This window comes from Ammospiza caudacuta, chromosome Z (genome assembly GCF_027887145.1).
Source record: "Ammospiza caudacuta isolate bAmmCau1 chromosome Z, bAmmCau1.pri, whole genome shotgun sequence".
Lineage (NCBI taxonomy): Eukaryota > Metazoa > Chordata > Aves > Passeriformes > Passerellidae > Ammospiza > Ammospiza caudacuta.
In genome coordinates, this window is record NC_080632.1 from 12,553,521 (window position 1) to 12,697,699 (window position 144,179).

Sequence of the window (144,179 nt, forward strand, 5' to 3'; positions counted from 1 at the left end):
GTCCTTGGAAGGAGCAGAGGGGCCTTTTAGGAGTTTCATGTCTCCGTCCTTGATGGAGAGGCTCCTTACATCTCAGTCTGTCTGTCACGGTGGTTGTAAAACAGGTGGGGGTATTCTGTGGGAGACCACCTGAAACTCAGGAGAAGTCCAGCCAGGCCGAGAGGTGGGACAGCTTCCAGAGCTGCTATTGTTGCAAACGGGGCACGGTGCCCCCTTCTTAGCATACAGCAAACAGACCTGTAAAAACAATAACTCAACACTGAGCTTTCAGGTCTCAGGGCCTTTGGCGTGTGACTTTTCTCCTTCAGAGCCAGATATTCTTGACAGGGGGGTCTTCTCTTCAGTGGTCTCCCAAGGACGATTGTGAGGCAGATGAGGGAAAATTTGGATGCACTCTCACAGCTGGGCAGGGGGAGGGGAAAGCGATGGGGCCGTGAGGTAGGCCGGGCCTTGGACAGGGATGGGAGGTAGGCCTGGCCCAAGGGTGGAAGAGTGGAAGAGCACTGAGAAGCACTGGGCAGCACCCTCCACCCTCCTGTGGAAGACAGAGAAAGAGAGAGAGAGAGAGAGACAGAGACAGAGACAGAGACAGAGACAGAGACAGAGACAGAGACAGAGACAGAGACAGAGAGATACCCTGTGCCTAGGACTGTTATCTTGAAATTTTATACCATGTGCTGCCCGCACAGCCCACCGGCAGAGAAGGGCAGGGAGGGAGAAGGGCAGGGAGGGGTGCAGCGATGTGTCCGACCGCTTGTAGGAGCTTTTAACCCTGTTTTGGATAATGAAAACTTTACAGAACATTAACCCTTCCTAGAAGAGAGATAAGAGTGGAAGATGAAGAAGGAAATGGGCAAGTGTTGAAGCTCTGGGCAATGGAGAGATGTGAAAAGAATACAGAAGAACCTTGGGTGGGAAGAGATGGTGGAGTGGCCTTAGCTGGACTCTTTTTGTATAGCCATGGACAGAATCATGTTTCCTTGTGATACAGAGACTGCATCCAGGGGGAGGCAATGCCTCAGAACCAAGAGGGTTCAGTGTTGGTACCCCTCGGCCCCAGGGGGTGAAAAATTTGTCGGGGGACAGGTGTCCCAAAGGAGAGACTGTGCCCTTTTTGGAAGGACAAAGCATCCTTAAAAAGGACAGCCCTAGAAGCAGCTCTGGTCCATGTTCAGAGGTGAGAGCACTGGGCATGGAAGGAAGAGGTCACGATGGCAAAGGATCTCCGGGCAGTGCTGAGTGACATGGAAGCACACGAGGTTTCAGCGTGTTTCCAGGGGAAGCCTATGGTGCAAGAAGGACTCCTCTCCCCTTGATGAAGTGAGGACTGATTGTCTAAAGGGTGGTGCTGGACCAAGAGTTGGTGATTTGGGCATGGATGAACATATTGGAAATTTGGTGGGGGGGGGAGGAAATGTATTTGTAAGGTTTTAATTTTTCCTGTGTGTTCCTCTTTATATCTAGTTTAGTGTAGTTAATAAAGTTTTGTTTTCTTTATTTCTAAGTGGGAGCCTGCTTTGCTTATTCCTGGTCACATCTCACAGCAGAAACCAGGGAGAGGGTATTTTCATGGGGGCACTGGCATTGCGCCAGTGTCAAACCATGACATACACTCAGATAAATCATTTTGCTTTACATTTTTGTTATCCTGAATCAAAATGGGAAAACTATTTTAAGCTGAAGTATTGCAATAAAAAAGACACCTGATTATTAAAAGATACCTTCTGCAGAGGGTAAAAACCAATAAATAGTGATTATACTTTCTCCTTTTTCTAGATATTAATTGGCTCATCTTTTATTTTCTCCTTTTTCTAGATATTAATTGGCTCATCTTTTATTTTGCTGCAAGATATCTCACTGTTATTGTTCCTTGCTTATGAATAATAATAAGCAGGAGGTTATTGATCACAGAAAAAGGAGAAAAAAATTGTCTTAGACCAGATTATATACAGTTCTGTGTCTACAGCAGGAAGACTTATTTTGGCAGGATTCTGGTCATAGTGAAATTAATGGTAAAAAATACAGCTACTTCAGAGGCACCAAGTCTTTGAATAAAATGGCATCAAAACTTTACAGTGTTTCTCAGGTTGCACAAGAGAAAGTATTTTAAAATAATTCATACTTAATGAAAGACTGCTGACAATTCATTTAGGCATAAATGTTTTTTGAAAAAATTGCTGATGTTACTTGAAGTAATGCTACAGAAAAGTAATGTTCCTACTAGCCATTTCCTGACCAAGAAATCATTGTAACTGTGACACATTTACCATCAGCAAATGATTATCCATTTATTCTCCCAAATGCATGAAATTACTTGAAGTTTCACTATTACACTACTCCTCTTTTATACCACTCTTCTCTGCCATTGTGCATATGTTCTATAATATTGTTCTTGAAGATCTGATATTAGAAAACAATATCTTCAAGGTCTTCACACAAAGATTTTAATAGTGCGTACAGCTTTGAAATATGTTATTATCTCTGTCGCAAATCATTTTTAATACCTGGATTTTCTCAAGTATATTTATAATGATCTCAAAATAAATTAGTATGGCAACCAACTGGCCACACCCTTGTGAATTTACCATTTCTTATTAGTGTAACACATGCCATGAATGACGCCTTTGACATGAATGACACAAGACATACAGGAGCTTAATATCCAGCTTTAGATGTCACTTGAGGTGTGGGAATAGCTTACAGTTCACCACAGACAAGAAAATTGACAAGGATTTACTATCTTCTTACCTAAGAATGAGGAATTAAGTATAGTGCAGAATGTCCAAACAGAATGTACTTCACACTGCTAGAATGTGGTTAAAACTGAGAATTCCTGAAAGGTGCTCAATCCCACAGCAAAACTCCGATCACCAAATAGCTTTTATATTTGGTACTGAGTGTTCATGTTCATTAGTTCATTAATTTGCAAACTGGACTTTGATTCTATCACCTTTGCTGCCAACATTTGAGCTATTTGAGATGATCTTTGTCTTAATTGATTCCTGCTTCTCTGAAATTGTTTGTATACAACTTGACAGTTGGATTTCAGAGTGATTTGTTCGGTAGAAATGCCATGGCCATCGGGCTGCATAAGCCCCAGTGGGCATGTTAGGCATAGCTTGGCTATTTAAAGGATGGTATGTACGTGCAAAAAAGTTTACGAGAGCCAAACTATAATACATTCCTACTTCTGGCAGTTCACTCTAGTCAAACACTTCTGTCACTGCCTCTGCAACACAAAGCAATGTGCTGAAAGTTGTACTCAACTTTCCACGACACAAAAAGCTAGAATAAACATCATGAAATCAGTATTGGGCAGAATAAATGTCTGGAGTAAGGGAGGTAAAGTTTAATGTCAAGAAGATTCCAAGATTCTGAGCTAAGAAATGGCAACTACACTTAAAAAAAAGAAATCTGCAGTTAGAGTAGATCAGCAAATACTTGTTGATAATATAAAAGCTCTCCAGCCAGTCACTGAAATAACTTGCCTCACACATATTAATCTACCTGAAGTATCTTATTTAAAACCTCAACTGCAATTCTTACTTGAGAAAAACATCTTAGTTGCTGATTTTTCTACTATTTATACACTGTTCTTCTAAATAAGTCAGTACTTGAGATGACAAAGCAGACTCAAGGCCAGGTATTGCACTGGAGAGGTAACTCAGCCATAGGGACCGACAGTGTCCAGATCCAGCAGACCAACTGAAGAAAATGTGATCAGCTGAAAATTGTGAGTCTAAACCTGACTTCTAACTCAAGATATCATTTGACATCCATTTTCATTGCTAAAATCTACTCAAGCATTATGCATGCTCTTTCTGGGTCTACCTCTACTCCTCACAATCATCTCATTTCTGCTTCTAAACGTGATCTGATTTTGACTAATTTTTGAGCAGCACAACTTCACTAGCTTCGGGGAAACTGAACTTCATTTGCAAATGGTGGAGTTACATTAGAGTTAAACCAATGATTTTGACATTATCCTTGTCAATGCAAGCTTAATTTTTCAAAAAGCAGATTTTCCCCCCTATTTGCTGTCACTATGGCAACAACATCCCTTGACTTGATGTGACAGCACAGACAGGAGTTGGAATGGTGATGAAGATGAAGCCATAAAAATACTCCTTTTGCAGCAAATAAAATCTGAAGCAGAATCATATTACTACTTTCTCTCTATAAATCTATCTTTTTCAAGCTATCTTTCCACCAGATTTTTAAAAATCCCTGTTGGCTACTTCTATCCTTGTGATACATGAATAGTTTTTGCTTTGGCACTTTTAAAATTGGAGAGTGCTGATGCAGAGTTCTCAGGCTAATAAATTCAGGATTTAGCATTTATGTTGGCTCTTTAAGGCAATATTTTATTACTTCTCGTAATTACAGGAAAACCCTGAGGGGGCCTTGGGTGATGTATACAATATAAATATGAATATTGATTCACTCAGTCAATCAGCTAAACATTTTTTTATATAGTACATCTACCTTTCAGTGTTTATATTTGGTCACTGCAGATAAATTATGCGAAGGGAATTAGAACCGTAAATAAAACCCCTGCAAACAAAGAATAATTCTGACAGAAGATATAGTATGTAATAAATATGTGCATGAGGGCAACTTATTAATAAGATAACTAGTATTCTAGCTTCTGTAGCAGCGCCCTGAATCATGCCATGAACCAGATGCCAACCACATTCCCCAGAGGCCAGCTATTAATTCCTTGGCTAAGCAGCAATATAAGCAACATTACTTTAAACACGGGCTGTTTCTCCTCTACTCTCTAACTATCCCACAGTGCTAAAATTGTAATGAGAAGAGATCTGGAGCTCAGCCAGACAGCCATTTGTAATCCAGCCAACTGGCTGTTACTGCACAGATTTTTTTTCTTGCTATTCTTTTCATCAAATTAAGGTTAAATACACCCGCTTTCTTTAAAATCCTCCTTTCACTCCTGTAAGTATCCGGACTTCAAAGTGGCATCCTTATTTGTAGATCTACAAATTGGAAAGAACATGTGTTGCATGGTGCTAGTCCAGAAAAATATTAAAATGCATTCTTAACTTCATGTGTAACCTGACTCTCATTGAATCAAACATTAAGTCTCATCTTATTTTTGACAGTGTTGGCTAAGTTTGGAGTGAAATATGTGTATAAATGCTTTGCTAGATAAGTTACAGAGTTTTGCATTGCTGGTATTTCCTTGATAAATAATTGACACTAAAAGAACACCAAAATTAAAATTGTCAGTGGTGCGTGCATCTGGTGAAGTGAAATCTGGTTAAGTTCTGAATGTTACAGTAAACAATGTAACAGTTAGTAAGAATTTTACTGTTTTTTCAACTCTCAAAACAGCATTCATACTTACCAACAAACTGTGCTGGATTGGCCCTTGCAGGTAGGTAAGTCCTCACCTCATGTTCACTCACTTACCCCTAGAGCAAGACAAGGAAGTGAATTGGAGGAACATAAATGTGTTAAGACAATTTAAAAGCAAAGGAAAGAAGCAGGAAAACGAAGAAGTGGGAAAATGCTATGAAGAAAGTTAACCACTAGTTGTTTTGTTTTTTACCAGGTTCCTTATCTTGATAACTTCCTTATCTTGATAACTTCCTTATCTTGATAACTTCCTTCTCCAAGTGATAGAGGAGTTAAAAACAGAGGTGTTATGCTGGATTTTGTTCACACCAACAAGGAGAGGCTGGTGGGGATATGAAGCTCAAGGGCAGCTTGGCTGAAGTGACCATGAAATGGAGTCCAAGATCTTTGGGGCAGTGAAAAGTGTGCACAGAAAGCTCGTTACCCTGGAATTCAAGAGTTGACTTGGTATATTCAGGGATCTGTTTGGTAACATGCCTTGGGATAAAACCTTGGAGGGAAGATTGGCCTAAGAAAGCTGGTTATTAGTTGAGCATTTCTTCCTCCAAGCTCAAGAAGATGAAGAGACAATCTCATTAAAACATACAAATAAGGACAGGGGTCAAACAGATAGGCCCAGGCTCTTCTCAATTTTAATGTGACAAAGCAGTAGAGAAAAGCCTCTCCACTAAGTTATGTGGATGATTATTTTTAGATTTGTTGCTAAAAAAAAATCTAAATATTGTCAATGGAATATATAGTATAAATAGGTCTAAAAAGATAAAAAATTAAGAGATTGCCCTAGAAATGTACAGGCTTTGGCCTTGCATAATGCACAGCTGCAAAGCAACAAAGTACTTATTGAACTATTTAAGATTTTATCTCTGTGAGTAATCAGGATCTTAACACTTTTACTTATTCATCCAAAAGTGAGACTTTCCAGTGTTATGGCTGGATGTACCTGGCAGACACTCCTGGCTGGAGATGGGGGAGAAGGAAGGGGGGGAGCGAAGGGAATGGGGTGGGTGGGTGCAGATCAGTGTGGAAGCTGCCTGCAACCCCAGGAGACCAGTCAGCTCAGTCTCCAGCAGCATTTTGTACCCTCCTGTGGGCCAGCGTGCACCAAAGCCAATCACAGTCATCACAGCTCCCCCATCTCTGAAATGCTTTCATCATGTAATTATCCTGAGTCCCCCCTGCAATTTGTCCTGTGTTAGGACAAATCATATTGCCCATTAGAGAAAATTGCAAGGAAGAGGAGGTACAAGTGTGGGGAGAATGCAGGAGAAGGCATTTTGTCACCAACACACAATACTAAATACTTTTAGAGAGATATGAATCAATGCCTGACTGTTAAATTGTTACTCTGTTTGGCAAGCCTTTATGGGATTCTTAAACAAAAGCTGAATGAATAATGGAGTTAACCTAGGGAAGAGGAATTCACTAAATTATTTCAAAGTGGCATTTACCAGAGTGAAAAGCCCATTATTTTGTTACGTCCCCCACCATACTGAAATAAAAAGTACTCTTTGGAGAGGTCAATAACACTTAACTTGATTTAGTTAAATCAATTTGATTTCTTATTTGATGGTTGCTCTTCACACCTTAAAAACTAAGCCTGTCCAACTCTATCACAGCAGTTAAGGGGACAAAATGTAAACATTGCTATATTTTCCATCCAAGCATATATATACTGAAAAGCGCATAATTGCTGTGAGGCAAGGATATTCACAAAACATGTCACAGAGTTTCAGTATTAAAATACATTTGGATTTTTGTCAATTTACATAAAAAATTGTTTCATTTACAAACAAAATTTACATTTTTTATTTCACAAAAGTATTATGATTTTGGAAGCATTTTTGATTACTTGTTAGAGCTGACCAACAAGTTACTATTCTCAAAATCCTCAGAGCATACCAATGGAGGCTCAGAGATCCTCAAAACCAGCACTAATTTCCTATGAACATGTGTGTTATCTGTATTTACTTGGGAAAGATGACATATATATAGCAAATGAACAACATTACTAGCATCATAACTCTGGGAGGATGTTTACTGAATACTGAATAATTTAGAAATATCAGGTATGAGTCTCAATTTAGTCTTCATTGATAAGACCCAGTTTGCCCAAGATGTAGTTTCAAAGATTTTATAAACCACTTCCAACCTTTTAGAAAAAGTAACCCTTTACTCATACATTGTTAGAGGAGAATGTCACCATTTCTAATTGCCATTTAGAAGGACAAAAGGTGGTCGGCTGGGAAATGTCACCACGGAAATCTTGCTGCATACCTCCTAAATTCTGGCCGCTTTGGGAAAAAATAGACTATCAGACTCTCTCATCTCTGTTATTTAAGGTATATAGAGACTTCAGAAGTAATGAGCACTCTTCAAGTAAGGCCATGGGAAGTTTAAGATGTTCAAAGATGTAGCCCAGCATTTTACAGGAAGAAGCTGATGGCCACCACACTGTACAGGAAGAAGGCAGGCATGCCTTTTGGAAACTGGTTATGTACACTGACTCCCAATAACCACAGTAAACTTGGTCAGATCTGTCCATTCTGTCTATTCTCCCTAAAATGCCTCACTCATCATCGCTGGCAGCGAAACAGTTTAAGAGTTTGCCCTTCTCATTGTTTTTCCCTGCCCTTGCACTTGGCCACAGACAAAAATATGGACAGAATATGAGGGTCATTCTGGTGGGGACGTAACACAAGGCGTCAGCCTCCTTGTTTGCCCTACCTGACATGGCTGTTGTGGGAGCAGCAGGTATGGAGTATGCAGTGTTAAACATTTCCCTCTTTCACTTTGACCATGATTATAGCCAAATTTATCTGTTCTGTATGGGGAAAAAATGGCCATTGTTTACCACAAATATGGAATAGCCCATATTTAGGAACATATATCCTAGGACATATTAAGGCATTATTCATGCTTCCTGGTTTCTGATAGATGAAAAGAAATTACATTAGAATATGACTTGTTCCAAGTTTGAGAGACATTTACCTATGTGTGCATGAAAAAGCATGATGTGCTCTTTTCTAGTGAAATCCCTGCTTTAACAAATATGTATTACCGCGCCTGAGTGGGTGCAGCTGGTGAGAGAGAGACAGTGAATCTTGTTTCTTGAATCAGAAGGCTTGATTTATTAATATATGATATAATACATTATAGTTATACTAATAAAATATAGAGAGAGGTTTTGCAGAGCTGCTAACTAAGCTAAGAATAGATAGAAAAGAATCCACAACAAAGTTGTGTCCAGGGACTCAGTCCCCTAGCTTGCACTGATGATTGGCCCTTAATTATAAACATAGAAAATGAGCCAATCAAGGTGAATCCTATTGCATTCCACAGCAGCTGATAACAATTGTTTACCTTCTCTTCTGAGGCCTCTGCCTTCCAGAAGACACAGAAATCTGAAAGAAAGGATTTCTGTGGAGAAATGTCTGCGACAAATGTGCTTAACAAATTTGTACACAACATTCTTAAGTCAATATTCATTCATGGTGGCTTATGGCAGAATTATCTGTTAAAACTCTTCAACAGCTATCAGAAACACCAGATTAAGGTGGCTTGACATGATACTCTTAGTGTAAATACAGAATTAAAGAGCTCTAGAGGTTACAAGAATGTATAATTCAGCTTAAGCAGATAATTGGAATCATTGAGCCCCCAAATAGAGGACGCTGGTTTTGTGAAGGGTTTTGGTATGCCAGTTTATGAGGAACAAAATAGTTGAACAGAGCACAACAAAATTTCTCTATTTAGATGGCACAAAGTTATGTCTTGACCTTGGATTTTTATTTCTTAACAACTGCCATCTAGAGATCTGAATATTCCTGAAGCCACAGTCTTCATGCCGATGTAGTGATTTTGCCAGACTGGCACGCATACAGGTCCTAATTAAATTCCAATACAACAAAAATGTCTATATACATAAACATTGGATAGATAAATGCAAAAAAATCCATTACTCTCCACGAATAGAAACATGTAGTTGAAGAGTTGATGTTGGCTACCCAGCAGAACTGCCTTGGCCTGTTCCTTGCCAGCAAACATGCTAATGGGGGGTGTTTATCTATTGCTCATACTTTCAGTGTTTGCATAAAGCAGTAACCATGAAACACCACTTGTACAACAGCCAAGTTGTACTGATGCAGCAGTTCCATCTGAGGGGGAAAAGAGAACAATGACAGAATACAAACACAGTTTTACGGTATAACAGGCTTTTTGAGGGAATGCATACCCTCAGAAATAGGGGACAGGACACTGCACTCATACTAGGGAGCACAGTTGTAATTATTTGAGTAAAATAGCACGTCTATGACTCTGATAATCGTATCAATTTAAAATGTTTACATTATCTCAAGGACTAAAATGTTCTCCACTATTTTCATATGTAAGTTAAAATTTGGGAACAAACTGTACTGTTCTGCAAGATGAGAGCAGACAAGCTGGATTCATTTTTAATGAATCTAAAGAGCAGAAATTTAAACTGAAGGCATTAGTTCCACCAGCTGCTTACAAGATGTAAGAAAATTTTGTCCCAGTTATCTCATCATTTTCTTATTTTGAATTAATGTTATTATTGTAAAGGTACAGTTAAAATGCAGTTCTGTTCTGAAAAGAAAATATGTATTATTTTATTATGTTTCCCTAAATGTAAACTACCACTTCATTCTTTCTAATTAACAGCACTAATATAACTTACCTAAGATGTATTTAAAGGCAAAAGAGATGCGCTGCAAAGTAACCATTTTGCAACTGAAAGTTCTTCACAACCTAAGATGAAATACAAACTGATTTACAGATCATTTCTCTGTAATATTCACTATTAATTTTTAACATACATTAACACTATTTCGCTCTTTATTTCTGTAAGTAAAGAATCAAAGCTTGGAACATATACAGGTAATAAAAAAAATCATTGCTTTATCAAAATTCTACTTACTTTATTAAAAAAACTAAGGCTACTCAAAATGCAGCTAATAATGATTTGTTCTTATGTGTGGAGTTTCACTGAATCAGTTACAAAGTTGCAACTTTTTATTTCACAAAGGTTTATTCAGGGCAGGGTCCTGTACATTGCCCAATGGAAATTATGATTCTGAAGATAAAAAAATACCTCAGACCTCTCACCAACTCTTGTCCCTTGAAATGTCCCTTGAAATGGATTCTGAAGATAAAAACATACCTCAGACCTCTCCACCAGCTCTTGTCCCTTGAAATGGAGCGTGGAATGTGTGAACGTGTGACAGCCACAAACAAAAATATACCCGTCCATATTTCAGTTGAAATAACTTGTACTCCACATTCCTCCCTGAGATATACAACTAAATTCACACCTCAAATCAGTACGCCTGACTTTTAGCAATGTGACACATTAGGATGAAATCCAAAATCACATACCAGAAGTAACGTGGTTAAATTGATCTCTGCATGGCAATATTAAACACAGGACTGTCATCAACAGAAAAAATTGTGTACAATTTCATGCCTCCATTATATCATTATATAAGAATCAAAGAGAGCCTCAGGGCTCACAGAAGGTCAGCGTGTTTGCTTAAGTGTGGTTTTGCTTCCACTATAATGTCATTATGAATGCACTGAGTAAGAACTCAAACCCTTTCTTAAGCAAACCATGGACCTTTTCTATGTCAAAGTTATATAAACCTTTAATTCAAGGAATGGTTTTGTTCAACTAGGCTATTCTAGAACTCCATATTTTCCAAAGTGCTAGATGATAATGAGCTAGAGTTAATGCATGTACTTCATATTCTCTCTGGCTGCTCAGACTTTCACTTGTGGACCTTGGCTGCCCAAAGTGGTTAAGTAACTACTTTCAAAATCATGGTGTCACAATTAGGTCAGGTGTTAGAATATTGGATGAAGAAGAAATTAAATGCAGTAGTTTTGTAAGAAAAAAACTCCACTATAAAGGTCAAAAAATGCAAATGAGATGACTATTAATCATAACTTTGCAGAGATTTAACTGACCATTGCAGCACAAAATATTATTACACTGTCACCCAATAAAATTCCTGTGACTGATAGGAAAAGAAGTTAATTTTTATCTCCTGCCATGAACTATTAAAGCATTAGAAGAAGATATGTAAGTAATAAAGAGACTGTTCAGCTTTATCAATTTTGACAACTAACCCCAGGAAACATTTGTTTTCACAATAGCTGGATGTTCTAATTTATTTTGTTGTTTATAATTTTTTATCCTAGTCAGTTGCCCTTCAGCTGTCCCAATAGCTAATAAAGCTCAATTTTGTAGAGATTCCTAACCACAATCTTTTTGGTCTCTCCTCTATTGTATCCAGTCTGCTATTGTTTGCTTTTAATGTCCTCAAAATCCAGGTCATTTGCAATATCAGTGATTAAAATTCTCTTTGGTCTTCTCCCATAGCAATTTTACTGTCCCTTGTCTAGGTTATTATTACATTACATTTGTTCCTTTACAGTGTAGAAATCAGAATCATCTTGCACACTTACAAACGTCTCCCTTTTTAATCTGTTTATCTGAGTTCCTGTCATACAATTTCTTACTTCTCCTGTCATTCTCTGATTTCTTTTACTGTTTGTTTTTCCCCAGGTACCTCAAGATCTTACCAATTCTTCAGTGTTACACCTTCGCCTGATTATGACCTCATGCTTTCCAATACAGACCTCCAACACAAGCCCCAGTCTACTGAAAAATGCCTCATCAGACAAATGGGTGCAGTAGTACTTATAAGATCTATAATTTTTAGTGCATGAAAATATTTTAGTGCATGAGAACCCTTTCTACTTGCAAGCCTGTAGAAATAAGGAATATGAGGTTTAACTGTACGTAAAAAGGTGCAAACTGGCCAAGATCCCTTTACTGTGTGATGCCTGTGAGAAGGGACAGCGAAGCATCCATCTGGAGAAGGTTCGGGTTTTGAGAGGAGTGTTCAGTAAATATTCCTCTACAGCCTACACAATTCCCTTAAAAGTGATGAAAATAGAAATACCTATGAAGTAATTAGAAGAAAGTCTCTGTTTCAAATAGATCTCAGTCAGAGGAGACTGGGGTAAATGAGGAGGAAAGGTTTCCTTTAGCAATGCTGTAGGAAAAAGCCGACATGGCTCACAAAACAAACTCACAAACTCTTTTCCCTTTAACCTGTGAAAAAGATCTGTTGAACTACATCATTCAAAATGCTTCTTTGGTTTGTCCTGCCCTTGGAAGGCATCAAGAACTCCATCAGACTTAAAATAATTATTAACATTGCTAGTAACAATCATTTGAAAAGCTCAGGGAAAAAATGCCACTGGGGACACTTAGGGGACATTCCGTGGGATGGAGGAGGAGGCAAAACAAGGGCTACTTTTATTTAATTTTGCACTGAGGATGTTGTGAAATGAATGGTTTTTTGCAAAGCGCCTTAACTTTGCTTACCTCAATCAAGCCATTGAAAATCACTCTGCATATCAGAAGTGTGCCACACAAGAATTCTGTGCTTTAAACACCTAGACCAGTCAGTCTGTTCTTCTGTTCCTTATAAATTGAGTGCACATACCTGTTTTCTACATTGTCGTTATGAATTATGTAGTTATTTCTCATAACTTGTAGAAATTGCAAAACCCTTGAAACAAGCAACATACACTTTACTCATGTTGACAAAACTATCATTTATAGGGCCCCTACAGAGATGTGCTAGCCATGATTATTTGCTAAGGTCTCAGGTGAGATTTTGAAGCTGATTTCACATGCAGTGAGCTGTAACACAAAATTAACACTTTGCCGACTTTAATCAGCATTTTGTTCAGGACTTGGCTATGGATATCCAAAGATTTAGATGTTTTTCTAACCCAGTTTTTCTATCTAAACCTTTGAACTACTGCTAAGAACCAACAATGGATAAACTAGTAAATATTCAGAAAAAATTAATTTGGCCCCTTAGGCACGGTCTTTTATACAGAATGAACATTGGGCAAGTGGAGAAGTTTTTCAGTCTTATGCGTTCCTAGTTGATATTCTTGCCGTGATTCACTTCCTCTTACCATCCAAAACTGTATCACAGAATCTTAGGGACCATAGAGTGGTTTGGGTAAGGAGGGATCTAAATGATCATCTAGTTCCAGCCTCGCCACATGGGCAGGGCACCCCTTCAATGAGGCCATACTATTCACACATGGATGCACCTTCCAGGGATGGTGCATCCATGGCTGCTCTAAACAACCTGTTCCAGTGCCTCATGATCCTCAGAGTAAAGAATTTCTAATATTCTAAACCAAATCTTTTTCAATTTAAAACCATTACCCATTACTAAGTCACAGTAAGCAAGCCTAAAATATTAATCTTTCATTCATGCATTTTTTTAAAAAAACCCAACAATTTAAAAAAATTCATGCATTTACTGTCATTATGTTATTCTCCTTCACTTTTAATCCTGTATCATCCATATTTTATTGCCCATTAAACCAGTCTGGCTTACTCATAGATTTCCTCTTGGGAAAATTAGATGTCATATTGCAACCATTTAATTTTTTACTATCACCTTCATTTTAATTTAGATTTCACCTTGAATTGCTAATATCTTCTTCCCTTTACTCATTGTCACTTAAATAAAGGTAAATTGGCAATGCAGTGTCATTTCTTGATTTCTATATTTGTTCATTAATTTTAATCTATTTCACCTTTTTTGGGTTTTTTATTTACTTTGAAATGTTTAATATTTTTCAAGGCTCTTTTTATCTAGCAATTATTTTCTTGACTCAGTTTCAACATAAACAAAAATAGATGATGTTCTGGAGTTTCTTTGCTCATTAGCTACTGAAGAGTCTTCTCCACTTAGCAGTCTTTCCTTTTATTTTTTCAAATCAAAGCAAGAAAACTTCATTTTAATGCAAATAAATGTCTGATGGTGATTTGTTTCTTAGAATTGCTTTTTGCACTAATCTCCTTATTTAATAAGAAAATAAAAAGAAACAAAATGAGCTAAAGTGTACAGAGAACAACTTGTGGATTAACCTTTTGTAGAAAGGTGTTCTTTAAAAGCAGAGAGCATTCATTAGATCCTCTACACAAAAGAAAAAGTAAAGCAAATGGTGAATCCATCTCTCAGAAAAGTGGCAATAAATCTCTTAGATTAGTCAGAATTGAGCAGTTTGAAATAAGCAAAAGCCAATAGCTCATCCCCTGCTTGTGTTTATCCCCATTCAGCATGTTCAGTCTAACAACGCAGAGAAGACTGAATGAATTTATATTCAAATTCACCAGCCAGAATCAAAATATGAAATTACTAAGATACTACAATTATTTTTTAGACAACTTAAGGGAATTTAAACTTTTCTTATAAATTGAATGTAGGGAGATGGAAAAGACATATATAGCAGCAGGGGAGTTCAATTTTCCAGTACCCATGAGATCATAAGCTATTTTTAAGGTAATGTCTTACTGGGATTACTGGCAGTGGTAATTAGCTAAAATTGACAAGGCACTCATTGTGACATATTATGACAGGGAAGAATTTGTATCACAGCTCTACTTTAGCACTTCAACATATTAGCATAAATTTGCCTCATGGTCTCAAAAGGATATTCAAGGGTATTCCTCTCTTTTTATGTTTTGCAACTATCAGCTCTCCTAATGTATTATTATGAGTGTTTCTTTGCCATCTGTACCACCATTAGAGGGGACTCGCTATAAAATATTGTTTACATCTGTTAAGCACACAGACTTGATGACTTATCTCAATGCACAGCTACATAGAGGAGTTTTTGCTGAAGCATGAAAGTCTTGCAGCATCATATCCTGGCTACCTTGAAATAACAGAAATCTTTGACACTTCAGAAGTACTTATTCTTAGTTTGGGGCTTTTGATTTATTATTTGTTTGTGAATTAATGATGTTTTGATCTTTTTGCTTTTTATCATTGCTGCATTTTGATACATCTCTGAGAAAGGGCAAGAAATAGAGTTTAGGATCACATTAAAGCTGACTTATTACTGTGCTTGCTTGGAGCTTTTAATGGCACATCATAAGAAACAGTAGATGCCTGCCTAAACTTTACACTCACTAATACCTCTTAGATGAAATTATATTTTGGCATGCAAAACAGCACAACCAGGCAGCCTAGGAGTAATTACAAAATCACACTGCATTACATTTTTTTAAACTGGTTTGTAAAGAAAAAGGTGATTTTCTAACTTTGATCATTATGTACCAGCACAGGGGAAAGTGAAAAGTGGTTTTCTCTTCACCAGTAGTTCAATCCCTACTAATGTAAACACTGTGGAAGCCTTCAAAGACAGATTCTATATGCTACTGTTCATGAAATAGTTCAGTGTCTTCAGCTTATTTGGAAGTTCTCCAACACAAGCAATGTATAATCAAGTATTTGAGGAAATTAGTAAGACAAAAAATATTCTGCTTTTAAAATTAGAACCTGAGGAGCATGGATACATCTTTGTTCTGTGACAGATTTTTTTTTTTTTATAATTCAATAGCTTTTTATGAAAATTACCACTTAAAAACCTGGATACATATAAAAATTATAATTTGTCATTAGAAAGCTGTTACAGTATGTGACATCTAAGAGTTTATTTTGCATAAGTGCAATAATCTAGCCCAACTAAAAGCGAATTGCTTCAATGGCACTTTATAGTCTCATTGAATGAACCTCCTTTAGACATTCATTTGTCTTGATAATAAATCACAGACTCCAAGTTCTTTGAATAAAAACACTGCATTTGGCTAGCATCAGCAGTATCTTTTCACCCAGCCTCTACAGAGTTGCCAGTTCAATTCCTTGCAAATGCTAGTAAAGCAGCTCTTCAACCAGAGGAAGGCTAGTAGAAATTCTAGGTGATTATGCTAAACCTATTTCCAAAGCCCTGACTCACAAAAGTTGGGTTTGAAATGCAGATCTTGTTTTAAAATCACATTCTTTCCACATCATAAAAAATGCTTAAGTAGGAAAAGTCTTCATTTGTGTTTCAGATCCTGTGTAAGAATTTTATGGTTTTAGTGAAGAGAAAATTTTGGAGTGACCTAATTGAGGCCTTCCAGTGATGCCTTAAGTTTTAGCTCCCATATTTTACAAATTCTGTACTGCATTAGTATATAACTCTGAACTACATATAAAGTGTTAGCAAGTTCTCTTCACAGTTTAGTTGGACAACACAATCCATTTCCAGCCTGAAAACCAAGGTCACCATCGCATCTTCAAGCCCAAGAAAGTATAAACAACAGCAAATTGAGAAGAGCAAATCAGGACTATGGGACTTCATAACCTGAAGCTGTAATTGGACAATTAATTCCAATACAGCTTTAAACTGAGAGTAGGTTTAGATTAGACTTCAGGAAAAAATTTTTACTGTGAGAGTGGTGAGGCAGTGGAACGGGTTGTCCAGAGAAGTTGTTCATGTCACATCCCTGGGAGTGTTCAAGGCCAGATTGGATGGGACTTCAAGCAGCTTGGTCTAGTGGAAGGTGTCCCTGCCCATGGCAGGGAGGATTGGAATTGTGTTTAAGGTCTCCTTTAAGGTCTCCTTAACCCCGAGTCATTCCACGATTCCGTGTGCAAAGCTGTCATACAACAGCCTGAGCTGAACCAGTGATGGGGTCTGTGAAAATATTACTAGTCTTTATTAAGCAGTAATAAAATTCAGAATTTCCAGATGTTAAGTTTTGTAACATTACACTTACAGCACTGAGCAAGGAATTTCCTGCACCCATAACAGGAGGCTCAATTGCACATGCCACTTGTTTAGAATCTGTGGTGTGGTAACTTGGAGACTTTGATCACATTGCTACATTGATTCACAAGAGCTACTGAAACCAGAACTTTTGAAGCAAGTTCTTATTAAAAGTCCTTTCACCATTTCTTCACCAGTGTTTTTCTCATGATGTTCATCCGGGAACACAGGATAAACATGTCAGCCCACGCATTACCTTCAGGAGATTTAGACTTAACAGGAAAAGTTTGAAGTAATGGATACCAAACAAATCCTTTTCTTTCTTCCTCTGTGTATTAAGAAAATACCCAGAAATAGGAGATATGGTCTTGGAAATGTCATTTGGTTAAGTCAAAAGAATTCAAGAATTTTGAGGCCTTTCCCTAGCTCTGTCTCAAGCCGTTAACAACCTTGGGATGTTTTTCGCATTTGAAAATTATGATAATAACTACCCAGCAGCCTCAAAAAGTATTTGTGGTACTTTATTCTTCAGTGCTATTAAGAGCAATGAAGTGTTTTTCACAAGGAAATGAAGCACACCACATTATTCTTTCACATGGAGCTGACTATAAGAACTATGATGTCAGCATGACCACTTTTCCTTCCTGGTTCATGTCTACAAGTATTTAAGTCTGATACCTGGGCCTCTCATATTTTTAACAATTTTTTGAAGTATCACTTAAGTTCTCTGCTTCTCTGAGCAGAAATACCCTAAGTGGTATCCACAGCATTTTCTCTATTTAACAGAAGGAACATGGGATTATTGACTACTAAAATTCTTTAACCTTGTCTGCTATTGTTTTCAAACTATGTAGACAACTTTTAATATACAACTGGAATACCTCTCCACAAGGGAGTATTGTTTTGCTTGCAAGACAGAATTGTGACAACAAAGTTGCAAAGTATAAAGGTTATAAATCAATCCACATTTGAGAGTGAAACTAGGGAGATGTCATCTGTGGAACTAACTGAATAATGGCTCAGAATTGAATTATTGCCTGAAAACATAAGTTTCTAGTTAAAACATTTCCAGATTATGTAATTGATGATGAAATTATGTCTACAAATGCTTCAAGATCAAAATTTGGAACAACTGGATTCTGCATGTAGGGACTGTGAGCAGAGGGAAAAGGAAAGTCTGTGATTCATTGCTTTTTGTACGTTTATGGCTGACATGGGAAACTCTTTTCCATTCAGTGTAAATCCTCACAGTAATACAACTTTGTAATACAAACATATCTATGACAGAAATTGTATCTAGTATTTTCAAGTTCCTTATTGATTTTAACTAGAAAGAGCAAAACTGGTGCTAGATCACCAGTTTCTACTGAACTATTTGTGTTCCTGAAGGCTCTTGGACACAAATTAAAAAGAAATTTACTAGAGCTAGCACAGTTCTACATGTTTAGTGAATAAGCAGTTGCTTAACTAATACTAAAGCTGATTGTGAATTTTCCACAGGAAAACTGTTTTCCTTATGTAAAGGCAAAATCAAACATTTCATTGTGAGTCTCTGATTCATATATCTTATAAAGCACGAAAAGGAAACATCCTTTTGACACAAAAAATGTTTTTTTTTTTTTCCCAGGCCCTATACTGCATTATGGAAATTATATGTCAGGCATTCATTTCAGCCAAGGCTCTCCCAATACCATATCCCACAATCCAACGTGAACTTCTCTCTCTTTGACCTGGCTACATGATTGAAAAATTTGAATTCATCATAGAAGGAACTGGAAAGCAGAGAAGACCATACAACACAGTCCTTTCTTCCCTTGTCAAGTACTGGAACACTGAAATGCCATCATACACTAACCGACCAAAAAAAAAAAAGCAAAATAAATTTCAGCCTCTGCCCATCTCCCTTTACCACACTTTATGCATAGCATTTTAACTCCTAGCAGATTTCACTTTCAGTGTTGAACCATGCTGCAAATGCACCAACTTTGCTATCACCTAAGTGCATTCCTAGTGACAAAGAAATTTGTGTCAGAGTCCCTTTTTGTTGCATCCCATGAGTCATTGCTAATGTGCTCTAGAAAAATTTCGGTTTCTCAGAATTCTAAGAAAACTTTTCCATCTTTTACAAAAATATCCCATACAATTTTATTCTCACAGCCCATTTATATGTAAATGAATTTTCTGCAAATACATGTCTACTTCAAAAAAAAAATAAAATACAAGTCTGCTTCATATAAACATTTCACTAAATTTCTTTAATGTGTTCTTGAAATGTCTCCAGCAGACATGTGTTGAAGTGGGATTTGGGTAGTGGAGCAAGTTTTTGTCCAGGGAAACCTGGTCCAACTCAAGCCAAGTGCCATATTGTGACAACTGATACTGGTGCATCCCCTGCCCTGCTCAGGCCAAACTATGACCTGAGAAATGCTCATTAGGCCTCGGCCTTGAAAAACAGCTCCTGGGCTCAGCTTTTCTTGAGCTTATCAGAAAAACTGTTCCCAGTAACTAGTGCTGTCCAGCGAGCTGCTGGTTTTCAACAAACAGTGTTGGAAATTTATTGCTCGTGCCTGAAAAACTGCCCAAGGGAAACAACACTTTTTGAAGAAAGTTACCTACCTGAATTGCAGCCAGGATGAGAAATCATTATGAGGAAAGCTCACTCTGTTGTAACCCTGTAAACCATAGTCCAAAGTGAGATCCTTGGAGTCACTTGGTCTCTCCTGGACCTCAGCAGCTGTGACCAGCTCCTCCCTCTGAGCGAGGCACCTCAGAGCCAGTGATCTCTCTGGTCTGCCATATGAGGAGGATCACTGAACAACAGTGATGGTGATACACACCCTCCTCCCGACTCAACCTTTGCCTGCTGAGAAGATGAAAGGCCTCTGACACAAGTACTTCACTGAAATGGAAGGGAACTTTTTCAGAGGTGTATGTCTGACCTGCACCCTTTGACATCTGTGCGCAGGCTAATAAGAATATGCCATAGCAAATGTACTTGGAATGTTGCTCTCCTGGATTCTTAAGTATTTTAGATTTGCAAGCAAGTTGGGCCTGTGAGTTACTATTATGCTATCATAAATTCTATATGAATTGTTCAATTGTTTAAATTAAGCTATAGACTAACTGCTCTTAAGTTTAGGTTTAAACCTTTAGACCAAAAATTTCTGAAGCTCTGTTTAGCAAGGACATCTACTCTGAATCTTGTGAGCCAACAGGAGCACCTTCTTTATTCCTTTTTCCTTTTGACCCTTATCCTTTCCAACCAATTTTTTCTTCCCCCTCCTCCTCCCTCAGCCCCCCAAGCCTTGTCACAGATAATTTTGGGGTTGATTTTTGTTGCAGACTGAATAGATTAGATTTTTGTTTGATTTTTCTGTCTGCTTTAGTAGCAGGGTAAACCTGAGCAAGGAACTTATTGTGTTTTAGCTTTTACGCGAGCCCTGCTTTTGCAGTACCTTTGCCAATGATTCTTTAAGCAACCCTAAAACACATATTCATGACAAGTCTCTGAAATATCTTGGCTCTTCAAGGTAAGTGCTCTCAGAAGGACTGCTGCTCACTGAGTCCCTGTAAATTATTTTCCTTTGAAGGATGACTTAGTCCAGATCAATAGACTGGTAGATCTATTTGTGGCAGACCACAATGTCCAAAATATCTTCTGGAACCGGGAGTCATGTATCAGCCTTTCTTGCTTCTTTTCCTCTGTCATAAAGTTGGCTAGAGTTTTTCCTGCAAGAAAAAATGTAGAATAAGAGAGCGCATGTTCTCATGTCTGATGGTGTAAAAGAAAATACTGCAGAACATTGCTGCCTGACCAGAATTTCAAGGGACCAGAAACTTCTTTTTTCTTTCTCTTTCCTTTTGGCAGCTCTGTTTCACAGTGAGGCCCAGACAGGGCAGGAAGATAAAGGAGTACAGAAAGTTCAAATGAAAAACAGATGTTAGGAACAAATCTTGCAACAAAACTCAATGTCCCAACAGCCATTTGCTTCAGTACGCTGAATACCCCAGGAATATAGGAATATATAGGAATTAGGAATGTAATAAGAATATATTATAACAACATTTATATCAGTACAGTGATGGAGACTAATAATACCTCCACTTTTAAAAGTAAGCTCATTAAGTAAAAAATATCTGAAAACAGCATTTAATATTTAAAAACTATTCATTAGCTAATTTATTCATTATTTACATAACTAAATTCTAACCTAACAATACAGAGCTTGGTAATGTGATTTTTAAAATACTAGACAACAAATTATTCTGAAATAAAATTCAAAGGCAAAAACATTATTGAAATGAGAATTAGCAATGAAATGCTAACTTTCCAGCAGCTCCAGGGAGACCTTTTGTGACTATCATGGAGTTAGTACCTGTAGAGTAAGTATAACACCATAACATAAATTAATTTATGACTATGAAGGCTAAACTGAAATCCTATCATATTTCAAAACTTGCATTGCAGACTGATCTAAGTAAGGACATTCATATATCACTTCTATGTACAGATGTACACAGAAAAGTCTCCAATGAGGGCCTCAGAACACGTATCAGCAAGACTAGTTTTCTATTACACCATATTATATACTTCCTTCTCCATGTGATATATGAGTTTCAGAAGAAAACATGCCTCAAGGAATCATTGCTCCTTCATTTTCTTCTCTTGAAAGAAGTTTGCATCACAATATGTTGTACCCACAAGGCTGTGGGCAGTTGTTATGCTATCTATGTGTTTTCAAGGACATTCTGCCCAGTGTACTTTCCTGAAGCGATTGCTGCCTCTCATAACTGCTTGGTGGTGTTCCTTGTAAAGAAATGAAAAGGAACAACTAAATAAACATATTTCTTACCTTAGTTGATCTGTATCTTATTATATATCTGGCTGCTTCATGTACAGATTAATATATTTCTTATATTGGCTGAGCTGTATTGAAGTCTGTATCCCACTACTTCAAAATTGTAATCTGGAGTTTTGCCACCCTTCATGCAGTACTGAAGAAGTCTTTGAAGAGCACTACCCTCTAACTTCCACTGGAGAAATCTGATGCTGCAATTTTGCCTTCAGGTACTGCCACAAATCATACTGGAAGCAACCAGCAGTAATGACAGCTCTCCTACAGAGAGCTCCTGCAATAATCACGCTGGTATCTAGCAATTAAGAATGGATTGACAATCATATTTTTGTTAGCACAACTTTGCTCCTCACGCTTCCTATTCTGTTGAGAATTAGAGATTACAGACATGAGCTGATCTTTGCATCTAAAATTGAGTAACAGTGGCTACAGAAAGAAGAATTTGTTTTATGTATTTTGAAAGATCATATTCTGAACTGCAATTTATTTTTACTTATAAGAAGTTGAATAATAAAGTAACTTTTAAGCAAATCTTGGTGCATTCCTTAATTAAAAGGAAAGCATAGTATTTAAGGATGTATGTACAAAACTGATTTTTACTGACAAAAAGATCCAAGATATTCTGTAAGAAAGCTGTTTTATCACTAAGTCCCCTGCTCTTCATAAAAATTTTGAAATACATCCTTAAAGTCAAGATTGCATCTAAGCATTACATTGTAAGCATATATGCCTTTTATACCTCTGCATATTATATATTATGCAAATAATATATATTCTAAATAAATTAGAGTCTAAATTTTGTGAAAATAGATGTAATCAATATGTAATACTAGAGAGTATTTCCTTTTAACTGAAGTAAAATCTCCTGGCCAGTTTCTCATAACTTCCAGTAATACCAAGAATATTGTGATGAACTTAAATTTCAAAAAAGTAGTCATAGACTTTTAGCATACTTATTATGATATTAAACAGAGTTAAGAGAAAAAACTCCATGGCAACAAAATCAGCTGATGATACACATGTGCTAAGAGTTTTGTAATCGTGAAAAAGGTCTCTCTCAACATGAATATCTCTTCACATTGCATCTTCTGTCAAGTAGACAAAAAATTACCATTAAACAGTGTGAACTTTCAGAAAAATTACTGTGAACTTTTAGAAAGCTGTCCCTTTTAGCAGTGAAAAGTCCTTTAATAACCCCAACAGTAGTTTTATTTTTCTTTCTTACAAATAAAAGAATATTGAGATCAATAGAACAAAAGATAGGACACACATGTTTATTGACACCTGGAAGTTTCCTTTCATCAGTGAACACTTTCTACCCAAAAATGCTTCTAGGTTATGGTGGTAGAAGACCGGCTGTTTATGTATTAGTGAGCAAAAATTGTAAAAATAGCTGAAATTACATGATCAGATCTGACTGTTGAGTGATGTCTGAAGGCATTGCTTGGTGATATTAAACGCTGAACTTCTTTCATATCCACCTTAATTAGTAGTTGCATGACATAAAGTTAAAATATGATTGCATTTTCACTCTTAGAGAAAGAAAACACCTCCTGTTCCCATGCATGTGGTGCATCAAACCACCTGTTTTATGCGCCTAACTATATTCACAGACTATTATGTGGAATTGCACACATCACACAAATTACTTAAAATCTGCTCACCATAATTTAGCAAGGATTCGTGTGGACTTGTATTCATAAAACAGACAGAATTTGGTCAGTATTACATTAAAATTTCTACAAACAACTTTCTCTCTCCTGACTTAAGCAGAAAGAAAATCCATTTGGTTAGCATGTACCTAAAATTATACTACAAAATGCATCTGAACATCCATGCAAATAAATGTTAGTGGATTTTGGACCTCCCAGTTATAATAACCAACAACAAACTGTAAGATTTCCTCACTTACACGCATTATCCTGAACTGCAAGCCAGATAAAATAATGTTTTGCAAGATTTGTACATTTTTTCATCTTTCATACTATCAGGAGAAGTAGTGACATCTTCTGCCAGTAGAATTCCTCAATTCACTGCATGTGTTCAAAATGCACATAATACTTCCCACCATTGAACTGACAAACATAACAATGAAAGAGGTTTAGTTATAGAGGGTCCAAATTATCTGCTGTGGGATAAACAAATTTTATTTAAGTATTTATTAAAAAGTCCAGCAGTAGCCAACTCAGAGCTATCAAAAAACCCAAACCCCATTGGGTTAAACTTACTTATTTCAGAGAAGTAAACCATAAGAACAGAAACAGGAATTCAGAAATTAAGAGAAAAGAGATGGTATCATTTACTCAAAACCCAACAGCTGGGTCTATTTCTACTTTATCCTTTACCATAGACACCAACAAAGCTATTTCAATCTATAACACAGAGAATACTGCAACCTGAATTCTTGACCTTGCTGTACTCACTTTGCTTGCAGTAAATCTCTATAATTCAGAAGGTAAAGCAACCTTACAAGTTCATACACAAGATCTGTGAGAACCAACCCAGAGAACACACAATTCCTAATGCACAGTCAAATTTAAAATTAAGTTGCTATAACAGAGTTGAGGAAAATATTCAAATGAATGTAATATTAATGTCATTAACATTAATTATGCATGACAGGCAGTACCTTTTTGTCTATAAAGAACACATAGTCTTCTCTAATACTCAGGATGCAGAAAGAAACCTGCTGAAAATATCTGAATTTTTTGAAAATCAGAAAATGAGAATTCGTCCCTTAGAAATTATATTACAAGCATAATCCACCATACACAACCTGAATCAGGGTTCTCAGGTGGAGCACACATCTTATGAGTCAACTCTCAATAATGAGAATCATCCAAAGCATCACACATGGAGAAATGGGGATTTTTACTCATTCAGACATCTGGTACAAAATCAATACAGCTAAACAAAGACTGTAGAGAAACTTCTTTAAATAAAGAAGTCACAATTTATCAATAACTTTCCCCCAAACTGTCAGACAATTATACAAAGAAAAGTGTAGCAGGAAAATATTTCTTTTCTAGATGTACTTCCTAGTGTGGTTCTACACAATAGGAAAGTTGGTTTAAATGTAATTGAAAAATTGGGGTAAATAACCATTACTTTACATTTACAACCAGGTAATTTTGAACTTTTCATTCAGGTTTCTGGTTTGACATATGGTACAAAAATAAATTATTCAGAGAGTGCTTTTCAGGCTGTGTGTATAAGATAAATGTCCTCATTCCTCTTGTTGTACTTGCACAGTTCATGGATGCCCATGTATTACTTGTATGACTATATAAACATTCAAAAAGCAGTGTGGAAATTGGCTTCTGGTCTTTTTCACCAATTTTTCATTTTAATGGGATCATAAAAGACCTCATAATCTCTGAAAGTATCTCCTTGTGGTAGTAGAAAAATCCCCATTGGTCAGATCATTATAACAAGACTAACTCTGTACCCATCCCAAACCCCTCAGCTCGCCTCTAGAGTAATCTTTATTTTTGAGCTTTAATGAGGTAGTTGAATTTAACTGGTATAAAAATGATAAGGCTAACTGGATTAATTATTTACATGAGCTGAAGCCAAACTTTTTATGTGTGAAGTCTATGCACAAAGGAGCTTTTGCACTGCAGATTTCCAATATCATTTCAGTCTAGATTTTCTGGTTTGCAGTTGGCTATGCTCAGCAAGGAATTTTTGTTAGTTTCAGACATCCAGCAGCCCCTGCAATTGGCTTTTTTGACCTTCACATAAATTTAAGTATCCTAATAGCCTACTGCCAGCAACTGCAGAAAAGAATTCAGTGGCTAATGACTATCGTGACCTCTCTTTTTTCCCAAGGAGCTCCCACATCAGGGCAAGGAGTAAAATCAGAATCCATTACCATTAATTAACCCCCAGAAGCTGTGCAGAAAAGTGTTATGGAGGCTGAGTTATCAACTTTCTATCTGCCTTCCAAAACTACTGCACTGCACAAATGTCAGGTCTTTCACCTAATGACAAAATGAGTGAGAAATCAGAAGGGTTGACATAACATTCCCTTGGAAACAGAGCCTAAAATGTTGCTAATGCAGTAGATAGGCCACAAAGCTAAAAGCATAAACCAAATTTATTTCCTTGCTTGATAGAAATTTGAGCAAGAATTTTGAGCAAACCAATCCTAAGCAGTCTTAAAAGATGTCCTTAACATATATTTTACGACAGTCCTTCTCTCTGAAATTTTTCCAGAGGTGGGTATTCATCATTGGACATCAAGAAGTCAGATGACAAGAATAATTTCACAGAATTTCTTACTCATGTATTCACCTGAAAATTGCACTTTAAACAGGTTTCTTTCTGATTGAAACACCAAGAATCTATTTGTTATTTTCCGGGCATGATTCTACAAATGGAAGAACTACAACCAGGTATTGATCAAGATAATATTAAGGGTTGTAGAGACTTTGTATGTTCAATGGCAGAGAACTTGACAAGTTCTCTATGTACATGCATTTCTTCCTAAAATAACTGCTATTCATTCAGAGTGGTAATCACGCCAACTGTCTTCCATTTATGAATATTTACTTATGGTGACCATTTTCACAAGAACACTTGTCATCCCTATAGAAAACTAATAAGCACCAAAAATATTGCGACTGAAACATTGCTTGACACTGTTGTCAACGCCATTGGGAGTTTTCCACTGCAGCAGATGCAACAGAAAATCCAGGTTATTCACTAAGCTCCTCTCCTGCTCTAATTGCTTTGAAAGAAGCAAAATCTGCGAAGAACTGTGTCTGCACTAACTCAGCCATGTAGAGGCTGCTGCAGTAGTCCTATGGAGGCCTTGTGAATTAATTCCTCTAAATTTCTCTCAATAGTGCAAAAGAGTTTTCTATTTATTCTCTCATGCAGTATCAAAGGCACACATGTGCACACACACATACACACAAATATTAAAGCAGTGAAAAAAATCCTACTAATGTTTTATTAGCAAGCCCAACAAATTTGCTAATGCTAAAAATATGAAGAAAAAAAGCAAAGAAGAAATTAGAATATTCTTCCTACAGTTACAATAAACTAAAATACAGATGTTCATAAAATTGCTGGAATGCTTATGAGAAATGTCAATGAAATGCAAGAAAAATGAAAAAATAATACAAGCCAACAGACACAATTACTTTCCTATTCTGTTTCACAGCTTGTGGCATCTAAGACAGGCTTTTATTTCATAAATGGAAGTTAGACCAATTTGGAAACAAGAACAGATGTATATAATGCAGGCAATTTGGAAAAAGAGACAGGAAGAAAAACTGGGAAGTCACTGACAATCTGTATGGTGGAATCTCTATTCAGAATAGTCTTCAGTGGACTGAAAAGGAGACTGTGAAGGTGCCTTATATATTTATGCAGTAACAACATCCTTGAGTCTTACATGTTCAAGCTTACTACTCACTTGCTATAAAAAACAAAGTCCACCTTCCTACAAAATTACATCAGGAAAAAACCAACCAAACAAACTCCCCCCCCACCAAAAAAAAAAAAAAAAATCCAAAAGAAGGAATGCTCTTTTGTTCATCACTCTATCAGTGCTCTTCTGACCAAAATACAAGATTATATCCCTGATGTGTTCCTTCAAGATACGACTAAATTGCTCAAAAAACCCAAAGAACTGAGATATAAACACTGATCAGTTAGGAATGGCCTACTCTTCTTCCCACCACTTACCTGTTTCAATATAGAATAATAAAAACCAAAAACTTATACACTGGGTTTTGAAATGATTATCAGTTTGCACCTGCTGCCTCTTATTACATCAAGGAGGCACCACTTCATTCATCACATAGATTCATTGATAAGATCCCCCTGAGCTTTCTCAAGGCTGAGCAGTCCTGGGTCTCTTGCATGCTCCTGTAGCCATCTTGCACTTAATGTGATCCAGGATATCCATGTCTTTCTTGCACTGAGAAGCCTAGAGCTGGACTGACAGTTTCAGATGTGTCTCACATGTGACAGAGGGCAAGAAACAGTATTCTCAACCCACCAGCAGGAAATGTCATTCCTAATGTAACTCAGGAGACCTCTGGCCTTCTTTGCTAGGAGGGTGCATTCTGGCTCATGGTCCACTAGTTCCCACCAGGACATCACGGTGTTTTCCTGCCAGGTTGCTTTCCACCATGTCAGCCCCAAGCTTTCAGAATTCAGAAAATTATCTTGTTTTCAGTGATTTCACAGCAAACATTCAACAACAGCTTTGGCATTGGAAAGACACCAGATTTTCTCCATCACTTTGTGGCTCGAAAGCTCAGTATGTTTAATCTTTGCCAAAGGATCAAATTTTACATAAACTCTGGGTATATCACATAATGTACTCTCTTGCAAAGACATGGAGTGCTTTTAAATGAAACACTTTTTACAGTTTGTGATGGTTCAACAACTTTGTAAATTAAAAAGACTCATTAATTTTTCATCTGTATTTCTCAACGACACTTTTAAAAATCTTGAAATGCAATTCTGCTAATGGTGCTACAGCTAAAGATTCATCAGTCAGAATTTTCACCACAGACTCTTGCTCTCAAATGTGCATCATAAAATTATGTTTAGATATTAACATTAGTTTTCTAAGACTAATTGTAAACTAGTTCTAAGCCAGGAGCACACACACAAGGAAAAGAACCAAGAAAACCTTTGTTGTGTTTGTGTATTTTCCAGCTTCAAAGCATAAAGTCTCCCAGCTTTTATGTTCCTATAAATTGTATAAAACAAAAATCAGAGTGTTTCATAAACTACATGTTAAAGAGAAATTACTGAAAATTGTTCTAACTTTCTGCTCATTTTGATGAAAGAAATGATGAAGTTATCCTTGAGAACTTGATACTACAAATCAGTACTCATTGTTTGGACTCATTGTTTGGACTCATTGTTTGTAAGTAGAACCTTCTTCCATCAGGTTGCTACAATCTATCTTCTATTAAATGTATCCTGAAATTGGCCAGTAATGTACTTTCCAATTCAACGACTTAACAGATAGTCAGGTGAAGATATATAAGGGCAGTGCTCGAAACATATATGAGACCGTAAAATGCATTATGTACCTCATATTTGAGCAACGTTTGCTCATGTTCTTGGCTACCCAAACCTCTTAGAACTTCCATTAGTTCTGTGATTATGCTCATAACCTAAGTGACAGCAGCTGTTTCTTTAAAGTCAGAAGACCACTGACAGAAAATTTGAGTGTGCCAAGAACTACTACGTATAACTAATTACTTTAAGAAAACTTAGAGTGCATTCCAAACTTTTGTTTATATTTTGCTGATTGTCATGGAGATAAAACATGAATTTTTTTCTAGAAAAAAATCAGTTCACTTTAAGAATAGGATATGAGGAAACAATGCATTTAAAAAAAAAACTCGGGTTGAAATGCCACAATCCTTTACACATTATGGTAAAACAACTGTTAATTAGTACCCTGAAAGAAATTCAGAGAACTTAACATTGTAAAAATTTCTTCTTGTATGTCTTTTATCTTTCTCATATATCAAAACTATTAGTATCAACACTGAACCATGATTACCATTAATCACCACTTAACAGTATTGTGTAAATATGCAATTTTCAAAGTAGTACTCTTTGTACTTTAATCATTTGATTTACCAAACTAAAGCTTTGTTTTATAAGTGAGGAAGCTTCATAGGTCACTTTCTGATCTGTGGAATTTGATGAGTTCCTTGGACTGGACTCCTGAGGAATCCTACCTGAATTCTGCTCAGCTTCTGACTTGACTCATAGATCAGCTCCAAAAGGAAAAGAAAATAGAGAGTAACCTTGATCAGTCAGGTGCCTGCTGGAATACGCTCTGAGACTCTTAATTCTTCAGCTGCTTTTGTCCATGAACTTGATGAAACATGACACTGACTCAAAGGCTTTTAATTACTACAGGGAGCACTCAAGAATCACCTTGTTGTGTCTGGAGTAAATCACATCTGTTTATGCTTTCAGACTTAGGTAGACTGTAACTACCAGTTTCTCTCCTTCTGTATTTCTGAGCTTTTCATCACACCTACAATGACACTCACGCTAAGATTCATCCTATCTCACTAATTTTTAATTGATGCACTCTCCTGGTTTGAGAGGAAGTGAGTTTTTTGGGACGCTGTGGTCAAACCAATAGGTGCTCAGATTTGAATATTGGCACCTGATGTGGCCCCTGAGGACATGGATACGCCTCTGAGAGCACAGGGGGTTAAAAGCAGAGAACTCTCAGGAAAACCTTTTCTTGTGTTCCAGCGGTGAAACAGGTCAGAGCTCCCCGGCCCGGCTGCTGCGGGCTGGGCGAGGGAGGGGAAGCCCCGCGGCCGGGTGAGGTGGGCCAGGGCCTGAGGATGGAAGGGTGGAGGAGCACCAAGAGGCACCGGGCAGCCAGGGCCTGAGGATGGAAGGGTGGAGGAGCACCAAGAGGCACCGGGCAGCCAGGGCCTGAGGATGGAAGGGTGGAGGAGCACCAAGAGGCACCGGGCAGCCAGGGCCTGAGGATGGAAGGGTGGAGGAGCACCAAGAGGCACCGGGCAGCCAGGGCCTGAGGATGGAAGGGTGGAGGAGCACCAAGAGGCACCGGGCAGCCAGGGCCTGAGGATGGAAGGGTGGAGCAGCACCAAGAGGCACCGGGCAGCCATCCCCTCCCCGAGAGAGAGAGAGAGAGAGAGAGAGACGGTGCCTATGCCTGTGCCAGCAAGGCAGTGTGGGAGTTCTGGACAGGCAGAGCCTGAGATTTTTAACCCTTTTCTTGGATGATGGAAACCTTACAAATGCTGATCCTCCTGGAGTGGAATGAGAAGAGAGATAGAGATGAGATAAGAGGAAATGGTCCACGAGGGAAGTGGAGAAGAATCTTGGGTGGGTGGAGGTGATGGAGTGGCCTTTGGCTGGACTTTTCTTGTATATCCATGGACAGAACCATTTTTCCTGCAACACATTTAGAGACTGCATTTAGGGGGAGGCAATGGCTTGGAGCCAAGAGAGTGCAGTGATGTTATGTGAAGGAGTGAGTGAACAGTGATGACGGGTGAAGAGTGTGGTGCCCTCCATCTTCAGGGAAGAAGAAGAAGATCTCTGTTCTCGAGACCCCTCAGCCCCAGGGGGCGAAAGTTTGGGTGGACAGATGTGCCAAAAGTGAAAAACTGTGGGTTTTTTTTTGAACTGGGCAAAGCATCCTTAAAAGGGGAACCCTAGAAGCAGCTCTGGTCCATGTGCAGAGATGAGAGTACTGGGCATGAAAGGAAGATGTCACGATGACAAATGTTCTCTCATGGAAGGAAGACGTCACAATGACATGTGACATGGAAACACACAAGGTCTCAACTGTGTTTCCTGGGGAATCCTATGGTACAAGAGGGACTCCTCACTCCTTGATGTACTGAGAATAGATAATCTAAAGGGCGATGATGGACTGAGAGTTGATGGTCTGAGGGATGGATGTATTGGAAATTTGGTGGGGGGAGGAGGAATGTTTTTAGACGGTTTTCATTCTTTCTGTGTGTTTCTTTTTACATATAGTTGTAGGTTAATAAAGTTTTTCTTCTTCATTCCTAAGTTGGAGCCTGCTTTGCTCTATTCCTGGTCACATCTCACAGCAGACACCAGGGAGCATATATTTTCATGGGGGCACTGGCATTGCGCCAGCATCAAACTGTGACAGGCACTTAGGTCAAGAATCTACTCACCCTAGACTTCTGTTACCCTCAGCAGCAAGATCTCAGATAAGCCTTAACTGTTCTCTGGAAGTATCCTGTGTCTCACTCTAAAGGGAATGGAAGTAATGAACAATCCTGATTTGACTCCTGCCTGATAAAACATTCTGTTTAAAAGCCTAACACTGGGTCTGACAAACTTTGGCCTTCTGACTTTTCTATATAGAAAATTTATGCTTTCCAAATTTAAATTCTGGAACAAAATAATTTCTGAATTGTCAGAGTAAAATTAAATGATGCTTTGTTCTACATTTTCACGAAAGTAACTAAAATTATTCTATGAATGTGAAATTCTATCCATTTTAGCCAAGTGTCTCCTTTGCTTATCTGTTCATACCTCTCCATGTGCAGTAATGATTCCATGTTACTTCTGACCCTACTTACTAAAAGTTTCATACTAAAATTTATCCTTTTCTTGCTCACTCATTCTCTGCAGCTTTTTCTTTGCCATACAGGCAGCAGACAGTCCCATTAATCCCATCAGTCACTCCAGTACTATCACACATACCCCTTCCCCATCCATTTCTAAGCTCCATCACGCACTTCCAAATTCCTTATTAGGGACTTGGTACAAGGACTCATCCTGCAGCTCTAACTGTAGACACCACAGATGTGCACTCCCTGTGCATCTTTTACTGTGAATTCAAAAAAATCTCTCTCTGTAAATAAGTCAGACCCACTTCATTCCCAGTACATCTCTTGTTTGAGCACCACAACAAAGACCTACCGTCCATCTTTTGCTCATGGGATCTCTTCAGAGTGCTTCTGCAGTTTATTTTCAAGTGTTCCTCCTGCAAGGGATCAGGGATAGCTTGGTCTTTTGTCTTTGTCTCCTTTTCTCTTTTTCTGAATCTTGCTTTTGAGCAGTCTTTTCTGCTATCATAAATTCAGCACTTACCTCTGGACTGAAACATAGAGTTGTTTTTTTCTACTCCAAACCCACCGACCAGTAACAATTTCTGGATATTAAACATTTTGAGTTATCCATGACACCTTCATGGGATTTTTTTTTTAATTTGCAATAATACTTAGGGAATCTAGCAGGTATTAGGATCCTAGTTTTTACTTAACACTTTATCTGTGTGTAATAAGATAAAATTTTGGCCTCACACAACCAACAACTGAAATAGCCAGCTGAATGACTGGAACTGCTTCTTTGAAAAGAAAAATGTAGAATATAAGAATTATTAAATAATACATTTATGATTGATTGTAGAAGAAAATGATGTGCTTTATGCACTTAAACATAATATCCCAGGCAGAAGTTCATCACAAAATCTTCTTTTTAAGCTCTGTTTTCATAAACTTTAAAATAATAATTAAATTCAGATTTTTTTTTAAATTTAAATTCTCAAAGTGTTGCTGAAGTTGAGTGTATTCTAAGCAGGAAGGAATTTCAATGTTAATTCTGCTTTCTTAGTAACAGAGGTCTGCTTTCTTAATAACAAATGATCATAAATAGATAATTTATGATGTAAATATAGTGAGTTTCACTAAAGTGTGTGTTCTAATGGGTACATAAGGACAGTAACACATGAAGACTTGTCTTCTGTGTGTATGAAAACTCAAAAGTGAAGAAAGTAACAAGGAAAACACCTGCAATATTAAGAACAAATTTTTCTATTCTATCTTAGAAGTCAAAACAACTAATTTCATAGAACCTGTTTATAGAGGACAAAGGTACTTTTTACTGTATATTTTTTCAATAATTTTCCTATGTAAATAAGAATCCCTCTCTTGGGGAAGAGGCAGGCATCATTTTCCCATCATTTCCCCTAAACACAGTCAGCAGCAGAGGCTGCCATCTTGGGAGGGGGCATTTTGGGATTCTCCTTGTTCCCATGGGGCTCCTGAGATATAGCAATTTTGTGTTAAGTGATTATTTACTAGTTGGTTTGCAGTTTTTTTGCTCTTGATGTTTTGCCTCTTAGTAATCGCTATTTTTAAACTTATATCTACTAATATCTGTTCCTTATTGGTGGAAAGGGATTGGTTGAAATTAGGGGGAGGCAACTCATTTTAATGAGCGTCCACATCTTTAAATTGTCATGACGAAAAGAAAGGGAGCAAGCCCAGAACACAGGCCTTAGTATCAGTAAAAATAAACTCCTCTGGCAAAAGTCAAAGCAAAAGCTATAGGAAGCACCAAGTTGCAGAAAACCTTCTGTTTTTGTTGTCCTCAGTGCCTAGTTAACATTACTGGCACTTCTTTCCATGAAACTTCTTGAAGTTTAAGTTCAATTCACAAAACATAAAAGATTAATTGAAATTTCTAAAATTTACTTATTGTCATCACACAAAACAAACTTCATACATATTTCATTACATCTGTACTGAGCATACGAATGCAAGTGTCTGCAATAATCGTGTATTTCAGTAAGTGTTCCAAAAATATAACTTTTATGCATGACTTCTGGGATCAAGGCCAGTTGCAGCTACAAGATGGTCTACACAGCTGCTACCACATCACATGAACCTGGAGAGTGCCAAGATAAACGGAGAGAAATAGGACCCAGCTATAACCCCCTCTTTCTTTAAATAGTTTTCCATTTCATCTCCCCTGTGTTCTTCTGCAACATCTTACATCCTACAAATAGAAATACAAAATTGTAGAGTACCCTGAGTTGGAAGGGACTCAGCAGGATCACTCAAGTCCAACTCTTGGCCTTGCACAGGCCACCCCAAGAATCACCCCACATATTTTAGAGCATTGTCCAAACACTTCTCGAGCTTCTCTCAGGCTGGCGCTGTGACCACTTTCCTAGGGAGCCTGTTTGGCCATCTTCCTGGTGAAAACCCCTTTTCTAATATCCAACCTAAACCTCCCGTGACACAACTTCAGACCAATCCCTTGTGTTCTGTCACTGTCACCACAGAGCAGAGATCAGTGCCTGCCCCTCCTCTTCCCCTCACAAGGAAGCTGCACCTGCAGTGAGGTCTCCCCTCAGTCTCCCCTTCTCCAGGCTGAACACACCGAGTCACCTCAGCTGCTCCCCGTATGGCTTCCCCCTCTAGGCCCTTCATCATCTTTGTAGCCCATAAATATATGCTGCCCTACAATGTGCAAACACAGACAGTTGTTCACAAAGGAGAGAAAATAGTTCAGAAAATTGCATTCCAACACTGTGAATACGTGCCAAAATACTGGAGTGAAATACTGACACCACTGAAGAAATGTCAGAACAAAGCATCAAAGTACAAAAAGTGTTATATGGGGCAATGCCTCAAAGCATCCTGACTGTGACAAGCTGACAAGAAAATCTTGACTTAGAATGCATTGAAGTCAAAAAATAATATGACAAAAGGGCCGACAAGGAAGCTATGAGGCACAAAGACTCTTAACTCTGGACGACCACTGAGGTTTAAAAAGGCAGAAAGAAATAAAGCACTTATTTTAAGCAGTGATTAACTAAGTGAGAAGAAAACAAAATTGTTGGATGAAGAAGGGCCAGAAGTGTGTCATTGGGGCCTACAAGAAACTTTCAAAGCAAGTTATTTCAGTGTTCAGAGGAAAGGAAAATTGAAGTTATAACCCAATAGGCTACACAGATGGAACAATTCTAATTGATGTGAGGCCAGGCTGGCACTGGTTGGATTCACAGAACCAGCTGGCTCCCTGTTCCTGCTTCTGTCTTTCTCTTTGCTAAGATGCACAATGGAACCTCTGAGTGGCATATGTAGGGATTAGTCTTGCATGAAATACCAAGACAAAAGGAAGGAGCTCTTTATTTTCCTTGGAAGATTTTTCCTCCTGGATTTTTTGCATCCAATTTTACACTCACTGCAAACAAAAACAACCTAGATGTGAGATTATATCTAGTAATTCTTAAACATATATTGACAGTATGGTGTGTATCACAACTAGTACTAATCTATACAGTCAAATTCAGCTCCTCCTCGCACAGATCACTGTGCATACAGGTCACAGGTAGCTGCCTGACATTGGTGGTACAACAAAGAAAAGTTCATTCTCTGATGGTTGGCTGACTTTTGCTAACTGTTCAAGTCTGAACTTTTATGAAGCACCAGCTGTGGTAAACACCCCTCATCTGCAGTGAGACTCAAAGTACTCTCAGCAAACATACTCTTTAAATTTAATTCAGCTCCTGCTGAACAAAATTCCTTTACTATAAGATGAAGGGATGAACTCAAAGTGTTTTCAGTTGGATCCTTACTGATCCAGATGACATCTAGACTGCTGCTGAACATCCAGCATCACCTTCAGAAACATCCCAAATGGAACTCAAAAGTAACAATTTGAAAGGACTAGGCTTGGGCTAACCTCACTTGCATGCAAGGCTTGATAAAAAGCACAGTCAAGTGGGATTTTGTTGCAGTTCACTCCCAGGAGAGTGAACTGCCTAAGCATCAGTTAGAAATCAAATATTAAAATATAACAAGATCCAAATGCTAGGTCCTGCAGATAAAATGTATTACGGAGACAGTTGACAACAGTTGTATTTGTAGAAACATTCAGACTTTAAAGCAGAATTCTAGGCACAACAGTGCCATCCAGGGGCCAGCTAATTGCTGGTAAATTTCCTGAAACTATTTTGGGGGGTTTTCTCTTTGTTTTGGGTTGTTTGCTTTTGGTTCTTTTGTTAGTTTGAATTTTTGTTTTTGTTTCGTAAAAAAAAACCACAACAAAACCAAAAAAAATTTATTAATTCTCTAACATACTAAGCTTTGCTTACATTTATGCACGGCCTTTGCAAAAGTTTCAATAGAAGAATATTTGTAGCAATTTAAATCAACAAATCCTCCTAGCACAAGAAACTGGCAATGATGAGGAAAGTTCTGATGAAATGTTGCCAAAATTTTCAGACTGAGACATCACTCAGTCCAAAACACATGCTCAGCCGCACTTCACCACGGCTATTTAAAATTAATTGCGTATATAAAATTTCACACAACCAAAGCTTCAGGACGTTTCTACACAGCCCTAAATCTTCCTTCTGCGCAAACGGAAGACTCAATCTGAAAATTGTGAGGCACTTTTTTGAAAACGGAGGCCGTTTTGAAAACGGAGGCTGTTTTGTCACGGTAGCCATGGAGCAAAGTCTGGAGCTACGGCAGCGGCCACAGCTTACTCCTGCAACGCCTTCCGCTCAGCAGCAACAAGGCAGGAAAAGCAAAAACCCCAAAATTTTTCGACTATAAACTAGATATATTTGTACTATAAGCTCATGGGGGCAAGCCTACACCGGCCGGATTAAGCCAGCCAACCAGCCGGCCGGCCGGCGATGCCGAGCACAGCCCCGCGCCGCGCAGCTTTAGGTTTCACCTGGGGCCAGGCGACCTCCCTAGGCTCGGCCTAGACGCCCCGGGTAGGCCGGGCTCGGGATCCGCCCCGTGTCCGGTGGGGCCCGGGAGGAGAGCGGCCCCAATCAAAGCTCTTTAACCCGCGTTGAAGGCGGGCTCCGGGGCGGGGTCGCGGCCCCTGGGCGCCTGCGCGCGGTTTCGGTTCGTGCGGCGGCGTGCGGGGCTCGGAGCGGCCTGCGCGGTTCTGTTGTGCCATGGCTCCTGTGCTGAACCTCAACAACGAGGTGAGACACCCGGGGCGCCGCTGGGAGCGGGCCGGGGGGGCTTGGGCCGGGGAAGGGCCGGGGTGGCGGCGGCGGATCGGCCTGCGAGCGAGCCGGCTCGGGGCCGAGCCTGCCGCAGGCGGCGTGGCGGCCCGGAGCCGTGGGGGAGATCGCGGGTGACCGGCGCCGTCCCTCGGCGTGGGAGAGCGCGTCCCGTGTGCTGGAGCTCCGCTGTGATGGAAACAAACATCCGTCGGGTGGAGTTAAGCTGCTTGCGGGAGGTTACACGCGATTCCGACCGACACGTGTGCCTCGGTGCGGCGTCGTGACCCCAGTGCCCTTCCATCGCGCCTGCCTTGCTGTGTTTGTGTTCACGCTGAAATCTTGCAGGTGATCTAGCGGACCCGCCAAAGCCCCAGCTGCCTGCCTCCTGGATGGCAAAGATAATGCCTTATTTTCTCGCACGTGAACAGATTGAAAATGAAAAATGAATAGGTTGCAGCTAATTTCTCCTTGTTCTGTAAGAAGTTTGGTATTTCATGTTTATTTCAGTATATTTTTTTCTTCTTCTTCACTATAGTATGAATTCGGTTATGTGTGTCTCACTCGTGACGGGTTTTGGTTATGTATTTGCAATTCATTATGCACAGTAAGCCTGACACAACTAAAGTAACCTCATTTTAGGTGTTGCAGTTAAGAATAGCTGGCAGTTCTGCTGAGCATGTGTGATATGAACACCTGCACTTAGCACTCTGCACATCCAGAATTCCTACATAACTAACAGCTTGATGCCATCAGCAGAACAAAAATGACTTTTTTTTTAGATGTATGATAACTTGAAGAGGGGTTAATTTGCAAGTTGATGTCAAGAATTTAGCGAAGTGTAACCTCTTCATCAGGAAAAGTGTTTGATAGTGCATAAAGTCAAGATATTTACTCAGTAGTTTTTGGTTCACGCTGTTAACAAGTGTAAGGTCAGAAATGAGTGATAAGTTTCTGCACAAAACATTGGAAGATTTCAGGAATGTCATTTCATCTAATACTTCAAACATAACTTTGTCCTGAGAGGAAACTGAAAGTTCTGGAGAAAGTAGCTTTTACTAGTTTCTGCAAAAAGTGGACACTCTGTCCTACCTTACATCTCAGATAGAGCTATTATTACAAAGACTGAAATCCTGGATGCCATCTCTTCTAGAGGGACAGAAGATCAGTCTGGCTTAGAGTAGGACGAGACCTAGCGTGAGTAGAGTAAAAGGTGTTTTCCATTTCTATGCATATGTCCTTTTGTAAGTTTCAGAGCTGTATTAATGACTGTGGTGTTTAGTTATAAAATATAAAATATTTACCAATACCTGGGTATTTCATATCTCTATAACAGATACCCTCTGTGTATTTGTTACAGAGATGCCCTTGTAAGAATACATTTTAAGAGTAAAAATAATATCTTCCTCTAATAAAGATGAAATGGAGGAATTTTATTAGGACCATGTTTAAATGGGCAACTTTTGAAAATGCAGTCTATTAAATAATATTTCTTGTCTATTCTTCCAGTTTGCTAAGGGAAAGCAAATTATGGAGCAGCTCCATTCTGTGCACCTTCAGCTTTCCACAGTCAGACAATACTGTGGGGATCATGTGGGTTTTTTCCCATTGGGCCATATACAGTAGGTATGATAGTATTTGTTGCAGAGACAACCTTGTACAGCTGATAACTTGTTTGTCTTTGCTGGATTTACAGGAATCCACTATCTGAAGGCAGTCTACAAGAAAGCTGGAGAGAGACTGTTCTCAAAGGCATGTAGAGATAGTACAAGAGGAATGGCTTTAAATTGAAAGAGAGTAGATTTGGGTTGGATATTAGAAAGGAATTCTGTGGTTGTTGGGCTGTGCATATGTGGATGCCCTGTCTCTGGAGGTGTTTAAGGCCAGGCTGGATGCACTCCAAGCAACCTGGTCCAGTGGGAGATGGCTCTTCCCATTGCAGCAAGGTCGGAACCAGGTGGCCTTTAAGCTCCTTTTTAACCCAAGCCATTCTATGAAATTCTGTGATATTATATATTTCAGGCTTTAATTCTAGCAAAGAAAGACTTCTGCTTTTAATTAACGTAAAATACCATGTCCTGCTAAATGGTGGAATCTTAAGGAATTCTAGGATGACAGATTTCAAATTTTTTTTTACCAGTTCACCTTTTGTTTACAGGAAGAACAGATATTCTTAAAACCAGTGTTTCCCAGTGAGATAAACTGGCACGTATCTTAATGTTAATTGACCTCTATTTTAATTACTTACTGGTTTTTGTTTGATATTAGGTGCTGAGAAATAGTTATAAGTGTCAGAACGCTTACTTGTTCTGCCGTGTCTTCTACATCAGGTGTATGTGTGCTTTGAAACTAGAGGACATTTAATTGCATCATGATTTAACGGTGATGGTTTAGAAAATGCTCTGGGGAAATTGGACAAATAGTGGATTGTGATGCCTTTGTCCCTTCTGAGAGCTTTTGAACTCGTTGGTTAATTTCAGAGAAATTGGAAAGGAATGGAGGCTTTAAAAGTTGTTGGGCTTCGGGTTTTTTTAATTACAATTTGTTTAAAGAATAATACCTCCATGGAGCAATAGTCTCCCAGCTGTTCTGATCTATGGGGAGCAAAGAATGAGAATGTTGTACTCTTTAGGTGACTGGATGAATAAGGGATTTAAGGTAGCTGTACAATGTTAAGGACCCAGGGTGAAAAGAGGAAATTGCAGTTATTGTGATGAGGTGAAATAAGACAGAAAATAAATAAGAAACCAATCATATTCACAAATAATTAGTTTAGACATTTCATTAATGTTTCTTTTCATGAAAAGTTGTTTATAGCAGTGTAAGTGCTTCAAAATATCACACTATTTCCATGTTAACAAGCAGGACTTGTGCCAAAAGTATATAAATTATTTCTTTTGTTTACTCTAATCGAATATATACGTAGATAATAACAAAAAAAGTAAGGTCTTGGCAGAGCTTACAGTCAGCAAGTTCCAGTAATTTTAGGAAGCTATCTTGCTGCTGGTAAATTGCATGGTACAGTTTCAGTGTGACTGCATGACTGAAAAGTTGAGATTGAAAAGGGTTAAGAAACACAATATTTTTGTAATGCAGGCATTGTATTACTGTATGGGATTGCTGCTTTTTGATTACTGGATGAATTGGGTGGGTGAAGGAGGGAGGGTGGGTGCAGAGGAAATAAAAACCACAAAATTGGAACAAAGTGAAGCAGTGAAGACTAGAGTTTTTGGGAAAGAAGAAAATGCAGTATTTCTTACCATTTTCTACTTATTGCGTTCACTGAAACAAAGAAAAGCATAACTCATATAATGAAAATTTGAGTTTTGCCATTCCATATTCACTGGATATGGTCTTACTTTTGGAGGGTTTGTCTGTATCAAGTCTAATGGTATTCTCGAATTGTGTTTACTCTTACAAGCATGCATGCTGAAGGAATCATTTTAAAAACCTGTTGCTGTCTTGAATATGTTTCCTATTTTAAAAAGCTTTCTAAGAAATTTCAGGTGCCTTGCCACAGAATAGCTCCCAAAGTTAAACTTTTCTGGAAACATTTGCTAGATGGCAGCACATAATCATCAACTACCGTGGATAAGGGCAAGTTTTAAGGGTGATAGCTCATGTTTAATGTGAAAAAAATATCCTTGCTGATCAGCAGTACACAATAGTATGAAACAGAAGCTGTTGAATGGGAGTCCTACAGATTTCTAGGGTTTTTTTCAGCACCTGTGTTTCTTAAATTATGTTGTTCTGCTTTTACAGTCCTAATCTGCTAATGATATTGAATTAATGCTACAAATTCAGTTCTCTTTCTATTCTCTTTTTTTTTTTTTTATGGTATTCTGTTTGCAGCTACCTCAAGGAGCTATGCTGCAGAAAGCTCATGAAGCTAATGCAAATGAAGTCTGTGTAGAGCGTTTTAAAAATAAGTGTTCTTATATGTACCTCCATGAGTGCTGTAATGGCTAAAGTTGAATATTAATAAGGCATCATATTATAAAAAGCAAACTCTTAGAGTAGTAAGTTTTTTCTGTGGGACACGTGAATCAAATTTTCCAAACTTGATTGGATATCAAAACTTTGCTATCAGGTGAATTTTTCTCTTAAATTTGTAGTAATTAATCTTATGCAGACAAAATAGTTTTTCTCTGTATTTACAAAACTACAGGTTTTAGATAATAAAAGCTACTGTCTGCATAATGCTTGTCATCTACAATGGAATTGTTCTTTTTCTTTCCTAAAAGGTAGGATCAAGATCAAACCATACCTTGAGAATGATGTGTGTGCACACTTATTTTTCAGCCTGCCAAGCAAAGTCCAGAATTAAAATTGTTATGTAGGGAGCTTAGTTATAAAGCTCAAGGTGATAAATTCCATTTATATTGTTTTGGGTCCCAACACTTTGTATTGTGATACTCTACATGGCAACACTCAGCTCTTCTACTCTTTAGATTTAGGGCAGACATCCTGGCCTCAGATTTAGCCGGGCAGCAGTTTAGGTCATGGCATGTTTAGAAAGCAGTCTGGAGGTGTGAATTAAGAATTTAAATTGGTGTATTGCAAAGTCAGGTATGAGTAGCGTGGCTGATAATGAAAAAAATCAGACAAGCAGGCCACGGAGCATAACCTTAACTAAGGGAGAAAGACTGACATACAGTCTCTGGAGGTCTGAAACTGCAGTCTTGAGTTTTAGCTGTAGTTTAATAATTGTACAAAACTATATCTGTAGTTATTTAATCTTTTATCACAGTGCAAACAGAAGTAAATGTATATTTGTAGATGCTTATATATGAAGACTGAGTTGTCTTGGTGTAGCGTGGGTAGGTGTTGTGTTTGTCCTTAGGTGTTCAGATGCAGCTAAGACAGAAAACAAAGAGGAAAGAGCTATTGAAATTGCATTTATGCATGTCTTTGTTCACAAATTGAAGAAAGTTCAAGTACATCCTTCTACAAGTAAGTAACTTTTGGTCACCAAAGTTTCTGTATAGCAGCAAAGAGAATGTGGTCTGAATAGAATATCAGGAAAGATTAGGGAGGGGGAAATTGAGCGAGTCATTAATTCTTCCTGAAGCTGAATTGATTTCTATAACCAGGAACTGCGTCATGTTTTTTGTAAGGTGCACTAAAAGTGAAAGATCTGAGTATTTACCCATGCTAGTCCTTCGTGTATTATGTATTTCTAGTTTTTATACAGTACATCTAGCATGCTTAAATATTTTTTAATTGGTAATAAAATTAACCTAAAGTTTTTTAGTCTTTGAATGGTCACGATTTTTGCAAGAAGCATTCTGTACAAAGTGAGTATTTATTTGCAGTTACTTAAGATCTTCCGTAATTTCAGCCTTCTTCAACATTATGTATGACTGTCTTGTCACTCAAATGTGATATCCCTCTCTGTGTTTTTATTGATTTAGGGTGATAAATTAGATATATAATTTAAAATCTTCTTTATTCAAGGTCTGTTTTTTTACTCACATTTTATTCTGTAGGAACCAAGAGAGTTGAAGCACCTTCAGTGTTAAATATAAGGCTTTTTGTGGAGAACTGCTTTGCAGCTCAGACAGATGAGACGTGCCCCTGATGGAGTGTGATTCTCTAACTGTGGTTTCTTCACAAATGTCTGGACTTGCTGCTTCTGAGTCTAGGGCTTCTCGCTCACCCATTCCAGCCACCTCGTCTTGCCTCCCACTTCTGTGCTCATCGGAAGTTTGTTGCTAGAGTGGTTTTCTGCTGCAGATTGACCGTAACAATCTTACCGGGTTCTGACAAGCCAGCGGGAGCAGCGGCCGTGTGGGTTTGATTGGCTGATAGAGCTGTGCTGTACTTCATCTCACTTAGGCGTTTCTCTGTAAGCAGTGGCTTTCTGTGAAGTAAACATAGAATTTAAGGAGGGTATTGAACCAGACAAACCTACAATAGGGTGACGCATAATGTACAGTTATGTTGTCTGGCAGGTGTTTTGTGACCACTAGAAATAGTGGTCAAGGCTGTGAAGGCAGGAGAACTACAGAGTTCAAAGGGGAAGCCAAATGAGCCCTTACATTTGTCTGATCTTGATGGCTTTACGTAATGAGTTCCTAAGAGACTAGTTAAAAACCAGCTTTAAAGAAGAATCTTAAAATTTCAGTGGTGTGAGGGTATACAGGTGCCTAGGATGCTCTGTGGTCAGAATTGAAGCTGTGGCTGCATACTGGCACTGCCAAGATCTGTTCATCTCTGACAATTTGTGTTCTTAAATACTTCCTTGAACCTGGTCATACAGCCTCTTGTATGTCACTGAGTTTATATTTATTTTATGGGAAATGTGAGTAAGGGAGGAAAAAACAGTCTCCTATCTGTTGCAAAACAACAAGTTGCAGTCTGGTAGTAAGTAGAGGAAAGTGTAGTATTTGAGTTGTATTTCCAACAGTAATTAAGAAATTAACCTGTTGCTCTCAGGGACTTTGAAGCATGATGCTTCAATCTTTCTTTTAAAATGCTCTTTACTACTGTGGGCAAATTGATATGGGCATTCAGATTTTTACTGTATTAGATCCAAGGATCCAAATGGCTTCTATTACCTAACGTATGTTTTGATATTTTAAAGTATATTCCTAAGCCTTCCTTACTGTGACAAAAAAGAATTCTAGATGGAAACTTTCAAAATAACACTGACAGGGTGCTGTAGACACTACCGTGTTTAAGGCAGTTCAGAATACTGGGCAGTCAGTTCAGTGCAGTGATCCAGCATCTCACTGAAATAAAGTAGCTGCCCCCAAAGATCTATTTTTATGCTATCCCCTGGGCCATTAGGTAATTGAGGAATCTCTTAGGGCAATTTCATATTTGTGTCTGGTCTCCTCATATAAAGGAGAAGTGAGACTTGAGGTGAGGCATCTAACCAGTTACCTGATATTGGACTGAGCTGTGAGATATCTTAACTGCTCATAATTCAAGATACAGTCTTATCTCTTAAGGCATGAAGCTGTCTGAGGGGGAAAAATTTTAATTTATTGGCTTAGTTGTTATAAAACTTTCCAGTAATTGAGAAAGCTGATGGATACGTTCCCTCAATCTGAGGTGAGTTTATTCCTATGAATCTCAATGACCAGCAGAGTGCACTAATCACAAATATTAACAAATACTGTTGCTGGGCTACTGTCTGGCAAAGGGTGATTTTATGGAGTGAGGGGAGCCTGGTCATGTGTTTCACCAGTGGGAGCATTTCCGTAGGAAAAGTCCTTGACTGTGCTCCAAAGGCTGCTTATCCAACAATTAGTACAAAATACATGAGCTCCCTGAAAGGAAAACATGAACTCAGAACTCTTTACTCCTGAGAAAAATTCTTCTTGCTGGTGTATAGACAAGTTCCCTTGCTATTTTCTCTGTGGTTTATGAGCTGTATTTCATCCAGCACCTATACAGTGTGCTGGCCAAGCCATTTTCTTGAAGTAGAAACATTTACCCTACACTCCTATATCAGGTTTTTTCAATTCTGTTAAGTGCCCCAGCATCTAAGCTGTTCCTCAGATGGTGGACGCCAGTTCTTGTTCTCTCCTGAGCTGTCTGCCAGTATGGTTCACACATGTGTCACAGCATCTCTGCCTCTTGGTCAGCTTTAGCTGGCGTGAAGTTCATGTGTGACCACTTCAAAATTATTCTGAAGGTAGAATGGCTAGCACTTGGATACTTTTGAAAAACTATGGGTGCCTAGGATGCTTTGTGGTCAAATTGAAGCTGTGGCTGACTACTGGCACTGCCAAGATCTGTGTATCCCTGGCTCACACATGGTCTTAAATACTTCCTTGAAGCTTGTTCTGCATTCTCTTAAATGTCACTAAAGTCAGTCTAAAGTCTTGAAAAAGCATATAAACAAGTTATGAGAACTGAGAAAAGATAAATTTCTGCACGATTCAAAACTAAATAGCTAATCTTTTCCATCAGTTCATTTCTTAGTATACTGGCAAATCACTGTGTTTTTTCTGTATATTATAAGTCTATGCAAAGTTGGAAAGCAAACACGGCTTTCTTTTTAAACTCTGGAATACTTGGCAGGAATCATTTTAGCTCTGTGGAAATGCATGTAAAAATTCTTGCATTAGTTTTGTTACTAATAAATAATTGTAGGCACAACAGTTTCTTGAAGAAGGAAAAGTGTGCTACATAGAGCTTGATTTCTGTTTAAAACAGTTCAAGTGTTAAATTCCTGACATTCTTTTACAGACCATGTAAATGTCCTAAGGAAAAAGTCTTTTGAAAGCTTATGAAATTTCCAAAGTTATACTCTGTGAGATAAAATTCTGAGGAATTGTGGCTTTTTTTTCCCCCTAGGAACTGTTCCAGCAGCTGTTTCTAAAGTTTCTAGAGTTGCCACATCATCAGTTTTACTAATATTAGCAGCAAATTCTAATCTGCTTGCTCTTCACACAGTTTTTTTTTTTCAGCAGATTGCTGAAGCAATTAACCATCGCTAATAAGGCAGTTTTTTACTTCTGACAGTGTTGTATACAGCCTTTATTGGACTACTGTACTTGAGGACAGGAATGAAAACTTTTTCTTAGCTCAAGTGGTTTATATAAAGTGTGTGTGGTAGGCCACGTAGGCTAGTAAGATGCTCTCATAAAGCAAAAACATCTGTGGTTCCTTGGTGTGGTAGTGTACAATAATGAAAAAAACATGCAAACGGTCATGGGAAACTTAGTAACTTTTACTTTAAGGGAACTGTGAGGTACTTGCAGTACACAGTGTAGTTTTTTTCATTAAATGTAATTTATGGCTATATATGCCTGAGTAAGACACAATTTAAAAATAGTTCCGTTACAGTAAATGGGCATAATTGCTTACTGCTGTCCTTGCAGAGGTCTTTCAGCAGCCTGGGTCTGGAACTTGGTGCTAAATGAAGAAGGAGCGAGGCTGTAATAGGTGTAGAAGGGAAGGTGTGGTGTTAGACTTTTTCATAATAGGCTTTCAAATTTCCGGGCTTGGGGGAGGAGATGTTCCTATAAGAGAATAGTAGCCAGTTGTGAATTCATTGCAATTCCTCATTGGTATGCTATGATAAAATTTTTTTCAGTTTGTTTTGTGCTGCAGTAGTAAAGGGCAATTAATGGACAGGTAAAGTGGTCAACTACTAAATTCAGTGACTCTTTTGAATGTGTTTCAAGTCATATAAACTAAAGGGATTTAAAAGTCTTGTACTGATTTTGTCTGAAAAAAATACCATTATGTTATTTCCTTTGCAAAGAGGGGTCACAATGATACCTGTTTATTCATATGGCATTTAATACCAAATGAAACTGTGCATAGAAAAAGAAGCTGAGGTGGGCAACTCTCTACAACTACCTAAAAGGAGGTTGTAGTGAGGTGGAGATTGGTCTCTTTTCCCAATTAACAGGACAAGCGGAAATGGCATCAAGTTGTGCCAGATTGGCTGTTAGGGAAGATTTTTTTCACCTAAAGGATTGTCAAACACTGTAAGAGAATGCTCAAGGTAATGGCTGAGTCATCATTCCTGGAAGTATTTAAAGGTGTGTAGATGTGGCACTTTGAGACACGGTTCAGTGGTTGGCTTGGCAGTATTTGGTTTATGGTTAGGCTTTATTGTCTTAAAGGTGTTTTCCAATGTAAATGATTCTGTGAATCCGCTTTGCTGTTTAATGAGGACACATATGAGAAAACATAATGTCATGCAGGGGTACATTAATATAGCAAGAGATGAGCAGATAAAAGCTGTTTGCACGAGAGGCTGGTAAGAACTGTTCTGAAGGCACCTGGTTCAAAGGAATGAATAGTGGATTTCATCTGGAGGCAGGTGTCACTGAGGAAATGCTGCAGAGGTTGTGAATAGCACAGGAGAGCATACCTTACATGGGTAAGATAGGAATTCCAAACAGTATAAAACAAAAGGGCAGTTAAGGTGATTGCTTGCTTGCTTGCTTGCTTGCTTGCTTGCTTGCTTGCTTGCTTGCTGGAAGGAAGGAAGGAAGGAAGGAAGGAAGGAAGGAAGGAAGGAAGGAAGGAAGGAAGGAAGGAAGGGGCTTGAAGGTATTTGAATATTAGAACAGACAAAAAAGATGGGTAGGGGATGGGGTGTGTTAAACAAGAAGAATAGGTTGGTGAAGATGAATGAGGAGAGCTTATAAGGACAGGAAAGGGGAAATCAGTTTGGTAAGAAGCACCTAGAGATAGAAGAAGGTAGCAAGCTTCAGAAGAAGGAAATCTCCCAACAGAACCAGCACTTGGTGTGGAAGAAAAGTTGTCAATGGCTGGACAATGAACGCACTATTGGCCAGACAGGTGAGAGTACTTGTTCTGTCACAACAGAGAAGGTTTTGCAAGAGCCTTTAAGTATTGCTCCAAGTTGTTAGTAAGTAGTACTGGGATAGTTGTGTGCAAATCTGTTCTAGATTTGGCATTTTGGCAACTGGTAGAGAACAACTTGTGGAAAGGTATTTAAATTAATGAATAGATGTCAGACATCTGGAAGGGATATTTTAAGCGCTTTATTTCTTCTACTTTTCATACTTGTCCTTTTCCCCAATTTCTGTTGATATCATGAAGAAACTTCTAGGAAGAATGCAGATTATTAGATTTTTGGGGTTTTTTTTAAACCCTGACTTTTCCATGTGTTTGTGTTTATGAAGAACTTTCATCATGAAATTGTCTTGTTTTTTAAACTGTTTTGAGGGAATATGGAACACTAACTGGTGTAACAAGGCATTTCTCCATTCCCATTAGCAAGAATTCTTACCATCCTTCCAAAAAGACAGAAGAGTAGCTTATATGGTAATGCTACTTGATTTTTTTAAATTTCTTTTTTTTTTGCATAAGTCTATAAGTACTGAGAAAAAGTTCCCACAAAAAATATAATTCATAGAGACATAATAGTAGAAAGCTTCTTGAAGGATGAGCAGTTTTTCTGTGAGAAGTAGGATAGTATTTCAGAATTTGTCAGGCCAATCATACTGCAGCATGTTTGAAGCCAATGGAAGTTTTCCTCATGTTGTGGTGATGTTCATAGTCTTTGGTTGAATATACATCCTGTTTGGAAGTGTAAATCAAAAAGATCTGTGATGCAAATTTGGATTTCCCTTATATGAGGTTTTTAGCAGAGTGTGTTTCCTGAGGCTATGGCTTTTGCTGGTCACTGGCATACTCTAGGTCTGAACACGAGTTGGTTGTACTTACTTGCACTCACTGGATGCATTTTGATACATACTTTTTTTAAGAAGAAAGGCAAAAGTACCAAATACTTTTAAAGACATAAACCACAAACACATCTTTTCTGATTTCCCTATTTTCTTGTTCTCCTTTCTTTTTTTAAGAAAGGATTTTTTCCTTTAAAAATGTGGATACAAAATCTTTCTTATTTGTTTCTCAATAACTATTTTCCCAGGCATGAGAAGAAGGTGGTTATGATTTTTTTGTTATTATTGTTTTTAATTTTTTTTTCCCTCCTGGAAGTCCACTCACTCATTTTTATGTGATCGGTGTTTTAGATTTAACATCATTCTATGCTTTTCTTATTGTGCTATGTCATTTCATGACATACCACTCTATTACTTCCTGTGTGAAGTTTTTTGCTATGGTCTTGTGATGCTACTTTTATAGGCGATTTCCTTGTCTCTCTAAATGTTATACATGTCATATCAGAACATCTGACAAGGAAGCACAGCCTTGAAAGTTGCAGCTTAGAGAGGAGAAACTTCTGTTGTTGTTTTAAAATACACTTGCCGGCCTGAAATTTCTTCGGGCAGTGAGGAGAGTGTGATGGAGAGAGCTGCTTATCCCTCCAAAATGTATCAATATGGTGGTGAAAATTGGCTGTAACTGTTGCAAGATGTAACTTGAGGCGTGGTTTGCTTCTTTCCAGAACACGGACTTCTGCATTAGCAGCAGGACTTGATTGCTGTTCCTGTTGTTGGCAGTTGATCATCCCCCTTTTTTTATGGGAATTTTCACATACCTAAATAGCCCTCCAGCCTTTTTCTAGTACTTAGGCCTCTTCATACTTGTGTTGACAGAGGGCAGACTTTACAGAGGAGGAGTTTGAAGAAAAATGAATTTAAATTTTAAAAGAAATGTAATTTTTCTTATCATAGTAAGATTTCGTAATGCAGGCAAAATGTATATTTATGGTCAATCTAAAAATTGTGGTATTTAGCTAGTTTTTTTATCATTCAGATTTAGGGAGAAATGGAATATGATTTAGTAGATATTTCTCCAACTTCATCATTCCTCTCCTGATGCAGTTTTATTTCATTTAATGAACTTGAAACCATTTTTCCTTAATTATTCCTTTATGCTTGCATTATAATAACAACTATATAGTGACATTGTAATACAATTTTTGAAATTAATGGGTCTTACTACAAAATGAGTGTTGGTGTTGAATGACAGATGATAATAATGCATTTTTCTGGTAATATTAAGATACAAATATTTGTCAAATATTGTGATGCTGTAACATTGTACTGGCTTCCCATTCTTTTCCTAGCCTCTTGGTGCATGAGACTAGTGCAAGCTGAGGCCAGTTGAAGTAACTATAAAAGTATATTTCATGAACAGTCTCGCACAGAAGAAGCTCCCCTTTTCTCTCCCATTCAGCAAGTCATCTGTGTTCTGATTTCCCTTGAAGTTTCAATCATGAGATTAAATCATCAGTACAAACAATGTGATAAAAATAAAATGTATTGTACGTGTAAGTTGAGAACCAGCGATGGTTCACAACTGAGAACCAGTGATGGCCTGGCATGTTACAGCATGTTACAGCTTTCAGTCCAGTATTCTATAAAGCTTCATATAGTATATGTAGTATAGATCATGAGTTATTCCTCTGTCTCTTTAGTTTTCATTGTCTTGTCCTTGGGTTTTGTTGTTTGTTATGCTTTTGGAGTGTTCTCAGTAACTGCAGTTATGGCCCATGTTTCCTGCCTGTTTAGACAGTCAGGAGAGGGTGTTCTGTGGTTGGTTCAGAGCCACATGTGCTGGTGAGCGAGTATGCATGTACTGTTCTCAGCCAAAACAGAGAAGACTTGAATTCTGTGTTCTGCCATGCTGATGTTAGTTCACAATTCCTACATGACTATCAGTTTTCACAAAACATGTAGGAGCTGTGATGATTGGTCAACCTTGATTTCATTTTAATAAGCCCAAAAGTTTCCAAAGATGGATACTGACAGACAAGCAATGTGCTGACAACGCTAATTTTTTCAGAAACCAGGCTAACAAATATAATTACAGAATACACAGTTTTGACATTCTGCTCTTTCAGAATAGCTGAGAAAAGTTGCAACATATTAGTGCTCAAGACTTGAAGTTTTTTGTGGTGACTGAGGAGGCCATACCACCATTATACTAGCATCTCTTAATCCCAAGCCAAAGCAGTCACACCACCAAACATACCTCCAAATTAATACTGGAATCACTGTGATTGAATTTTGTATTTGTTAGGGGCAAAGGTTCGTATCCAGTTTTGATGCAATTTTCTTTTCGTCATGGCAGTTCAGCTCTACAGGTGTGGATCATGTTTGTGACCAATATAATTAATGTAAAAAAATGACATAGATTGTTTGTGAATCACTAGTCAAACTGTGCTTCAGATTATGCAAGTAATGTAGACATTCATAATGTTGCCTTGTGATCAGCGCTCTTCCAGCTGCTTTTAAAAGGTTCACCATTTGAAGAAGGGTAGAAGCCCTCAGTACTCTTACTGTTTATTTATGCGTGTTCACCCTTGTAATTCTTACTTCACTGCTGCAGGTTCTGCTGTTACTGTCTTTCTGCAAAGTCAAAGTTTAAGGAGGCATGAAATTCACGTGTGAGTTCTAGCTAGAGCTCTGGTCTGATTAAGAAGTCCTAGACATCAAAGTCCATTGAGTTGATCTTGTCTGTATTGAATGCCTTGATCACATCCTCCTTCAACATTCCACAGAAATATTTTTAGCAGAGTGATAGCTGGGGGTTTTCAAACTTGCTGATCAATTAAATACAGTTAGAAATTACCTTCAGGCAGTCCTCTGTTTTAGAAAACATGTATAGTTTCTATTTCCATGTGGATGAAGTGATGTATCTAATACAGCATTTTGAGGCTAGTTTATAACAGTTATTTCTCATCTGGACGTTTACAACTACTGATGTGTATTTAGGGTCTAGAAATGTGTCTAGCCATCTCATGGTACTGGTTTGGACTTGAATGCTTTCTGAAGTACAGCGTGGAGTCTGACTCCATCCAGTGAGACACTGACTTTGAAGCAGCAAATCCATTAAATTTTGGTTTTTGGCAACAATCAAGTAATTCTAGGCTAGCCTTACTCCTTCCCAACTATCTTAGATACTTGGAATTGCTTTTCAAAACCTTTAGATGAAAATGATCTTTTTTAGCATTTCCGAGTACTCACTGTGGTTTCCACTTGGAGAAATTACACTAGAACTGACAACTGTTCTCCATGCAGGAGGAAATACAGTGCTATATGGAATAAAGAAACCGATATTTCAGTGCTTCACTTGAGAAAATACAAAGAAAGCAGCATGGGCAGACTGTGGAGGAAGGGTTTGACAGTAACTCACAAGGGTGTGTGCATTACTTTTCCTGTGAGGAAGGTGGAAATTCGCCCAAGTGGGTGGTGTGCTTTTATTCATTCGTCCTTAGCAAATCCCTTGGGAAACCTGTCAGGGTGAGCACCCAGAGGCCTGAGAAGCTGCGGGTGTTTTGTTTTCCGGATGCTCTAGCCAACAGTGGCATTTCTGTCGACTTTGAGCAGCAGGGTGAAATAATTTAATCCAGAAGAATTTACCTCATGTCTAAGGAATTTTTGTATGTTCTGATAGTTGTATTGGGATAGAATTGAACCCACTTGATTCAAACTGTTCTCGTGTAGCTGCAGATGGCAAAGGCAAGATTAACATGACAGTGGTGTTGATTAACATGATGTTGGCACAAACAGTAATTGAAAAACTCTGTTCCTAAGCACTTTCTATGTTGGCATTTGATCTTTATATTAAATGAAGAGATAGCTCATTTTTTGTAATCTGATTTGTTGTGGTCCATATCTCTGTCTTGTATTGAGTTCTTACTTTGCTCTTTGTGCTGGAGCTAGGTAACATTTACGTGTCCATATGGGAAAACAGTTCAGGAAACTGATCTGGCTGAAAATTCACCTTGTTTTGGTTTTGTTTTTTTTTTAATATATTCTTTTTTGCAGTATATATTTGTATAAAACTGTTCTGGAACTGAGCACTGATACTGCTCACAGGTATGTTTTATGTTTGTGTTTTGTGTATGTGTTTCTTGCTGCCTTTGCCACCCTACTTACATGTGTTTTTATAATGAAATGTATGAAGCTGTATTATTTCTGCCTAGTTCCACGTATTTTGACATGCATAAAATATATACTGTAATACAAGGATTCTTTTTGTAAAAAAAAAGGAAAAAATAGAACTTGGCAATTGCTAGCTTTTCCTAAGAATCTAAAAACCATTAGATCTTTCAAGCTGGAATTCCAGATAACAGAGAGAAATATTTGTAATGAGGTTCCAGAAACATTTTTTCACTTAGATTATTCACTCATAAGATTATGTACTATTGTTAGTTCTGGCTAATTTGTGATCCGACTGCAGGTGTTTTGAATTTTAAAACTCTGTGTTGCCAAATAGCACCAAAAATTAACATTGAGAATACTCTGTTGCCATGGTAATGTCTTTGTTAGAAGACTGCCAAGTAACTATAAAGTGAAACCAATGCTTTTGATGTGCCTGATATTAGGAAGGGAAAGAAGATCAGTAAGAACTGAAACATTACTGAGTTCCATGGTTTTTTTGCAGGTATTGGAGAGACCTTGAATATTTATCTTAAACTTTTCACTTTCTTTTTATTGCTTGATTTGGAGTTTTTAAAGCTGGATTTCTTGCTTTGACACTTGCTGATGTGTAACTTAAGCAATTTGTAAAGATTTGTAGAAAAGGCCACTGTACAAAACACAAATGATTTTGGTATATTTTTAGTGACTTTTTCCCTTTCTACTTTAGTAGCACTGTTTAAACTTCAGGGAGTTCAAAAGTAGATCTCTTACTGCAGTAAAATCTAAAAGCTATTGTGTACCTACAGGCATATATAAATAATTTTTTCCTTTTGCTTTGAGCCATTTTGATTCTAGTAGATCAGGCTCTCATTTCAACCTCCTAGCGTTCTCTTGGCATGAAGGGAATTTATGAGGGCTCAAGTATATCCTGTACCTGCAATTTCATCTTTTTCCTATCATTCATTCACTATACCCTGGTAAATGGTAGTTTTTCAATAGCAATATGATAGGCTATATGTAAAATAGACTTTTCCTGGGACAGAATTAATGGCCTTGGTTCTTGATGTTTTCTCCTTGTTATTCACTCTCACATGTGACCCTCATGTCAAATAAATCCTGTTAGCCTCGAGAGTACAGGAAGAAACTGAAGTGGAAAAGCAAGCTCAGAACTACTATCTTTTTTTCCAGGCATCAAGTGATAGAAAAGACATAAGAGACCTTATATTGCACCTTATATTGAATTTGGATGTGTCTATGTAAAATTATAGAACACTGCTTTAGGAACATTGTCTTCAAATTGTAGAAGAAATATTTTTGCAGTTGTGTCTGCAAAATTGTCTTGTTGAAGACAGTTTTCACAGATGCTATACTGTGTTGAGGGAGAGGCTGGAGGCCTCTGTTTAATGCGTGTGTATTTGTTCAACATTATGGATATTTCACAATGTTTTAAACTCCTATAATAAGGGGTTTTTTCACTAGATGAGGTTAAATGCAGTGTCCTTCCTTGAAGAGAACAGAATGATTTGTCTTTTCTGCTTTCTTGTACCAGAACTAGGAGTAGATTGTGTGCTGGCATAAAGCAGAAGTGGATGAAGAAATTCTGGTCTGTCTAGTGCTGGTTGTTTAAGGATTTAATAATTTAAGTGCATTATTGGGTCAGGACCAAAATATTCAGTACCTCGTGGACTGAAGCCCAAGAAGAACAGTTGTATATGCTTCAGACTGCTTTGAAGAAAAGAACATGTCCATTAGTTTATTGGCTTTCGTGCATTTTGAATAGCTGGGGCTGACTGTGTAAGTTAACTTCTATTAAGTTTAGTTAAGAACAATTTGAGATATTTGAGGCCCTTCAGGTATTTTCATATACGGTATTAGCTTTTGTATGTGGTAATATTAAAAAAAGCTTTTCCTTCACAGTTGTTCTAGTATTTCAGTGTTGTTCGAATAAAATACATTCAAACAAGTCATAGGTAGAAACATATTAGTGCTTCTCTCTATCCATTGGATTTTTTTTGAGTAATGATTTGGTTTTGGGATATTTTTTTTGTCAAGTACAGTTGATACCATAGTTCAGAGTAGACACGTACCTTTCTTGATACATCTACAAATCTTTAGTCACACTTTTTTGTTTTTCTAATTGGCTGAACATTAGCTTAGTTTGGAGTCATGTTGCTTGTACAGACCTCAAAACAAGTTTCAGAAGTGGCCAAGTATAACATTTTATTCTAATGTAATGCTTGTTTGAGAACTTTGCTGCTGTTGTCTTAAAAATGTGAAGGCAAATATCTTTGACTAGTCATGTGAATTTGAATGTATAATTGTACCTACACTGTCATTTTATCCACATTCCTTGGTGTTTTTCTGCCATCCCTGATATGAGGACTGTTTTGTGGTAATACAAACTTTCAGCCTAAACTAGCCTTCTTAATGTTTTATCTAAAAGTGCCTTACATTTCTCTTGAAGAAACTTGAAAATTTTCAAACAGGTATTTTTGGAACAGCTTAATTATGTGGGAGGCTCTTAAAATAACTTCCTCTTCTATTTTACATGTGTTTTGTCTTGTATTATGTAGAATAACAGCGTCCCATTAATTTAAAAGGGATCATGTCTGTGATCAGAAGCCCTTTCCTAACACTGTCTAACACTGATTTAGGCATTGATTCAGCCCTTCCAAGACTTTTGTTAGTCAAAAGTAATTTGTAACTGCAAGTGAAATACCAGTGTCAAAATGGAACTACTTCATGGAAAAACCGTAGAGAAGACTTAAGAGGTACAAGTAAGTAATCCTGTGTCAGTTTCTTTCTGGGCACAAGAAGGGCTTGGACATGCTGAGGATTGGGAAGGTCTGATTGAACTTCCACACAAAAATACAAATCTCTGGGAATGGCTTTTAACCCTTTGGAGCCAGGTATAATCTGAAATAGAAAGCAAAGTCGTTGAAGTTATTAGATTCTCCTTTTCTCAGCTGTGCATTCTGGGCTAAATACAGTCCTTGTGATGTCTTTAAATACACACTCGTTCTTTATTATTTGATAGAAATCACCCTCTTGGTTTGACATGTGCCCTCTGGTGTCTTTGTACTGTGTGAGTGGTACCCATACATTAAAGGTGGGGCTCTTTTCATTGCCAGATGAGTACTGGGAGCGTGTGCCAAGTATCATGTTAGTGTAGGCTGTGCTGAAGCCAGCAATTCCTGTTACAGTCTCCCTCAATAATGCACACTCCTAGGAAAAGGTGAGTTACAGGAGAGTTTCTAGGTCTTGTCTGGCTTGTCGTCTGCTGATCCCGTGCTGTGCTCTTTGTTTGCCCTTTTTAAAAAGGGCAGCAGCAGCTCCCATCTGCCTATGGCTTGAAATGGTTTGTGTGCTGCTGGCTGGTACATGTCAATGCTTACTGAAGGTGAAAGCTGTTGGATTGATGGTTGCCTCTCTTTGTGGAGTACCATTGGTCATGGAATTTTTTGGACTTCATCTTTGTTTAGCGTCTATAGTAATATAACTACATTTTGCATTTGTTTCGTGAAAGGGCATAGTGCTAAATGGATGATTTTTGTTCATAACCATAGCTTTTGAAATATGCTTATGTGCATTCTATATGTTACTACCTAGGCTTGTTTTCAAAAGTAAGTTCAAATCTTTTGTAATTTCTTTTGTATTTAATAATTGATACGTAGTCTATATATGCTATTACTTTGATGTCATCTATTAATAATGTGTAAACGCAGACATTTGGTGGCATTAATGAGGAGGTATAGTTTAATTGTCTCATAAATAGTATTTCCAACATAGTAAAGAACTGTCTTCAACAAAGGAAAACATCTCTTATTCTTTCTTCAAAGAAATCCTTGAAGTGGTTATTTCCACATGCAATTGCAAACTTCCTTAATTTCCAGGAATCCTAGATCCTATTGATAGAGGAAATTGTTTGGTTTGTGTTTTGCTTGTTTATAATTATTCTTTAGTGCTTACTGTCACTGCTGAGTACATTAAAAATCCTTATTGCCTAGTCTTAAAGCATAAAGTCTGATCTGTACTTAGACTGCTGCCTTTTTATGTTTCAGTGCAAAGACTTCTCCTTTTCTTACTGTCTTTCCTAGAACTATTTGTAAAAACTACCTTATTATAAATAAATATTTGTTATTATTTTTTGAAATATGACTATTCTTGGTGGTGTGTTGGGGTTTTTTTGTTTATTTTGTTTGTTTTGGCTTAGTTTGGTGGTTTTTTTCCTACTGATGGCGAAGTTGCTGCTTTCCTTTTGTAATATAAGAGAGCAGGGCCTACCCTGGTGGTCTAAGCCCCATTGTTTCAAGCACACTGTAAATCTGAAGCTAAACTTTTTTGATTTCTTTCCCAAAGAGCTGACTGCTTTCTTGAGAACGTTATGAGTACTTCCAAGAACAGAGTTGATGCATACTGTCCCGTGTGAAATAAGTGACTGGATTACTTAAATTGATACTCCTAGTCTGCCAAGGAGCGAATACCTTCCCTCATTCCTGCTGTCATGTCTATACAGCCTTCACGGGCTGGCAGCAGAGGAGGCTGAAGTTTGGCTCTTGTAGGCCCTGGAAACATGCTGTGTGTGCATTAGTATTTCTATTAAAAAATACCTGACAAAACATTTTTGAGAGCAAGTTAAATATACTTCATGTTTGCATACACAGTAACTAATATGTAAAGTATGAGTTACTTAAATTCCAGTACGTTTCTAGCTTATGGATGTTTTTAGTGGATGTTAAAAAAAAATAGAGAATAAAAAACCCCAAACTCAAAACAACCTCCCCACCCCAGACGTTCTAAGAAGGCATACCCAGTTTTCCTCTGACATTCCAAACATTCCATTGAATGTACCAATATGTATGTATAGTATTGGTGTCCAGACAGAAGCTGCATTTTTTTTCTTTTTTCCTTTAGAAGATGTACTATAGGGACCTATGATAATTTCATTCAATGTCTTATAAAAAAGAAATATCTACATCTATCACCTTGGTGGCAAATGGTGATGTTATTGATTTCTTCCTTAGCATGTAAAGTCTCGAGCAGTGCTGCTGTGTAGCAGAAACTTGGCACTTGGTGCTTCTTGGCATGTGGTTTCTGCTGTAAACTGCAGCTTTTGTAGGTAGATCTGTGTGTACAGTTACTTTTACTAGGGTAACTAAGGTAAGTACTGACCTTTGCTGTAACAATTTTTGGAACAGGATACCACATTTAAGTCAGTTATTTTTATCCCAAAAACCTCCCTTACCTTTTTATTTCTCATGATGCAAGTGACTAGCGCTGCCCCCGTACAATTCCCCTCCCTTGCTTCTCAGAGGAGTACTGCTTCCCGTGTTCTTTCACTTGCCTGGCAGAGGCAAGGCTGACAATTAGACATGCCCCTCTCTGGAAATTGTTTTGCTCTGATTCAGCCTTCAGTTAAGCTACTGGTGAATATCATTCAGGCTTAACAACCTGATTCAATCAGTACTCTAAGCTACAAACATAGTCAGTTATGCAAAGGATGTGTTCTGCCTTCGTTTTGTTTGCTTAAGTATCACCTTTATGGTCTGTGCACAGGTGTGAAGTACTGCTCCCGAGCTTTGAAGATTTTTCTGGGTATTTTTGTTCAAGTCTAATGTAGGTTTATAGTACTAATATTCTTGACCTAACTAGGTGGTAGAGTCATCATCAATCTGTCATTTTGATGTTATCGCTGAGAAATTAGAATAGAAATCTGATGTAAAGAACTTCTTTGAGAAGGAGGTGCCAACTTAATTTTGGAATTTATCCCACTGGATAAATTTAAGATAAATTTGGCTTTTGTCAGGAAGACCGATTTTTTTTGTTGTTGTTGTTTTAGTATTTCATGTTATTCTAAGTTTAACTGGCAAATATATAATTTTAATAGACATAGTAAGATATATATGTATAATAAAGGGGGAAGTTGAGTTGTAAAAATAAAGGATCACTATTGACTCCCTGTATCTGTAGTGTTCACCATTAGACAGCACCTGGGCTTAAGGTTTTCCATTATGGAATTTAATTGTTAAAGATTGGAAAGATTCCTTTGTTCATCCTATCTATCTAATAATAATAATGAGAGTTCTTTCTTTGTTATTGGGTTGAGAATTAAGACCAAAATATCATTTCCAAATTTTCTGTAAAACTGCCTGCTTTAAATTTGGGAACAGAGTAGAGGGTAGGATGGCAGGTTGAGACAGACTGTAGCAAGTTAGAAACCACTTGGACTTTTGTTTTGAACAAGAATGAATTCAAATATATAACAGGAATTTAATATCTCAAATTCTGTTCCATAATAAATAATGTCAATTTTTGAGAGTCTTTCCTTAACACTTGATGTTTAATAATTGAAATGCTTTTATGTATTATGCACCAATGGACTTAATGTATTGCTGGTGTTTCTCTGGGACAAAAGTAAGCTAAGTGAAGGCAAAAGGTGAGACATTTCAAATCCCTAGCTCAGTCTAGCTCTAAGAATAATATTAAAGTATGGCTAGTTAGGAATGTCTTGTCTTCTGTTTAGACCTCAGACACATTTTTAGACTGTTGGTTATTCTTCCACTGATGTTTATGGAAGCAGTTTGATTTTAATGGAACTCTGAATTCATTTGAAATGAGATTTGGTTAGCAGGGAAATGCACTCTTACTTTTAAAATATTTGTCTTTGTTGAACTAATTTCTAAAATTTAAGTCAATGTAATGAATGTATTGTATATGGAACGTAATCAAGGAAAACAGTTTCTAATGTCTTCCATATTTCTCACAGGTTGTGAAGATGAGAAAAGATGTGAAGAAGGCCAGAGTCCTCACTATTCGCAGACTAACCAGACACATCGGGAAATTAAAATCGAAAAAGTCAGTTTTAAATAATAGTGGTTTTTTGTGGTTTATAAATAAGGCACTGTTTTAATTGTTTTCACAAAAATTGAAAAATGTACTACATTTAAAACTTAAGGCACTAAAACACATATTTGTCTTATTTTAACTTAATTTTAGACTAAAAATACAAACCAAAACGAGTTTCATAAAGCACAATTGGGATTACTTTTTTAATGGGATTTAGTGTATTGGAAGGTAATCTGAATCAGTTACAGAACCTTTTACAGCACATCTCAAAGTGTCAGATTAGATTATTCTGCTGTTGAATTTAAATTGCACCAAATTTTCTCACTGTAGTTGTCTTTAGGATTGTGTAGCAAAAAATACTTCATTTGCATAGATATACAGGTTATACTTAATTATTAGTAATTACTAATAATTCATTCTTGTATGAACAGCTTAAACAATATATTGTAGATTATGTTTTTAGAGATTACTGGCCTGAAATAATTTAGCACATATCTTAGAGATGGTGTGAGATACATCTCCTACTGTGTTTGTAGTGTAAATTGTGAGGATACTCTCACAATTTTTGCAAGTTGTCCAAAATAAGAAGCAAATCCAATGAACTTCCATATTTAAATGCTACAGATCTTAAAACGGAATTATATTTGAGTGGGTCAGAAATACTGTATCAGAAAATACAAAACCACAATTCATATGAAGCAGTCACCCATTCTTGAATATGAATTGTGGTTTTGTATTTTCTGATAGAGTAATTTTTGTTTTTCACATAGTTCTGCTAAATCCTCAGTGTTTCCTCTGCTGTTCAGTACAGCAAAAGCTTTAGGCTATGTTCAACTCTTTGCTAAAATGTTCACTTGCCAGTAAGGGATTGTGTTTGTGCACCATCTCCTGATTTTTTTTTATTTTGCTACTTAGTATTGCTAGAGAGGAAACAAAGTTACTAAACTGAGATTTTTTTTTTTTTTTAAAAATAATTATAGACTTCATTTGCAGGGGTTCAGAAGACTTGAAATTAAAGAACCAAAAACGAGTTGAGAGATTAATAGAAGAAATCCATGCCATGAAGGTAATACAATGTTTAAATAATTCAGTATTAGAGACAACTATTTTAAGTCTGTTTTCTGAGACTGCATTACTGAAACTTTAAGTATTTTCAGAGTAAGCTTGAACATTAACACAGCTAGCAAATTGTGAGTATTTGCATTTGTCCAGGTGTAAAACAGTTTGAGTCTTAAACGTTCCAGGCCAAACATGAATTTGCTTAGTGTGTGGTGTTCGAAGTTTTTACTGTAACAATTAAAGCACAGAATCTGAAGTTCTTGTGCCGCTCAGGAGTATGGTGAGGTATTTTGTGTGTCTGACAGTACAGTATCCTCATTGTCTGTCCTGCAAGCTCTGAATATCATGCCATTTGTATTTGGTTCTGTAGTAATTTCAAATTGTAGCTTTAAGGGACTTGAGCCAGATCTTTTTTTAGTGTTCAGCCTTGCTGTTAATTGATACAGTGTTTGTATCTAATATGTTATGACATCAAGAAAATGCTTCAGAAATTTTATAACTTCATAATGACTTGTGCTAATCTCTCAATTTTAGTTGATACCACATAAAATTATGTGTGGTGAAATGAGTTACAAATTCCAATCATAGGACTTGAGCACAAGTCATATATAGGTCGTGACAAATGTTTTCTCACAATATGGCTGTTTTGATTATTTCCTTGACAAGTGTAGTTGATAACTGTAGTGATTATATCATTACACTACTATTTTGTGCTATTCTGGGAGCACGCAGTATTTCTGTTTGTTTTTAACATTTCTGTCTTTTTTTTCTCAACCTTGCAAAGATCTTAGTCTTCAAAAAAGGCTAATAACAGGAAAGGCTTCATTGACCAATTTAGATGTGCTTTGTGCCAAATTGATCAAGTAGAATCAGAGGGATTTTTAGCTTAATACTTCTAGGAAGAATCTTCATAAACCAACAAAAGGGAAAAGAAAATGGGCAGCACTGCTCAATCACTATGACAGTAATATTGAGGCACTCTGCATTACTGACTTGCCATCAGTCTTAAACTTGATCTTGTATTTGCTTCTTTTTCTCTGTGTTTTTGGGTTTTTTTTAATAATTTGATTACATTGTTTTTTAATGCCAAGTATGTGTGTCTCAGTTTCTAAGAGAATGATCATCAGGTGTGCTGGAGCACTGAGCTCAGAAGCCCCTGTTTTTTTATGGGACTTTTGTGAGTGTTCTTGAGGGAGTTTCACTGCAAGATTTGTTCTGCACACATTTACCAGGAGTCTTTGTTTTGTCCACATTGTACTTTTCCTGCCAGGATTGGATCATGCAAACATCTTAAAGCCTGCTTGCACTCAGGACTGTATTGGCCAAGTACATTCAAATGTTGCTTCAGTTGGCATGAACATGTACAGGGCTTGTAAATGGTAGCTTTAAGAGTGGCTGTCAGGGATGGAAAGACTTGTAGCCTAGAAAGCTGAAGGCAAGTTTTGCCCTGAAATAGTTTATAGAAAGGGAGGAGTCCTCAAAGTAAGCAGTTGAGAAGGAAGAACTCTCCTGCTTCCTGGGTAGATGCACTTGATTATCTGTAAGTTAAAATTAGTAAATGCACTTGGTTATCTGAAATTTTAAGTGCTGTAAGTTGACTTTACTGTTAAAAACAATGCACTGTTACATTAATATTTAATAGGAAGAAGGTTTGTTTACTTGGAGATTTTTAGACTTCAAAAATGCATAAGTTGACACTTACTAGCTTTATAGGATATTTGTTTCTTAAATGAAAGAAAAACTCCTGTTTCTTATTAATCACTACCTAAAAGGCACTAGTCGTATATGTATTTTTTCAACCACTGTTGATTTCTGTACTAACAGAGATTTTTAGAGTTGATATTGAAATATTCCTCATTAAGCATGGAAGAAGTGAAAAAGACAGCTTTCACACAAACTAGTAAGGTTATTTCAGATGACTGGAGGATTTTATGTTGGTGAAATCTCACTCCCAGCAACCTTTTGTCTTAAGTTATTAATCATAAGATTCATAAAAAACACGTTCACATAACTCAAATTTTGAATTTGAGAATTTTAAGGAAAAATTGGACACAATAGAAATAGAAAATTATCTATAAAGTTGCTCTAAACTAAGGTTTGAGTTATTCTAGATTATTTTAACAGTTTTAGTGTGTGGATCTCAAACACATGCTAGGGGAAATTCAAAATCCTTTCAAAGTTGATGGATTGTGTGGTGGATATGGCAATTTTTTGTGTTCTTTAACAGCAAGAAGTTGTCCATTAACTTCTCGTTATGTGTTTTATCTAAGAAAAAATGCCTCATCTCTCTTAGAGGATGATTAGTCTTTAGGAGCTGCAAACTGCAAAGAGCAGTTCAGTGGAAAAGACAAAAAATCCAACAAAATAATTACAGCAGCCAAAATGGTTTGGAACCGGAAAATGGATGTTGCACCAGAATCTGATAGTGTGTGTATTTTCAGGACAAAATATTTATTGAAGTGGTAACTTACAACTTCTGGAAATTCTTTGTTGGTTGAAGGCCTGAAGGCTTTCTGTAGGTTGAAGAAAATAGCACAGGTTTTTTCCAAGTTCTTCCCAGTTGTCAAAGTCATGGTTTGACACTGGCTAAGCACCAGGCACCCATGAGAAAAACTATTCACTCATATTCCTCTGCTACAGTTGAGCATAGGAGACAGAAAGAAAGACTCAGGGACTCATGGGTTGAGGTAAGAATTAGGAGAAAATATTCCAAGGGCAAAACAGGCTCAAAACTTTAAAAGGTATAAAGAAAAATTTGTTAACATAATTTAAAGAGGTTAATTAGAATTGAAATAAACCTTGAGAACATTTTCGTCCCTCCAACCTCTCCTTCTTTCACGCTGACAGTACAGAGAGACAGGGTGTGGGAGTTTTGGTCAGTTTTTCATCTGAAATCTTTCTTCAGTTTGCTTAGGGAGAGTCTCATCTGCTATGCCATGGGGTCCTTCCCAGGGGAGACAGTTGTCTGTGAACTTTTCCAGCGTGGTGCTAATTTTGATGAGCAGCAGTCCTGCCCAGCCTGCTCTAATGTGAGTCCCTCCCCCAGGCAAAAGAGTTTTCCCAAACTACATGGTGTGGGTCATATTAGTTCATGGGGTATATGTAAGTCTTTGAAGGATAAGCTGCTCTAGTTTGGAAGCAAGGTTCCTCAGTCTCTGCAAGCAAGGGTCTGGTTTCCTATTAGACTACAGCTTTTCAGCATGCACCTGCTCCAGCATGAGAACTGTTTCTCACAGGCTGCAAATGGTTCTCTTGATCTCCCATGCACTTCCTGAGTTACCAGGAAACAGTTTGTTGTATTATAGTCCTCGCCATAGCTTGGAGAAAAATCTCAGCTCCTCTCCCTCCCTCTGTTCACTGCAACCTTAGTGTTGCCATGTTGTTCTCCTCATGTGTCCTCACCTTTTCCTTTTCTCTGGCTTGGAAGAAAATTGTTGTCTGTAGGTTGGTTTGTTCTCAAGTTCTGTCAATTGAAAAGTTCTCATAGGGTTTTGCAGTGCTGAAAGGTTGATCTCGCCTGGGCTCTGTATCGAGGAATTGCTCATTATGCCCCTCGCTGTCAGACATGTGCGCCCCACTGGCAGTGCATGGGCTGTGCCAGCTGCCGTGATGCTGGCACCATTTGGCACCTCTCTTCATGTGGGGCGCTAAAAAGGAGAAGGCGCTGCTGCCACCGCTGCCCTCGTGCCTGCAGCGTGGCTGGCTGGAAGCAGCTCAGCAGGCAGAGTTCACTGCGAGCTGGGCCGAGGTGCTGTGCTGCATGGCCCCGGCATGGCCCCAGCACCTCCCCACCCTGCGGAAGAAGAGCAAGGACTGAGTGTGGTTTTTGCCTTCTTAAATATGTCATTGCGGAGGTGTTACCAACTTCTCTAAGTGGGTCAACAATACGTCTGTCATTAGAGCCTTTAGGGATTGGCTTCTCTGGGCATAGTAGAAACTTTATGGAGCTGCTCTCAGAAGATGCTTCTGTGGCTTTCCCCATCCCCACTAAAAGCCATTGTGTTAAACCAATGCACAAAGATGCCTCTTTCTAAACATCAGTCCTTTTTCTTCCATCATCAAAAACAGACCCTGACCTCCTTTCTCCTTATCATATATCCAGGAAAAAAAAAAGAGCCACCTGAAGACTGTTGGCAGCAAAGTCTTTGGAAGGACTATATATGTTCTGATGACCTCAGAAGGCATTATTGGTGGATTCCATTTTACAGGGAGTTGGGTTCAGTCTTAGGGAAGAAAGACTGAATGTCTGCAACCTTGACACAGTTGTCTGTTTACTGAAGTTTTTAATGCAATGGCTTAAGTTTCTCTTACTCAGAAAAAAAAATTCTAATGGTTTGAAATACTAATCAGGAACAATTCTTTGCTTTCTTAAGAATTACGTTTCTCAGTTCAGCTGCCTGTAAATTTTTTGAGCCTGCAGCTCAGCAGGATTTCTCTGAATAAAACAAATTTGAACTTTCAGTTACAAGATTTTAAATTCTCTTTCTAGATCTTTTCTGGATTTTAACGTTCTTTAACTTCTCTTTCTAGTTTTTATCTGTACTAACTACAGTCTGATACAACAGGAAGAACAAAATGCTTACTGTTACTTGCAGTTGTATTACTGACTCTCAGGGATGCTGTTTTCCTGTCCTCAAGTAAATTCTGAGCTGACAGTGCTGACATATCACTTTAAACACACTGTTTCCTCGAAGTGAGATGGTATCAAATGCTTTCACTTTTTTTAATAGAGTGTCCATGTCTTTTTTAATACGCTCTACATAGTTGCGCATGCACAATTCTGCATATATAATGAAAATCTATGAATTGTTGGTGCTGGGCTGTGATGAAAAACCTTTTGTTACTTGAATTTGCAAATAGTATATATTGTATTATTGTTAGAATGGCATTTAAATATTTTATTCTCTATATTTTCATTGTTAGAACTAAAGAATAAAAAAATCTTAACCGGAAAATACAATTAAAAGTGTCTCAGGCACAACAATCAGATGTAAACTCTGTGAGAAATGAGAGCAGTTAAAGTTCCAGCTACATGGATGCAGGAACTGGGTTAATTGCAGGAGTTCTCAAAGCTATTGGAATAATACACTGGTTTTTGAGTTCTTGAGTTTTCATTTTTCCAAAACTGTACAAACATTTATTCCAGAATTCATGAAAGATGGGGGAAAAGAATGGTATGATCCTTTTAGACTTCTATGAAATGTAAAATTCTGTATACTTACGGATACTTTTTTACTTGTTTGTCAGGCTTGAGGATACTATCAAAATGGATTAATTATCCATGGTAGAGTACTGCTTTCTATGTTTAAGAAGCTGTTACTTTTTGAAAGTTTCTTGACACAAAAATAACAGATTGTCCAGTGATTTCTTAGCAATGTGTATCTTACTTTGAGTTGTTGGAATTTCTTGCTGAGGAAAGATCTTATTATAATAGTTGTTCCCTTACCAGATGTCTAGGTGTACTTTTGCCTTTATATTGCAACAAAAATCTTGTCATTATCTTGTCATCTTGCAACAAAAATCTTATCATTATATCACAAGATGTTGCTATATCATGTTTGGGCGATGCCCATTGAGAAAATATGGACAAAAGGCAATTTGCAGTGCTTAAAGGGAAAATGCTTCCTATTTGTCAGGAATGAGCAGCAGTTGGTTTCCATATTCAAGTGCCTTGGAAAGATATGTTCTCTGTCCTGAAAATTATCACTGGAGAAACAGATTAGTTAATACAATGAGCGATTTTAGTACACTTAAACCACAGTATTTATCACAGAATAATGAATTCAGTACAAGAGATACAGGAAAAAATAATGCTTTACATTATTTTATTAGTTTTATATTCCAGCAAGATGTTAACAGAAGTAGACTTAAATACTATGGTTTTGAGAGCCAAATTATTTTATAAAAGTAGAACCTCAGTTTGAAGGTTATTTTCACACTTATTGTGCTTGGAACAACCGTCATTCAATTTCCTGAAAGTAATAGGTGTGGAATAGTGGTGAGGTTGAGGACAGGGCTGGGTAACTGATGATTTTTGTAGTACGTCAGCTTTAAGAACTTGGTAGGTCTTTCTTCTTGTATGGCCTTTTTGCGTGGAATTTTTATATCCTAAAATACTAGTCTTTTTTGTAAATCTTTGTATCTGTACTAACTACTGTCATTTTCTTCTAGCAGTATTGTGTTCTTTCTTGGTTAATGGTTCCATCTTGTGTAACCTGGCTTTCAGTTAACACCTCGCTGTAAAATTGTTTTAAGTCAGAGTGGAAAAAAATGCACTTTTTTGCTTTTTTTTCTCCTGGCATGTGTTTCCTACAGTCTTGCATATTTTCTTTTAAAAGAGATAGAAAACATTCATCCTAGTGTTGTAGAATCTTCAGTCTTTAAAAGTTTTTGTAAGAGTAATGGGAATTGCTTGAACTTCAGTGTAGTCAGCCTAGGAGCAGTTCTTCATGCTTCTCAATAAAAGGCAGAGGCACGGGTGGTTCAGCTTCTACCATGGTGTGGGCCAGATGCCACTTGAGGACAATTTCAGGGAAGGAAGAAGGGGTAGAACTTAGTTATTCAGCCCTCCTTCAGTGGAGCAGTCTAGATCCTTGCTTTGGTGCAGGTGTCTTTCCATCCATGGTGATGCATTCTTTGACAGTAATGCAGGAAGCGTGGGGCTTTGAGTGGCAGATATATCCATGTGTGCGTTGGTCAGACATAGATGTGTGAGGAGTCAGGCACTGTTGGAAACACAAAAGTTTGCTGCTTGTGCTCTCAACAGCACATTCTACTTTGCCAGCAGCAGTTCATGGCTGTTCTGGACAGCATATGCCTTACTAGGGAGTATTATTTTTGTTTTAAAACTGCATATTAGTTTAGTGGCTATCTAAAATTATGTTAAGGTTGAAGTAAAAGCTCTCCCAAGTAGGGAACACAATCTAAAGATCATTTGACATAATGGAGAAAAAGGTGGTGTGGATAAACAGTGCCCAAACACTGAATGAAACAGAAAATCCACCAAAGGTGAAAGCAAGAACAGACAGCCTGTGATGAATGTGGAAGACACTGCGGTGATGATGTGCAGAGATGATGTTAGTAAATACGAAATTCTGATGGATTTTCAATTAGTGAGGAATGTGAAGCTCTGTAGGAATGGATTCTGTACCTACACTGCAGCAGAAGTAAGGCTAAAGGGAGATAAGAATCTACAGCTCAGTGTGGAACTATGGGAAAAGGTGAGCTATTTAATAATGGGGGTTTTTTAAATTTATGAATAAGAATGAGGAAGGAATGCCTCATCAGGAGCCTACATGTCTCCTCAATGTATCCACTTCATTTGAATATTCCTACTTACAGCCTTTTTTGATTCTCAAAATAGTGAGGAGGAAGATTAGTATAATCAGTGGCTGAGTTCTGTTATTAATCTTTATAGCATTTCATACTCTTTTCACTGATACATTGCTTCCATTCATATTTATGCTAAAATGAGAAACTCCATACTTAATATTCTTAACTGTTTTCCTAAGCTAGTCTTGTAGTTGCTTCTCTTGCAGGGTCAAAGTATGTTGAATGAGCAATCTCAACATGAGAATACTGTAGAATGATACTTTCCTTTTTTTTCTTTTTTCCTAGATAGCAAGCATAAAAGAATACTTAAAATTGTGAGAAAGACCGACAGAAAAATTAGTGTGGGACGTTCTACTATACAGTTTTAATTTGAAGGAAGAAAATAGCTGACAGCCATTCTTACTGTTTTACTGCATTATGATAGTAGAAGTTCTTTGGCTTTTTTAACGTATTGAGATACTGTCCTGGATTACATAAAAAAAATGGGCTGCATGTCATAAAAATAAAAGTCAGTAAAAACATCATCAGCTTCATTTTGAAAACTTTATTGTTGACAAGATTCTTAAGTAGAAGCAGCTATTGTGGTTCTTATGCATTAGATTCCTTGTTACAAAGTCAAAACAGATCACAAAGGCGGCTTTTTGTTGGATTTGAGACATCTTAAGGAAAATATTAGAGTACGTTCTAAGTGCAGGTTGTCAACTGACTTAAAAATATAGCTTGCAGATGAAGCTTTTTCTAATGAAGTCTTGCATAAGAGTTTTACACTCTCATTTTTTGTAAGGATGCAAAATAAGACATTTTCATTTTTTGAAAAAATAAGACTTGCAGATGAGACTTCATCTCTTTTCTGAATTCTATGTATTTTCATTGTTTATTTTAAAAAAGAGGCAACCTTTGCAATAATATTAAAAAAATGCAACTTGTATGCCTTTATGTGAAAATGAGTGACAGCAAAAAAAAGACTTAGTATTAATCAGAATAATGACAGAAAGGTCAGCTTGTTTCTGCACTCATTTTGAAAATGTTTATGTGTATTCAAAATAGATTTTTTTTTTTTTGTACTTTTTTGTACTTTTGACTTCTTTCATGATCCCAACATGCATTTTACTTTACTTAACCAGTTTGGGCCTTTTCTTAAATGTCTCCGTAATTCATGAGAACCTAAATAAAGAACATTTCTGTATGTACTGCATACTTTTGCTTTGTATTTTGATGATCCTGTGCTAAGGTATTGTAGTCATTGTGAGATCTCTGAGACAATTCTAATTAACTTCTTGCTGTATACTAGCTGGTCTTTATACTTAATTTATTCTGGAGAAGCGAAGAATAATACCTGCAATCAACAGTGAATCTTCTTAGTATAGTGGATAATTACTAAATTGTCTGAATATCCTTAATCGACTGTTCTTATTTGTCCTCTTTCTTCTGAAGAAATTTTCCACAGAAATGAGATCATTTGAAGGGTTTGTAGTGGGAGGGGGAAAGAAGTTGGAGATTACTCTAAATATCTTTATAGTCACTTGGAAATTAATTAATTCAGAATGGCAGCTGCAGCTGCTATGACTTCCAACTGATGCTTTTGTGTGTAAAATCTTATTTCCCCCATGGCTACTTCCTGCTTAAAAAAAAAAATGAAGTCTGTTGGGAATGTAATGGTAATTTAAATATGACTTCAGTGCTGCACAAATGTGTGGGCACTTTTATTTAGGTGAGGATTTAGTGAACATATAGATCAATAGTAAGTGGTAGAATATTGGTGCCTTTACGAGATGAAAGTCATGCCTTGCAAATCAGTGGGAGGTCTTTGAAGGAGTAAATACATAGTACATATTGTTGGTTTAGTCTTTACATTGTTTAATATTATGAAAAAAAGCCATTGTCCTGCTTTCACCAAAGCCTCTAGTGGTTTTATGTGGTTTTAGTTTGCTGGGGTTTTTTTAAGTTGTTCCTGAATATGAATTTTCTCCTTTTAGTCATAGAGTTAAACATAGCAAGCGAAAGAGAAAAATAAATGCTTGGCTTTTGTAGTGTTGGAAAGCTGACAGTGGAGTTTTGTGCAGATCAGTGCTGGAAATGATTCAGAAAAAGTGAATGAATGACAGAGCTTGATGATTCGAGAATTTTGAGGTAATGAAGATACTAATACTTAAGACACTGCAGAACTGATCAGCTGGGCAGCTAAATGACTGAAGAAATTCAATGGTAGTAAATGCTAAGTAGTACTTGTGGTGGTGGTGAGAATTACATTTCCAGTACTTCTTTTTTACTGGATTGAAAGAAATTGGCTTTTGGTGACACCACTAGGAGGTGGCTATCAGAGTTACCATATATATCTATGAAAGTACTAGATTGCTCTGCCTTGTCTTCAAACAGAAGACAGTCTGTTCCAATTAAAATTGTTTTACTGTATACTGCATAAATCGTCTTTGTGTATGGAAAAGCAACCAAATAAATTAGTAAAAGTATAAAGAAGAGTGTCAAGATTGATCATATATGGCACAGCATGTGCATAAGGTGTAAAAAAATCAGAGGAGGATTCTCCAGGATATAAGGTGAACTACTGATGCTGGAGTTCTACACAATTCATGTATTTGTCCTGGATAGATCTTGTGTACCAGTGTTTTTCTGAGGTGGTTTTAACAGCCTGTTTAAAAATCTGCTTGTATTAAAACCAAAACCTTTTTTTGTTTATTTCCACCTTTACTCCTTATCCTGGGCAAATCAGGTGACAGGTTTCTGTTGCGGAAGTTTCAAGATCTCCAGGAAAGGACAAAAACTAATTTATTTTTTCCTCTGTGGATCTTGAAGAAAGGACGGGAGGAGGAGTAATTCTCCTGGAGACAGTGCATACTGGGAAAAGGAATAAAAACAAGAAGTTCTTTTTTTCCTGCACGGTGTCTAATCTTTGAACTCTTATGCCCTCTGGAAGCAGACAAAGGGGTTGTGCATACGGGGTCTGTGTATTCACGTACTTCTGCTTCGCGCTGCATCTCTCCGGGTTCTTCTGTCCCCACTATTTGTTTCTGCTTCCGTCTCGGATTTCAAACTCGACCGTAGCGGGTGGGGGTTATTACACGGATCGCACCCATTTGTCAGTCACTATCTTGTTGCTGGGGAATGCTGTGAGCATCTAGTGCGTCCTTTTGCTGGCCGCCTTGGTGGCGCCTGGCCAGGGGAACCCTGCGCCCTCTCCTGGACGATGGTGCAGCCTTCCTGTCCGCCTTCCTTCCTGCCTTCCTTCCTGCCTGCCTTCGTGCTTGCCCGCCTTCCTGCCCGCCTTCCTGCCCACCTTCCTTCCAGCTTGCCCGCCTTCTTGCCCGCCTGCCTTCCTGCCTGCCTGCCTTCCTTCCTGCCCGCCTTCCTGCCCGCCTTCCTTCCTGCTTGCCCGCCTGCCTGCCTTCCTGCCCGCCTGCCTTCCTGCCCGCCTGCCTTCCTGCCCACCTGCCTGCCTTCCTGCCCACCTGCCTGCCTTCCTGCCCGCCTGCCTTCCTGCCCGCCTGCCTGCCTTCCTGCCCGCCTGCCTTCCTTCCTGCCCGCCTGCCTTCCTTCCTGCCTTCCTTCCTGCCTTCCTTCCTGCCTTCCTTCCTGCCTTCCTTCCTGCCTTCCTTCCTGCCTTCCTTCCTTCCTGCCGTCCTTCCTGCTTTCCCGCCTTCCTGCTTTCCCGCCTTCCTGCTTTCCCGCCTTCCTGCTTTCCCGCCTTCCTGCCTGCCTTCCCGCCTTCCTGCCTGCCTTCCTGCCTGCCTGCCGTGCTCACTACAGCCATGCTGCTGGCAGCTGCTGCCGCTACTGGCAGCTGCACCGAATACCGCGGATAGTAACTCTAAACCCCCAATGCTTCCAGCCAGCGCAGGGCTGCTTGGAAATATGTTAACCCTCAAGTCGCATGTGGTTGTTATTTTAATGTTAGGAAAGCACTGTGGAACAAAGTGTGTCAGTACCATGAAAATGCAGATTGCATTACAGTGCAAGGGAGCACTGACATTCAGAACTAAGGGATGTTTGAAGAAAAAGGAATATTCAAATAATGATGATTTTTGGCATCATGCTTGCTGTGCTTCTAAGCTTGTTTTGCTTCTCTTTTTTGTCATTTTTATATGCTTGTAATTGTAGTTTACTTTCATGATACCTTCTACTTCTGAAATTGTCACAAGATTGCAGACTTGCTAATTGCTTTCTGTATGCTGAAGTGAAAATAGTGACTGCTCTCTGAATGTAACTACTGAATCAGATGTGAACCTCCAAAATGAAACAATTCGTTTAATCTAATTGACAGAATAAAATGCCAAGTTCACAGTGTTCATCTCAGCAGACTGATGTAATTGCTGGCATTTGACTTGCATACCTCTTGAAATATTAAATTAGTTTATAAACGTGGCAGAAAAGAGTGGCTTATACTTGCCAAATAAAGTTTGGGTATTTTACAAGAGCTCAAACAATTAGCCATGTTAAGTGTTCTTTTGGGGAGTTGTTTTATTCATTTTGTTTTGTTATTAAAGAATGAATAAGTACTCTTTCCCTCAACTGCTTTTTCTGCTTTTAGAAGAGGTTATGCACATAGAAGAATGAGGGCATTTAGCTTGAGGAAGGTAACCATTTGTGCAAAACTCTTTGTGTTTATGCGAACGTGGTGTTGATTGGTTAGATAGGTATTTTTGTAGCTTTAATTTTCTAGAAAACAACAAACCCAGAAAACTATAAAATTTTGTATTGTGAAACTTATTAGATGAAAATTCACAGGTTGACATTGAATTTCACTTGGATCTAAACTGAGACAGCAATACTGTAGACATTTAGTAATGTTTAAAACTGGTGCCAGCAAAAACCTGACACCAGTATAGTTTACAAAAAGAACAATTGCTAGACAAGTTCCTCTTGAAGTACATTCTTAAATTCCCAATGATTAACTGTGATTTTGGAGTTGTTTTTTTGGGGGTTTTTTTTGACTGGTTAGGAATAGTTAATTTGCATAAAAATCAATTGTCCTTCGTTCATCTAAAGTGAGGTGATTCCTGATCTTCTGATTTTCTTGGGAAGTTGTATTCTAGTAATTTCCTCTAGTGATGTCTTTGGTTTTGTTATTTTAAAATATGAATTAAATTTTACCATTTTCTTCTTAATCCGTTTTGTGATATTTCTCTCCCAAGTTGTTATTAACCCAACAAGGCTGAAAATTAATGATTTCAAGAAAGATTACTTTTTTATTTTGAGATATCTTATGTTAAAATCAAAGATCAGTTAAAGCAACATAAAATTCAATACAACTTCTGAAAATTTTAGGCAGTAGATAAAACATGCACAGTCATTAAAAATACATTAAATGTCTTTGGTGCATACATCAGGAAAATAGAAACTGTAGAACCATTTCTTCTTATGCTTTTCTTCCTCTTTGTAATACAGATCTTAGATAAGTTATTAATTTAAAATGCTATAATTACATTTGAACATCATAATAATCTTGAACCCAAGTGATACAAGGGAATGTATTTGAATTATCATTCACTTAACCTGTCTCTTCAATTAGAGAGAGAATGTCTTCATTTCTACTGGATATAATAACTTCTGTTTTCAGTATAAGGTGATACAGAACCAAATCATCCAGTCAGGTCACTGGCAAAAGCTTTGTTGGCTATACTGGTGAAACAAATAAAAAAAAAATCAATGGAATAATTTTTCTTACTGTGCTCTTGCTTTGCTGACTTGTCTGTCCTTTGTGACACAGGTATGTACAGTAAAACTTGACTTCCACTGAAAGCTACATTTCTACATACATATATTTTTGGACATTTATCAGACTTGCTGCGTTGACTTTAAGCTTTAGCAAAGGCTAACTTCTTGAAGTTATTTGTTTCTGAATACGTGCAAAATTCTGAAATAGTATTTAATCAAGTACTATTAGATTTCTATTTGAAATCCGCTAGTACATACGTGTCTTTGATAAAGCTTTGAGAAGCTTCCACAACATGCAGAGCATTGTTAGTCGGAAAGACATTCCTACCTCTGTTGTAATGTGGCATCTAATTTTCTTAGAATAAAGAGTACATTAGTAATAATGCTGATTTGTTTTGTTTTTGAGTGCACATGTGCCTCAACAGACAGTCTTTACTTTGTCACTATATTACATTGCATTAGATAAAAAGATCTTCGCAAAACACATGCACCCCACAGTGGTTAGTTACTGTCTTTTATGGTCTCTTATCAGACAGTAGAGTCCTGTGTTTTTAAGAAGATTTACATGATAGCACCATTTAGATTTGTGTTCTTCTGTAATTTGAAAAGCAAGAATTTATGCTGGTGAGTCACCTAAGAAATCCTGAATATATATCCCAAAAATAGATTATTTTATTTTTTCTATCTGAAAGGTGTAGGCTCTGGCAAAAAGGTGCACAAACATTGAAAATCCTAGGTGTTGTCTTGCCAGGAAGAATGGCAAGTCAGACAAAATGAGGTAGAGATCTTTTTACCCGGGTGTGAGTAAATTAGGTAAAACTCATCTTTTATTTCTTTTCCTAAGAACTTTGTAGATGATTCTGTCTTTCTCAAGTATTAAAAATAAATGGATTTAATGGCATTTTATTTAAATCCAGCATTAACTGTCTTAGTAGGCACAGCAAGGCCCTTGCCTATGTGGTATGAGTGGATTGTGGTAGCAGAGGGGAGCTGAAGTGCTGAAGTTTCCCAGCACATCCTCTTCCCTGAGCCCCAAGTGTAGTTCACCCAAGAACTCCAAGAACTAGTCCTCATTTCAGCTGCATGGGCCAGCGAGTCAGCTGACGCTTTCAGGATGGGTGAGTGCAGGTTTTTTCCCCCATGACAGTTAAAAAAAACTAACAGGAAAGTTTTTAGCATGGAGATGCATAGGTATATACTAGATTAATGAAGGATTATAGTATTCTTAACAAGTGACTTTTTGGACATTTTCTGGACATCAGTCAGCTTCAGACCTGTGACGTAGATGGCCCTAACAGCACCATCCTGGACTTCTGTCAAATCAATCTACCTCTCATGAGACTGTTACGGGACCCCCCTGGATTCTCACCTGTGGATTGAAAACCTCAGTCCTTCTCAGCAGGAAACTCCTCATTTAGTGCTTTCACACCCACAGATGTGCCTGCTGCAAAAGGAGGCAATGGAAGGTCTTTTTAGAATTGCTTTAGAAATGCAATGAATGCAGCATCTTAATGATTATCCAATCTGTTTCTTTGCACCAAGTAAAATAAATTGAACAATTGCACCATTTGGGCATTCTCACATTGTCATTCGGCTGGAAGGATAAATTTTTACTGGGAACTGTCACAGTCAGCAAAGCAGGAAATCATTAAAAGTGAGTTATTAGGTGAAAAATGCTTTACTGTAGAAGGTGCAGTTGCAAACAAGCAGCAAGTACAGTGTTCTGAGTTTACCTATCATCAGAGTGCAGTTAGGGAAATTTGGGACAAATCAGCAGGCCTCTCTGGAAGGATTTTATGTAATTTACAGGTGATGGATAAAGATGAGAGTGACCTGGATTGCCTGGATTCCATTGAGGAAAAAACTAAAGCCAAATGGAAGATGAAATTTCCAGGGCTAAGGCTACAGACTCTTTGTCTAGGATCAGCCTTCTCTTCTTCTGTGCAATATTATCAAGAAAGATACTGCCTCCCATTTTATTCCTGTTTTAAAAGTTGTAGTTAAAAAATGAGAGCAAATACAAATGCTTAGACACCTTACATATCTTGAAACTTTTATTCTGTAGATGAAGTTCAGGATATCTAATTACTCAGAAGGGATATTGAGAGGTGTTTTCCTAATAGTTTATAAAGACTGGCAGTAAGTCAAGCATCTACTTGAAAATGCTTAGCTTTGTCTGTGATAAAATTACATGGAGATATAGGGATTTTATAATAAAGCAGGTAAGTCAGTGTAGCACTGATTTGTTTAATAAACCTGCTTACAAGCTTATGCCACACTTAACTAGACTGTGTCATATTTTACCTACCAGACCTTTTTTTTTTTTAACTCTCTTTATTAATTTTATCTAAATTCTTATTCTGGTGGTACTTTTCATCTTGGTTGTACATCTAGTAAAATGGGGGCTTTGGGAGGTAGAAGTTTGGGATTTATTTATTTTCTTTTTTTATATAGGCAGAGTACCTTTTACTTTGGTGTGGTGGTACACTAATGCGACTTACAATGGAAATTCTTGTGTATGTATTTAGGTCACAGCTTCTGACAAGGGATTTGGATTTATAAACTGCTGGGGGAAAAAGGTATTCTTTTTCTTCATAATCAGTTTGATAATAATCAGTTAGAGCATTGCATTTCTGGAAAACATGCCTTCCTAACTTAAAAAAAATTCTGCTTTTATAATGGATTTAGTTCCTTTTTGGAAGCTGGATAAGCTGGATAAGCTTTCAGATGAGACATTGCTGATTTATTTCATTACTTTTAAGATATCCCATTTTTGTGTATTTTCACAATAGTAATACTTACCCATAAGTCTAAGGCTATTTTCTTCTGAATAACTAAAATACTGAACTTCTAAAGACTTAGGGGAGCAAAGTTATGAAAAGAAGACATATAGGGATTAAATTGTAGGTGAAAAAAAAGCCTAAAAAGTGTTCTGGAATTTCTTCTTTTATACCTTTCTCCTCACTAAGCAACTTAGAAAAATGACAGAAAGTAGCAAAATCAGACTGAATGCTCTGGAAAAATAGAAGAAACTTTGTGAGGAAGTAGTCTCAAACACAGGTTTAAGAGTAAAGATTATGGTTATGTTTTAAAAGCTGAAAGTGTATTAAATGGGTAGCAAACTATAGCTGAGATTTCACCAGAAATATGGCTTTTGGTAAGGGTGTTCTATTTCTATATACCTTGATTATATTACTTATTTTTTGTAGAAGTTTCAGCACTTTATGGTGAAAATTATCTTTTCATATGGAAGAGTCTAAAACTTGCACAGCTAAGAAAATGTGAAAAAATAATGAGGAGAAGTAATGGATTTTATGATAAAGGTGAACAAAAGATACTATTCAAAACAAATTTGAAATTGTGTCTTTTTAGTAGTCTGAGGACTCTTAAATTGCTTCCACAGGCCACTGGCAGCCTGGGGTTTTTTCCTGAGTTATCTAAAACTGCCTGAGACAACATAGCTGGGAATACATTTTTGTGTGAAAAATCTTGCATTTCTGAGATGTGTTGAAGCATCGTTTGACAGCAAGTTTTTTTGTTTTGCTGTCTTCCAGAGACTATTCAATAGACTATTCAATACATTTCCATGCCTTTTAGGTTAGAACCTCTATCTTACGCAGTATCACTTGGATAAAGTGTCATCTGAGCAGCCACAATCAATATAAGCATAAAGTCTTACTTTCACGTACTATTTACACTCGACATACTTCTCTTCAACATAGTCTTGTCTTTCTGTGTAAGACACTTAAGGTCTATTAAAAAATAAAATTTCCCAAGATTGCCATTCTGAGTTTCTGTAAGTACTGGGGTGAGCTCGCTGCCTCCATACTGTGTTCAGAGATGACTGCCTGCCCCACAACTGCCCCTTCCTATGCCCCAGTGCTCACTTTTCCCAGCCCTGGCCAGCCTTTGCCCACCCATAGTTACTTTTTCTGCAAATTTTGTGTTTCATTGTTGGTGTTTCAGTGTAACTTTGTATGCAATGTTGGCTTCATGCACTATTAATAGTTCAGTTACCTTAGTACCTTGCAAGATGTCCACCCCTGAAGTCTGCCCTGTATTCCACCTTTCCATGGAGCTTGTCTGGTTTTTGTGTAACTCTGCTGTGGTGGTCTGTACACCGACTCTGCAGCTTCTTGCATTGTCTGTCACATCCAGCAGTTTTCTTATGTCCAATAGTTTTTCACACCCTGTTTATTTATCTTAATACCAGGCCAAGGCCTGGTCATCTGCCTGCAGCCAGGATCCCAGCTGGCTGACAGGTCAGTTTTCCTGACAGTGCTCCACTCCCCACTGGAGCAGCTGTGCCTGGGCAGTGAATGATTGGAGGAGCATCAGTCCCAGCACTGTTGGAGAAATTGAGTCAGGCTGGTCCTACTGCTGCCACGCCTTTGCCACCTCTTCCCAGTGTCATCTTGACATTTTTTTTCTTTTCTTACCTGTTTGTAATTTCAGCTCTTTGTCCCCTGCCTGCAAGTGCTGTGAGGACTAGGTGCCAGCTGCTGAGGGTATGGGGCCAGCAGCAGGAGTCAGGGCAGGAGTGTAGGTGCCCCAGGCCTGTCGTCTCAGCAGCAGTGGGTGGGGGTCTCAGCTCCAGGCACAGGGGCAGTAACAGCATAGACCCTCAAGGAAGACAGGCAGTGTGTGTCCTACCTGCATCTGCAAGTGAGACTGGGGTGAGTGAGGCTCTTGGCACATCTGGACTGGGCGGCTGGTCACAGCCTGTGCTACGGCTGATGGGACAGGCTGACTGGCTAATATTCATGTGCTTTGACCCCACGTGTGTGTCCCTTGGGCATGTGCAGTTCACTAGCAAACCTCAAATTGAGGTAGCAGTGTGTGGGAGAGGGATTTTTACAAGGGCATGTAGTGATAGGACATGGGGTAATAGGTCTAAACTGAGATGGGTTAGGGTTGGATAGTAATAAATTCCTTACTGTGAGGGTGGTGAGGCACTGGCACATGTTACCCAAAGCTGTGGATGCCCCATCCCTGGGAATGTTCAAGGGCCCCTGAGCAATCTTGTCTAGTGGAAGGGTGCCCATGCTGTGGGTTGGAACTAGAGGATCTTTAAGGCCCCTTCTAACCATTCTGTGTTTCTATGGTTCTGTGATCTGGGAAGGGGTGTCATGTGGCCAGAGGGCCCTTGCTGGTGCCTGTAAGGTGAGTGTATGCATCTACCTGCTGGTGACTTGCCACCAGCCAGCAAATGGGAGACCCATAAGAGGGACACAAGGACTATGGCCCTGGCTAAGGGCTGTTAGATGGACAGAAGGATATGCTGTGCTGATACTGAGGGATCCACAAGCCCTCATGTGTTTGGGCATTATGAGGGGGTGGGAGGTGGCATGCTCTCAGTAGTGAACTTCAGTCCTGATCAGAAAAGAAGGGAGAGGTCTTGGCTGGCTCTACTGAAGTTCATGTGGTCCTGAGAGTGCTACATAGTGCAGAGCTGAGCTTCACTGCTAGTTGAACCTGTCAATGAGAAAGCAAGTGCTACATCTGTGGACCTGGAACAGACACCTCCAGATCTCTGGACACATTGGGCTGGGCTGCAGCATCAGGGCAGGAGGAATCCCTGGACTGGCCTCAGAGATACTGGAGGGGGCATCCATTTATAACATCCCTTAGCACAATTGTAAAGACAGTTCCATAAAAGATATTCAACTCTAAGATTTTCCTTGTGAGTCAGGTGGATCTCCAAGTTGAGAAAACTGTACTGAGAAAAATACCATTATTTCTTTTTTCTGTTTTATTGTCTGCTGCTGACCATTAACAAAGACGGAATAAACGTGTTTATTACAGTAACTTGACTCGTGTGGCTACATTTACAAAACCAAACAATATTCTTCTGTGAAAGAATGTTTAAATGCTTAGTCAAAAATGCTTAGTTTGCCTTAAGACTAGGAGAATGGAAGGAGATCATTTATAAAGTTGGGGATTTAAGCCTGAACAGAAGGTTCTTGGCTTCATTTTGTATCCTAGACATTTTAGTGTGGCTTTAATGACTTCACATTCCAAAGTGTAATTAATTCTCCAGTATTATTCATGATTCTGCAATGTCTTGGGAATTCTGCAGTATTGTCATATCAAAATTAAACTTCTGACATTCTCATAGAGGGATCACTGACGTTTGTCTGCCTCTGCCCTGAACCCTGTTGCAGCATTTAAATCCTAATAAGACAGGAAATAGGCAGTTTTATTTGGGATGAAGATCATAGGAATTATCTTTTTTTGTGTGTTTTTGTTCTTTTTTTTATAAACCAACAGCTTAATTTAATGGATAATATTGAGTTACAGAGCTTCATTTGAAACTCCTAACCTCCTATGTGACAGTAAGCATGTCACTTAACCAACGCGTCCTACTTTCACCATCTGTGAAACACTTTGGAAAGTCATGGAAAACTGAATCATAGGTCTTTTCCATCTCTATTAGGTCATCCAACTGTTCATCTGCCAGTAGAAGATTGTTTCCTACATCCACCACTGTTTTTCCAATGTAGATCCTGTCCTCTTAGTGACTGGGCTTCCACTAGTACCTTTGGGAGATGATTTTGCAGAGTTCTAGATCTCATTGTCAGGAAACTCTTCTGACATTCACAAAAAGAGGTTTTGTTGTTGTTGTTAATTTAACTGAGTTCTGTTGCTTTTTTCCTGTTAGTAGGTAATTGCTTACAGTTTTAAGTATACACAATTCATGATAATTAAATAGATAAATAGCAAGTGTCTGTAAAGTATCTTATCTATACAGATAGAGGAAAAACATAAGGTTTTGAGATGCAAGGTATGACCTTTCATAAGAAGGTAAGGTACTTGGTTTTTCCTGAAATTGTGTGTAAGGAAGTGTACAGGCTGCTCCAGATTTACAACAGAAAAGGGATAGAATATGGAACTTAACAGTGAAGTTAAAATGAAGGTATTGGAATAGGTTTCAAGAATGCTTAAGCAGGGAAAGAAAGAATTTAAAAAATACAGTGTAGTTGTTGAACATGAAAGCTATCAGAAGAACTAAACTACTTTGTAGAGAATTTTAACTTTTCAAAATGTGTGGATGTTGAGTCTGGCATAAGAATAGTTAAACTACTTTTAAAATGGCTATCTGAGATACAACTGGTATGTAACATCTCTTTTTGTTGCACTGCTGTAGGAGGAAAATAATGTTCAATTAATTCATTTTATGAGGTTAATAGAGCATTTTGTAATACAACCTACATAAAGCATGTGTCTTAAAATAGCAAGAAATCTGTCATGGGGGCATGTTTGGTAAAATATTCAGCTTTTAACAAAATCCACTTGTCCAGGGTTTTCATTCCTCTATTTCAGCTGTCAATGCAAATGCTTATGTCCAGGAATGCAAACTGCATGCTCAGTCAGTCTCTTTAGAAAAAAAATAGTATTTTTTTAATCTCAGCTTAATTTTAATTGTCTTTAACTTATATATTCATGTTCATTGATAAGATGTAACTTCATCAGAAGAGAAGTTGGGAATTTAAGGCCTTCCAAAGTTAATTTGTAGTACAACAATATGGGCAATATTTCTGCGAATAAAACCACCCATCCTACATACATTGCTGTTGAAAAATCCCTCTTGCCGTCAGCACTAATATATATAGTCAGATTAGGTATAAGGTAGTGTTTTGAGAAGGTCAGTCAGTATAAATGTAGTGTTTGCATACACACCAAAAAATTCTCCACATAATGAACTGGTTTTCTTCCTTTAAGAGATTAGGGAGGTGCCATGATTAGAATGTTTATAAGGAAGGTGAACCTTAGACTTCATATAGTCTGATCATAAGAAGAATAAACTTATCTTTCATCTACAGGAAATAAAACCAGATGAAGTTACCAGACTTGCTCTTAGGACAGAAGTTAATTTTGAAAGTGTCTGCAAAAAGGTAAGACTTGCTGGTTTTTGTTTTTCTTCCCCTGCTTCTCTCAGTGTGAAAAGGTGCCTGTGTGGGTGCAAGTACATGGATTTGACACTGTGTGTTCTGTGTGTTGTGTTGTATCTTCATTGTAGATCTTCCTTTTCTGAGGAGGTTTATCCTTTGGGACATATCTACAGAAAAATGAATAGCTGTCTAGTATGAATTGTCATTAGTCTGGTGGGCTAGTCCATAGTAATTAGAACAGAATACCAGGAAGCATAGTGGTGATTTCTTAGTCTTTATAAATAGATTTGTTTTGTTTATATAGTATATATACATGTTATAGTATAAATTAATTTTCAATTAGTATAAACAATCTAAGTAAGCTTTCAGCAGCAGTTGGTAAAAGGCACCTTTAAATACTCCTGAATGCAGAGAGAAGTTTTCATGTGTAAACAAAACAGGACAAACATTAACTTGAAATAAAGGTGGAATTCTAACACCCCTGTAGCTCATTCGTTTCCGTGTGATGTTTCTCTTGAAGCCTACTGATGGTACAGTATCAAATATTAACAGCCTAACTAGAGATGTCATAAGAGATTAAATTAAGACACAGAAGTTCAAGATGCTCGTTGAAATAAGCAGCTGAGGCCGAGAGCAGTCCTCTTTCAAAGAGCATGTTACATTTTTGATACAAGAAAGCAATTCTGAGTTTAAAAGTGTCAGTGCATGAAGTCTTATGGGTTTTTTCACTTTATCCTTAATTCCTATGGGTGGTCACTGAGGAAGGCTGACACTTGAAATGTTTGTTGTACACAGGGTAAGTTTTAATGTAGAATTGGGTCATTTACTCCTGTAATGTCATCATTAGTTTGTAATTTAACTCTGCTGTTGCATATTACAGTCGTGTGATGTAGTTCAGTTATTAGCATAATGTGCAGCAAATTTTTCAATGTTTTATGTCAGCAAAATCAAGTTAATAGGAAAATACCACAGGAATTCGGTATTTCTTGAGAAGTGTTTGGGTAGAAGCATCCTAACTGTTTTTCCTTCTCTTAATGATAGAAGAGAGTAAGGAAAAGGTCACAGATACACTGGCATGAAGCTAAAAAGCATTCTTCTTTTAAATTTATTTGACCAGGATTTTCCAGTGTGAAGATGAGGCAGTCAGAAACTGCTTACTGTGACATTAGAATTGGGGCAGACACGAAGATTTTGAGTGTGTAAGGACACATGGAGAGGGATTTTATTCTTGAAGAGGGATGCTACATTCAGTGACATTTTGTCATTTAACTGTAGGAGATTCTTCTGGCAAGAATTCAAAATCACCAGGTTTATGCTGATTTCATAAAGTGAAGGAGGACCAAAATGAAATTATTGATGCTATTTAGTAAAGGAGTTTGTAGGTTCACAGTTGGAATTTTATTTTCTAAGGTGGCAATTTTATTGAAAGAATGCTGAAGGAATTTAATTAATCTTATTTTCTATATATTTTTATATATTCTATATATTTTTATATATTCCTTATTTATTTATATACCAGTCATGACTAATAGACTGTTTCTCATATTTACCTAAAGTCTTAAAATGGGCTTTAATTTAGCTTTAATTCTTGAAAATATATATGCATGGAGTTGTTTAGGGGTTTTGATCTGTTGTTTTTTCTGTTACTTTCTGCTGGTGGCCCAGTTTTTCCAGGGAATGGAAGTCTGTTAGTTTCACAGTTTTTAGTGGATGGAACTTATATTTCAAATCAAGCTGATGAATAGATGCTGATCCTTTTTATAATCTGTAGAGGGTTTCAACCTCCTTGCAGTAGAAGAATATGTGCAATGTATATCAAAACTTCACTGGATGCTTTTGGTTGACCATAACATATCCCCAACGAAAGAAGGCATCCCTTCTGTGCTTAAACAGAAGTTAATTCTCCAGTATTTTATTTCTTATTTTTCCACAGTTAGTCATTAAACATATAATAAAAAATTTGATCTTCTGTCCTTAGCAATATTCTGTAGTCTCATGAAATACAGACCACATTGTTTACCTTTTCATTAACTTGAGTTTCAAAATATTTGAAGGAAAACATCCTGTGGCTGTTTTCATTTTCAGAATAGGTTTGTTTTCATTGACAAAAGGCAATCTGCTTTTAATTCACTGTGGAATGCTGAATATTAGTTTTACATAGTGGTCATGTAGTCAAGATACTTTTTTAATTGCTTCTGCTCACCGAGTTTTTATGTTCCATTGCTGTTTCCCAGACTTTTTCAGAATAAAGTTAAGCATACTTTTCTGTTTAAAAAGAGTTTGCATATATTTCAGTCAAGTACAGTGAAATTGTGCTAAGTGTTTAGCAGGTGGCAATTTACTGGGAGTTCTTGTGATTTAGATTTCAATATGGCTGTATTGATAATAAGCAGATCAGATTTATCGAGTTGCAGGGGGTGTTGGCCAGAGTCACCAGCCCCATGACACAAGACTTTTTTTGAAAGCATTACAAGAAGCAGCTGGTAAACAATTCTTTATGTATGTCTGCTGAAATATTTTTAATCAATCTCAATATTGCTGCAGCAAGCACCATTGTTACCAACAGGTGATAAATCCTATTGTAAAAATTGGATTTTTACAATACAATAATACAAAAATTAGATTTTTACAATACACAACGAGGCACTCTCCCATCCCACATCACGTCAATCCAAAACTCCTCCACACGAGAACACCTTCTCATAGCCCTCCATATAATTCTCATAATGCTTCTAATCCTCAAACCCGAACTAATCTCCGGTATCCCCATATGCAAGTATAGTTTCAACCAAAACATTAGACTGCCACTCTAAAAATAGAAATTAAACCCTTCTTACCTGCTGAGGAGAGGTAAAACCAATGAGAACTGCTAATTCTTGTATCTGTAAAAATTGTAATAAATGTTACCATGCAACTTTGACTAGGCTTTATATTGTTGGTTCTATTTATAGCTGTTGAAGAACAGATCCTGTATTTTGTAGATTTTCTCCGAGTCCTCGTACACTTTTTGTACCAAGTTGTGCATTGTCTGTCACAAATATATTTGACAGACATTAGTAAAATTAGAAAACCATGTCATAGAGCTCATATTTTAAACTCATATTTGCAGGTGTGATGGCATTTTGAACTGTTGCACACAGCTATATTCCTGCAGTGTACAGGAAGCTTGATTCATCAGTGTTGTGCCTCAGGAATCTGAAGTTATAAATTGGAAGCTAATCCTAATAATGCTCTTCATTACAAGCCGAAAACTGAACTGAGCACTGGCAAAGTCTTAACTGTTATCTTCAACTTGTTGCTAATGGGGATTTAGGGTAGTTCGGATAGGTGAAGATAGGCAGGATAAATAAGTTAATATGAATGAATGTTTTTATTACAAAATTATGTTTATAATCTGGGCTGTTTCCTTAAGAAAAGAGGATGTTGGTCCACCTGCAAACACCTTCTTCATAACCACGGTTGGTTTTGTTGCTTTTGGTAACAGATGTTGACTAACTTACTGTAGCATCTCATTTAGCTTTTCTTCCGTACTTTGGTGTATAGCACATAAGAAAGAAATGTGTTTTAAACACTTGAGAATGAGAGAATTCCAGCATAATGGAACTGTGCTTACAAGCAGTAGTATGTCATCTTGCCTTAAGTCAAAATACTTACTATTTTTTCTAAAGAATAAACTCTGTGTTTTTCAAAATACAGCAACAGTCTGATTTGGGAAGCAGTGTTGAAACAGAAATGAACTATTGTATTTTACATTGAGTGTAGAATAGAGTACCAGTATACATTATGATCAGAGATTGGATTGAGCAGGCGCTTCTGACTTGCAGAACAAGCATTCACAGATCATAAATGCCACCTATATTTTTTGCCTCCAGATGCAATATTCACATAATGGTAGGAGCATAATATTCCCTTCTTTTACGCTGATCTTAAATCTGTGGTCCTTGAGAAGAATGCCACCTTTTCCTACTAAGTCTTGTATTTCCACGCATTGCACAAGTCCTGTTGTGTTTGAATCATGCAGATGCTTGTCTGCAAAGAGGGTTCTGCACAGCAAATACTGAGTGTATTATTATCCTCAGAGCTTTTTTGGGGCCACATCTCAAGATTACTGAAAAGCTTGCCCCAGTTTCTAAATATGTTTAAAAAAATTTGTAGGCCAGAAATGTAAGTCATTAGTAGCTTTTTTTTCCCCTAATTTAAGTTCTGGCAAGCTTGTTTTGGATTGCTTCATGTACAGGAACCAACTTTGTCTTGTTTGGAATTTAAAAGGAATTCAAAGGCTTTAGAATAGGATCTCAGGCAGCTCATGAAAAACCATAGGGAGACATGCCAGGATTTAACTGAGCAACTGGGTACGCAGTGTGAGTTTGGTCATTTAAAATCTAAGCTGCCTGATGAGGACAACTCGGCTTAACATGACTTTGGAGGGTTGACCTTAGTGCTGTGTGGCTTCTGGTGCAGATATTTTTAACAGATGCCTAAAGATATAGTACACTTAGAAGTTCTGGGGTTGAGTACATTTGGTATCTCCAGCACTTTACCTATATGGCCTAAATGAACTTGGGATGAGGGAGCCAACCAAAGTACTAACAGTAATATGAAAGGGTTTTCTGTGATTTATCAAACAAGACTTTGACTTATTCACATGTGAGAAGACCATTTTTGTTTCACCTTCCAAACTTCTCCTTGAATCCACTCAGTCTCTGGTGTAGGCTAAGGAAGTCCTTGGGCAACACGGACATGAGAAAGGGGTTAGAAAGGTGTTTCTGCCCAGAACAAACAGGAAGAAGAATGACAAAGTTATAGGGCTAAATATGTATTAATTGTATTTCTTTCAAAAGTGTGTTTCAAGCACATTATCAAAATAGCATTTGTCAGATTCATGTCCTTTTTAAATTATGCAGGTGATGGTCTGAGATTAGTCTATCAATTCACAGCCTCTCTGTCATTAGTAAACAAAGAGTGAGCAAGGGTGGAGTAGTCACAATACTAGTTTTTGTTCTTCTTTTTAGATTTACATTGAAAATGTTTTTCACACCAACAGTATGTGAAAAGCAGTTTATGAAAGGCTGCTAGCTTTGAGGCTTTAATTAACAGTGGGTAATTAATTGGAGCACCAGGTGTCCCAGAATAACTCACTAGATGGATACAAGCCATCATTCTTGCTGAAGGAATACACAAGGTATTGTTCTACTAAATACACTTATTTATTAAGGAAATTTCAAAATTAATACCCTTGTACTTTTGAACTTTGTGGCAGGATAAGAAAGATCTAAGTTCTGAATCAGGTAGAATTTTTGATTAATCATATCTACATGTACAGAGGAACAGTCATATCTGTATTTCTTAATTTAGGAAAATAGAAAGGTTTCTCTCTCATCTGATAATCCTAATGTATGTTTGTGATCTTTGCCTTCATTTATTTTAAAAATGTACTTCCTAGTAGAAAATATCTAAACAAACCCCTCTGCATGTACTGTAGATTTAATCTGAGGAAATGTACTAAATCATAAAAAGGGCCCCTAAAAAGGGTCTTCTGCATTTTAATTGGAGACTTCCTGCTAGCTTCAAAGGCTTTGGGTCAGACACAGAATAGTCACTGTCTTTCGTTTAGTGTTCGGAGGATTTTTCCACAACCTCCCTTCTCCTCCCCCCCGCCCTCCTGAAGAGTCCTACTCATGACACAAACATACTAATTAGTCTAGATGTTATTATTGATGAAAAACTTCTGTTTCTGTTGTTAGTGCCTTTAATAGTAAATTCTTTTGTACGTGGATTTTTTAACATTGCTTATGGAAATATTTTGTTTGCAGTACATAAACCATAGGGACAAGACTACTGTATGAATCAATTTTCTTTGTAATACTGATGTGACAGTCCATTAGCATTGTATAATATGCTTATCATTAATACATTGCAGTTTTGTGGTTTGATTTTGGCTATGTGGGGGCAAATGGGTTTGGGGAACCCATGAAAAACTTGGTTCTCCTTTTTATCTAAATTTTTGTTGTTACACACTGATAATTTAATAGCCTGCCTGGATTTCATAGATAATCTCCATCTCACTCAATCCCACCTTCCCTATAAGTCTTAAGTATTGGAAATGTTGTTATCTTATTTTCTTTTGCTCCAGAAGGAATGTATTGCCTTACTAAGTACATGGTTGTTTCTATTCTCCAACTAAGTGTTTATGCTGAAAATAGTAAAATAGTAATAGTCAATTTCTTTTCCTACATATTAAAATGTTACCTTCCCATCTTAGTTCATTATGAAACAAGAGATACTAATTTGCATATTACACACCCGATAGACTTTTCTGTCTGTAATAGATGCATCTGTCAACATGCTATATTTTTTGGAAATATGTTGCATTCATTTAATGTTACAATTTCCGGCATCACAAACTAAGATAATTGTCTTTATGCTGGGCATCACTGTTACAGAGTTTGATTCTTTTTGTCCTGAGTATTTTTACTCAGTTTCATTGGAAGTTACACTAAATGTATGAAGCCACGGTTTCCTGAGAATTTTCCATGTCAGACACCAGATGTTAGTCTTAAACAGGAATGTTTGTGATCTTCTGAAGACCACTGATGAAGTGAAGAATTTTGCATTCATTGATGAATATCACATTCAGGTGTAAATACTTTCTCTGTGTAACTGATTGTTCTTTATTTTCTTTTCCTGAAAGTTCCTCATCTTCCAAATTTGATCATTTGAACTCCAAGCTGTTTAGCATGGCCTTTATATATACCAGGCTGTATTTTAGAGCCTAGAATCCATTACTGTGGCTGCAACTGAAATTTTATGTCAGTATAAATGAAGTCTGCCAGTTTTTGACAAATCTGTCTCCAGTCTTCCTCCCACCTACTTTGCTTTGCAATTGTCCTTATGTCTCCTAGCCTAGCCAGTATCAATCCCTCCCCAGGCTTCCAGTGGGAGAGTACAGAATTGTGCTGGGTTCTGTCCATATCACCCCCACCTTATCCATCTTCTCCAGTTGCTCCTTCACATCCAAACTAGGCTGCCATACACACTCCACTGTAGGGCCACTCTTTGGGAGCAAGGAGGTAGGCTAGACCAGAGTTAGCATTGTCCTCAACATCAGAGTAGCAATTGCAATGAGCATTGATTGCAAGCAGCTTAGATTTTGTTCATTCTGGAAGGAGTCTTCCTTTGAAGTTCAGTGTCGAAATAAGTTGCTAGTAACTTTGGCAGTGTTTCACAGAGATATTTTTTTATCTCTGACACAAAAGGGCTGTCTCCTTTCAGATTTTAAATTGCTAGTCCAAGAATCTTTCTACCACTCATTTGCATCCCTGTGAGGCTGTATTTCTTAATTTGGTTGCCTGGTTGAACAGGTCAAGTTTGCTGAAGTAGTCTTGTCCCTAGACTCAGAAGTGGTGTGATTGCCTTTGATTTGAATGTGCTCATTTCACTTACTTGATGTGCCAGACCAGAATGTGGGCAAGCATATCAGTTTGTAAAACTCAGAGGAAGTTGGTTCACATTTTTGTGAGTGAGACTTAGCTTGGATCCCCAGATAATTCAAACAAAATGAATATGCTTTTGAGGGTATAATAGATGAAAAGCAGGGTGGGAAGAACAGTGTTGCTAGAGTCAGATATGCCTGTGGCAGTGGTGTTGTGATGCATGATGCTGCACACAGCATGGCTGTACTTCTTCAGTCACAGAAAGTTTTATGTCACAGCACTCACAAAAGACAAGCAACTCACAACTTTCATTCCTATTTTAAATGAGTATTTGAGTGATGTGTGATCAATATCTATGTGGATATGAGCTGTCGCAAGAATAATAGAGGAGAATATTAGAAGTTGTCTTGTTTCTGTACTTGCCTTGAAGAAAATACAGGAAAAGTGGCATAAAAAGAGGTTCTCAGAGTATTGCGGTTGATTTGGCAACTGTTTGGTATGGTTTGGTTTTTGTTGTTTTGGTAGGTTTTGGGTTTGGGTTCTTATTTTATTTTTAAATAAAGGAAGGCCAAGTTACTGATGGCCACAATCGCCTTCTCCAGAATATTTCCCAGGCTTGCATACAATGCCTGTGAGGTGGAATATCAGTGCCTATACAGGTGTATGGTATAAAAATGAGACACTTAGATATTTGTAGGATGTTTGGGGCCAGGAACAGCTGACATGAAAGATGACCTGCAGCATAATCATTATTGCACTGGGTTGTCAGCACTAAAAATTTTACAGGACATAAAGGAATATTTAAAAGCAGAGGGAAGGTTATATGCATGGAGGAACATCAAACTAAGTGATGTCACACACCGGGAACATGTAGCTACTTTTGGGGATGTCTCTTACACGCCAAGGACAGAACAGCTTGATCCAACGAGTAATGAAGGTAAATCAGACTGACTACAGTGACAGTTGATTGACACCTCCAATACTAAGGTACAGGGAAAGAGTGTAAATTGTGAATGCTTCAGTATTAATCCTTTCACTGAAAACAATAATGGCAGAAACTAAAATTCCTGTCATGTATCATCATCACATAATATAGATGCCCTCTTCCACCACATCTTCAATATACTTAATGCAATTTACCATCTTTACAGGGATAATGAGGTGTGATGTACATGCATGAGAGTGGTACTTTTCTGTGAAACACTGTAGTTTCACAGCTCAAAGCTATTACCAGAAAAAAAAGCACTCAGAAGTGTTTTGAGTGGAAGTTCCAGCTGTGACAAAAGTTTGATACCAGTTGTGTACTACAGGCCCCAGTAAGAATGGTAATGGTGAACAGAAAATGTTCAATGAGACTAGAGAAGCTACAACTTTAGGACAGATAATAAGAGCGGGTGTTTTCAGTTATGCTTAATCCTTTTGAATACTAAAGAGAGAGTCTTTACATTGTATATTTTATGCATCTATAGGGAAAGTAATTGGTTTGTAGAGTTGATCCACATGAAGGGGCAGGGAGATGGATTTGTGCCACCAAATGACAAAGGAAAATACTTCCTCTGTCTTGCCATCTATCTCAAAATCCTCTGGGAATAGATACTCATTGAGCAATTTCAACCAAGCTTCCTGTAGCTTGTTTTAAGAGATTTAACTTCCAGTAGGAAGGCTTTTTTCTGGTTTTGTGAATGTGAGAAATCAGTGAACCCTGGAGGGGAAAATGGCCATAGTTTATTTTGTCTTGGTCTTGCTTTGAGAAGCACGATAGAGTTGGGACTCTATGATAGTGTGCCAAGTGAATGCGCTCCTGTCTAGAAGAAAAGTGCAAGGAGACCACATAAGGTAGAATTTACATGAGTTTAAACATTATTTTGGTTACTTGCTTAGAGAATTTTAAGTGTTAAGATCTCTTTAATGTTATATAAGCATGTGTGATTACTTATGTTAAAGACTAACAGTTCCTTGTGCATTATTAACTGGAAAAACTCTTTCTGTATATTTGCTTTGTTGTGTGACTCAGAATTGCATTGCAAAATCAAAAAAAAAAAATCTGACATTCCTGATATTTCTGAAAATGAAAACCAGCTGCTGGTGCCTTATGCTACTTTTATTTTTACAAATAAAACTCTATCAGTTTTTCATTATGTATATAATGTAAAAATAAAGTACATTTTTCTGATTTGTTCCCATCTCTGCTCTTCAGGTAAGTTTTTAAAATGCCCAACTAAGTACTAAGAAATTGATTCTTAGAAAAATCAAACAAGTAAAACAAAAGTTATGGAATTAAGCAGGCTCTTTCAGCTCATTAGGAAGCCCATCAATCTGCTGTTAACCCTGGAAAACTAGGAAGTGCTAGAGCCACAGTTGCCTGAAACTGTAGATGGTATTCCTGAATTATTAGAATTCTGTTTAAAAAAAAAATCTCATGTATTGGGATTTCAATGAACATAGCTGCTAAGACCATCCATGTGAAAAATGGATTGTCTTAGCAGCTTGGTAAAATGACATCATAAGTTTACGCACATTGCACCTCGCTAGCAATATTGGTAAGTAAGACGAAGTATTGGAAACTGGAGGTAACTAGTGACTTAATGGAAATATAACAACATTAAATTTCTACTGGTGATGATCTGGTTTTTCTTGGATTTGGAATAACTGCCAAATGATTGGAGTGGTTTGGTGGTTGCACTAGGGAGACAGCATGCCAGAGTTAAGTAATAATAATGTAACAGCCTAGAAGGTGCCAGAGAGCCTCTAAGCATAACCGTTCTGTGTGCCATGTGGTCAAATACCAGCTATAAAATGTGAACACCCAGGATTGCCATCCATCTTGCATCCATTCTCTGCTGATGTGCTCAAGTGATACCAGGGATAACATGTGTATCTGATGTGTGTTTATCTTTAGAGCTGGTTTCAAATGCATTAAGTCAATAGACTTCACAATGGAAAATCTACATTTCGGTGCCAGAGAAATGGCATGTTTATCTCTGATGTTTTAATAGTTTTTCAGTGAACTGAACTTGAATTTCCATTTTCTTTTTCAGAAAAAGTCTAAAAGACATATATATATTTTTTAAAAAATCTGTTTTCAATCATGCACACAAATTGCAATGTGGTATGCCAAGAAATGCTGTCTTGAGTAGCTTATTATAACATGGCCTAACCCTGGTTAGTGTGAGCAGTGCTTGTGAAGTCTTTTAAATCATCTGTGCTTCCAATTCACTCTCTCTTAGTTCCTTCAACAGGAAGGACTTTGAACAGAAGTACATCTCTCCTGAGAGTTTTATCTGAAGACATTAGCTTGACAATATTTTAGTTATATATAGGTGTGTTCCCTGCTAGTAATGCTGGCAAAGGTAAAGGTCTGAGCAAGATGTGTCCACGGGGATATTTTTTTTCCTTTATGTTATAAATTATCTGAAATATACATTATTAAAGTGGCACTTGTTTTTGAAATGTTAGCCAGTTTTAAAGCATTACATCTGTTTTAAATTTGAAGAGCTCAACTACGTCTACTTTCTCTGCTATAAACTTAAGTTCATATGTGTTTACACTTACAGTGCAGTATAAGCCTGCATCTGAATAGTTATAGTTTGAGATTTGAGCATCTGTTTTGAAGTGAAATATTGTAAGGATATTGCAAGATTACATCTCTGATATTTTGGTACAGAGTGTTGTCAGCATATCCATGTCATAGAGATGGTTGTGAATTTCTCAGTTCTGAAGCTCCTTTGGTTCATCCAAGACAGAATATTTTGGACTTTCTGGTTCATTATAATAGTTTTAATAATACAGAGCTCATCCCTGTATCAGCAATTTAGTTGCTACCATGAGCTCCACTCAGTCTTTGGACAAGCCTGTGATGCACAGCTGACTCACAGGAGTTCAGATGCATTCAGGTTAAAGTGAAGTCAGAGAATTCTATTTACTGATTGTTTTACAGCACTGCCTGAATGTTGTTGGTCTCCTTTGTCTATTTGCTCTCTTTTCTATAGCAAATAAGTATAAATTTTTTTTTAATTTTCTTTCATGATTAATTTTTATCTTACCTAGCTTAACTCTCTATTTGGACAACTGCCTGTTTTAATATTTCAGACCCTCATTCAGGATGGCCAGTTAAAAGAAATTATCTCAACTTTATTGTTTTGTAAAAGTCAGTTATTGTTTCAGATCTGATATATAGTTGGTGTCCAACTAATATGTTTATAATGTTTTCTCCAAATTTCATTTTCTTCTCTTAAGACTGTGTGAATTTTGTGGCAAAGAACTTTCTCACAGCTACTGCTTGTTATACAAGATTTTGTTTCTATTCCCCCTGAAGTACATCTTTTCTTTCAGGATTTCTGTTTCATCTTATTTTGCTTTGCAGTTTAATATATTAATATGATTGTGTCTTACCTTTTTAGGATGGAATGTTTGCTTGGTTTTCTTATGTGGGGTTTGGATGGGTTTTTTTAGTGCCATCTATGCTCTCCCTGAGAATTGTTTATGCAGTTTGGCACAGTGCATATATTTTATTGCAATACTATGCCCAAACACTTCAAATGTCCAAAAATATGAAAGGCATATATTTTATACAAGGCTATATATTAAAAAAAAAAAAAAAAAAAAAAACATGTAGACTTCATATTGCTATACTTTTGTGTTTGATTTTGTTTGTATAGTTAGAACTGTGTGTATTTTATCCTGGTCAATTGTCCTGGATATACAATTGAAATTATTTAATTTTTTTAGGCTTTGACTTAGGGAGCACTCCCTTCACATCTGTTTTCTACTTGGAATTTGTCCACAATTTTCTATAGCATAAAATAATGTTGAGCATTCTCTGAGGTTTTCGTAAAGGCCAGCAGTGGTTTCAGTGTTCATCTGAATTAGACCATCACAATTCGGAGAGGAGTTGTCACAGAGCTCACTTTATGTCGTCTTTCATAATATTCAGAAGTTTGTTTGTTTGTTTTTTTAATGTGCACATTGTTTGTGTGGGATGCCAAATTGAGATGATTATAGACACATAGTCTTACTAGCCTTGGAAAAAATGAAGATGAGTTAGAAGCAGTTTCCACTTACACCTAGAGTTGACCCTGTTTTCCATAAGGAAATAATGAAGAATCCATGCCTGCTTCTGACTTTACTTTATTGAAACAATCATAGGAATTGTTTTTTTGCATAAAGAGAAAAAGGAAAGAAGTGTAGAAGATTAAGTACATAATTTGTAATTGGGCAGGTCTGAGGTTTATGCCAAGCTCTGCTGTACATCACTCTGATAGTTTGGGATGAAAGACTCCACTTTTCTTTGACCATTTCGGAATCTGAAAAATAAGTATTTACTTCACACTTCTTTTCCTGATTAAATTAACTGTGACAGATTTGTCCAAAGCAACTCTATTGACTTTTTTATACTCATATTAAATATGGTCATCTAACATTTGCAGAGTGCTACGCTTTTTAAAGAGCCTGTTGTGAACATCTTAAAATGCTTAGATAGTAGGTACTTTTTATCATGCATGTAATAAAGAACAGCAAATAATCTTATTTTTGTTTGAATTCATTACTTATTTGGAACTTTTATTTTAAACGAAGAGGGGGAATGATAGAAACATGTTTATATATCAGACTTATTTTTGATAAAAGACAAGCAAGACAATGTGGAAAGGAATGTGAATTGAAGTGGACAAATCTATTGGGAAAGGGTAGCTTTGGTCCAGACATTCAAATAAAATTATAGCAAGTACCTTGATAGTATTTAGAAGAATCTCATGCTGTTTCCTGGTGCTGGATTCAAGAGTCTGTGGTAGGCACTGATGAGTTGAGTCAGTGCTGCAGCTAGCAGCCCAAGCTCAGATAGATTTTCCAGACTTCTGCCTTCTACTGTGTGCGGTTTTACATATGGGTAAAAAGACTGTGTATTGTCAGGTACCCCTGTGTTCTTCATAATGTTTTGTGTGGGGTTTGCATGGCAAGATTTTGGTAAATGGGTTGGCTATAGGGGTGTATTCTGTGAGGAGGGGCCAGAAGCTTGCCCTGTGTCTGATGGAGCCAATGCCATCCAGCTCCAGGATGGACTCACCACTGGCCAAGGCTGAGCCCTTCAGCAATGGTGGCAGCGCCTCTGGAATAACAGAGTTAAAAAGGAATGGGGAGGAACGCACAGGAGCAATTGCAACCAGGGAAGGGAGGAGTGAGAATATGTGGGAGAAAGAAGGGAAGGAGGTGCTTGAGGCAGTGCAGCTGAGGAGGCGACAGCAGAGACAATGTGTGAACGGCCCCAAGGCCCCCCATTCCCTGTCTCCCTCTTTGTGCCACTGGGGTGGAGGAGGTAGAGAAAATGGCAAGTGACATTGAGCCTGGGAAGAAGGGAGGAGTGGAGGGAAGGTGTTTAAGGTTTAGTTCTTAGATGTCATTACCCTATTCTTACTTGATTGGCAATAAATTATTACTTCCTTATTATTACAAGCTGAGTCTGTTTTGCCCATTGTGGTACTTAGTTAGAGATCTCTCCCTGTCCGTATCTTGACCTATGAATCTTTTGCTGTATTTTCTCTCCCTTGTTCTGCTGAGGAGGGGAGTGATAAAAACAGCTTCACTGGGAACCTGGCATCCAGCCGAGGCTGACCCACCATGGCTTTCAAGATAAATAAAGTAAATATCCAAATACTTTCATGGTTGAATTACTATGATAAAAGAAAACAATGTAAATAAATATAAATTGTGGCAAGCATTGAAAAGAATAATAAACAAGTTTTTCTGTGTATCTTGGTGTTTTGTAAGAAATTGTTCAGTTTTAATTCAGTAGTTCTATCATAGAACATTGTCTTGATGAGTTTTTGCAAAGGTTTTAAACCTGTTAAGACATTTTTTTTATCTTCAAATGGAAATTTTTCATCAGCCTATTTTAAAAAGTGTATATTGTTCAATTAAAAAAATTCTACTGAAATTTAGGCAATTTTCTGACATCCATAAAGAATTTATTTCTTTAAGAACTTCTCACCTGTCATGCTATTAAGCTTTTATAACTGCTACTTTATTACACCTGTATGATCATTTTGCTGTTACATTGAAAATACTTAACACTTGAGTAAAATCAAAGTAGTAGATTATTATAAAAATGAGAGGTTTTGGCAGATGATGAGTAAATAATTTGTCATCATTTGTCATTATTAATGTGAGACACAGTCAACTACCTACCCCTTGCTGTCAGGAGCTGAGACAGCAATGCTGCAATGAGTGATACCATTAAGCAGTTGCTTCCCATGCCAAAATCTTCACCATGTCTGATGGCCACAAACCCCATGCTGTATGCCTTACAGACATAAAGCAAGAGGGAGAACTAGCTGAGTGTCACAGTCAGAAAGTAACTTATTTCAAGTCTTGTTCCAAAGTAGTATGAGGTAGTGGTATAGACTTGGGTGACAGCCATGATTGGCACCTTCAGCCACCCTGTGACTTCACATTAATCACATCTGCTGTTCTGAAGGACAGCTGTAACTAGTGAGAATTCTGTAAAAAATGTATGGATTAACAGGTTTTCTAGTGTGGTTGCTTTGTGCTGTTTTTTAATAGAGACATCTTCTCCCAAGCTGCTAATAAAGGATGTTGCAATGACATCTTTGGCCCAGAATTGGGTGTTACCTTTTTTATGCTTACTCTAGTTAGTATTGGCCCTTTTTTCTTTCCTTTATCTTAAATCCAGGGTGTTGTTAATATTTGAAATTAAACTGCACTTCTAGATAGTTTAAAAACTAGTATGACATTCCCCAAGGTTGGTTTCTATATAATGTTTTTCCATGTACTGCTTGCTTCCCAGTGGGGTTTCTTACTGTTTCCATTTGAATGTCATTGTTTTAAATAACTGACTAATGACAGATGCAGAGCCACCAAGCATTACCAGTTTGGTAGCACTCTCACCCAGGTGGAACTCTAGTTGTTGTCCTTATAGTAGTATATGCTTCTAATAACAGTCTTGTTTCTGATGAGATATGTAATGAGGCAGTTCTCTTCTATGCAAAAGTCAGTTGAAGAACAGAATATGACCTCTTTCCTGTTATTGACTATAACTACAGCAGAGAGGGTACAGACAAAAGTACCCTGGGACAGAAAGATTGTTCAGAATATAACAATGGTCAAAAGTCTACATTTAATGTTCTCAGATCGATCACAGGTTTCTGCCCTTTGATTCATCCTGAAGCTCTACTGTCTCAGGCTTAATACCAAGGCATACCATTCAGCCCCTGCAATCACATCTGCCTTGAGACACTCACTTTCTCATTCTCACTTTATTACCTGCATTGTATGAAACAAGTTCTACCCACCCAGCTTCTGCCTGATGTTTACATCACACTACTCCTTTTTACCCCGTGGTGCCAACTCTCAGCGCCACTCCAAACTTCTGACCTGTTCCAGCACATCTCAGAACTTGCATTGGGAATCTGCTTTTATCTTCGCAAGTTTGTAACTTCCATTCTCTTCACAGTCATTGCCACTATTTACCAAGTTTGTCTCTCTTATGTGGGGCTTACACGTGTGTTTGATAATAGATGTTTTTAGTAATATTTACAGAAATAATGTATTATTTAGCAAAATAGAATTTTAGGAGGCTGTCTCAGGTGGTTTAACTGTAGCCAACAGCAAATTCCAGACAGCTGCTCACTCACTTCTGCACCAGCAGGATCAGGGAGAGAATTGGAAGGATAAAAGCTAGAAAACTCATGGGCTAAGATAAAGACAGTTTAATAGAGAAAGCAAAAGCTGTGCACAATAGGAAAGCAAAACAAGAAATGAATGCAGTGCTTCCTATGCCAGGCAGGCGTTCAGCCATCTCCAGGAGAGCAGGGCCCTATCGGACGTGACAGTGACTTGGAAAAACAAACACCATCACTCCAAATGTCCCCTCAGTTCCTCCTGTTATCCCCCACTTCAGGTTCTGAGCATGATGTCACAGGGTCTGGAAATCCCTTTGGTCAGTTGGGGTCACCTGTCCCAGCTGTGTCTCCCAAGCTCCCGTGCACTCCCAACTCCCTCGCCAGTGGGGCAGCACGAACAGCGGAAGGGCCTTGGCTCTGTGTAAGCCCTGCTCAGCACTAACAAAACATCTCTGTGTTATCAGCCCTGTGTCCAGCACAAATCCAAAACACAGCCCTATACCGGGGCCACTGTGAAGGAAATAAGCTCTACCCCAGCCTCAACCAGCTGGGGTTTAATTTAACAGAAAGTTAAAATTTCTCACTACAGAGTGTGACTACAGACTGCTCTGTTGCTTTGTTCACTTTACAGAGCCTCAGTTGCACACTGAAGGAGGAAGAACATTCCTGTAGAAAGTACTAGCACATTCTTGCATAAAAAATAAGTAGTACAAAATAATGCAAGAAGTAGCAGAAGTATGTCAGAAAAAAGGTGTACAATTTTTAGTATCTAATTAAATGTCCAAGGGAAGGGAAGGACGAGTAAAAGTGTTCTTGATCGTAAAGACAGATTTATTTTGTTAAGTTTTTTTTCCGTATTGTCTATATTTCTAAAACATTTTATATACTGGAAAATACTTGAGGGAAAATAAATTGAGTGTGGGCTGTGCCAAAAAAAACCCAAACCAAAGCAAAACCAAAAAACCCATACAAAGAAAAATGAGAAATTTGAGGGAATGTGAATATCATATTGTGTGTTTGTTAGCTGGTGGCTATCAGTGTGAGTAGTGTTTGTGAAGTATTTTGCTCTAAGGAAAAAAATGTGGTTATGCCATATGGATTGGCCTATATATGCTTAAAGCCTTTCTATAAATACTTGAATTAAAAGACACCAGATGTTGCACAGAAGCTGCTGCTGCTGCTGCTTTCTGAACGTCATGGTATATTCTTTCAAAACCCACAGGAAGTAGCTGAGGGAAAAAGTGTATTAATTAAGTTCAGAAATAGATTTTCCAGCTATAGGAAAATCTCCAAAGAAAATAGCATATGATCTTCAGAAATGCGAGCTTTCTGTCCAAGAATCTGGTGGCAGCATGCAGCACTGTCACATGAGGATCAAAATTCAGAGTTCAAGTTCTTAGAGCTAAACTAGCCTGGAAATAAGCCAGTCTGTGGCCCTTGGAAATGGACCATCTTTTGACATGTCCACTCTAGCCTGCATTCATAGTTCTAGAGACAGTCTTCAGAAAAAACATTTTTCCAGTTTTTCTTGACCTGAAGAAATAATGTTGTAGTAGCAGATACTTGAGGGAAAAGAAAGTACTAGAATTCCCAGATGCTCTACACTTCAAACTTGAAATATGGCTGACCGCAGAGTATATTTTATAAGCTCTAAAACTATGGCAAAAGAATTACAAAATCGGATTTGCTTTCCACTGGTTGAGGAGGAAGATTTATGGTTGGCAAACCAATTAAATGTTTCTGCATTTAGAGGTACTGACTCTGGTTTATTTGTAATGCCTTCTTTTGCTCCGTTTCCTTCAGAGCAAAGCACTGAGAGTGACTCTCTTGCACTAACAGTTGGTGGGAATTGTCCCATCTCTCTCTGTGCGCTGGATATATAACTGTTTATAGTCACATGGTTCTGCTGGAAGAAAATGGATGTGCAAACAAGTAACATTCACCACTGAGCAGTCTTACATGGATCACATCGGCTGCTTTAGGTGTGAATTGCTGATGTGTTGGGTATCGTGTGTGTCATGGTGGTTTGACCCCAGCCAGCAGCTAAGCACCCAGCAGCTGCTCACTCACCTACCCCTGTGGGATGGGGAGAGCATCCCAAGAGCAAAGTCAGGAAAACTTCTGTCTTAAGATGAGGATAGTTCAAGGAGGAAATCAAAGCTGTATGTGCAAGAAATGGAGAAGAAGGAATTTATTCACCGCTTCCCATCACCAGTCAGATGTTTATCCACATCCCAGAGAATAGGGCTTCACTTCATATAATGGTTACTTGGGAAGATAAATGTCATAACCACAAACATCTCCCCATACCTTTTTGTTACCTAGAGCTTTTATTGCTAAGCATGACTTGAAAAGGACTTGATATCCTTTTGGTCCATATGGCTCAGGTGTACAAGGGGTTTTCCTTGCCTGTGGTAGGGGCAGACCAAGAAACAGAGAAGGCCTTGATGCTGTGCAAGCACTGCCCAACAGTAACTAAAACACTGATGTGTTACCAACTCTAAAATGTTTCAGTCACAAATTCAAAGCAGAGCACTGTGTTGTCTACTATGAGGCATGTTAACTCCATGCCAGGAGAGAGCCAGTACCACTTCTGCTCCTTGTTATCTACAGATAACACCTGTGGCTTGGGCTCCGTCTGCTGTGGCGATTGTTTAGGACAGGAGAGGCAGCCTGCTCTGTTGAGTTGATGGCACCAAAACCAGCTCAGGTTGGGTCACCAGGCACTTTTCTGGTTCTTTGTGAATATCATCCTCTGTTGATTCTGGTGGCTTCTGCTATGATATTTCCATAGCACAAAGCTGAAATCACAGAAACAATTTGAATATGTACCTGTTGCAGTAGCACTGGGAGGAGAAAAGAAAGGTGTGTCTTTTGTATTTGTTTTCCACTGTCTCCCAGAGAATTCCACTGCAAGCTTTTAAGAAATCTTCCTGATAATGGTGTGTTTTACAAATCTGTTGGACCTACTTTTCCTCCTTTCAAAAAAGAAAATAAGAAAAAAGGAAACAAACAAACAATCACACAGGGGAAAAAAACCAAAAGAAGATAGAACTGTCTTTGGAAAAGTCTTAGATACCATTCATTTTGTTTTTCAAGCAGAGTAATGACAAGAATATGAAAACGAGAGCTTTTGCAATGTGTCACCTGTGATTTCCAGTATCAAAAAGAGGAAGTCAGATTAGAAGCAATTTCTTCTTATCTGTTTTTTTTTTTTTAATTGAAGCAAGAATATTTCTTCTTTGAATCACTTTGCAGAGTTCCAATATTCTACCACGTCAAATTTAAAATTATTTGTCTTTATGGTCAATTTAGACCTTGCCTTTCAATGGTTTATGTGAATTCCTTCAGTATCTGCTGCGTCATTTTGCCAACTTTAATGGGATCAATACTGTAATTCTTGTAAGCTGTTGCATTCCTTCAAGCAGAATGCTTTCTACCAGTATGATGTTCTTTATTCAGTGAGTTCATTCATTTTCTTTGCTCTTGTATGAAATAGTAAGTGTCAAATCAGTGTCTGTTATGCTTTAAAGAAAACATAAATTGTGTTATCCCTGTTCAGTACCTGAGAACTATCACGTGTTGTGTATCTGCTACGTTTCTGTCAATGTTTAGGTAGGAAGATTTTAATGTGTTTAGAATGATGGTAATACATGAAGAATAAAATACTTGTTAGTGTCATAAGCTTTCCTCTTGCTCAGTTCCTGGTGAGGATCACATTAGTAGTATGCATTGTAGCATACTGACACAGACCTGTGTAAGCTGACTGTTCTGTTGACTTCATGCCCTTGAATTTTTCTTGTGCAGCCAAACTGTACTGCAGCTGAGCGAGCCATGGCAAGACTTGCAACACACCCCACCTTGAAGCCCAGATTTGTTGAGCTTAAAGGTATGAAACATTTTACTGAATTTTTTATTTCATCTATAGCTTACGGTGTGTTACCTTGTTCATGCGTATTTCTGACGTGAATAAAAGTAAAAAACCCACAAAAGCTAAAAGCTTCTGTAATGGGGCTAACTAGCTGCAGTGAACCGAGCCACAAGCTTCAAACCATTTGAAATTTATATGGCTTTATATGTGATAGTATACAATATGACATTTATTTAATATAATGTCGAACTATTTAATTATATGTCGAACAAACAGAGCTTATAATGGAAATTCTAAAAATCAAATAGATGTAATAGAGTGTTTCTAAATTAAGTAGGAACATAAATGGATTATTGCAACTGGATTTTCAAATGGATTATTAAACTTGATTTTCAAAGGCGTCTAAAGAGTTTTACAAATCACTTTCTTAATTTTCCCTGAAAACTGTCCTCAGAATCCTTAGGGTATCTTTCCTGGTTATTTAGGATTTCTCTTGAAACTGGAATTTTCCACCTAAAATTAATGTTACAAATAGTAAAGCCCTAGTAGTAATGTCACAAAGTTACTTCATTAATAACAGAGCATATCAAATACCCATTTAATTATATATGAACAAATTAGTATTAGTTTGCAGTTTTACACACGAAGTGTACATGTGTGTACAATGTACACTAAGTGAGCATGATTATCAGCTGCAGATTATTTTTGAAAGAGAAGTTCATGGCTTAACCCAATTCATAGTGTATTTATTGATAATATTTTCAGGGTTTTTCCTTCACTTTTGTTGATACTGTATTCTAAGGTATCTCTTGTCCCATGTGTTTGGCAAATACTTCATAAGGACATTCAAAATATACTCAATACAACACGTATAAGTTGCAGAAGTGTTTTATTATATAAAAATAATTCATATGTAGCTGCAACAAAATATTTTCTGCCCCTTGTACAGCTGCTGTAAAAGCTTTTAAGGATGCAAGAAAGAACCCAGACAAAGCCACTCCTATGAAGAAGGATCAGTCAGAAGAACAGCCTAAATCAGCACAACATTCCAATAACAACTTGGATGACCAAGCTTGTAAGCAGCCTCAAAAACAGCAAGGATGTGAACACAAAACAAAACCAGGCATGAAAGTAGAAACTGACAAAGTGGTTGAAGAGCTCTGTGAGAGCAAATCTGAGCAGAAAACTCTGGAAATGGAGAGAGCGAATGCTCCAGAGGAACCTTCATTTCAGGCAGGAAAAATGCAAACAGTTACTCAAAACAAAATAGAAAAGAAGCTTGACTATCAAAAAAGGAAAGAAAATATGAGTATGAACAAATTAAATGAAATAAAAGAAATAATTGATGATAGTGACCAAGAGCATCCCAATGAAAAGGAATACTTTGATGACAGTACTGAAGAGAGGTTTTATAATGAGTCATCAGATTCTGACAGTGACAGCAATGATGATTTCTTCATTGGAAAAGTAAAAAAGAAGAAAAAAGTAGCAGCAGTTAATAATTTTTCTTCAACAAAAGAAAAGGGTAGTGTTCAGAAAAATGTAATGAAAACAGAGAAGAGCAGAGTGTCTGGGACAGCACAGGATTTGATCATGGAAGAGAGAAAGCCACTTGCAAAAGCAAGCAAGCTGGAGTCAGTGTTCTGCAGTTCTTTGTCTACCGCCAATCAGAAATCTCAGAACAGAAGGTAAATCTCTTCCCCATGTTATGTTCTCCATTCCTTCCCTCCTTCATGGCAATGAAAATGTGATTTCTAGTTGTGATTTCTAGTAAACAAAGAGAATTTACTTGCTAAACAAAGAGAATTTCAGCCCGTTAAATCTTAGAACATTTTCACAGAAACTACTCACTAGTCTTCTTAAACTTTCTTGACAATTTTTTATATTCACAGTAGCACTGATTTATGATGCCTAACTAGATCTAAATGCAAATTCAATCACTTCTGAATAATTCTCTTTCTACTTCTTTATTAACATGGTTGGAGCAGTATTGAAGAAGCTTGCATGTTATGTTTGAAGTTATTCCGTTACTGTTTTGATGATGATGATTCTTTATTCACAGGTGTTTGTAATCTTACGATTTTATTGAAAAATCTTAATTTCTCTTTTTGTTTTTTAGAAATTCTAAAGACCAGCCTCTCAAAAAGGAAAGAACAGGTATGTATTACTTAACCTGGTAAAATTAGGAGAGAAAAAACGTTTTGAAATTTTGTTGCCTCTGCAGTCTATTAGTGATGGGATGTATTTGTTTCTTTTCAAGTTTGTGGCACATATTTTAACACTTGTTGTTAAAATGGTCAAACTGTTCAGCTTTCATTTTAATCTGTGGATATTGTCTGCTATTTTCTATTTTCTCATATTTGAAATACATAACATAAGGTTTACACTGGCAAGTGCTTTTCTGTCTGTCAAGCAGTTAGCATTACTTGTGCACAGGTAAAGGTAACAGACTGTTATATGTAACTAGGACCTTATCTCACATGTAATTTCTTCACTAGCTCCTGAATATGGAATATTTTATTCAGTTTATCTTCTGTGGTACTATTTTGGAGTTCATTGGACTAAGGATATAATTCCAGTCATATTGAGTTACACTGTGTAACAGTCATTGGTTTATTGTGAAGAAAAAAGTTTACATTGTGCTGAATGTTTGTCTACACAAATTTAGAGTGTAGTCAGTATTAATAAATCTTAACTGTCTGCAGCCTACCGAGTGGCAATTTATCAGGCTGCAAGATTAAGAAATCTTGCTGTGAATATTCATATGACTATATTCCCCATGGCTCATTATGAAATTTTTGAAAATATCTGCAATCCCAAGGTAGTTTGCATACTTTTATTAAGGTTCCTGATGTAGTTAATGTTTTATTTTGTACTTGCACAGGTTTTTTTAAAAATGAAACAAAGCTCAAGAAGAAGAAACCATTTGCAAAAGCTTCAGGGGAAATTACATGCAACAGTAAGAAAGCACCTTTGGAGCAGCCTCTTCATCCTTCATGGGAAGCAAGCAGGCGACGCAGGGAGCAGATGTCTCAAATTACAGCATTCCAGGGGAAAAAGATTAAATTTGATGACTAGACTATATGTAAATGGAGGTTCTAAAAAACAATTTTCTGCAACTGCTGTTTGAACATCTTTGTTATACTGTCCATAACCTTTTCAACCCACAAAATTGCAACTATTATTAGTCTACAAATTTGCAACTATTATTTACCATCGTAGAACATCAAGATTGTTTCATCCATTGTTTGTGCTGTCTGTTGATTAATGTATGACCATTTGGTGCTGGCTCATAAGTCCCATTATGTAGTGCCACCATTCATGAAACATACCCTAATGTGCATGAAGGGTTTTTAGGAACATAATTTGTGCCCTGTAGGAATACTACAGATTCTTTGGAGGGGGCTTTGTGAGGGTTTTTTTTTGTATGTAAAAAAATTTACTTTATATGAGAGTTTGGTTATCAAAAGAAAGGTTCTATATTGTATCTCACCTAAGACAAAGTAAAAGATTCTTTAACTTGAAGAGACTCCATAAATTCATCAGTGTATCGGGTAGCTGGAAAAGTCAATGTGTTTTAAGCATAATATGGAAATTTCTGGAGAGAATAAAATATTGCTCTTTTACATTGTGATATCTGTCCTCTGATTATACTGGCAATTTGAGGAAATGAAGAGGTGTCTTTAATATTTTGTTCTGGTAGTTATGTCTGGATTCTTCAACATGTGTGTCTTGCACTTTCTGAAAGAATGTGAAAACATGAAAAAACTTTGTACACTAAGAAACATTTGCCTTTTAAGTGCCAGTTTGACACTGGGAGTTCATCTGATTAGAATATGACAAAAAATTCATTGAATACTTCTTCAGGTGCTTCTTCTACTACCTAATTGAAAGAAATTCTGAATGTGTAATTAGTCTTTAATAGTGTTGTTTATATAAATATAGTTACCTTTCATAATCAAATTAATTAATAAACTTGGTAAATGACTGGACTGTGCTATTCATGTAGCATTTTGAGATGCCTGAGGAAAGCCCTGCATCACCCCAAAGGCCCATCTAACCCAGGATCTTTGTAAGTAGTCAGAAAGGTATGCTTTCAGGACAGAGGGAGCAAGCACACAGTGATACATCATGCAACATCCATCTCTTCAAGCTTCCAGTTTTACAGCTCAGTGACATCTTGTGATATTTTAGCTTATGGTGTTTAATAATCCTTGATCAATTTCCTGTCTTCATGTTTGTCTGCTCTTAAATCTCTGGAAACTTGTAGAATATGTCATTCCTTAAGGTGTAGATGGCCTTCCTACATACAGTCTGAAAAAGCTTAGTCTTTTTCTGTGTCTCAGCCAAAGCCATCAGGCCCCTGGGCTGCATTAGAAAATGCTGCCAGCAGTATGAGGATCCTTGTCCTGGACTAAGCACAGATAATGCTACATTATACATGTCCCATCTTGTGTTAAGTTCTTGAAGAGTAAACCTTCAAGTTGATCTGTTCTGTATTAATATTTAGGCATGTTTTAGGCTTTTTTTTTCTGTGTACTCAATAAATGTCAGTATATGTAATACTGTCTTTAATGGCATTACCTCCCAGAGGAATGAGAAATTCAAACCACCTTTCATTTCAGAGTGATTTTGTTGCTGTTATTTTCACTGTACCGAATGGAACATTATTGATGGCCAAAAGCTTCAAAGTAAAGCACAGAAACTTGTTTACTGTGATTTTGTAGGATTGTATTTCACAGAAAAAGCCATGCATTTGCCTGCTTTCTACAAACTTCAAGATTTCAGGTGCAAATGTTAGTCTTTAAAGCTTTAAATACAATAAGTAAATCAATCCTAGATGAATAACACAAGAAACAAAGATTTGGTATGTGACTTCTCTGCTTCCAGTGTAAGGCAAGAGAGATGTCTTTTGGTAGGTGTCATCAGTGGTAAGAGTTTTTCATGGACTGCTTACCTTTCTTTTAGCAGATGACTGCCCTATTTAAGGATCAAAAATTTAAAGCTTGCAAATAGTTTGAAAAAAACTTCAAGACTTCAAGGAGCCAATGTTCTAAAGTGCTTTTTTGCATGTGCTTAAAAGATCTAGGAGCATTGGTTTATCTTGGCATTAGAGCAAGTTTCTTACTGCATTATTACAGCTGTAATTTGTGGCCACAGAATTCACCCTGAAGGAAGCCTGACTTATCAAAACATCCCTTTTTTTTTTTTCCAAAATATTCTGAGCTCTTACTTTAAAGAAAAGAAAAAACATAACATGCACTGAACATGAATGAGAGAAGAGAGATTAGGATACTGGCATTACTTCATATTCTAATGGGTTACTGCTACTTTCATGCTTAGTGACTCACCTGGATCACAGCTTTAATACATTATACAAATGAGTAGTGATGGTGGAGGCTTGATAATATCTTTTACGTGTAACTGGGCGATTTGTTTATGAACTGATAAACCCAGTGAACTTGCCTGGAGGTTGTTGATAAAGTTTAGAATGTTTTCTCTTCATTATAACAACATAACATTTTCAGGATATATGTGATTTTTAACTTAAATCGTATCTGTGGCACTGTTTAGACAGAAGCCTCTCACAAAGTACTAGCAATTTATTTTTATAGTGACATGGGAAGTTATTTCTTTCTGTGATGATTAGATTTTAAAATGTTGAGAACCATGCTTTTCCATTCAGTACCATACCATAGAAGAAATATCTTTAGCCAGGTTAGTACTGTCAGATACTACTAGGCTGCTTCAGGTGCACAATTTTTTCACTTCAGGCTTACCAACAAATCCATCTCAGATTTTTTCAGTGTCTTTTAAGACAGTCATCACTAGTTTAAATATGATTGTTGGGGTTTTTTAATAGCCAACAGGTGTGTTGTTGACGGGCCCATTCTGTAGATGTCCAAAGAGGCCTAAATACTTCTTTAATCAGTTTTTTTTAGAATTGTTAGATCAGGAAAAAAGGGGCTTGAATGAAAATTCAGTTAGAGCAATACCTTCTGGAGTGAAAGTCTTGACCTGCTTTGTGAATGGTGGTAGATCTGCTGGTGGTAGATCATTTTGTGATGCAATGTGAAAATGAGATAGCAGAATGGGGGTAGAAGGTATGTGGGAACTAGGAGTTGCTTTATTTTCAATAGATTTGAATGTGCTTTCTGCAATTATCACATGCCATTTTTATTGCATTTTTGTATTTGCACAGAAGTTGATCCACTCCAGGTTCTGTACTCTAGGAATAGCACTTGGAGAAATTCTCAGTTTGAAGTTCTTAGCTCTAATTATAGTAGGATAGGAAATACTTTTTAAATAGAGAAACATTACACAAAGAGGGTTTTATCTGAAATAATTCTACTTTTATGAATTTGAAAAGATATTACACTGGTTTTGTCTCCATTTACATGATGCCAAGAGTGCCAATTAGTTGATATTTGTGTGTTTGATGACTTCCAGTAGGAAAGAGTCTCCAATAACTATATAAAAAGAGTCTCTTTTTAACTATTAAACTATTTAGACTCCAAGTTTCTTTTCAACTATTCTCTTCTGTAGTTGTCCCTCAGTGAAGGGACAAGAGATGCTTCACAACTCAGACTGTTTCACCAGTTCAGCATACAGATCGAAGAGGCAGCAGGACTCTGCCTTGTACTCAGAGGGTGTAAATAACAGGATAAAATGTGTTTGGAGTAACTGCATGTTTAATCTGTTAGTCAGTTTTCCAGAGTACACAGACTTCCCACCATGTACTGCTCAAGTGTTCTTTCTGTGAAAGCTTAGTTTTTGGAGCAGAAATTCAGAAAGTGCTTTTTAAGTTCCTGTTTTTACCAAGACAGATACGGTAAGGAAATCGTGTGTCCGGATGAACCATATGCCTCCTCCTGTTAGACTTTGACACATTAATCCTTTTTGTAGTGTGGGGGGTAGTTTATCATGCCTTGAATTTTTTATTTTTTTGTTTCTGCTTTCTTGTCGTATTTTTTCTGAGACCATGTCAGCAAGACAGAATTTTCTTCATTTTCATGTAGACATAACAACCTTAACTGAAGCCTTCTCACTGAGGGATGGATCTGGCCTGTACAGTAAGTGCAATACTTCGACAAGCAGAACGCTTGAAACATTTTATTCAAGTCATTTTCACATAAACTTGCAACCATAATACGGGCAGGTAACACAAGAATATGAAAGTGCAGTGAAGAATACAAAGCTAGTGCATGAATATTATAAATTAGAGCTCTTCAGATAAAGATGCAAAGTTATTGAAATTAAGACTCTTTGAAGAAAAGTGAAGAAAATAATGAAAAGTCTTCAAGAAAGTTGCAAAAATAAGTGGCATTTCACTGTATCTGTAGCATTTAGTTGCATAATAAAAACCTCCCAATTACATACTCTTTGGTTTTAATTCAAGTTAAAAATCTTTCAGCACCTTTTAGGATTTGGAGAAAATGAAAATGCCTTTTTGGCATAAATGTGAGACACAGGATAAAACCACCTTTCAATGTCTCATTTATGAAAACCACCCTGCTGGTTTTGAATGAGCAGACTGCAAACAATGCATGAATGACAATAGGAAGGTACATTTGATATGTGCATTCATTCTGGAGCAGAAAAAAAAACAAGTAGACTTTTTCCTAACACAAAAACATCATCTACACAATGTTTTGGTTCCATTGGTGACTAGTCTGTCATTTTTGTAACACTTGTCTAGAAATACACAAATACCAAATGTATTTCAGGATTAAAAAAAATATATAGCAAACCCTTCCTCTAATGAGCCTGACATACATTATGTTCCTTATGTGCAATTCTTAAGTAAAGATTTGAAGTGTGGGAGGTTATTGTTTCACACACATTTATACATTCTGGCTTTTCAGAAGAAATTTGAGACTGCAAGACAGCAAATTCATAGTAGAAATCCCACAAAATTTAAATCTGGTTTTCCTCCCACTGAGACCAATGTCAATTCAAAGATAAGGGAACAAGCCCGATGTCTGGTAAAATGGAATCCAAATATAATGTGCAGTAAAAATAAAAACTTTTTCTAAAACAGTTTTTAAAGATATTAATAATCCCAAAAACATATTCCAGTATGCAAAAAATAAGGTGTCAAATTTGCAGAGCCAAGATACTGAAAATATTGGTTGGCACTCCCCTAATTAGAACTACTTCTACACATGCTATATAATAAACTCTTCTACTGCGTTGTGATTTACTATAGTTAAGACAGGGTTGAAGTCACATTCCTTCATTTTTTTTAATCCTAAAATCCCTTGTTTTTCTGTCCATGTCTTAGGCAATTTTTGTGCTATTGTACATCAATGTCATGTCGCTTAACACATATTTCAAAACAAATACAATATTTTGCTACGGAAAAAAAAGCTACATTTTCGTAGCTCCAGTATCCCCAATATTCAAAGTTACAGCATTGAACACCTTTCCCAATGAGGCCATTCCCACTTGTTCCACCCGCACAGATGCTCAAGGCCCTCTGGCTCCTTGCTGACTCCAGCGGAGTCGTGCAGGTGGTTTGGGCACAGACGTGAGGGCAGGTGAGGCGCATCCCCTGCCCGCCCTGCTCCATCTCCCTTGGTGCTCTCGTATCCCACTTGCAGTGCCAGGCACCGTGGGGTACGAGCACCCCACCTCTGCCCAGGGAGCAGCCGTGCCCACAGCCTGCAATTCCATTCAGCAGCTTTTGTGTCCATCGCCCAAGCTGCTCTCAGGACTCTGACCCCAATTTTGGCCTAAGTCTGTAGAAAGGTGAATGCGCTTGCATCCCTTAACGCCTCTTAAACCTAAGAACTCTTTGGGCTGAGATTTCAGAGGACTAGACTTTAAACAGGCCCTCGTTTTTGCAGACATATGTTACAAATGGTCTTCTCACAAATCAAGTTTACAAATTTTGCTTCTGTTCATTGCCCGTACTGGTTACAGATTGCTATAATGGATCTCACAGCAAACAGAAAGGGAGCTGCAGGTATAAATTATATTATTCTGCACCCTCTCCCACTGGTGGGTAGGAATCACCAGGCTGCAGATTCTCAGGTTTCTTTTAAATTCTGATTGTGCAGATTTGTAACCAAGTCATGATTAAGGTGGAAATAAACTTAAAAAAATGTACTAAAGAACAGCTGATCCGTGAAGGATGTTATGGTAACTCATCAAACTTCCAAATTAAATCCATAGGGTTCTAAAGCACAAAATATTTCCAAATACTACCTGAAGTATTCCCAATAGTGATAATAAAACCTCTCCATACTCCTCAGATTTTTAATTTTTTAACCATATTGAATAGCACTTTTTTTCCTTTTTTTGTTTTTTTAAATTTACTGAGCTTCCAATATTTCATTAGGTGTTTTGAACTGCTGATGAAATTAATGAACACCAATCAATATTTCTAGGTCCCATTGCTCCAAAGTAGATTCTTCATTTTACATGATCAGAAATCTTCTGGAAAAAAAAAAAAAAAAAGCCAGATCCCCTTGTGATATGTCATTTCACAGTTTAAAACAAAAATCACAGCTACTGTAGCTTACAGCAGGGTGCACTGCAAAAGCAAAATAATTTGGGGATGGGAGGAGGAGTAGTACACCCAGCACCAGTTAAGCAGTTCAGCAAAAACATTAATTTGGGCTGGAAGTTTTTCCCCTTAACAATGTTGCATTTGGTTCCTGAAGTAGGATGTCAAATACACTGACTTTTGCTTTTCCTCTCTACATAGTATATTTTCAACTTTGTTATTTTGAATATTGAGATATACATTTTAAAGTCAACTACAGTACTTAAGGGGGAAGCAGGTAGTAGGTTTTCTTCACACTAAAAATACTTTGTAAGAGATTCTGACCTACTTCTGTTTGTGGTGCCACCTGAGTTAATTGCCTGTATTATTTTGATGGTTAACCTGTTCAAGTTGGATGTTTTTCACAGATGACCACATCAGGGTCTCTTCATCATTTCCAAGAGCCCACTTCTTGACATGTATTTTTTTATCCACATTAAGTTTGCAGAACTTTTTTTAAAGTCCCACCTTGAAAAATTTCTTGAACATATAAAGGTGGGCAAGCTTTTTAATTAATTTTCACAGATGAAAGTTGTATTTCAAAACCCCATCTGTTTTTCACTTAAGAAAATGGAAAAACTTCTAATGTATTAAAAATGTAAACATAACTTTTCTTGCGGGGGTATAACTGATATATATAATATATATGTATTTCTCTGCTATATGTTAATATTCCTTGAAAACTGAACATACTTCTCTCTTTCATATCAATGTGTCCTAGCAACAATTTTCAATAGTACTGTATCATCACTCTTATTCTGTTTTTCATCATTGTCTTTTCTGAGATAGCTGACATTAGTACTTTCTCTTGAGTTTTATTTAATTCATTTTGTGTACATTTTTTCTACGTTTTTAAATATGTTCAACTCATTCACCAGTAATATTCCCACTGCAGTCTACTATCATGTAAACTCCAGATTTGAAGGAGCTAAGAAATGGTCCCATGTTTTTATGAATGAGTTAGATTATCAAAATTTAAAATATCTCTACATGAAGCACCAGTTTCACGCATTTCAATAGCAATACAAGTAATGCCAATTTAGATTCTCAAAATCCAGTTAAGTTTTGCTTGAGAAGCAGCAGAAGTGCTTCAAAGTCACATAAGGTGTGTGGGCATATCTGTGTATGTTCTGTAGTTTTGTTTCTATAGTGTTTGCATCCTAGTGAAGTTTGTATAATGATACTTCAGTTCAAAACATCTGTCACCATCTCGTCCACTTCTTGCAAATTTCTCAGTATCTGTTGAGAGAGGAGAAATAATTTTATGCAGGTGAGCAGGCACGCACAGAAAGAGGAACTGCTGAATACCCACTTGTCAGCTGGAAAGCACAAGTCAGCCAACAGTGACAGACATTTGGTTTCCTAGCCCGGCCTGAATATGTCCCTGAGAGGAGAGATATAATGATATAATGTATGGTGTACGTATATACATGTGTGTGTGTGTGTGTGTGTGTGTGTGTGTGTGTGTGTGTATGTGTGTGTATATATATATATGTATATATGTATGTATATGTATATATATGTATATATACATACACACATATATATATATGTGTATGTGTGTATATATATATTATATATATATATATATATATATATATATATATATATATATATATATATATATGTATGTATGTATATGAGGTGTTAGCCTGGAGGAGGCTGAGGGGAGATCTCATCACACTCCATGAATCCCTGAGGGAAGGAGGCAGTGGTGAGGTGTGTGTTGGTCTCTTCTCCCACGTCACCAATGAGACAGGATGAGAGGAAATGGCCTCAGGAGGAGGTTTAGATGGGAATCAGGGGAAACTTCTTCATGTAAAGGTTGTAAAGCATTAGAGCAGAATATCCAGGGAAGTAGTGAGGTCGCTATGCCTGGAAGTGTTCATAAGCCATATGAATATGGCACTTGAGAATATGCTTTAATGGTGAGCGTGGAGCCATCTGAGGTTGATGGCTGGACTTCATGATCTAAAAGGTCTTTCTGACATTAACTGTTCTATTATTTTATGTACTCAGTAACATTTTCAGAGGTAAGATGGGGAGATTAGATGTTAAAAGCGTGAAATGTAAGTTTGGCTCATTTAACTACTGAGTTCCTAATGCAAAGTAAGGAATGAATATTTCACAGGCTAACTAAGCAAGTCACATTAATTCAGTCTGTTTCACTGATATTGTTATAGAAGACTGCACGGGTCATATGTTTTACTTTTCCTTCACTGCTCTGTAATTTGTTTCGTATGAACTCTACACAATGTTAATGCTCCTTATACAAACCAAATGAAGTCTCTTGATAAATATTTCATATGAGCAACTTACACAGTTTTCTGAGAACTGCTTACCTCCATGTTACAGAAGACTACTTTCTCTGTGTGTCTTTCACAGATACTAAGGTACAGTAGATCTACCATGAGGACATTTATTAAATGAGTTTGCCTTTTTGGAGGAAAAAAAATGTAAAAAAGGCACTTTTTTGGCATTACTTAAACTTTTAAAGAGCAAAACTGTAAATGAAGGATGTGTGAAAGAACTGTTTCAGGGAGAGTGATGCTCTGCAAGTGAGGTAACACACACTTGTGTGATTTTGCACAGCGTCTTAAAGAGCCCTGCTCAGTTGTGTGTGGGTGCTGTAAAAGGGCACTGAATGACCATAGAGAGGCCCTAATGCCAGCACAAAGGAAGGTGTGCGAGCCAGAGGTTGTCATCTGGCAGACCAGACAGAAGCAGCAGTTTTGGGAAGCGTTACATATTCCAACGGCGTGAGTGCGAGAGCAAAATTCCCGCAAATTTTAAAATTCCCACAAAACCAAACGCTGTCAGTGGGGCGCGGTGCCAGCGAGGGCAGGGCGGGGAGGCACTCACGGGGAGATGGTGCAGCCAGAGGCGTAGGCGTGGTGGCCCGTGTAGCGGATGTCGCAGCGCACGATGTTGTTGGAGTAGTCGGACTCGGGCACCAGGTAGCTGGGGTTCACACTCACCTGCATGGGAGAGAGCACGCTGCTGTCTGCTGCCACGCCAGCGGGTAACTCACATGCCAAAGCATGTATGCAAAGGATTTGCCTCTTTCTTTAAACAGGAAAAAAAAACAAACCCACTCCCAAAAAACCCCAAACCTCCCCATTCCCAACAGGCTTACCTTCAGAATGTAATTTCCAGGTTTTACATCAGTAATATCAATCCACTGGCAGTCTATGTCAGCATTGTAAGTGTCATAGCAGCCAGGGCTCAGACCCTTAAGAATGAAGATAAGATGGATGTGAAAAAACATGAGTCTTTAAAAACAGTGACATTCTAAACATTAGGGACACTCAGACTGAAGTTCACTTAGCTATCACAGTCCACTTAGAAAATTAACTTAGAAAAGGAATCTTATTTTTAGCTGGCATTTTATTTGTGTGTCTAAACTAGAACACCTAAGTCTAATGTACCACTTTTTATGCCCTTTATTGCTACTGGATAAAAAACACCTATAATATTGATAGTTACCTCACAGTTGTTCATCTGTGAGGTATCTGTATTTTCTTATAATCACTTGTTACGATACTCCTTTTACGTCAAAACCGCTGATGATATTATTTCCTGTTCTTCACATAAGATCAGAAGACAATAAAAATTGACCAAAGACTGGAGGTAACTATCTGTAATTGTTGAGTGAATATCTTCTGAGGTCATGAGTACAGACAGACTTGATCACCATGTTGGATCCTCTCTCCAGCCTTAGGAATGATGTAACATTTTGCTATGGATGTGCCATCTTTGAATAGTAGGGCTAAGAGCCCTTTTCACATTGAGCTTTGCATGGAAATGGTCTCTCTTCAGACAAATAGTGACACAAGAATCTGAGGGAACCGAAAATGTAGTCTTTATTCCAGATGCATCTTTCCGAAAAATTCTTCCTTGTTAGGAACATGAGTAAGAATCACCACATATGAATGTGTTGGTGTTTCAAAGCTAGTGTCTTTAGCTGTGGCTAATACAGATTGCTCTAGGCAGAGCTGATCTGTTCTGGCAACACACAGAGTGCAGAAAACCCAAGTCCTGCAGGAATTCCCTCTTGACCCAGCTGGTGATCAGCTCAAACTCTTGCATGTTTGTGCCAAGTCTGAGGCTGGAGGAAAGTTTTACAGTCCAATTACAAACCCCTGAAATATGGGCTTCCAGTGGAAATGCTGACACAGCCGTGATTCTAGTGACACAAATACTCAGCTGTAAAATATGTATGTTGCTTAGTTAGATGTCATAGTCTACAGAAGTTGAAAAGGTATTTATAAAACCTCTTCAAAGCCTCTATGTATTGCAGATCATTCATTATAGTTAAAATTCAAATGTGGACACGTCAGCAAGGGAAACATAGCTGTCATTTCTCTGTGACAGAATAACTACCTTCTAGATTAAAAGCTGCAGAATAAGGGATACAGGTTCGTGTGTACGTATGGCCACACTGAGTTAAACCACAGATCCAGCAAAGCTCAGTGTCATGTCTCTGGCAGTGGTCAGCAGCAGATGCTTAATGAGAAAAGAGCATAAGGAATGGGATGTGTGATGTCACGCAAATTCCTTCCACCAGGCATTTAACTGTATTTAAGGCACGGGGTACCATTAGATCTTTGTGTTTAATAGCATCTGTTACTTTGTCTAAATTCTTCTTGAGCCCATGGAGATTTTTGATCTCTGCAACATCCAATGGCTAGGAATTTAATACTTCATTCATGTGTCCAAAGAGCACTCCTCTCTGTTTTAAAGCTGTTGCCTGACAGGTCTTCAGTTCATATATTGACAGAAACATCAACTATTGTCAGTAAATATCAAAAATTTCCTATTTAAATCCACAACCATTCAAGTTTTGTTCTTACATCTGGTTTTCCAAATGGAATAGTCTATGAAATTTCTTAGCCATACTACACTGCTGATCAACCTTGTTCTGCTGGGGTTGGCTACTTAGGATTTTTTAAGCTTTTCTTTAGCAGTTCTGAGAGGTGGTGATGCAATGTTCAAGGCAGGATTCTTGCATGGATTTGTCTGTCATAATGGTGTGTTCCCTTTTCCATGTTCCCCTACTAAGCCCTGGCACCTGGCTTTACGTTGGTACGTGCCCCCATAACATCCACACAGGTGCCACTCTCCTAAACAGCCTCCTGCCCTGTCGGCACAGAACAGCACCCCGAGGTTCCTGTGCCAGGCTGCCAGCCAGCAGCTGCAGGTGCTGCAGAAATCCAGCTCCTTACAGCTGCAGACTCCACAAGGGAGAAAATACTGGCCGTGAACCCCAGCACCACCCTACAATGTCAGTTTGGGGAGATGAACAGTGGGAACAGCTTCTTTGTGGGCTGTCTTGTGTGCTCTTAGCAAGCCTGACCAGTGCTACTGCCACGGGCACTTGGGGTGTGTTTTAATACAATTCAGTGAGCAGTGGTGCTACTGAGTGGTGCTAGTGAGTGCCACTGCCCTTTAACAAGAAACCCACAGGTCACAGCACATGGGTGAATTGCGAGTCTCCAGGTTAACATCCTGGTCTGTGTAATGGGGAATTCCAGAAGCTAGTTAGGACATCAGCTAATTCAGGGCATCAGGTGATTGATGACAGAAAAGTTATCCAAACACAAACCCGTGGCTGTCTCCACAGCAGCTCCTACCTGTGTGTGTGCTGTACATGCATACCGCCTGTAATATCCATAATCACAGGAAGTGTCTTCAAGGCAGAAACTTGCTTTGTGACCCTCAGCAACTTTTCTGTGTGAGCTTGCATCCAACAAGTCATAGTGGCTGAATTCATCCATGCTGTGGTAATGTCTGTTAAACCACAGGTACATCATTAGAGATGGATCAGATCTCATCAATAACTTTTTCACATATTTGATCTACATCCCATTAAATCTGGACAAATTTAATTACTTCCCAAAACTTGTGTGTTAGTACACTTTCCTACTACTGACCACTCAATTATTTTCATTACTCTAATTTTCAAGTACCACATATCATCCTATAAATAAATAATGGGTTTTAATTTGTTATGGGAAAGATTCCATAGCAGCACTGTTTTTCCAAAATTTTGTTTCACCTCTTTTCCAACAACAAAAGCAAGTATTAAATAGTTCATATTTGAATTGAACATCTTATAAGTGCCTTTAACCAGAGGTTTACTAGGAATGCTTACCTTACATACCATAAATTCCATGGAAGTTTGCTACTTGCTAGCAAAACCCCAACAATTTGGTTTCACATTTCCATGACCCTCAGACAATGTAACATATTTGTAACGTTGGTGAAGACAAAATCTGCATAAAGAAATCAGCTTCTGTGTACTGGCAATGCAGATTTCATTCATTATCAGCTGTTTTTACAGTCTGTACTTAGTACTGTCTCTATTTCAGAAGCGTTTATTCTTTTTATTTGGGCAAAGTGATGCATTTTTCTTGCTTTCACACAAAGTGACTTCTAGCTCTTACTGTGGAGTTTTAGCACCTCTTATTCTTGTAATTTCACCCTTTCCAAAAGTGTGCGAAAATAAACTTGTCTTCTCTACCTGCACCATATCTTTTGGCTGCCATTACTTTTGGATGATTTCAGCTCAAGAGGGATATGAGAAAGACCTAATCAACAAAACTCAAATGTATTGGTAAAACAAAGCAGCACAGGAGCCTCAAAGCACATCCAGAACACTAAAACCAGTCCACAGATGATGATGACTAACACTGAGGTCTGATGGCTAGCCAAAGCAACTGGCAGTTTGGGTTCATTTCCAAAAGAGTTTGCTTCACTGTTATGGAAATGATCACGAGAGCTGCATTCTTTTGTAGGCAATGTATTTTCTGTCCAAGAACTGAATCAACATCAGAGACACTTTGCATCTGGACAGTGATAGCTGGGCTATTGTGGCACAGTAAGAAACTGTTCTACAAATGGAAAACTTCAACTGCTCTCTACTCATTTCATCCGTTTATCCAGTTTGTAAGCATGAGGGTTGGGGGATTTTTGTTATTGGTGGAGATTTCTTTTTCGGGGATAGAGGTTAACTAAAACATTTGCGGAGTTTTTTTTGTTCGGTTTGATTTAGTTTTAGCTTTTTTGATGCATGAAAGATTTATAAATTGATGATATGAGTCTTTTTTGAAAGAATTTGTTCTAATGATACTGATTTTTCATTCAATACCTAAAGCCTCTAAACCTAGAGAGAAATATTCCATTGGCTCAGAGGCCTTCAGACCAACCCCATATTGCATACCATTTTTAAAAAAGATTATCACTTACGTGCCTGTAGCAGCACAGTTGTACTTTAAATAAGGTGGAAGTAAGTATTCTGAGTAATTAGTTCCAGTATTTTATTACTGCTCCTGCTGAGAAGTAGCAAAAACTGGAACAAACCCGCAAACTTCTGCATATGAGTTTTCCAAAAAGGTACAGATTTGCAGTATTACCTGCTTGTTCTGCTACAACAATAGCTTGTTCTGCTATTCCCCTTGCTGTGTTTCCAGCAAATATACTATTTCTAGAGCAATGCTGCTATGTCAAAATATCATCATATATAAATAGAATATTATTGATAAGGGGACCAGTCAACTCAGTAGCTTTCCTTTTCCAAATTGATTGGACTATTCCTTGTGAAGAACTAGATTATTAACTTCAGCTCAAGACGTATGGGTCACTGTTTAAAATGAGGTGTTATAGGGAATATGCCAGTAAATGTACATTTTAGGGTTTCTATTTATTTTTATGTAGTTGTGACTTTTATTTACTTAAATGTACACTTAAATGTAAGTGGACTATATGTAAAATAAAAGGAGAAAGTGCTACTGTAAAATCTCATTTCAGACTTGTATTTGTATTTAATCTACACATTGTAAGAGTTTCCCACGTATGGATAAGCTTTGTATCCATCTTCATTTCATGTGTCTGTACAAAGTGTAATTATCACTACCTACAAAGAGTAATTACCCCAACATAAAAATTAATCAGATAGTAAAAGGCTAAAATTTCCCTATGGTTTCTCTCTACTTCACTTTAGTTTTAGAAAATGTGTCCTTGTAAGTGACAATTGTTAGTGAAAAGCATAATTAGAAGATGCCACACTGAGCACTTCACTCACTGGTGACAGCTGTGCCACTCCCATGAGTAACGGGGTCTGCTGGGCAGAAAATCCGACGTGCCTTGGTTTTTCACTCTTTGGGGGAATCTCAGGAGCACCCGATTGTCATAGTCTCTAACATCTGCTCGATAAGCTGAGCTGCAATGGTGCAAACCAAAGAAAACAAAGGAAAAAGCCATAAGTATATGCGAGAAATACTTTAAAAAAATGCTTTATATTGTCTCAGAAGTAACTGATAGCAGAAATCTTTTCAGGCTCCATAAGCCTCATGCATTGGAGATTCACAGAGGAATTCCATATGGTGTGGAAATGCCTGGTGTCAGACCAATACCTGAGTAAAATTCAGAACTGGTTTTAATTTTATAAATGGAAGTTTGACCACTGACTGACTCTCTCTATGAAGAAGATCACTGCTGAGCTGTAAAATTACTCTGGTACCAAAAAACATAATTTTATTAGTTGCTGTTAACCAAAATAACTCCCTGTGTATGCAAGATCACAAAACAGATGTCTGATTCTGTTAAAAACCCCAAAAAACTACTATGAATATAAATGAGGCTGTGTTTTCCCATTCTACATAGTTATTACCTACACTCTTTTAAATACTGGAATATTTTAATCGACTAATGGCAGCAAGAACACTTCAATGAGTCTTCACTGTGAAGCTAGCAAAAAAAAAAAAAAAAAAAAAAAACAAACCAACTGCTATATCTTTTTTTTTCTTTTTTTTGCAAGTGAAGAGTAGGCATGACCCTGAAACAGAAATTTATGATGCTGGTAAATAAATAAATTTGTTTTGCATGATAAGGTATCAAACAAGTTAAAGTGGTTAAAACCAGCCATGTTGATTTCTTTCCAAAGAAAACAGGAAAAAATCCTTCTTTGCCAACTGGACAAGACTTAACTTCATAACAAAGCTGTTATTTCAACCCCTTAAGAGACTCTGAAACACTTTTCAGAGGGATTTTAGTTTTAGGAGACATTTAAAGGCATAGGCCCAGAAACAATTAGCTTATTATAATCTTAAGGGTAAATTGTGCTGGTTAAGAATAGGGTTTTTGTTCTTCAGTTTTTGGGTTTTTTTTTTAATGAAGTAACATATGATCTTGTGGGAGTAGAGGAGGGAGATTAACAGAATGAAGTTGTTTTCTAGGTGCCTCCATTTCACAAAATTCAGAAATATTCAAGTGAGCCTGACAATAAAAAAAATGTAATACAACTTTCCACAGCATGTAGGTTCTTCATGAGATCTGCAGCTTATCTCTCTAATGTGGCAGGACTGCTCTCTCCACCACCTGCCACAAACTCGGAAGAAGGTTACAAAGGGCTGTGTGTCCGTGAGCCCTCCAGCCTCACTCTTCTCCTTCCTCACCGCGTTCACAGGTGGAAACAGTAGCACAGCAACCCGCAGAAAACGGGCAAAGCCTTGGGACAATGCCTACCTTGCCAAGCAGTTCTCCTCGGCAGCACATCTCAAGTTATACATGGACATCCTCTGGACATATGTGGACGCCTGGATGTAATAGGGATCCGGGACTAAGTCAGGGAGACCTGCAGTTCATCAAACCAACCACATAACAGTAAGATCAACCCAGGACACGTTTGCAAATATTTGGCTACCATCCCAGTCGTTAGGAGCCGTCGTTTTGCTACGGACCCCTGCTCTCCGTTATCCTCGCATTCCCCTTTGCCCAGGCTTATCCCAAACCCCCCCCGGCAAACACGGCGCCCGGAGCCCGCGGTGGGTTCGTCGGCAGCCCGCCCCTGTCCCGGCAGCAGGGACTGGGCAGAACCGCCCGGGTTCTGCCCCGGCAGGGCGGGCAGGGCAGGGCAGGGCAGGCAGGGCGGGAAGGAGGGCTCTTACCGTACTGGAAGTAGCCGGTGCCGTAGCCGGGTCTGTACCTGCTGCCCTGGCGGGGCCTCTCGTAGGTGTCGTAATAGTTGTAGTAGGGGTTATCGTCCGTGTACTTGTAGGGGTTGTAGGGGTCGTCTCCTACCATGACATCTTCCCGGCCGGGCCTGAAGCTGCCCAGGGGCGGCAGGCTGCCGGCCCCGGCGCTGCTCCCGTTGCCGTCGGTGCCGGCGCCGCCGGCGGGGCTGGGTCGCGGCGCCCCCGCGGAGGCGCCCCGGGCCCCTGGGCTCCGCTGCGCGGCGGCGGCGGCGCGGCCCCCGGAGGGAGCCTGGTAGCCGGCCTGGAACCAGTGCCGAGCCCCGGAGCCCCCGCGGCTGCCGGCGGCGGGCTGGGGCTGCGGCTGGGGCTGCGCGGCGGCGCTGGCGGTGTTGCTGCGGGCGGCGGCTCTCCGCGGCAGCACCGTGCCGTTGTTCCGCAGCAGCAGGATGGGGCTGCCCGCCGCCTCGGCCGCCTGCCTGCGCCGCGGGGGCTGGTACTGGGAGCCCAGGCTGAGCAGGCTGTACACCTGCCCGTTGTTCTCCCACTGGATCCGCTGCCTCCAGGCGGCGGGGGGCGGCGGGGCGTCCCGGCGCGGCGGCTGCTGCTGCTGGCAGCCGGCGGGCCAGAGGCAGCTCCAGTAGATGCACGCGTGAAGCTGGGCGAGCAGGAGCCCCGGCGGCGCGAAACGCATCTTCTCCTCTTTCGTGGGCGCCGGCGGGTAGAGAGATACGGGCGAAACCGAGAGGGGAGGGAGGGGGATGGCGAGAGGAGAGCGAGGGGCGCCTTTCCTGCTCCTCGGGACGGAGCGGGAGCGGGGGGCGGTGCGGGAGGCCGAGGGGTGCGGGCTGCGCTTCTGGAAGGGTCGGGCGGGCAGCGGGGTCTCAGGCGCTGCAGCACCCGGGAGGTGCCATCGGGCAGGTCGGGTCGTCGGAAAGGAAACCCGGCCCGGGGGAGGCGGCGAGAGCGGCTTTTCTTCTCCCCGGTATTTATAGGCGAGGGGATGCGAATGGGAGCCGGAGCAAACAATCAGCCTCTCATCGTCCTCCGGCCCGCGCTGGTGTCTGGAGCGAGGGAAGGAGGAGGAGAGACCAGGGACTTTAAACTTGCTGGCACGCTCGCAAAGTTACACAAGCCCCGCTGGCTGGGCTGGCTGCACCCCCGCCATTTGTTCACGTAATGCGGCTGGAAACGTGCGGCCCTGACAGTTCCCCCCACGGCCGCCCCCCGCCCGACCCGCGCGGGGGCGGCTCGGGGGGAACGGGAACGGGGGGAACGGGAACGGGGCGGCTCGGGGGGAACGGGAACGGGGGGGACGGGGCGGCCCGAGGGGAACGGGGCGGCTCGGGCCGGCGCGGCGGCGGGGGCTCCCCATCCTCCCCCCTTGCCTGCCCTGCCCTGCCCTGCCTCGCTGCCTCCCCCCGCGCCCCGAGCCGCGCCGAGCCGTGCCGAGCCTGCGGCGGGCGGGCGCGCTCAGACACACGTAGGCTGCCAGAGTATGCCGTGGGGCAGCGCCAAAGTATGCAAAGGAAAAATGCTATTAGCTCATCAGCGCTGGAGAGACTAGAAACGGGGTGGCGGGGAGGGGGAAGGGGCCGCTGGCGAGAGAGGAAACATGTTTCTGGAAAATGTGCTGGCCGGTACATCTCCCGGGCTGGAGCAGCTGCTGGTGACCTTCGTCTCAGCGCTGAGTAACAGTCGGATCTCCTTGATGACCCCTTAATTAGGAGAAAAGCTTCATCAAATAAACTCTTGACTATTGACTTTTGGGTTTTGTGCATATGAGTCACACGAGAAATATATTGGCGATGCTCCTCCCGGAGTAAGTTTTCATTGAAAAGTGAAATTTCACATGGGAGAGGCTTAGCCCCATCACCAGAACAAATAAACCTAGTTTGGGTAGTGTCTCCCCAAAATCGGGCTGGGGAAGAGAGGAGCACGCTGTGGCCCAAAAGCCTCTCCCTTCCTTCCTGCTTTTACAAGAGTTCATCAAGGCTGTGTTTTGATAAGTACAATCACCCAGTAAGGCAAATGAATTAAGGTCCATGGATTTCAGCCAAAACTTCTTTTGGGTGTATTTTTCCAAAGGCTGTTTGCTTATGAATCCTTGCAAAGGAATTGAGGAGAATACACAAAAGTTCTCCTTCACCGAAAGTTTTGTGGTGAGAATATTTAAGTGAATCCTGCCAATGATGATCACTGTGCGCTGGAGGTTTTCACCTTACTCAGGTAGATTCAAGGCACCCTAGAACCACTGCTGGCTTCCCCAGGTCAGGTTAACAGGTCACATGTTACTGGCCAGGTGGATATTGCGACTAGATTTTGATGGTTTTGTAGAGTTCTCCTGTCATTTGTTGTGTCGTAGTTTATTTTAATTGCACATTACTTTTAATGGTACACAATAACAGAAAAACAGCAAAATGTGGTCCCATGTTGTGGCTGTGATGGATGGTGAATGCTGATTTACACTGCCGTAGAATTATTAGTTGCAGTGCTCATCTTTAAAGTGCCTTCACCGCCCTGGATCCAGCGGTGCCAGCTGTGTGTCAGAGGTGCCCCCGCGGACGGGGACTCATTGGCTCTGAGTGTCACTGGCACCAGCTGCTGTGGCTCTGGCCACACAAATGGTCAGTCTGCAGAACGCTGGGGAGCGCAGGGCACTCGTGCTCCAAAGACTGCAAAGTCTTCTTACCTGAGAACACATCCAGTAGCCAGGTGGGTGCTTGCTACCATTGCCAGCCAGCACCAGGACGGTGGGGAGCATCTGCTGCACTGGGCCCCCAACCAGAACAGGAACTGGTGTCTTTCCACACGTGTGCTGTGCTGCTTTGGGCAGTCTGCTGCAGAGGTGGTTTGGTTTGGGCTCTCTTATTCATCGTATTTGCAGGCTGCTCATCCCCTATGATCTTCCTCATTGTGGCTTTGAAAATATTATTCTCCATTTAAGGGTTTGCCTGGAACAATCGGTGACTAAAGCTGAGTAAAATGGAAAGGTTGAAGATAGGGAAAATGCAACACTGAAGGAATGAGATTTCTGTCTTTTTAATCTTCCTCTAAATCTTACTAATGTTACAAACAGCAGGTTGTTGCCCAATGTGTGATATTAGACAATGTTTCCACACAGTGGGATTCCAGCCATTTTTTCTTATGCCTGATTAAGTTACTATTTTTCATGAAACTGGAGAAAGCGTATTTGAGAGTGGTATTCTCACCCATCAATGAACTATTCACACTGTTTGCCGTTTTCTCCATAGCACGAGTTTCATCTATTAATTAATTTAGTGTTCATAATCCCTGAAAAGCATTATTAGCATCACTAGAGAGTCATGTCCTTCCCTTAGCGTTCAGTGCCCATGTCCATTTAACTACTTTCCTCTCCCCACAGGTTGCCCAATTGCACCAGGTTTTTACATCTTAGGTCTGAAAAGACCATCAAAAAGCTCTGTGACCTGAGGTGTGGAGGTGAAAATTTCTGCAATACTTCAAAAAGGCTCATAAGCAAGTCAGGTACTGCGACTGCCCCAAAACCTGTCAAGCACTCTGATATTAAACTTTCCCATGAGGCTGATACAGCTGCTTTGTAAAGTCCAGTTCTGATACTGATCACAGTTAATTTAGTTACTTAAGCATTTGCTTACCCCTTTCTTTTTTGTCTGGAATGACTGGTATGCCTGAGTATTTCTTGCACTGATTTTGATTTCTGCCACCTACAGAAATAAATACAGTGTATATCAACTGAAAAATAGAACCTTCCTTCACTAAAAAAAGACAAATAATTAAAGCAGATGTCAGTAAGCAATTGCAGCAATGTCTCAGAACCTGGTATCAGGTGGTAACTTATATTTAAATTTACATTTAATTGTAAGGTTTTAGCAGTCCTCATTCAGATATTACAAAGTCTCCAATGGCATTAGTAGCATTTGGAGTTACGTTAATGAGTACACTACTGCTAAACTGCTAATTCAGTTGTAAATCTTGAAAATTGAAAAATATTAACCTGTTCACCACAAAAATCAACAAAAATACTCCAAACAGAACAAAAGCTATTTGAATTTGGCATGTCTTAATACATCTCCTAAGACACACATTTTAATGTTCTTTAATATTGATACATGTATGAAAAAATTATGATAATGTAAAAAAGTGGAAGCAATTTTAAATGTCAGTTTACATCAATCACATTATTTGTTGCATTTAATATTATTTTTTAAATATCAGCTCTGTAGGAATGGGTTGGATAATTCGTGTTCTTGTTTAGTCAAAAACTGGTGTGCTTAGCTAGGGTCACATGCATAAAACAAGAAATATAAATAATTTTATAAAATTCTAACAGGAAACTAGACAAACTTAGTATGTGTTAAGTATAATTATAAACTGTTATTTTTTCCCTTAGGATTGAAGTGTTGTTTGTTGAGGAGTCACTGCAATGAAAAATCTTGAAAAGTAGGGGTTGGTTTCAGCTTTTTCTACCTGGTAAATATTCAGTGTACTAAGCTGATTTATGTTTGAATAGACAAATAACTTACTCTGATTCTTCAGTTTGCATAAACACTGAGTTGCAAGTAGATTATTCAAATTTATCTTATTTTGTAGAATACTTTTTATTCCTTCAATATTAAAGGTTTTTAAAGTAATTTAAAATTACTTCAAATATTAAAAGTTGTGTGATTTTGTTGCACACCAGAACACTGGATTTTTCTGAAGCATGTTTTGCAGAAGATCCAGGTATCTTTATTTAGGAAGTCACTTGTAAGTCTTGGATTAAAAAGTTCCTAATTTTAATGAATTCCCCTTCATAATTGGGATTAAGATGTTTTACAGTATGTGAATTTTACTAGAAACTAAGAACACTGAGCACTTTCATATTCATGTCTGTAATAAGATTTTTTTTACAAACCAACTTAATTAGAGACAAGGGTTATAGACTTTTTCTGACATCAGTAGTCTTTGGAGCAGACAGTTATTATTTTTACAAAAGTTAGTCTTCCAGTTAAATTTAGCTACCCTTTGTATGTCTGATTTTGAAGTCTCTAATCAGGCAACTTTCCACTACCATAAGTAAAATGCAAACATAAACTTTCAGACTTTTTTTTATTGCTCGGAACTTATAAAGGAAGAAACAGATTTTTGTTCGTCAATGAACTTGTCAATTTGTTGAAAGAATAAAATTCCTATAATTTTATCAGCAGGTGAGGTCCTCGATTCAAAATTAACAGCCAAAATGCCACCTGTCCCTTATCTAATATTTTGGGTTTATCCATCTGCAGTACAACACCAGTTTGTGGTTGCTTTGTTTTATGCACCATGGGTAGAACTGCTGAATTGCAAATACCTGCACCAGGTGAAGTAAGTTAATCCATCTTTCTGTCCCTTCAGAATCTGACAGCTTGATCAGGAAAAGCAGCTACAGGGCCTGAGACAGGTCTTGCTCTCTTCTTGCATGGTGAGGGTTGAAGACAAAGCCTTCTGATATCAGTGAATTTGTCAAATCACTGCTTTACAATGAGGCTTTATTAGCAGTATTATTAAGCCTAGAGTATTAAAATGTTGCTAAAGTTGAACATGAGTGGTTTCACAGGATGCAGTTACATGGTTTCTTGCTTAAATGTACATTTTTAAAGAGCATAGTGAATATTTAACAAAAAGCCTTTCACTTCTTGAATTTATAATGCATTTCATCTTGGTATATTTTTCTAATTTTCCTATTTGCTTTCTGTCTTCCAAGATTTCTATAAAAGCGAGATTCTGAAAAATGTGAAATAAATGGATAAATATGCAGTTGCTGCAAATTTATTTAGAGACTTGAAAATCCACCAAAGTCTTTTCTTTTCTTATATATCAGCATCTGTAATGAAACCTTCCCTACCTATTATTTATGCAGTATTCATGGCAATGGTATGTAAGTTGTCTGATGACATATATAAAGGAAGAGAAATCCAAGACACTCAAAGTAAAGATCTGTGCATTAACACCTGTGATCAGAACTAGAGTTAGCTTCATTTAACCAGGTCAGTAAAATTCAGATTAGATTACACAGTGCATGGGTAAACAGTGCCTTACTGCTTGGGTAGTTCAGTCCTGTATTGTCTCCACAAGCTGAGCAGGTGCTAAAGGACTGCCACCATTCAGGCACAAATGCCTAACTTTATTGAAATTCATGGACACTGAGGAGAGATTACTGTGAAAAACACAAACTGGCTGAACAGTTCTATACACATCTTTGTTGTGGCAATGCTCCAAAATTAGTCTTTCCTTATGTATATTTTGCACAAAAGCAAGAAAACCCGTCGAGTAAGCCTAAAGAATGCTTGAGAGAATAATTAGTTTTGAATGGAAACATTCACCAGGTTGAGATTATGTATGAAGGGAGAGAAATGGACAGCTTTCCAAATCTGTCATTTTCCTTCCATCTTCAGCAGGGAATGAGTGCCTGTAAATCATTAACAAAGAGGAACACTGCCCAACATACTGTAAGAACAGAACATGTCAGTAGAAATTCTGGAACATGATTTTACCATGCCTCTCATCAAAAACTCTCCTAAATACCTGGATGTGATTTTTTTTTTTTAAGTAACATCTTTGTCTTCATAACCATCCTCAAATTTGCATGGCCATCACAGACACAGGTGACTTTATTTGTGGAACTTCAATGCCTGATCAAAAAAATGCCAGAGAAAATGTCTGTTTCAAATCCCAAGGTGAATTTTCATAATTGACATTAGAAAAAAATTGGTGTTATACTTAAAAGGCTCAATTAAAACACTGATCAGTATTGCCCTTCATAATGTGGATGTGAATGCATAAAAAGTGGGACACTGATTGATGGTAAATAAAGAAGTGGTAGAGGAACTCTTATGTCTAGGCTTTTAATTGTCTACTTTGTTTTCACTGGAGAATATGTACACAATAAAAACAGGCAACGACCCTGAGCCTTTGCATTAGAAAGAATATTTAGAGGCATCAAGGACAGTAGAAAGAGAGCCTGCAGTTTGCATTCAAAAATAAATGAGGGTAGAATAGAAACAGCTGAATGGTCCAACTTCTCCACAGTGAGATCTGCTTCTTGCAGGACATAGCAACCTGACAAAAGTCTTCTGCTAAGGGAGGCAGGTTCCAACTTGTGAGTTGTATTAGCCAAGCTCCTACAGAAAAACAGTATTGTTTAGGCATCTATACCTCCTGAATGTCTACAGCAGTGCTTTGCTGTACATGATCTCAAAATGGAAATACCTGATCGGGGGAAGGATGCTTCTAAAATAACACATTTGCAACTCAGTCTTGGTGCCTAGCATGGTATTGGCAAGCAAATGTTTGATATTATTAACACCTATGGTTTCTATTTTGCTTATCAGACAGCCATGTTCAGAAAGTTTTATGTGTAAACCCTGAAAAAGGGGTTTTGTGTAGATGACGTAAACATATCCTCCTGGATAACCTGTCAAGGCATGTGGATGACAGGGTGTTTATTAGAGGCAGCCAGCATGGCTTCACCAAGGGCAAAATCCAAAGAGCTGCCATCAACAGCTCAGTGTCCAAATGGTGATTGGTAACAAAGGGCGTCCCTCAAGGGTCCATGTTTAGACCAGTAGTGCTCAATATCTGTATTAATGACAAAGGCAGTGGGATTGAAGGCATCCTGAAAAAGTTTTTTGAGTGGTGTAGTTTTCTCTGCTGGAGAGAAGGGGTACAGCATGCACTTCCAGCCCAGAAAGCCAACAGGATCCTGGGCAATTCTGCTCCTCTGTTGTACTCAGATCCCATCTGGAGTACTGTGTCCAGTTCTGGGGCACAAGAAAGACATGGACCTGTTGGAGCAGGTCCAGAGGAGGGACACAAAAATGATCAGAGGGCTGGAGGACTTGCTTTTGAGAAGGCTCCAGGGAGATAATCTAGCAACCTTTTAGTCTATAGACGTGGCTTGTAATGAAGATGGAGGGAGGCTTATTACTGAGGCCTGTACTGACAGAAAAAGGAGGAATATTTTTAAACTGAAAGCAGGTAGGCATAGGTTAGATACAAGGAAGAAATTTTTTTTACAATGCTGGTGGTGAGACAGGCTGCCCAGAGAAGCTGTGGATGCTCCATTGCTGGAAGCACTCAAGGCCAGATTGGATGGGCTTGGAGCAACCTGGTCTACTGAAGGTGTCCCTGCCATATCAGGACAGTTGAAACTCGATGATCTTTGAAGGTCCCCTCCAATCCAAACCATTATATAAGTCTGTGAAAACAGACATATTTCCAATCCTGAAACAAATCAGCATTCATTCAAGAGTAGAAATATGACAGTTTGCCTAAAGTGATGGTCTGGACTGGTGAGCATTTCTTGGCTTCTGAGCATTTCTTTGTCTACGCATAACTAATTCAACTATTTCAGGAAGATTGAAATAAGTAGTATCTAATTGAATAAGTCTTGGGAAAAACTGACTTTATTTATTTATCTTCCTTAAAAGATGAAGAGAGCACTAAAACTATTGAGAAATTGTTTGTTGTTCAGATTCTCATCCTATCAAGTAGGATAGGATGAGAATCTGAACAACATGATCTTGGTTCTGTTATCTTTCCTCTTTGCTACTCCTGTTTTCTTTCCAATTGTTATGTCCCTTTTTCCCCAGGGCAGGGACTACGGCTTCCTATTTGTCAACTCAGTGATGCTCCCAGTAAGGCACTGAGTCTGATTATTACTTTTGGCCTCTGCTACAATATGAAGAGCAGTCCTGAATACAGAATGCTGCATTGAACAAATGCGACATTTAGAACATGTGAAAACCCTCATGCAGCTGTGTGTGTTATTGAACAGAGTTGACACTCAGCAATTCTGACTCAAATAAAACACTCACGGTGGTTTTCCCTTTGGTCTAAATTTCATCATAATATTTTGTCTTACATACCAATATTATGAACTCTTTTACTATTCTGCTTTATAGTAGATCCTTTTTGAAATACATTCCTAATCTAATCCCTATTTTCATCCACACATAATTATCAGATTTAGCTTTAGATATTCTCAGTGATTGGGGAATGTTTTTGAAGTAAAACATTAAATCATGCAGTTAGATTGAAAGGAATGTTTATAAAAATATGCTGAAGGTATATCAGGGCAATGACTGGAATATTTGCTTTACCAACTAAGAGTAGAAGAAAAGTGTATACTTAGAAAGAACTTGTTTGACTTTAATGAGCTGAAGTAAGGTTGATGTTTAACAATTTTTTCCCTCACAGCAAACAGACTCAAGCAGCTCCTAATGGAAGATCAACCGCAGCTCCTAATGGAAGATCAACCATTCTTTGAGGGCAAGCTCAGAACCTGTAGGGTAGGCCAAGCTGATTTCACTTTGTTTATTCCAAGTGGAAGTCTCACACAGCAATTGGTTTAAACTGCTCTTATGTGCATCATTTCCGAGAATTCAGGATTAACTCAACATTCAATGTCATGTAGTCAAACAGAAGTTTCTGTGAAAAGAGGTGGTTCACTCAAAAGTGTGCACATTCCGCTGTGCCCTGTGTGACAGAGGTGGCTGCTGCCTTTAACTGGGAAAGGGAAGCCCCTTCTCCATCTCTGCAGCTGACTTGTGTCATCTCCCTGTGCTGGCTCAGGGTGGTGTGACAGCAGCAGGTCAGGCCCTGGGCTGGGCTGGTGCTGCTGCTGGGCCCCGTGAAAGGACAGGCAATGGGCTGAGGGAGTGCACACACAGCAGCCTTGACTGGCGCAACACTGACTTCTCTGCGGCATTCAAAGCTCTGGGGGAAAGCTGTGGTTTCACAAAGTGGCTGGGTTTGTATGACTTATCTGTGTGGTGACATGGAAGCATGATGTGAGGACATGAGATGGGAAAGACCAGGAAAAATTAAACCCCTTACTTATCCTTTGCAATAAATCTACAGTTAAACCCACCATGCTTTTTCTTTTGGTCTAGTTTTACCATGGTAATTTATTTCTGTACTTGCTCTTGTTTAACACAATTTTCTCTATGCATCTGATATATAACACTGTATCTAGGTACAATTTCCTGGCATAGCTTGAACAAAATCAAATGCTTGGATCTACATAAACCATCAAAAACCCCACATAATATCCTAACCTTCAGGAGATTTTATACCTCTGATCCCTCTGTCCTTTATTATGGAGAACTCAGGAGGGTGGCAGCTGTTCTGCAGCATGGGATACATTAGCAGTCATAGTATGACAGACTACACCTTGCAGCACAACAGTGTGAAAGGGCTTTAGGGAGGTGTGCCTGCTCCAAGGTTTTCTGCTTTTTCAAGTGGAAGTCTCTGTGCCTGCTCCAGTGAAGTTGTTTTTGGGTAAGCCAGAAAGAGTTTTTCCAAAGAGTAACGAGAAATCAATAATGAATAAGAAACCCTTAACTTCGTGGCATTGTTTTACTCACTCTCATGGACCTCTTGAGGAAAGAAGAGCAGAAACTACAGAAGCTGCTATAGGGCTGCTGTAGGAGTCATATCAGCAGAAGAGACCATGTAGAAAGACAGAACCTGATTAAGCACTGGCAGGTTTAAGAAGCAAAGATGCTGCTTGAGGAGAATGAATGTCAGGTTCCAGAACTGGATGTTTCCCCCACAGACAAGAAAGGAATACAGTATGTCTGGATTCCCTTTAAAAGTTTTGTGGATAATACTGAGTTCTAGTGAAAAACTCCCATGGAAATTAATTGAGTTACCAATTTCACCAGCGTGAAACTTTGCAGCTGAGAGTGGAGCATTTAATGTTTTTATATGTCCTGTGATGAACTTTTAAAATAATGTAAATTGCTTCAGGTATTGTATTTTCCACTTATTTCACAGAATTATGAAATCAGAGAATATGGTGAGTTGGCAGAGACCCACAAAGATCATCAAGTCCAGCTCCTGGCCATGCACAGGACACCCCAAGAGTCACACTGTGTGCCTGAGAGCATTGCCCAAACACTTACTGAGCTCTCTCAGGCTGGTGCTGTGACCAATTTCCTGGAGAGCTGTTCCAGTGCCCAACACCCTCTGGGTAAAGAACTTTTCCTGATCACCAACCTAAACCCTTCCTGACACTACTTCAGGCCATTCCCTTGTGTCCTGTCACTGCCACCACAGAGAAGAGATCAGTGCCTGCCCCTCCTCTTCCCTTCCCAAGAGCTGTAACCATTGTGGGGTCTCCCCTCAGTCTCCTCTTCTCCAGGCTGAACAGACCAAGGGACCTCAGCCACTCCTCACACGGCTTCACCCCAAGGGCCTCAAGGCCCTTCAGCATCCTTGTGGCCCTCCTTTGGGCCCTAATGGCTCAATGTCTTTCCTATAAAACTATTTATCATAGGTCTGACTTTGGATTTTTTTTCTCATTAAAACTATAATGGTTAATAGCACAATTGTGGTGTAAAACTTTGGTTAATTTAAGTCTAAATGTATAGGAAGTGGATCCAGAGCACAATCTAAAAGTCCTGAGTTAAGGGCAAGGTACTGTATTTCTCAAACTACTACTTGTCTTTCCATCATTACTGCACTCTCTTTGCAGGTTAGTATTTGCCAAGGACTGAAAACCAGCAAGAAGAAACTTTGGTTTGTGTCATGTCATGAAAGATTCAAAAGTATATTACAGAAATTTCTCCTATGACTGATCTTTGCACAACACTGATCTTTGAAGAGAATGTTAACTCCATTGAAGTAATGTAAATGAGCAGTGTTGGACAGAAAGAAAATTAAATATCCTTTTATAGAAATCCCTGGGAAAATCTGTAAGTAAGATTATATGTGTTAAAATTTGGATTTACAAAATTTTAAAGCCAAGAAGGACCTGTACAGTCTAAACTTCTGCATAACACAGGCAATGGAATTTCACCCAGCAATTTCTGCATAAAGATCATAATTATCTGAGCTAAGATATCTTTTTTAGAAAGACAGTCTTGGATTAAAGAGGTCAAATGATAGAGAGCACACCACATCCCAAAGTCAGCTGATGCAATACTTTCTTCCCTTCCCTACAAAACATAACAAATGTGCCTTGTTTATAATTTGAATTGAACACCTTCACTGAAGTTTTCATGCAGGACAGCACCTGTACTAAAAAAACATCTGTTAACACAAGCATGAATAAAAATGTTTTAAGCATGGCAAATGTTGACTAGAGAATTAAGAAAAAGAAAGCAAAGTTTTGTTTACTGTTCTTATTGCCTCATTTTTATAAGGTCCCTCACTTTTCCCTCCTGGCTGCTTGCTTCATGAGGGAGGATCAGATTTTTGACAATGAGCTGCAGCAGTTTTGAAATACCCCTGCCATTATCTGGGCTTCAGAGTGACTGTCTTTCCCTGGGTTTCTAACTGAGAAAGAGACACGTTGCTGTAAAGGAGATTTGCGATTCAGACTCTGGTGTGCTGAAAATATATTTATCTTACTTTACATTCTTCCTACCAAATGATGGAGTACTACTGGGCTGACAAAACCACTAGTAACTGTCAGCTGGGAGGAAGAGATCCACTTATCCTCCAGAAGCATTTTAGAAAATTTTCATACACATGCACCTAAAGACAGTCTGATGTCTTTATCTCAAGGAGTCATCAAACACATTAATTAGGAGAAATTGCTAATTCTTCTCTTTTGTTACATGGCTTCTGCTTGCCATAAAGCTTGAACATGGCGATCAGAATCAGTGATGCATCCCTTGAAAAAATTCAAATTCCTTCACCATTCAAAATTTATATTCAGAATGCATTTATAAATGTAGTTTATAGAACTACATTTAGGATCCATACTGTAGTAAAAAGGCATAGTCGGTGGAGGGACTTCTCAAAAGAAAGCCTGGTACTGGGGCACCACAGAGCTCCTTAGTCTTACATCATGATTTGCAGCTATTGGCTGGGCTTAACAGGTGTCACACAAATTATATCTGCACATACCTGAAGAAACCGACCCGGTTTCTTTCTCTGGGGTCAAAATATATCAATCAGAGGCCAGAAACAAGGTACAGATTTCCACTGCAATTAGCGTGACCCAGGCAGTCCTGTCTTGCCTGTGCAGTCCAACTGAGTCCTGTGCACCTGCCTGTTGCACCTCCACCTCTGTGTGATAAAACTCTTACTGAAAAGTACTTTTCCAAAAAAAGCTGCCAATCAAAATAGAGTTTGCTGGAACATTCCTTCCTGTTCTGAATCGTTGGTGGCTGTATAGCATCTGGACAGCATCTCTTATCTCTAGGTTTTAAAATACTGTTGAGAAAAAGTTGCCTTCATTTTTACTTTGCTCCCTGTGGCAGCACCCCAATTGTAAAAGTAATGCTCTCATAAACAATAAAGTTTATCCTCTTGAATAAGATTTCATTAAGTCATTTTCTGTGATCAAAAAAAATGGTCATGTTGTTCTTCATATCCCATGAAATCATGTTTTTATAAACAGGTATTTTAAATGCATTATGTCAGAAGAATGTTCCAAGCAGTGAGCAAACTGTGCGGGTTAAGTGTGAGAAAACAATATCCTGGAGAAACATGAACTCAACTCATCTGAACCCATAAAAAACTAAGCACTGAGGTTAAACCATAAAAAGTGGTGGGCAGTTTCTCACTGCAGTAAACCACTAGACTATTAGGTATGCAGGCAAAATGTGTTTGTTTGCTCCGGTGGATACTAAAAGTATTCTGAATTCCTCAGGACTTTAAATATTATGTTATAAAATATTAAACCAATAACTTTAGGACAAAACAAGAATCCAACACATGCCACCTAAATTACTAAGGCTGAAAAATAAAAAATCAGGACTTGAGCTTCAGAAGAATATTTTTTTGGTGGAACATATTTCCACTTCAGCTATAAAAAGGCTCCCATTTAAACCCCTGCACTTGTTTATACCTGAGAATAATGATGTACCTTATTCATTTGCTTTTGGAGAAGGTTATTTTTGTTTCTGCTAAAGCAACTTTTTTTTTTTTTTAATTTTTTTTTTTTATTACAGCATCTTTGAAGTTAACAGTTACCCTGTCTTCTTAAATGAAGAAGATTATATGCCTCAATACAGCAGTACAATTTATTGTTGTTTATGTCTGCAGTGGACTTAACAGCAACACACAGAGCAGCAAGCATTTTTTTTCCTGGGGAAACCAAACAAATGCGGTCCTCCTTTTGTTAATGAACACACAGATTTTTCAGAGTTCACTCAAAGTTAAGCTTCCTAAAAGTGACTAAAATGAGCTAAATTGGTTTCTTAAAAAGAATATGTGCTGGGAAAGCAGCAACTTAAGATTGCGTTCATGTGAAGACTGTTGTGAAAGCAATTTCTTAGAACAGATATTTTTCAATGGGTTTTCCACTTCTAAATGCTGGTTGTTGGGGTGGGGTTTTTTTGTTGTTGTTTTCTAATGCAAATTTCTGTGGCATTAATTCTGGGAATTTTTCCAGTTAAACACATTCTTCCATTTAGTGCAAGAGGACATTCTCAGCAGCAATTCTGAACTGTTTTTTATTTTAGCAAGATGGATGAGGAAACCTTTGGTTTATTTTGAGAGACCCTGAGACTTATTGTGTGCAATGTGGTAATATTTAACCCCAGAACTGCAGCTTCTTCAGGGCCAGTGATGCTGCAAATATATATTTATCCCTTGATAAAAAAGAAAAAAATGGCATACCATTCAGTAACTTGGGCCTCCTAGCTATCAGCAATATTCCGTGTGCTCATTGCCCTCTCCTGGTTTCCTCTGGTAAGTTTTCAGGTTTAATATATCCAAAATGGGTTTCCTAAGAACACTGAGCACTCCTTGGACAGATTTTTGCCCTTGTCAGTCGAAGGTATCACTCGTGAACATCTTTTTTCAGATAACACAAACAACTCCTTTCATCAGGGTGCAGATACCAGGCTAAAAGGCTTCACTGGAGTCGCACCTGAGAGCTCTCTGCTCCCTGTGCTGCTGCAGCACCTGTCTGCAACACCTACTTTGGGGCATGCAGGCAATTCTTGACTTTTGTTTCAGAAAATTTTTCGGTAACATCCTGCCTTACATATTTGCAACAAAAAGAAGCTGTTATGAGATAACAGCTCACATAATCCCTACGTTATAGTAGAGGTTCCTCAGAGGGCAGAGGTGTCTGTTTCTTCATGAAGCATATGAAGCAAAGCCTCAGCAGCTTGCTCAGGTCAGTGCCCAGGCTGGTTCTGGGTATCTCCAGGGATAAAGACCCCACTTGCTTTCTGGGCCAGTTCAAGTGTTTCACAACCCTTGTAGTAGATATTTTTTCTTAATATTAAAGTTTCCTACATTTTAATTTGATGAGGTTGTTCCTTATAATAGGACTTTTCATTTCATAGAGGAGAAAACTGATGTTTTCAAAGGAACAATACAAATTAAAAGTTTTGACTGATGCAGAGAAGGGGAATAAAGAGATTTTTTTTTAGTACTAAAAACTATGACCATTGCCAAGTTTATCTTAAAATGTAATATTTTTTTTCACTATCATATAATTACCTTGTAAACTTGCTACTTCTGATTAATGTAGAGGCACAATGCTGTCTTATTTCTACACACATTTCTTTTGTGTGTGTGTGTGTATATGTTATGAAAACAAGTGTGCATATACAAAATGTAAATACAATCAGTACATTTAACTTAGAAAGTTGTTCTCTGACCTGCTGTCCTGCTCCTCTGACATGAGAATGCTGAACTAGTAAAAGAGACTTGGAAGGCCCACACCTGAGGGAAGACTCTCCCAGGCGTGGAAGTGTGACAGTGAGCAAACCAGGTGTCTTCAAGAGCAGCTTCATTAGGGTCACATCAGCAATAAGCCTAGGGTTTGTAACTGAGACATAGTAGTGAATCATCCCTGATTTTCCTCCTTTTGAATGGCAAGACCGTGTGTTCTATAATGCAAAATCAGCATTTTAAATTTATCAAATCCCCAGTCATTTGCCCTATTAGAAAACCTGCATGGGCATCTACAATTATTTAAGCAAAATTTTGGAAATCACAAATTTGTATACTCTCACAAACTTGCAGATGCAGTGTTGTTGTGAAAGCCAAAATATTGGGATATTCCTGAAATTTCACTTTTCCTTTAGCTATGTTATATATTAATCTACATTTGAAGATAATTCCATTCAGATCCCAAATTGTCCAGGAGGTATGTTGGTGGTTTCAAGACCTCTCAGGAGTAAGAAAAGTCTTTAACTTCTGATGGGATGAGACTTTAAACTGACTGTTTAGACTAAAGAATTTGTCTAAAACAACTTCATAGTGCTCCCAGAATAATCTGTCTGCCAGATTTAACAGACATTCTGCTAGGTTTTAGTGGAAATGTCCACATCCTGGAATAATCTGGCTTTTACATAACATGGTAATACTAACATGGGTTAGAACTTTTGGTGGTTCTGCAGGTAGAATATACAGTGACTATTAGCATACTATCCACAAGGCATCATATCCTATGTTGTTCTAGGTAGATCTAAAGCCAAATCCCTGTGCCACATACAGGGAGTGGTTATCTAAGGCACATCCATGTCTTTGGGTTCAAGATAAGATGGCATTGAAAATAAAGAGCTATTCCAGCAGTGGTTACATGTAGATTATTTGTTATGTGACTACCTACTTCTGACCAATCCAAATCCATGACAAACTACATGACTCTTAAGGAGATCAAATGCATGAAAATCGGTATGTCTTATTTTGTCTTTCCTTTAGTAAATCTTCAGGAGTATACCCAGCACCAGATCCAGAGCCTTCTTAAACAGCTCCGGGGATGGAGAATCCAACAGTTGCTCCCTGGGCAACTATTCCAATGTCTGACCACCTAACAGGGAAAGATTTTTTTCTGGTATCTAATCTGAATCTCCCGTGTCTCAGTTTAAGGCCATTTCTCCTTTTCCTCTCACTGCAGGCACCGTACAGGAGACTGATCCCCACCTCACCACAACCCCCTTCCAGGAGGCACAGCAGGTCACCTACCATCTCCTCCCAGACTGTGCAGGCTTCACTAATCTCCCCATCACCAATTTCCATCTCAGGGAGAGGGGTATCTAGAAGACAACTGGTTTTGATATTAAAGACAGAGGCAAAGAAAGCATTAAACTCCTTTTGCCTTTTCCTCATCCCGTGTCATTACAGTGCTCTGCTATTCACAGATGATGGAGACTCCTTGAGCCTCCTTTTGCTGCTAATGTATTTATAGAAACTTTTTTGTTATCTTTAACTATAGCTGCCAAATAAAATTCTAGCTGAGTTTTGGCCCTTCTAATCTTCTCCTTATATGACCTCAGGACATCCTTATAGTTCTCCCAAGCTATCTGACTCCCCTTACAGACATAGTAGAGTCTGCTTTTCCCCTAAGTTCTAGCCTAACTTCTTTGTTTAACCAGGTCAGTCTTTTTCCCCTGATAACTTGTCTTTCCACACATTTGGACAGCTTGCTCCTGAGTATTTAACAGTTTTTTGAAAGCACACCCAGCCTTTCTGGACTCCTTCATCCTTCAGTACTCATTTTTGCTACTCTCCTGATAGCTCCAGGGCTATCACACATGTGTGTGTAAGACCAACAAATTTGATTTTTCAAACAGTAGCACCAAATTAATATTCAGGCACAGATTTTCAACATATTTTTTAAATATATTTTTAAAAGAATTTTGTACTCTAGGCTTATTTCTAAGTGTTATGGTTTATTTAATAAAGATCAGGAAGCCCACTAGAGATTGAAGAGTGCAAATGCTTTTCTGTTTAAAAGTGTTTAAAAGGTATGTAAGAAACCATAAATGCAAAGCAATTTTAAATAGAGCTGTTGATTAGCTAAAACAATACAAGAGAATAGTTGAGAAGCAATATCTTAAATGTAGTCCAGAAGAAGGCAGACTACACCTGGTCAGCCCTCTCTGTCTCTATGGAAGTGTACTGCTGGAAAGTGCTGCAGTACACGGTGGTAACAGCCTTCTTTTGGGTCATTGCTAACAAACCTTGCTGTCCAGCACAAAGGTAGGAAGTGCTGTGTTGTTCAAGGTACAGAATGTTATGTGAGTTGAGGGGAGAATTAGGGCTTAAATAACTTGCAACCATTATATGTAGAGAAGTGTTCAAGAAAGAAAGGATGTTAACCTTGGCATAAAAGCCAAGTGATAATGTGAATGAGTAACTACACCCACATAAATTCCCCTTTATACTTGGATCATACTCATTGATGCAAAAAACTATTTGTAACTTATTTTCCCATCAGAATAACGTGTATATAATAATAAATTACTTATCATGTATAAGCAGACAAAGAGAGTTTTGCAAGGCTGATGTGATGGTAGTATTTATATTTCACTTAGTCTTCACCTAAATTATTCAATTCAAACAAATATGCCTCAATTGTCACCTAAATTATTTAATTCAAATGAATAAGTTAGAATAATGGCATAATTTAACTCTCAGTTACATCTTGAAATATCCCCAGTCCAAACAAAATTCAAGAATTTTTATAGAGTTGAAACCAGACAAAACTCTATATAAAGCTTTAATTATACCTTTAATGGTACTAAGATTTTTCTGGAGCTGCAATCAATCTGATAGTCTGTGATTTCACATTAAGATGATTCTGTGCTCCTGGCTCAATGATTCTATGCTCCTGCCTCAAAATACAAATTCGCTCTGAACTGTTAATCTTTTGGGGGGGCATAATGTACTGCATATTTTATGTTTTTCCATCACTTCTTTTTCTTGTGGGTACTCTTCACAATGACACACTCCAAGTGTGTATCTCTGTTAAGCCATTCTGTCAGCATCTATCAACTTCGTCCCAGCTAAATGGACGTAATTCTTCCATTTTTTTGTACTACTGTGATTCCCAAAATTTGACAATGAAGGGTGACACAGCTGGTGGCTCTGCCATTCCAGAGTCATACTTTTAGTCAGTATGAACCATTTCCAAAATACAAACATAAGTAGTATTTGCTTCAGTTGACTTCCTAATTTAACAGGAAGAGAATATTATTTCCAAATATCATTGCAATTTAGAGTGAAAGTAAAGCTGAACTATTATTTGTGAAGCAAAACACACTGTTCCAGCTAGATGTAAGGGATGAGTTGATAGATCTTCAAGGATGAGATGGGGAAATTCTCCAGCAAGCAATATGAAACAAGAAATGTTGGAACACACAGTCTTGCACATAGCTGTCATTCTTAACCTCATTTTAGGACAGAACATGATGCTGTATGTGTATTTCCTTGAATAAGGGAAAAACAGGTAAACCAGACAAAAACAGGAAAACCAGAAAAAATGAAATGCTCCGTTTTTATTAAAGTAGGTGTCACTTTACATCTAAAGAAAGTGAATAAGTCATAGTTTCCCCAGCCTACTCCTAGAGAAGGACTGATAGGTTATGCCTAGATAGGAGGTTCATGTGGGAGCTGAGGGACTGCCTGAATGCACCACGGGCATTTTAAAACCAGAAGCCTGGCACAAGTGGGGTCCCCCAAGGATCAATACTGGGCCTAATGCTCTATTTAATAGCTCTGTAAGTCACTGATAAAATGGCACCAGGTATAACCTGAAAAAGTTTGCTGATGACTCTAACCTGCGTGGGGATGTGGACACTTTGGAAGAAAGAGCCACCCCTCAGGAGCCATAGCATCGCAGAACATACTGGGTTGGAAGGCCCCCAGCAGGATCACAGAAGTCTAATTCCTAGGCCTGCATAAGACACCCCAAGAGTCACACCATGTGCCTGAAAGCATTGTCCACATGCTTCTTGATCTCTGTCAGGCTGGTGACCACTTCCCTGGGGAGCCTGTTCCAGTAACCAGCCGATCTTTGGGTGAAGAATCTAAACCTCCCCTAACACAACTTTAGGCCATTCCCTCAGGACCTGTCACTGTCACCACAAAGAAGAGATCAGGGCCTGCCCCTCCTCTCCCCCTCACGAGGAAGCTGCACCTGCAGTAAGGTCTCCCCTCAGTCTCCTCTTCTCCAGTGTGACCTCAGCCACTCCTCACATGGCTTCCCCTCAGGGCCCTTCACCGTCTTCATACTCTCTAACAGTTCAATGTCTTTTTTACATTGTGGTGCCCAAACTGTCCTCAGCACTCAAGATCTGTACAGGTTGGAAGAATGGGGTAACAAGAATCTTATGGAGCTCAACAGAGACAAGCGGAAGGTTTGGCACCTGGAAAAACATAATCCATGAATGCAGCAAGGGCTGGGATCTACCTGGATAAGGATCTGCTCTGTGGAAAGGGACCTGGATGTCCTTGAGCAACAAGCTCAGTGGACAGTGCTGCTATGGCAGAGACAGCCAGTGGGATGCCAGGCTGCATCAGCAAGGACACCACCAGCAGAGACAGAGGAGTCATTGTCTCACTCTGCTCAGCGCTTGTCAACTACAATACTGGAATCATGTGTTCAGTTTTGGCCCCTGCCACACAAAACAAAAGAAATGGAAAGGCTGGAGACAGTCCAGAGAAGGGACACAAAGAACAAAAAAGCCTGCCAGATAAGAAAAGATTTAGGGAAGACCTAATCAGTGTGTTCTAGTATTTAAAGGTTGTCTACAAAGAAAATTGAGACTCCCTTTCCACAAGGAGTCTCATGGAAAAGATGAGGGGCAATCGGTACAAGTGACTCCTGTGGATAGTCTGTTTAGACAGTAGAGGAAAGTCTTTCACAATAAGAGCAATAAGCCCTTGGGTTAATCTCCCCAGGAAAAAGTAATGAATTCCCCAGCACGACTCAGGAATTTGGCTGAACATGGTGCTGGATTCTTGTCTACACTGTGCTTTTCCCAGGATGATCCTTGAGCTCCCCTTCCAATCTTATATGATCATTCTATACAATAGATAGTAATTCAATTTTTAAGTTACAAATTAATTATTTTTATGTATGTTATTTCTATGTTATGCTTTCAGCAAGAGGTGAAGGCACAATAAACCTGACCTAAAGAATCATCATTGTATTTTAATACAGAAATTATTTTGATTGTAAGCATTCTGGAAAAACAGGCAAATAACAACTCCATTGCTATGAAATTTAAAAGGTTGACAGCCTTATAAATTGTCTTGTCCTACTCCAGAAGAATTCATAGTAGCATTCTCTCAATGCTTGGTCTATCTATCCCTGTCCTGATCTGCAGGTGTTCTATAAAACTGAATTAAAATAGTTTGCACTTGATCCATTGCATCTCCCCTTTGTGCCAATAAGTACTAAAAATGGGAGAGGCTTTATTTTATATATACATTAAGTGACCCCATACAAATCATGGGTCAGCAGGAAACCGTCAGACGAGTTTCTTTAGGACAGCATCATTCTTGAACCATACTGGCTACACATATCCTCTTTTTCTCTTTCAAAAATATCTTTTTCTCATTTCCTCCTGCTGGTATTTTTGCTCTTCTCCTGTTTTCAGAAATATTGAGTTCCAGAAAGGCAAGAAAAATGAGACTAGGAAAAATAAGTACCTCCTAGAATCAAATACATGAGAACTGGAAACCTCTTCTTCTGAAAACATTAAAAGTGCTTCAATAAGGCAATTAAATGTGAAAGCATTTCCTTGTTTACTTCATCATACTCGAGAATCCAGTGTAGCCACAATGTGTTCACACTGAATATGTCATTTTTAACTTTCAGAAGTTTCTCAATTGCAGATTTTTCTGTTTTCTCACCCTTATGATGAACTGCATTTTACTGGTCATAATTCAGGTAAAGATCAGACTGTTTAGTATTACAGGGCTGATACAGGAAAGATTACTGACGCTACAAGTTCAGAACTTGTTTTAAAATCTGCAGTTTCTGTAGTCACCGTCAGAATTCCTTTCTTTAAAGTATTTCTTAGAGGTGTAACATTAAATAGATGCCAATTTTTCTGTAATGTGTTGTAGCAGCTTTGTGGTAGCAAATACACTTTAACCACCACTGTCCTCAACAGGTTGCTTTTTTCAGCTAAGATCTGACACCACATTTCCAAATCAATTTCCATTCCTAAAATGCTGTTATTACTCCATTAATCCTTTTTATTTTAACTCTATGTTCCTCCCAGCTTTGGTATTCTAGCAGAAAAATGGAGGGATCTTGTATGATACATACTTACTGGCTAAGTTACAGGCAAGTGAGCATTCTTTGAGCCTAGTTCAGTCTGCACCTATGCATGGTGGGTTTTTTGGGTTTTTGGGCTTTTTTCTCATAGGTAACTGCATCTGTGGCTGTTTGAAATGCCTCATAAAGTCTGGAGCATATACGTTTTTAAGTTTCCCTTCTTAATGTTCAAGTTCTTTCTCTTCATACTCTCATTCCCTATTTTCCTTTTATCATCCCTCTCTTCTTTTACAACGGCACACAAGCAGATAAATGGCAGACAATATTTGTTCAGATGATTAGACTGCTGTAAGTACAGTACTTCCTTTCTGTTTAATCTTCCCACCTGGTTCAACCTATGAGTTTTTAAAATGTTTTCTGGAAGCTGAGAGAAGGATGCACAGAAATGAAATTTGCTGGGAAAAAAAGAATGCAAACCTTCAACACTAATACCACATTCCAGTCACAAATTTTTGTCACTTTGCCTTGCATAATGTCATAGCACAGAGTGATATGACAAAAACAAGTATTATAGCAGGCACTTCTTTGTACAATTAGGGAATACAATATTGGCACTGTGTCCAAGCAAGGTTTGGGAGCAGTCCCTGCAAGAGGAGATATGGGCTGCCCCATGGGTCACAGCTGCTCAAGCCAGCTCCACTAGATCCACCACAGGACACAGGTGAGTCCTTCAGCCATGATGCTGGCGTGTCAGGGAACACTTATTTTAAAAAGGGCAAAATGTGAAAGGGAGACAAAAAGAGTGAGAAGCAGCACTGGGAAAAACCAAGGTCAGACAAGGAGAAGGAGATCCTCCACAGCAGAGCAGAAATTCTCTGAAGACCATGGAAAACCCATGTTGGAACAGGTTTATCCTGAAGAATTGGAGTCCATGAAGAGTACCCACACAGGAGCATGGGAACAGTGTGAGGAGGAAGGAGCAGCTGGGTGGGAGTTAGACTGCTGTGTGTTTACTGCAACCCCTGCTGTGCAACTCTGCGGGGGATAGAGTCAGGAGTGAAGGAGTCAGTGTGGGCCTCGGAATGGAGGGCAGGAGAGCTGTTCCACTGACTGTCTTTTTATCTCACCATCTGAATCTATTTTAATTGAAAATAAATTTATTTTCCCCAAGTATGTTTTCCGTATGGCAGCAACTGATAAGCAATCTTCTATCTTTATCTCAACCAATAAACTTGCTCAACTTACTTTTACTCCCATTCTCCTGGAGAGGGGTGGTGAGCATCTGGGTGGGAGTTGGGCTGCTAGCCAGAGCTAACCCACCACAATGCATTACTGTGTTGTGGTGGCATGCAAAGGTCACAGTTGTCATTAGACAAGGAATGACCCTTGACTGTAAAGATTATGCAGGAAGACCACCCTGGAGCAAGACCCAGAATTCCCGCCACAAGCTTATTAATCAGCTACACAGTCACCAGTTTGTCTGATGTTCTAAAATACATGTCACTGGGGGAAATGAAACCTT

At 38.4% G+C, this 144,179-nt stretch overlaps 2 protein-coding genes across 2 annotated transcripts; one reads left to right on the forward strand and one right to left on the reverse strand.

Annotated features, from left to right (window-relative positions):
- The first annotated feature begins 37,028 nt into the window (after positions 1–37,028).
- SRFBP1 (serum response factor binding protein 1) lies at positions 37,029–105,632 on the forward strand. Its single transcript, XM_058823747.1, has 8 exons — positions 37,029–37,149; positions 59,215–59,303; positions 60,288–60,360; positions 81,179–81,250; positions 101,121–101,202; positions 102,134–102,872; positions 103,304–103,341; positions 104,069–105,632. Exons 1-8 carry the CDS (start codon positions 37,120–37,122, stop codon positions 104,260–104,262), a joined length of 1,317 nt encoding a protein of 438 aa, XP_058679730.1. The 5' UTR covers positions 37,029–37,119; the 3' UTR covers positions 104,263–105,632.
- Positions 105,633–113,592: 7,960 nt separating this feature from the next.
- LOX (lysyl oxidase) lies at positions 113,593–121,740 on the reverse strand. Its single transcript, XM_058824023.1, has 6 exons — positions 120,682–121,740; positions 120,260–120,368; positions 118,818–118,955; positions 116,368–116,524; positions 113,871–113,966; positions 113,593–113,712 (listed from the first exon to the last, which is right to left on the reverse strand). The coding sequence occupies exons 1-6, from the start codon at positions 121,397–121,399 to the stop codon at positions 113,593–113,595; spliced, it is 1,338 nt and encodes a 445-aa protein (XP_058680006.1). The 5' UTR covers positions 121,400–121,740.
- Positions 121,741–144,179: the final 22,439 nt, after the last annotated feature.

Excerpts from the sequence above, each read along its gene's own strand:
- SRFBP1 (XM_058823747.1), top strand. The coding sequence starts at position 37,120 with ATGGCTCCTGTGCTGAACCTCAACAACGAG. Across the intron at positions 37,150-59,214 it reads TGCTGAACCTCAACAACGAG|GTTGTGAAGATGAGAAAAGA; the intron begins GTGAGACACCCG and ends TATTTCTCACAG. Across the intron at positions 103,342-104,068 it reads TCTCAAAAAGGAAAGAACAG|GTTTTTTTAAAAATGAAACA; the intron begins GTATGTATTACT and ends GTACTTGCACAG.
- LOX (XM_058824023.1), bottom strand. The coding sequence starts at position 121,399 with ATGCGTTTCGCGCCGCCGGGGCTCCTGCTCGCCCAGCTTCACGCGTGC. Across the intron at positions 118,956-120,259 it reads GAGGAGAACTGCTTGGCAAG|CTCAGCTTATCGAGCAGATG; the intron begins GTAGGCATTGTC and ends GCACCATTGCAG. Across the intron at positions 113,713-113,870 it reads CTGGAAATTACATTCTGAAG|GTGAGTGTGAACCCCAGCTA; the intron begins GTAAGCCTGTTG and ends TCTCCCATGCAG.